The sequence below is a fragment of the Chelon labrosus genome (genome assembly GCF_963514085.1).
Source record: "Chelon labrosus genome assembly, chromosome: 6".
Taxonomy (NCBI): domain Eukaryota; kingdom Metazoa; phylum Chordata; class Actinopteri; order Mugiliformes; family Mugilidae; genus Chelon; species Chelon labrosus.
This window is the reverse complement of record NC_140342.1, coordinates 23,741,991-23,863,886: the sequence shown is the minus strand read 5'-3', so window position 1 is coordinate 23,863,886 and position 121,896 is coordinate 23,741,991. Positions and strand designations below refer to the sequence as shown.

The following is a 121,896-nucleotide window of genomic DNA, read 5'->3' as shown; positions in this document are numbered from 1 at the left end:
GATAGTCCTACAATCAATCAGAGCCATGCTACTGAAAACAGATTTGACTCCACGGCTGGCAAGTTCTAGGGGGATTGTTAAAAGTCATGCTGGGTAAATGTAGGAATTTCCTAACTGATGTTAAACCAAATAATACAAAATGAGGGGTACTAGGTGGACCAAAGCATAAAAAAAACAATGCATCAGGAAATACCTCTAAACCGTGTTAAAAGACGTTGGTATTCTGACATATTTTCACAATGCTGTGGTGTCAAGACGTGCCCTGAACCTTCAGACCGACTCTTTTCTGCGGTCATTAACAACCCGGCTGCAGCTCCGCTCCGCTCCGCTCTGCTCTGCTCTCTGAGCTGCAGGCAAAGTCAGCCAATAAAGAAACAGGACAATTACACACTTAATGAACGCTGCCGAGAGGAGAAATTAAAGTTTAAACTGAGCCAGGTGTACCGCTGAATGAACGAAGAGAGAGAGAGAAAGAAGGAGTATAACCCGCCGCCAGGTTTATGAAATTAGACACAAGGACGAGAGGAAAAGGTGGGGACAGAATAAATAATCAAACTGAAGCCAGGTGAGAATTAGTCTGACGCTTTGAGCTGCCCGAACATTCACACAATTAGCTATGTTTTACAAAGATTGCACACTTTTGCAAATCTGATAGTTTGAGGGTAAAAGTGTTTTTATTCAGAAAGTTGTGTTCAGTGCAGAGAGAGCTGCCTCCTAACTCTCTGCCTCTCTTCTCCGATGACCTTATTTTCTCTAAACTATAATACAGAGGTCTTGTTTTGATCAAAACAGTCTTATCAATCAGGACCAGAAGCAGAGAAACCACTAATGGCCTTTGATAATGAGGGCTGGAATCAACATGCCGCTTCTTCTCTTCTTTCTCAGCCTCATTTCTTTAGCCTTGTTTTCTGTTCTGTTTTTCCATTCTCTCCATTTTCTTTTTCGTACGATGTAAAAATCACGTTTTAAATGTTTCTAGGAGAGATTTTATAAGCAAGCAAATGAACAATGGTTGTTCAGATGCTTTCAGACGAAGAAAAAGAAGACGAAGAAGTAAAATCCTGTAACTATACACGTCTGCTGTGAAGTCTGTCAGACAGAAATTGTAAAATTGTGCGATGTGGATATTTGGTGAGGTCGTAGTAGGAGATCGTCATCCTATACTACAAAAAATGATTCGCAACTAAACTGCATCGAAACGACCGCAAACGCTGAACGCTGCGTTTGAAAGGAGAGAAAAGTTTCCTGGAGACAGCGTCAAGGACAAAGATATTCCAGAGAGGGTTAAGGAGTTTATGCCGTTAGATGACCAGAACATTTCTAGAGTTGAGAAATTTCTGGAACCAAGGTACGAGCTATGGACATGTGACCTAGGAGAATCCAATAAAGTGGAGGAAATAGGCTTTATTTAACAATCAAATACAAAATGCTAACACCAGTGTAGCCAGCTATGGTGTAAATCTGTTGCAGGAGTATAAACCAAGCTTAAACTTAACAGCATAAGTTTAACCGTAACACTGACTACTCAGGGTTAGCTTTAGGAATTTATGTTTAAAATTTGAAATTTGGGAGCTGCAGAACTTGTAGGGATATTTTGGCCCAAAGAAAGACATGACATAAACTAGACGGATTATCTATACTCAAAGTCAAAGCTGACATTTGAGTCGACGCTATCAGCAGCTCCGCCATCCAGATTTCTAATCATGCTAATCCTCCTGCTGGAGACTTTAGTCCTGGATCTCTGTTTACTGTGTGTTTGAAGCTTTATCTGTTTGAGCGAACTTAGTCATTTAGCTCATTGTGAGTCCGACGTTAGTCTCACATCTTCTCTCTCCAAACACAGCTATCAGTAACTCTCCACCAGCAGAACGTTCATCATTAAAACATTGTGCAGAGAGGTGTAAAACAGCCAGGCTCAGCTGGGCCTGTCACAAGTGAACAATTCTGCATAAAAAACTAATGTGCTCCACTTGTACTGTGTATGAGCTAATGTTACTCTTGCCTTCTGTTAATTAACTGTGATTTGGTGCTAACGACATTTGAGACTATTTAAATTCAGCCATCTGTGTTGAGTTTCTACTTTAATTTTCTGAAAATGTGCTCGTAATGATGGGTCCATTTAAGCCCTAAGCAAGGATTCATTTAAATTTATTACTGGAAATTGTATTTGTTTTTGTTGAATTTGTGTGTTTGCCTGCAGACATTTGTATGTCCTGTTGCAGACCTGCTGTTCACTGACTACGAGATCACACCAGCAATTTACCAGATTTAATTAACTGGAACTGAAAACTGCGTTCATTTTCCTCATAATTAGCGCCAACAAATGGAGTCATCCCCACTAAAATCATGATTTTACAGTTAAATATTAAACCATTTCTAGGAAACTAAAGAATAATAAAATATGGTAAACATAAAATTGCCACCACATATTATTAATGTAGGAAGATGAACCTGATTCAGTGTTGCTGTCCTGGTTTTCTAATCAAGTGAAGAGCCAAACTGTGGACTGCTGATTAGTGATGTTGACGTGACAAACATTAAATGTGTGTAAAGCAATGGAAATACAAACTGTGCAGTTAATTGCCTCGTTGTGTTAATTGGCCAATAATCGTGACTGCATACGCAAAACTATCCCAGTTATGAGGCCTTTTCTGGTTTCGATCATGTAAATCCTTGGGTACATGATAAATAGTACTATTTCTGTACTGAAAAGCTAGGGACAAACGAAACAGGCGTCGCAGAAGGACTGGGAACTAAGGTAGACTGTGGCGTTGCCTCATGTTGCCAGTGTCTGGACATAAAAAGTTGCACTCGAATGCAAACACTACAACCAACGGCAAGCTGGCACATATGTTATGCACCTGTGTGAAAGGAAATACAGCTTTTGCACCCGTCAGAATCTTCTACGTTTACAACATCAGCTTTTCACACAAGTCCTTAAAGTAGACAAAGGGAACCCAATCAAACAAACAAAACAGAAATATTTATATATTTAGTCAAGAAAATTAATGTTTGTACATATATGTGAGGTGCAAAAGTAAGTATTTTCAGTATTTGTGCAGCAAAAACAGCAACTGAATATTTCCGTTGACTGCTAATGAGTCGTCCACAGCAGCTTGGAGGGATTTTAGCCCATTCCCCTGTTCAGAGACGCTTCAATTCTGAGATGTTGGTGGGTTTCCTCACATGAACTGCATGAACTAAACTTGGGTTTAGCAACTGGATGTCAGAAATGTTCTTTCTCGTTGCCACTCGTTGCCACTCAGTGCTCTCCTGATGGTAGTTTCATGAACATTAACAAAACTGATGCGAGAGAGGCCTGTAGTTACCCAGAACTCCTTTGTGACCTCTCAGACAATTAACCGTCTTGCTTTCAGAGTGATCGAGCGATTTCCCTTGTGGATGAATAAAGTCTGTCTAAGTCGACCACTCATGTGGAGAGTACCGGTCTTAAATCTCGTTAGAAATGTACTCATGTGTTCTAAATATGCATAAGATGTTAGAGCATACAACTGTACACGTTGCAAAAAAAACTGTAACCAGCCCCTGGCTTCCTTTAGGCAAACAGCAGGTCTGAGATATGTTACCGTCCTCCTTCTGTTCTCCCATCTGCTGCAGCCGAAATGCATTGAATATAGAATGAAGCAAACTGCAACTCAGAATATTTTCCTTTGTATTAAAGCAACACATAAATAATAAGTGTCACTAGAGACTTTAAATCCGTTCAGAGTTTTAACAGCTTTACTTTCATCGGGGCTCAGAAACTGGAGTTTAGCCAAGGACACCTGTCCACCTCCACAAGCCCCAGCCATCAAACAAATCCAAGTCCCACTGGACAGAAACATCTCCTGTTGTTGTGATGAAATGACCTTGGACTTTTTGTTCAAGGATAATTTGTACCCAACGTTATGAGGAGTTTTGTTGTCCTTAGGCATTCAGCTGCAGCAGATATAAAGAGTCTTCAGAGAGACGGACGTCTACGGCCACAGCCAGTTAGTTCTGAGCTTTTCCTGTCACACGAGATGAGGGAGCTGTTGATTGTTTATAGCTTAGCACACAGACAGATGCCTCATTAGTAGTTGATGATTTTCAGGTTAACAAGTAATGAGAAGCACGTGTATCTGCAGCAGCCGTGAGCTGGTCGCTTGACTACATCGTCAGCGGCTCTGTGTCCTTGTAGACTTGTTTCTCTTGTTGTAAACGTATTGACGTAATCATCTAGATCTTTAACCCTAAAATTAAAACACATTTGATATTAATTTGGGTTGCACCGGTGGCACAGAGGCGAGGTGGTTAGCACTGATGCCTCACAGCAAGAAGGTCCCAGGTTCGAATCCATGGGCCGACTGGGTTAGGGTTCTCTCCAGGTACTCCAGCTTCCTCCCACCGTCCAAAGACATACTTGTTAGGTTCATTGGTGATTCTAAATTGGGCGTAGGTGTGAGTGTGAATGGTTGTCTGTCTCTCTGTGTTAGCCCTGCGATAGACTGGCGATCTGTCTGGGGTGTACCCCGCCTCTCGCCCGATGACAGCTGGGATAGGCTCCAGCAGACCCCGCGACCCTTAACAGGTGCAAGCGGTTACAGAAGATGAATGAATGAATGGGGTTGCACCAATGAATCTGAGAGGGGTTGGGGGGTAAACAGTCACACGAGCAGATAATCTGGGCTGGACCAGTTTTCTTCACTGATTGTCAGAGGTGGGGGTGTCCTGATCAAGTTTCCGTTATTTAATATTCAGTATTGGCCGATCCGAGTCCCGATTCCGATCCACAGGAACAATACAGTCTCAACACATGTTTTGATTTTAAAAACATTATTTTACAACTGATCTTTGAGTAAATCAAAGTAACTAAAGCTGTCAAAAACTGTAGAAGAATAAAAGGTATGGTATTAACTCTGACATGCAGTGGAGATCATGACGCCCCCAGGTAAAACTAATCCGGTGCAAATATTGCTTTTGACTCCATAAAGATGCTCGGTATTGAAACTGTACGTGACTGCAAAGCAAACTGTCAGAAAAGTTTTTGACGGGGTCACAGACGGCAGCGCAGTGAGCAGAAAGCTGCTCCACGGTCGGTGGTTTTATTTCCTCTGGGACCATCTAAACTCAGAACCTGCAGCAGATAAGAGCGTCCAGCGAGCCGCGTGCACATATGATGACACTGAGGTGTTGGTATCTGTCTCCGTCTGCTGCCTCTGTCGTCTCCACGCGTCTCTGCGTCATCTTGTTCGGTGCAGAGGACTACCGCTATCAAAATAAAAAAAAAAAAAAAAACATCCTCCTGGCTGCCTGGTGGAGCCAACACTTCCTGTCTGACGGCCTCCTGATAGAATCCAGTGGAGACGGGACTCTTCCAAAGGTTTATCAGCGGCAAACAGCAGCACAATTACACCACAGTCTACAATGGAGACGATTACTGGAAACGGCTCCTGGAAATTTACATACTCAGAGTGAACGCCTGCCTCTCTGTCAGCGTCTCTGTCTTTTATTTTTGCAGCATCCCGGCATTATTCTCAGCTCCACAGTTAAACCTGTTACCTTGAATTAGACGGAGCAAAAGGATTCCCCCCACTTTAAACCCCAGGACTGTTGCTCTCTGCCAGGTTTCGGTTGAACAGCGATTAGTGACGGAAACATGGAGAAAACATCGTCCTTTCCTTCCAAAGCAGCTCAACACAAACATCTCTTGTCTCTGCCAACACACCTCCTACGTCTTCACAGGCAACAGGTTTCACCCTGGATTTCTTCTTGGTTACACAAGATATTTAAAGTCTCAAATGACGAGGTTTGACTGGAGTTTAGAGAAAAAAAGTTTTCTTTAGAAGTTCTTAGTGACAGAGAGGGCAGCGATTATGCAAACGTCTCCAGAAATCAAAGCGTGTGATGTTTTTCCTACTGGAACTTGTCGACACCAAATGACTGGAGAAGTGGAACTTGTTGGAAGTAATCAGGCAAGACAGCGTCGCCTGAAGCCGACACGGTGGACAAACTTAACTGAGCATGTAAAATCACAACGTGGCGTGCCTCCTGCTTTTGTTCCACAGTCTCCCCATGGAGCAGGAAGCTCACTGATCTAACCAAGCATGCTGTGTTAGCAGATGCTGCCACGATGCACGGGATTTATTCAAAGGCTTCAGACGGAGGTTTTATCTGCTCCCAGTGTCTTAAAAAGACGAAACAACCATTCAGCCTTGAAGTCCCAAGTTTAAGGGGACGTGTTCCTTCTTTCTTTCTTCCTTGTGTTATTTTATGCGGTGAATATTTACTGGGAGCGGCGTGCAGGAGAAGTGTGGAGACAAATCCCCGAGATGATTCCTGACACTTTATGCTAATCTGCTCTATTATTTGCCTCCATTTGCCCTTGATGGAGACGACTGCACCCTCAGGCGCGGTGGAGAAACAGTTTTTGGATTAATGCCTGCCACACACACACACACACACACACACACACACTTGGTGTTGATGTGACTCTGTGACTTTCAGCATTGATCTGTGTCACCACACCAGCCAGCAGACATTTATAACATTTGTCATGCAAAACGTTTCTCTGGATAACAGCAGCTGTTGAGATCTATAAATGCTTTTTGTGTGTGTCACCTCTTTGAACTGTGCCACTTTCTAACCAACTTCAGGCTCTCTGTTGTTGTTTTAACGCTGGACTGAATCCACACAACACAGTAAGGACTGTCGCTAAAAGGCAACGTACTACAAAGACAAAGAAAGGAGGAACTCAACATCAAAGATGTAGTTGGAGGTCAACTGTGACGTCTCTTGTGTCCGGGGCCAAAAAGTTGCACTTGAACACACCACAAACACCTGTATATACCTGCCAACGAACAGCAGGTATATACAGTATGTTCTGTACCTGCATGGAAGACAATAAGTCATCATACAAGTAGGTGGCAGCCGTCTGTATTCTTTTAAGACAAGTTATTGTGAGTTGGGAAGATAGGAAGGAAGGAAGTAGGGTATCAGGATTGATCCAGGCATTTTTAAAACGATCGGATCAGTATCAGCCTTCAGCCGAGCCTGAGCTTGTGTAGTTAATTATTTTAGGTCTGCCATAAAACAAAACCACGTCCCTGTGGTGTCAAAACGTCTTGTTCCTCTTCTGGCGGTTGGCTAGAAGATGATGAAGAAGAAGAAGAAGAACCGTGAGGAAACATGTCTGTTTTGTAGAACAGCTTTACTCTGGAAACTGAAGTAAGACAGACAATGTGGATGTTCAGTGAGGTGGTAGTAAGAGATTGTTATTCAGTACTACCAACTTGACTACAGAATAAATCATAAAACTGAATCCATGGAGAACACTCAGGTAAATGCTGCACCCAAATAACTGGAGTAGAGAACACAGGTTTTCTGGAGCAAAGGAACGAGCTACCCTCTCCACACTAAATTAACTTTGACGGAAATATTTATTGGACTTAATACAGTCCAGAAGAGAACAATACAGAAGAAAAACCTTTGTGAATCGGCCATGAATGATCGGGATCGGATCAGGGGCAAAAAAACTACGCTTCTTCTGAGTCTTCTGAATCAGTCGGTCTACAGACTATTGACTCCAGATGATCACGGTGTTGTGAAAATAATTGTGAATGCTCAGCTGTCCAGTGGTTTGCTCAACTGAACAGCCAATCACAATGATTCTTGACCTATTCAGCATGAAGGAATCATCTGAATCATCTCAAAAGCCAAAGTGAGGAGTCGCAACGAGACGCAACAATGCGGGACGCACCCTAAAAGGTAAGGCCACTGTCAGCTAACACTGGCAAACTGCCGACCATCAACCTTGGTGCATCACAACTGTATGACATGGAGACTGTAACAGTAACAAACTGGCACACATGGGAAAAGCACATGTAGGTTATTCCAATACTGAACACTTCACCTTAAACAGCAAGTTTAAAATTGAAAGTTATCAAATTGGCAGGACCACAACAGCAGTCTGATTAATAGACAAACTGTTGCTCACCTTTAGAGCTAGTTGTTAAGATGTTTCCAAGACATGATTTCTTATTGTGTTATGTATTTTCTATTTGAGCGTCTGACAACGTCCTACCCTGATTTGGAAAGATCCCACAAACAACAATGGACCTATGATTCTAACAAATTAAAAATAGAGATTGTTTTGTTTTGTTTTGTTTCGTTCCAGTCAGCAGTTTCATTTAAAGTTAGCTTACTTTGTGTTTTCGTTTTAATGTTTAGCCCGCGGGGAAATGTCCGGCCACTTATCGATCAATCTACAGCGGGAAGAAATGTCACAGTGCCGCCGTGGATCAGCAGATTGGCCTTTCTGGATAAATCTCATTAAACTGGCAACGCTGCAATTCTGCTGTCAAGTCATCAAACCAAAATGTCAAGAGAAAACTGGCACCTTTGCTCCAAGTGGGGAGGGATTTCAGACGAGTCGATCAAACATTTTGGAGGCGGGAACCTCTTGCTCCACGTTCTGGTAAAGCTTTAACCCTCATCAACAGGAGGGCTGCCAGATATACACAACATAAATACCATGCAGAAAGGATAGAACCAACAAGCAAACAAAGGAGAAGGTCTTTTTTTTTTATACTGGGGTCAAAGAAGGATAATTGCTCACTCATCTAGTCAGCAATATTAAAAGTCGCCCACGCTGCTCCACATAACTAAATCTCATCTAAATTGAGGCCCTTCAGGCTATAAATCAACTTGTAGAGTAGGTGTCACCTTAGCACAAACTGTAAATCTTTCATTTTTAACATAATGTCCTCAATTAATGTCCAAAGAATCAGACCATCTGTTCAGCGGTGTGTCGTATTAAAAAAACGTTCTGGTACTGAGAGCTTTCTATTTTCACCATAGACTGTAATTAAAGTGGACGCCAAGACAGCTCCTCAAAAGCTCCCCCTGGTGGCAGGTCACAGTATAGGTCATAAGCTCCGCCCCCTCCATGTTAGTGGGTGGGACTTGGGCCAAAATAAAACACTAAAGTACACGTTAAATAATGTATGTTGTCAACATTTCTGTGAAGTTTGAAAGAATTTGTTAAAGGAACCGTATGTAAGAAATGTATTTCAATTAATCATAAAATGGCCCTGATATGTCACTAGACATGAAGAAATCATGTTCATTTCAAATACTTATATCACTGACAACAGTGGTCCGGCCAGGATATTGTCATTTAAAAGTGAGAGTTGCAGCCCTCAACTGATGTTATTGTTGTCATGTTGTGTTTTGGCCTGAGGCGCCACCCTCAAGCTATCTACTAATCACGAAGTCAGTAGAGTTTCGTCTTCCGGGTTGCCCGCTCTGCTCTAGTTACCGCAGCTGCAGCTACGAACGTGTCGGATAAAACATGTATAACGTTACTAAACCTAAAAGACCTCGTTATGAATCCGAAATACGTCGTGACAAAGTCCGGAATGGCATGGAATTGACCCTCGACTTTTGGATGCTATATTCTACCATGTTTGTTGGTATAGGCTAAAAGCCCCGTGCTTCCGTTCATATAGACAGTGGATTTTCCATGGTCGCCCGTGCTAAATGCGTTCATAAAAAGCTTTATATCGCACCACTAGCAGGGTATGAAAACAATCTATGTTCCGACTGAAATGTGGTATTACAGTACATCTTTACGAAATATTTGGCTAATCGCCATTAGTAAATTTTTGCGATACATAATTACTTCGCAAAACATCTCTCATGAAGCATAAACTTTATTCACAGAAAAAAAAACTTACTGTGTAGGACTCGTCACTTGCCATTGGAAGCTCCTTGTAGCGGCCTACGTTCCTGCTGGATCCTGCAGCTTAGCTGGCAACCTGGAGTCAGGGGGGAGGGGGAGGGGATACACCGTTCTACAGTATTTTGAAAGTGATTGCAGTACCAGTTTTGGCCACAATCCTACACACGGTTCCTTTAATGAGAGACTAAACTTACCCACTTTATTTCTAGCAGGTTGCTAAGGCTCCATATTAGTTGAGCTTTGTTGTGTAGTTTTGACAAAAGGACTTCAGACTTTGCCCAGGATGAATCTCTCCATGGTGTATGGAGTAGAAAATGTATTTAAAGGGACTTTAAAGACCAAAATGTTTAATGAATTTGACATACACCCTTGTCCTGTCTTCTAAAACACATCATATTCATGTATTTAAAAGTTCATCCAGTTCATGGAAATGTTTCGAGGCTCACAGATATTCACAGGCTCTAAAATGTATGCCGTTTTTTAAAAATCTGCACCTTTCTTGGCCCTTGAAAGTGGTTTGCAAAAAAAATAAAAAAATGATTTTTTGCAACAATGCTCCCGTAACTTAAATAACTTGAATGTCATTTCTCAAATGGAGGATACAACCTCATGAGTTTTATTTCAAAGTCGCAACAGATATCTTCTGAGAGCAGACAGAGGAAGAAAAATCTGGCTATATGAAATACATTTTTGACAGGATGAATTTTCAGGCTCGTTCTGACAGATAAGGAGTCTGGGATAAAAAATATATATAGTAGAAATTCAGAGCAGCGTTTCGAGAGGCTGAGCAGCTTCCCAGAAGATTTTTATCTTCCTGCAGGTTAGCTGTTTTTTTTTTTTTTCCCCCTACTGCTGAATGCCATTCACGGCCCGATCACTGCTAACCAGCAGGAGACTGACAGGCTGTTAACTACCTGGAGCTCTTGTCGCTCAGCTCAATCTTAATAGAGATCTCTCTCTTGCACAGCTTGCAGCTACCAATGAAGCTCAAAGCCTGGAGGAGACAAAAGCACACCTAGAGCCTTAATACCAAAATCATTCGTGGCTGTTGTGCTGTTATTAAAGAAAACAAAGTGGTCTCAGAGCCAACGCATCCCGATACCTGATCAGCAAAAGGTTTGTCAGTGTCACTGTGAAATAAATCCTGACAGTGGTAGCAGAAGAGAAGCCCATTGTCCTGTCTCAACACCACCACTACTTTATACACTTAAACATCCACTCTGACAGCAGCAGATCACTCCAGAAAGCAGCACACAAACTTCATTGTCAAGTCCTTATAACATAATTCTGCTGAAGTGACTCTCTGACTGTGAGGGTCATACTGTATAATGACCACTAAAGGCCAGGAGAATATAGAAAATGAATGACGTGACAATCTGAAATTGTGATGGTACTGGCTTCTTGTAGTCCTAAGGGTACTAGATTGTAGATGCTGTCGATACCGGACAATAAGAGGTTGGCTGTGACCCACCTGCAGTCATGTATGGAGTTATTCCATGTTTGAATCGAAAGATCAGAGACAAGCTACAGACAACGAACACATAAAAACGTATCTAAGCAGCTCAAAGGCAAACATTGACAAATTTTGTGATATACAGAATTGAGGAATTTCAGCAGGAATGATATAGTCTTAGCGTAGCCAGACGTTATTTTAGTCCGTTTACACTCTGGTAGACAAATGAACAGATGGACTAAGAGACACAGGACCTGCGCTGTAAAGCATCATTGCCAGTCTGTCCCTGTGGAAAACTGCCAGTGTTTAATGTCTGTAACGTGAACCAGTTCTTATAAAACATCTACTCACCGAACTAGTTGGAATTCCACCAAGGATCATTTTATACAGCAAAGCAGCCCGGTCTGAAGTGGTTCCTCTCTCTCCCTCTATCTCGTTTCCATCCAGTGGAGTCTCTGAGAATAAAGTGAGCGACATGTCAACACACCTGGCTGTCAGCGTACAGTCTCGGCCGGCGCCGACATCGACTGTAGGAAACGTAATCATGATGCAGAGCTGGTGTGCGTTTAAATGACTAAAGAGAAGGTGATTTTCATGCAGAACGAGTAGCTAGACACACTGAGGTGGTCTCGTCTGCATTTACATGAGCGTAGATATGAAGGGATTTCCTCGGGGGGTGGTCACACGCTCACAAACACACACTCAGACGCTCAGTGAGGAGATAAAAGACGTGTGTGTGTGTGTGTTGATCTGCCAGCGTCCATCCATCCATCCGTCCGTCCTTGGATGCGATGTGTCTCCATCCTCTGAGGCCAGCTGTCACTCAACTGTTTAAAGAAACGTAAATTAATGCGAGGCTTGCTGTATTAATTAAAGCACAACCATAAGTCTGATTAAAAAACACACACAGAGCCTTTAAAATAAACTGCAGGTGAGGGAGAGAGTTGTGTCTCAAGGTTGTGTCTATGAGGGAGGGTACAGGTGGACTGAAGCCATCTTTAGGACACTGCACCAGTCTCTCACAGTCTCTCAGTTTAGTAGTCAATCTCTGTTTCTGTCTTTACCGTTATTGACAGAGAAAACAAGGTGAATTATCAGAATGTCCAACAGTGAGGAGACCAGAGGGCCAGAGACAGGGTCCACTGGTGGGAGTATTTACTGGGAACTCATTGGGATCACGCCAGGAAGACGTAGAGGAGGTGTCTCGGGATCAGGACACCTGGGCGACCTTGCTCAGATGCAGTAATGAGATCATGGATAAACGTTTAAAAAGCTGGCAACCATATAACAGAACCACTGATAGAAGAACTGACAGTGTGTAGAGGTGATTCAGACCTATACATATCTGGGTCTACATCTGGATCACAAACTGGACTGGTCAGCTAACACAGACTCAGTATGCGAAGAAGGTCAGAGCCGTCTCCATTTCCTCAGGAGTCTAAGGTCATTTAATATTTGTTTAAGCTGCTGGACATGTTCTATCTATCTATCTGTCTTGTGACAATTCAACTTTTGGACCTGGCATTCATTCATTGGTGTGGATGTTCCTTAGACATGTAGCACCAACCTAGACCAGACCAGGCACCCCCCACCCCATAGCAATGACACTCCTTGATGGCAGCAGTGAAAACGCTTTAGAAACAACTCAAAAAAACATGAAGAACACCACAAGGTGTTGACCTGGCCTCCAGATTCACTAGATCCCAAACTGATCAAGTATCTGTGGGATGATCCACAGAGGCCCCTCCCCTTAAAGCCCCCCCACTAACAACATCCTGTTACCAGACACCACAGGACATCCTCAGAAGTCCCATGTCCATTCTCTGATGAGTCACAACCGTTTTGCAGGCACAAGGGAGACCTACACAGTATTAGGAAGGTGGTCATAATGTTATGCCTGATCGATGTGTGAGTGTAAAAAAAGAAACTAAATGTATGACCCTTTTACAAAGTTGTGGGCAGGTGAACTAGTGGGCCAATATAAATATTTAGTCATTTTTACCAATGAAGCTTTTTTTTGTGAGTGTTTAATATTCATACATTAAATTTCAGACATATATTAACATTTAACATTGACTTTAACGTAAAACAAAAAATGTTTAAGCGCAACGTAAAGATCACAAAACTCAAAAGTGCATTTTAAGAGCCAGCTTCCAGTTCCTATTGTCCCGACGGAGAGGACAGCGGCTCAGTCTGGGTTTATTACTCCCATGCAGCGAGACACTGAGCAGATATTAGCTTGGCCTTATCAGCGGGAGCCACAAAGGGCTGGGGTGGGGGGGGGGGGGGGGGGGGTGAAGTAGAGTGGATGATGGTGGAGCAGGGAACAGCTTCTCGGGGAGGCGGCTAATGATGGTCCCCGTCGATGGAGCCTGACACCGGGCCCGGGGCGCCAGCCTCTGTGGAGGACCAACAGCAAAGATAACACACCGAGGGAACCTCCTCGCTCCGTAAAGGCTAAATTAACAGGGTATTGATATTAGCTTTTCTTATTTCAGCTCAAGCGGACAGACTGCAAGGTCAGTGTTTAAAGGCGGGGGAACTTTGTGCTGGCTTCAAGGCATAACTCCTCCAAACAGCTGGTTTTACTCACTGAAATAATGGGGATTTGCTGCCTTTTTCTATTATAAACGAAATACATCTTTATCAAAAACGAGCAGCGTAATGTTACCTCTGGACATTTTCATTCATAAAAAAAAATACTTGATAATAGTTTTTGAGGGACTTGTAACATTTAATTTTCACTCAAACAAACTTTAAAACCTTTTACGCTCAATTTAAACCATAAATTCAAATTTTAGTCAAGTCAAATTACCGTCTGTGCTCATAAATCATAAATTTGCATTAAAAAGCTTTAAAATAATATAGCCCTGCAGCACATGCCATCGTTAAATTAAGGCGTGGAAAGTGGGCAACACCATTTTGAAAACTTCCTCAATACATTCACTGGATTAAACCTGATGTTTTTAACTGACTTAATTAAGGTGAAAGTCATCAGAAAGTAAAGTTTAACAGGAGGATTTGTATTCAGTCACTACCCTACTACCCTGACCTCATCTCTCAGGCGTAACTCTGTAACTGGAGCAATTTAAAGTAGGACAGTCCTTAAAAACAGAGCGTGCAAACTCAGCAAAACTGTTCCCTGGAAAAAAAAAATGAGGTTGTGACGTCGCGGGACCACGAAGGCCTCTCCAGATACCAGCAGTTTGTGTAACTTCAGTCTAAATACAGCACATGTGATAAGAGTACCCGTTAAACAAGTCCTTCAAAGCTGCATTAACATCTCTGGCCACTTGAGGGCAGCAGACATTTCTGTTTATTTGGTTCTTTTTTAGCTGTTGCTCACAGTTTTAGCTGATATAAAAATGAGATTAAACGACATTTACAACATTAAACCAAAACAAAGAGCGTAAGGCACTAAAAAAGCAGAAACAGTAGATAAATACTAGGTGTGTTTATCACCACAATAAACCCTTTACACATACATTTGATAAGCTTTCAGTGTTTATTGTCGTCGTCGTCTGGGTGGATTCTGTTTTTGTTCTATTTTTGTCGGCGTTGAATCACGTTGGCAGTGTTGAATGACAATTTCCTATTACCACCTCACCAAACATCCACATTGCACAATTTCTGTCTGACTCACTTCATTTTCCAGAGTAAAGTTCTTCCACACGGCGTTTAGCCACATGGTTTGGCGTCTTCTTCTTTGGCAGCGTTGACGTTAGCCAACAGCTATTAAAACAGAAGAAGAAGAAGAAGACTCTACAGTTTATGACAGACCTAAAACAAACAACTATATAAAATACTGGGCTTGGCTGAAGCCTGATACTGATCTGATCATTTTAATAGATAGTGATCGGTGTCCGACACCCCTATATTTGATGCATTCGTTTATATTAAACACTGATTAGCAGCTTATCCATATCCAGTTTATTCTGGCTTTGTTTACTCATGACTTTCCACAGGAGGAGATACGTGAGCAAACGTGTATGTGTATTTCATTATTGTCTCATAAATCATTTCAGCTATTATTTAGTATCTGTATGCGGCGTATGTGTGACTTCTTATTAAAGCTCTTTGGCTGAGGTGAAACTAAAAACCCAGCTCATTTGATTTTCTAATTTGAAACGCCAACAAACACAAGTCTTTCAACATATTTGACAGTTTTCCTCATATTGATGAACAGACACCTTCCAAACCTGCCACTATAAACAAATGAGGGTGACACAACCCCAATAGGATTCTCATTATAATGTTTTAGGCTCACACACCGACTGTAGAGAGGCTGTTTCTGGGACGATTCCTGCCGTCAGCAAAGTAAAAAATCTACTATCAAATGTTCAGAGGTTCTGAACAAGACTTCACATCACGTCATATTTGGGATCACAATCTGGGAGGAACGAGAAAAAGCAGTAATCAGCCAACCAGATCACAATTTGTCCACCAAGTTTTTATTGCTGCCTTCTGTTCGTCGCTGTAACGTGCCCATCAGTAGGACAAATCGTTTAGTAAAGTCTTTCATTAATCTTTAAAAAGCACTGATTTTGTGATTGATTATTATGTTCCCATGCACTTATTGTTTCCTTGGCTTGCTTGTTTGTTTATTGATTGGTTGACTGTGTAGGGAATGAATGTGCAAAAGCTGCAAATGAATTGTTGGAATAAATAAAGTTTTCTGAATCTGAATCTGAATATCAGCAGCATCACAATTTATTTTACAAGCTAAAAAATAAATGTGATTAGTTATGAAATGAAGCTCCACAAACCACAGACTTTACGCGAACAAATAAAACGTTAATTAATTAATAATTGTTGCAGGACTGCTGTTTTAAATTATATCTAGGTGCGCTTAATTAATTACCATTCTTTTTAGCTTAGAATTTAATTTTAAATTTGGAAAAATATGCAATAAAATAAAATTAAAATTAAAATCACAATATTGGTAACAGTTCGAAACCAATTAAATTTCTATTTACATAATATAATTAAAAAACTCACCTTCTGCTCGGTTGACAGGTATCTGGAAGTTTGTAGTTAGCTTCAGGTGAACTTCGCTAGCTTAGCTTTAGCTTAGCTTGGATTCTCTCAACTGTTACAGTTGGTCCACAAGGAGTAAACAGATCGTGTCCTCTTGTAGAACAATCCACTCATCTACTTTATATTTGTATCATCGGTCTGTTAAATCCAAATTATCGTACAAAAAGAAGTGCCAAAATATGTCGTGAGGCTTTGTTGCTGATGTTAGCTGAGTTGCTAACGTAGCTGACCGTTAGCTTTACATAGGCAAACCGTTAACGACGCCATTGACGCACGCAAGCACGGCGTACGCGCGCAGGCAGGGGAGTTACCATGGTTACAAAGAAGCTCTTGTTGAAAGTTTCTCGTTATTGCCTAAAACTAGGATTTTAGGTTTTTAGATTAAATAATAAATAATTAAATAAACAAATGACTCCTCGCATCACTTCATCTGCATAATAATTAAATAAATTCATATATAGGCTATGTAAAAAAAAAAAAAGAAGAATATACATTTATGTATTTATTAAATAAATAATTAACTTAAAACAAAGGTAAATAACTACAAAATTGATAAAAATTGAAGCAAATTATATATATATTCTTAATCCATAGGGTTGAATATGACGTCGGTCCACCCTTTGCAGCTATAACAGCTTCAACTCTTCTCTGAAGGCTTTCCACAAGGTTTATTAGTGTGTTTATGGGAATTATTGACCATTCTTACAGAACTGTATTTGTGAGGTCAGACACTGATGTTGGATGAGAAGGCCTGGCTCACAGTCTTCACTCTTATTCATCCCAAAGGTGTTTTATCAGGTTGAGGTCAGGACTCTGTGCAGGCCAGTCAAGTTCTTCCTTCGTTATGGACCTTGCTTTGTGCACTGATACGCAATCATGTTAGAACAGGAAGAGGTCATCCTCAAACTGTTCCTCCTGAAAAACAACCCCACACCGTAATGCCCCCCTCCACCAAGCTTCACACTTGGCACAAGTACCGTTCTCCTGGCAACCACCAAACCCAGATTGGTCCACCAGATTGTCAGATGGAGAAGCATGATTCATCACTCCAGAGAACGTGTCTCCACTGGTCTAGAGTCCAGTGGCGCCGTGCTTTACACCACTGCATCCGACGCTTTGCATTGCACTTGGTGACGTATGGCTTGGATGCAGCTGCTCACCATGGAAACCCATTCCATGAAGCTCTCTACACTGTTCTTGAGCTAATCTGAAGGTCACATGAAGTTTGGAGGTCTGTAGAGAGCATCCGCATCCTATCCTATCACAGTACCAGCTCCTGAGAGCGACCCATTCTTTCACAAATGTTTGTAGAAGCAGTCTGCATGCCTGGGTGCTTGATTTTATACACCTGTGGACATGGAAGTGATTGGAACGCCTGAATTCAATTATCTGGATGGGTGACTGAATACTTTTGGCAATACAGTGTATGCTCCATTGGGTTCAGATCTGAAGGCCAAGTCAACACCTTGACCTCGTCTTTTTGTTCGTCAAACCATTCCTGAACAGCTTCTGTTTTGTAGTCAGGTGCACACATGTATGAATAGACATAAAAAATAACAACAACAAATAATATCTTTGGAAATTCTCTTATTAGAGGTCTTTATTCCAGTTTTTTAAAGTCAACAGCTTTTACCTGACTCACAGGTAAAACTCCACATCCCCCGTTCATAGCTTCATTCCTCTCGTCCAGTTGGTTACACAACCATCACTTAACAGTGACTTTTCCCCTTGCGTCATATTTCTAACACTCCAGGCATATATATATTTACTATTTGTACAACATCTGTCATATAATCCATCCATTCATAAATCCATCCACCCCCTATTCACATGCACTCACATAAACACTGTACAGAAATATCATTTTAGTCACCAAAGATAACAGCTGAGTACCGTTCTGTTTCTTTGCCTTTTCAAGTGAGATGATTTGTTCTAAACCGAGAAGGTGGCGTGCAGATATAATAATTCAGAGTCATAGTGACCTCACGTGTTCGGAGGACGTCCAGCAAAACGGAGACGAGAAGCAGAAGGAAAACAAGACGTTTAAAAAAATAAAAAGAGCCAAAAATGTTTCCCCTCCCCCGCCCTTGTTCCAGCTTCAATCGTCTAAAGCCGAAGCCGAGTTCAGCGAGAGTTCAGCAGTTTGGTTTCTTGTGTTGGTCAGTGTGGTTCAAACAGGAGTGACTATACAAGTAACGACATTTACAGTACGGTACGTTCAGGCTGCATCCAGCATCATGAAAACCTCCAATACTGACGCCTCATTCTGTTACAGAGGCCGCTGAGGTTCGATCCCCCGCTTCTCCTTTGGTCTCGGTCCATGTGTGCAGTAGCAGAGGCTAGTCTGAGTTATATTACATTAAGAAAATCAGTGTCAGGACTGGAGGACGTCACCTTTGCAGTAAAGTGGCACAAATGTAGCTGCAGGAGAAAAAAAAAAAAAAAACGAGAGAAGTGCAAAGAGTCTAAAACGTTTTGGTCGCTAGTTAGTTAACATGTATGTTTTGGCTTTCGTTGGTCCAGAGGTCGGAGCAGCCAGATTGCGATGACGACGAATGAGAAGAAGGTTGCACCGAGCCGAGCCGAGCCGAGCAGAGCCGAGCCGGGTTAGGAAGAGCTCTGCATTGGGAGAGGATGAGAAACAAAAACAGGAGCGGCTCATCCTCTGGCGTCTACCTGCCGAAAATGTTCTCATACTCCAGCAGTATAAGCTCCACTATCTGGTTCTGGTAGACCATGTGGACCGCCATGTTCCAGGTCTCCGCCTCAGGACGCAGCAGCGTGGGGCCGAACACGATGGCTACGCTCTGGGTGGTCATGCGGTTCTCCTCGCCGTACTCGATCACTCTGGAGAGAACAAAAGAAAAACAAAATGGAGAATTAGACATAAATATTAAAAGTAAGCAAACCTGCTGGACATATTTAAAGACAAACACATCCAATAATCAGAATTAAAACGACATCAACTTAATCAGAACAGACCTCATTAATCACAAGGAGTTTAATCAGATTCAGAGGGGTGGTGTAAACATTTAATAATCTGTTTAGTAGGAAAATATTAGCTCCTAATAACCATCTAAACATTTGAGGTAATTCGAGTTCAGTGCTGTCTGTTAAATTGTTTTAGGACTGTCAATGAAAATAGATTTTTCTTTTGTTTTATTTCCTGGAAATTAAAAGTTGTACAGCAGGGAGAACTACTGATGGATATTTTGGAGCATGTCAACACATACATCTTATCAGATCATTTCATTTCGTCAAGCTTAAGGGTTAAGTTTGAATCTAGATTGTTGCTAGAGATTAAGAGTGATCATTTATAGTCTATGTCTAGCCAGGAAGCCAGATCAACCTTCCCCCGTCTGGAGGAAGTTGGTCTGGAGTTTCTTCGTTCCTCGCAAAGATCCGTTGTTTGTGATCTGTTTGTGCGTGGTTTATGCAGTCATGGGCGCCGTGGAGTTGAATTTGTTTACAACTAATAGGCAGTCTGCGTCGTAGCTGACGTGCACCTCCCCAGAAACGTAACTACACGCCACAGCGACGCAGACCTCAAGAGCTGTGATTGGTCCTCTTGGTAGCAGCATGTTTCTGCTTTAGTATTTCCAGCTGTTTCTCCATCTCCACAAGTTTCAAATTGATTGTTTTGGATCAATAAAGAATCGGTACGGTTAACTGAGGAGGTTTGGAGATACAGACGTTTGTATGACTCGTGTTTCAGTCGCCATTGTTGAAAGTGAAGCAGGAAGTGGAAACAAAAATTAACCCGACTGGCAGAATAAAAGACAGCGCCGACAAGTGTTTGGGTGGCGTTGTTACAGAGCAATCCAGACAGGTTACAGCGTCTATGTCCCTAAAAGAGCCTTAAGTGCCTCTGATTGGTTGGAGGACTGTCCAGTTGCTTGTAGCGGTATTTTCACGCCCGTATCAGTTAAAAAACGTCCCATAATGAAATCCAAATGTCGTGTTACCAGACTCATATTCTGACAAACATCTTTTCAGACGAGCTGCTGATTACAAAAACACATCAATCAATATTTAACTGTCCTTTTTTTCTTTTTTTACATCTTTGTTTTCACAGATTGAAGACACTAGTCAGAAGAGAGAATTGTTCTTCTCTATAAAGGAAGGATCAATATGGAGAAGAAAAAAAAAAACTAAATCAATAAACTCCAGTGTTTTTCTTACTTCCTGAGGTGTTTGAAGAGAGCCTGCATGGTGTCGTGGTTGGGCTTGGGCAGCTGTCTGACCAGCTCTTTGATCGCGTTAACTCGCTGCTTGTGGTCGGATACCTCTGCAAAAAAAAAAAACGATTGATAAGAGTTCAGCCTGCATTCTCACAACGAACTTGAATGAGCAAATACGGACAGCTGCGATTTATCCCGAGGGATAAATACGGCACGTACTGATTGCGCTGATAAAGTTGGGGAAGAGGTCGAAGGTGAAGAGCGGCTCGGGCAGCTCCCTGAAGTACATCTTCAGAGCTCCGGTGGTCACGTGGATGTCCTCCCACTTCCCGTCCGACAGGTTCACCTTCTCATCTGGACACAAACACTCGACTCAGTGGGTGCTGCTCGTTTTGAGTAACATTTATTTTTTTTATTTTACTCGATAAGTGATTTTAAAAGGAGGAGACACGCACCGTGATTGACGGCGAAGCGTAGTTTCTGTATGACGGCCAGGTTCCCGCTAACTCTGTACAGCCCGTCTATACACAACCCTGCAGGGGAACAACAACAACAGTTTCAACATTAGCGAGTTGAAAACAAGACATAGACACAGTATATGTTCATTCTTTATATATATGTGTGTGTTTCTATTTCATTATTGTCCCTTAATGGTTCCAACCCTGTAATAATCCCCACTTTGCATTCAGATTATTGAAAATATTTCAGTTTGTGTGTGTTTTTAAGAAAATTTTGTACAAACGCTGGCATTTAAAGGGTTTAAATTATAAAATTTATCAAACATTTGGTTTTTATGAACAGGACTGAAGGTGATTAAAAGATTTATGTACAAAAAAAACTAACTTATACTATTTTTATGGTGTTTTTGCCTTTTAGAGTCCATGCCTTGACTTTTGTCCCGTAGGTCACTCAGTGTAAAAACAAACCAGTGTGGGATTTGTGTTTGAAAACTCGACATTAACAGAAACCAGAAGCGTTTCCTCTTGAGTCGACCTCGAACCCACCGTTGTTCTCCACGTGGTCGATGCACATCCTGACGAAGTCCGGCACCGTGTCGCCCTCCCTGTGACACAAACTGGACAGGCTGCAGCCGAACACCTGGTCTGAGGACGGGGGAAGACGAGACCGGCGTCACAACACGGTCCAAGTCCTTTTTGTTTGTTTTTTTTACTAGATGTTATTGGAGCTAATAAGAAGGTTTACAACAGCAGTCACGTAATTTTTATGGATGTTTTGTCTCGGCTAGTTCCAGGAACCGGATGTCAAGTTTAGAGCCGACAGATTTATATAAAAAGAAAAAAATATGGTAAATAAATAAGAGTAAAACGTCAAAACATAGTTATAAATAAAAATAGAAGCAACAGTGAAGCTTAAAATCAGAAATATACGCTTTTCTATTCTTGTACTCTAAAGATCCTTGAGCTTTGCAGTTATTTGAGAAAAGAAAAACATGAACGTGTCGTCGTTAATGTTTCCCCTCTTGCACCTTTTATGTATCCCTTGTCTCTGACGGCCTGCAGGGTCGGACGGCGGGTGAGGAACTTCTTCAGCTTGTGCCTGGTCTTCTTGTTGTCGTTGGCTTCCATGCTGGCCGAGGGCTTTATGGCTGCGGAGGAGAAACGAGACAGGACGACGTTATCCACCACTCGCCGCAGAGCGCTGCTCGCCATGGTGGCAACTGCGCTGTGGTCTTGCGAGGAATGAAACTGATAAGAAGTGGCTTTATAGTGGGAGCAGGACGCGTGGGGGGTGGCTTCTGGAGTTGCTTCTGTGCTTTCATTTTAAGCCTCATATATATATATATATATATATATATATTTTTGTCTGTTACTTTTCAGATACCCTAAACGTGTTTAATGTCATGCAGCGCCGCACAGACCTCGGCCTTTCTTGGAGTCTCTGTGTTCTTTCTCCTTGTCGTGTTTCTCCGCTCCAGGAGATTCGGGCATGTCCTCCTCTATGGCCTCATCAGACTCCCAAGCCTAGCACACACAAAACAACACAACAACACAGACGAGGAAGTAAGATACGACCACAGCTGTAAAATACCTCGACCGGTGGCCTTTAGACTCTAGGGGAAAAGGAAACTGCATCAGGTGAGATTCTTTTATTATCTTTAGTTTGCTGTGATAGAATTAGGAAACGATTCTGATTCTTGTGGGCTGCTGCATCCAAATGTAAAGTCATTTAAGTCCTCACGTGGGTGCTGATGGAGTCCTGCAGCGCTCTGAACCACTCGTTGATGAGGCCTTCGTTATCCCACTGGATCAGCAGCTCCGTGCCCTGTCGGGTCTTCAGCTGCGTTCGGGGGAGAGAGAGAGAGAGAGAGAGAGAGAGAGGCAACGTTTTCACGGTTGTCAGCTCGCTCACAGAGTCACGTGAAACATTACACGAGATGGAGAACTTCCTCACCTCTAAGACGTTCTTCTTGCTGGACTTGTCTTTGGAGGCCCACTCCACCGAGCCGCCCCTCAAGTCCACCGTGAACTCTGGTTTGGACTGACCTCCAAACTGGACGGAAACAGAAAAGGCATCAGAGGAAGGCGGGTTAACACACGGAGAGCACGTTCATCCTTGACTTGTTAACCATGCAACAGCCGGTGTGGGAGAATTAACAGGCTAATATGGTAACAGCGCACATGCAGAGCCAAAATTTGAAAGTTTTTCAACAGTTTGACAGCATCGTATCATCCGTTAGTTTTATCAAAGCGGTTTAGTTGTATATTATGTTATTGCAGGGCTGTCGCTAGATTAAAATATGAAGAATGTTCCTCTCTTATCAATATCCCAGCTCCGCTCACATCTACACTCAACACAAATAACTCCAAGAGAACCAAGTAACTCGGCCTTGAAGCTGAACTTGCTGCTCAAACGACTTATTTCTTTATCCACGTCTGCTCGTTTGTTTCTTCTTCTCTTTCTTTTTGAATTTTTCTTGTCAGCTTCGACGCTACATGGCGTATCACTTCCCTCTGCGGCGTTAAATTATCTCCACCTCAGGCCCCGTTCAGACCTTGTATTAACGTCCGTCCTGGGCAATCTGAACGCAAAATCCACGTCTCCACATGCGTCCAAAACCAGAACTTGGGACCTGATCTCAGTTTCACGCTCTGTATGCGAATAAACACTGACACCATTCGGGGCGGAGTAGAATATTATAACAGCTGCTGTCTGTAATGGATCTCTAGTGCTGTTTCAGAACCACGAACAGCTGTTTGTTGGTTATGCGACACGACTTCAGGAGATGATACATATTTAGGAACAAGCTGTAAAGTCGCCCTCTCCCACTGAAAGCTCAAACGCTGACTTTTATTGTAGAGACTTTTTGAGGAAATAGTCTAGAAAAGCACCGCTATTGAGTAGGAGGTTTTTAAAGTGACCCAGGACTCACACCACCAAGGGAATGACCACCCTTTTCTTGTCTTCTGTCCTTAATTATATGCCTGAAAAGACATTTCTGAAAATGTCATCACCGTGTGATAAATTAAAGAATTATCTATCTACCAATCTATCCATCCCTCCATCCATTAATCTCTCAAATGCAACCTCAATGCATCCAAGGTCTGCTCACACATCCCAATTTCCCAGGACAGATGTCAATGTAGGTTTTGAACTCTGATTTTGTTTTCTCTCCTTATCTTCTAAACAACAGTTTGGGCTGAGGCCGTAATAACAGAATGCTTTTCTGCCTTGACAGGAAAATGAACCAAACTATTTTAAAGACAAATATTTGATTCATATTAATGTGCATTTAAAATATATACCACCACCGGGTTCATCTAAACTGAACTGAATAAGCTTCTTGTAAAAGCAACAAGTGCAGCTGAATTTGTTTAAGCTCCGACCTGGATGACTGAGAATCTTTACCGACACCTTATTTAACACATCTCGTTAACGTCTCTGCAGCTTTCACTTCAAAACGTGTAATCCTAAATAAGAAATAAGGGTGTAATAAGAAAATGTAACGCCCCTCTACACACCTTCATTAAATAAACTGAAAGAAAACTGATTAAACTCTAAATATGTGACATATATGTGTGACTGAGAGCAGACAGAGGGGTTTGAGGTCAGAGCCTGACAAAGAGGAGGGAGGTGGCATGCAGAGGAGAAGAGGAGGAGGAGGAGGAGGAGGCACACAAAAGGAAGGAAGGAAGGAAGGAGGCACATACAGAGGAGGCCCGGCTGAGCCCCGAGCAGCCATAAGACACAGCAGGACGTTTCATAGCCGACGGCCTCCAGTTACTCAACAGTGACAGGAGCAGTTCAGGAAAGGAGCCGCTGTGGCAGTATGGCTGCATGGAGGGGTACGAAGGGAGGTGGAGAAAGGGATGATGGGAGGATGAGGTAAAGGGTAAAGAGATAGGAAGTGAAAGAAACATCCAGAAGAGAGAAAAATTCAACCCCAAATCCCCCTCAGTGATCTGACAGCGTTTAAATCTGAGCCTCAAAGGATGAAAAAGGAGGAGGTCTAATGATGAAGAAGAGCAGCAGAGCAACAGTACGTATCTCCGTCCTTTCAGTAGGAAAAGGCTTCCATCACTCACCCAGCTCGTCCCGCCTCCTTGACCTTTGGCAAAGAGAAGCGTTGACCCTTGGAGGACCGTCCAGGAAGACGTCCAGTTCTTCCTGAAAGCAGACACCATGAAGTCTTTAAGTATTTATTCAGCACGAAGACAGAGCATCAAACCTCAAAGACTTTTAGATGATAGACGCTGATACAAACACTCAGAACATCAAGAATCTGACAAATTAAATAAAGAGAACTGGAACTCAGCCACTAGTCTAGTACGGGAGAATATTCATTCATTCATTCATTCATTCATTTTCTGTAACCGCTTGTCCTGTGAAGGGTCGCAGGGGGACTGGAGCCTATCCCAGCTGTCATTGGGCGAGAGTTAGTAGTCCTTAAAGTTGAGATTAGTTCATCTTGGTACTCGCCCACTTCACATTGCAAAGGTTTTATCTCTTTTATCTCTATCATCGCCACAAACTCAATGAACATGTCATCATCGCTGTTATAGGCGGTTTAGACTTCGGCATCAACAGAGCAGACCCTAACGCCGTAACCTGTCGTGCACCTCCTCCCCAGAAATGTGACTACGCACCACAGCGACGCAGACTACAAGAGCTGTGATTGGCCCGCTTGGTTGTAGCGTGTTTCTGCTTTAGTATTTCCAGCTGCTTCTCCATCTCCTCAATTTTTTAATGTATTGTTTTGGATCAATAAAGATGGAACACATGGAGGAAAGTTTAACTGAGGAGGTTCGGAGATAAAAACATTTGTAGGACTTGTCTTTGGAGAACTTTCGGCAAAAGTTACAGTTGAGATTGTTGAACGTGAAGCAGGAAGTAGAAACCAAAATTAACCCGAATGGTAAAAAATACACAGTGCCAACTAGTTGTTACAGTACGTAGGTCACGCCATCTATACCATAGACATATATACATAGACGCCTCATTGAACGCTGGACCGTACGTCAACGTCGCCGCCATATTGGAGGAGGCAGCTCTGTCCCGTGAACCAATACGAGTCAATGGAATGACCTTTATTCAGCATCTTCTACAAAGTACTATAAGCATTTACACATTCACACACGAACGTATATATCCAGGGAACGGATAGGAACCAAAAACATCATCTGATTACATCCTGAGTAGTTAATGTTACAGATGTTGTTTTTGGTTTCCTGAATATATACGTTCGTGTGTGAATGTGTAAATGAGAGGCATTAACTTACAGCACTTTGTAGAAGACGCTTAATAAAGTTCACTCCATTGACTCGTATTGGTTCGCGGGACAGAGCTGCCTCCTCCAATATGGCGGCGGCGACATTGACGTCTATGTATATATGTCTATGGTCTACACCAGCAGTACTTCCTGTTTCCTGTGTGTACGCGCCTCCAGAGTCACGGCTACTCACCGTACTTTCTTTCCATGTTCAGTGATTTTTGTCACATTCAGAACTCCGCACTTTTCCGACGGCTGCGGGGGGAGGAGGAGAAAAACACAAGCATTAGCACACATCACTGACACAGAATAAGCCTGACAACCACAGCTGGATCAGAAAGACGCTGTCAAATCTCGGTAAACAAAAAGCACTCACATTATAGAAAAAAAAAAAAGAAAGAGAACAAAAAGCACCACCACCACCAGAACAATGGCAGCTTTCAGCTTGGAAGGAAAAAAATAAATAAAACCAGACAGCTACTGTACTATTATTCCCACTCAAGAAAGCCCTGTGATTAAACACAAATAAATGAGAGCAAGCTAAAGGTGCTAGATCAGCCACCCAGGAAGAGAAATTATATTTAAAGAAAATAAATGTGTGTGATTTAAACATTCATACTTCTATGCCCCGTGGCACTGATTATTAACAGTGTTCCTACACAGGCTTGTCAGATTTCCTTTAGCTGTGACTGATTTTTATGTGAAATGTCTGAATCAATTATTTCTAGACCGGTGTAGGAACCATGCAGTGAGCTATGAAGGTTGTCTTTGCCTAAAAATCAGTTTCCAAGTAAAAAAAACAATAAAACCAAGACCAAAATCCTGCAGGAGGTGAGGAGAGGTGAGGTTAGTGGTGAGTACTAACAGAGGCGGGGGGCTTGGGAGACGAAGGGCAGGAGTCAGAGTCAGGAGAGGGGGGCTTGGGCCCCAGAGGAGCGTCCTAGTGAGGAGAAAAAAACACTGTCACATGGGCAAAACAAGAGAAGGTTAATGAGACGACGATGCGAGGTTAAGGAGACACAGGCGGCCGCAGGAGTGTGACGGCAATTAGCAGTGAGATTGTGAAAGCCGTGTCGAGTACCTGCGCGTTGTCCAAGTTATAAAACAATCAAGAAGTGGAGGCTCATGCAAACATCTTTCATCAATCAAACCTTTATATGAAGATGATTCTGGAGTCTGTGGAAATGTTTTTTCTTTAATGATTCAAACTAAAGAAGGTTTAATCAACTCTAACGGTGAAGTAGAAGGTTTAATAATAATTCCTCCTGTTGCTGTTTTGATTATCTTCATGCAAGCTGATTGTACGTTCAGATTTGTGGACGGACTTCTGATTGGTGGGTCGTGACAGGCTACTGACTTGAGGTTTGTACGGGTGCGGGCGGGCGGATCCCGAACGGGAACGCCTGGTTTTTAACAGCCGCTGTAAAGCAACGAGTCTACAACTCAAACATCTTACAGAGAGCAACGAGGCGTTAAAGGATTGTTAGATCTACGTCTCAGCTGAAAAATGTTTTTGTTAGCAGTGACAACATCAACACTAAATCTGTAGCAAATCTGTGGTTTGCAGATTAGCGGTGTCGGACCTTGTCGTTGGGGTCCTGGACGTAGGCGCTGTGTCTCCACTTGGTCAGGACGATGGGCTCCACCTGCTTCCTGTCCAGGCTGCGAGTCTTTGGACCGTCTCCGGACGGCTGAGGAGGGGACAAGTTATACTGCAGGGGGAGGGAACAGGAAGTCACGTCAGTAGGCTACTAATGTTCACAAATACTAAATGTTTCAAGTAATCACAAAGAAATTATTCATTTATATCTTCATGCAAAAAGAAACAGATCGGAATACTTCTTTTGCATAACTGTTTGTATAATTTTTTGCATTGTTTGACATTTGGAGTGTGAAAACGTCTTCCAAAGACTCTGCCAGTCCAGTTGATTTTTCTGTCTCTATATAGCGTCTATGGGTTGGCCGTATTTCTTTAACTAATTTATTGATTAGTCAATAAAATAATTAGCTGTGTCATGATACACCAACCAAGGCCCCTCAAAAGAGAATGAATGAATGAATGAATGTCTTTATTTGTCATTGCAAACGAAATTAAAAGTACTGTCTCTTAAAGTCTTAAAGAAGCAAGTAGAGCTCCCCCTGGTGGCTGGCTGCAGTATAGGTCATAAGCTCCGCCCCCTCCATGTTAGTGGGCGGGACTTGGGCCAAACTAAAACACTAAAATACACGTTAAATACATTTTTTTCAAGGATGGTTTCTGTCATTTTAGGTAGTTAATATAATGTTGATGCACGTTCAAGTGTCCATATTTATATACAGTCTATGGCGAGGGCTCACTGATGCAAAAGACATTTTTAATAATAGTGATACTAACAATAGATCTAATTAACTTTAACTTTACGAATTTTTTTTTGTATTTAGACTAAAAATATCAGTAAAATAACTGTAACTCAGAGCAAATGCAAATTAAAAAAAAAACATAAATCACTGCATACCATGAGAGTATCGGTTCAGCCCTAAAATGAATTATTAAATAAACACAGTGTAGAAGTAATTATTACTTGGAGCAGAGGTAGTGTCTAACGTATGTAATATTCACTTTAAAAGTCACAGCTCGACTTCTTATCAGAATATGAGTCTGCTAACTACACTTAGATTTCATCACGTCGTGTGTCAGAGCCTGTTTCTGCTGTAAACAAATTAAACTTCTTTTCTGTTCTCAGATGACGCGTATGACGACATCGTTGCTACTCTTCTTTCCATCACTGCATGAACTACACCCAAACGATTTATGTGGCCAGTCAGATCTAGCAGGAGCATAATTAGGTCCCAAGGGAGAGACTCCAGAACGACTTTCGGACAAGAACTTTGTGTGGTTTCCAGTCAGATTCCTTCTGTGTCTTACCTTCGGCAGCTCCCATTCTGACCTGGAGCCGTCTGCGCTGTAGTAGTACGGTCTTCCCTGATCGTCAACGTGTTTTAACCACTGGTGGCAAAAAACACAAGCAGAAAACCAACCAGTGAGTCCTGATTCCTCTCTTTTATCTGTGCAATACTTTAAAACCTCCTAAGCATAAACTCTAATGTTCTTCACAAATATATTAGTTTACATGTTCCAAATCTTTTATTCAAATACAAACACTGTTCTCTTGTCTCTCGTGCAATGTCGAGTCAGTGTGAAGGAAATAAACCACCACCCAGCTCGCCCCATGCAGACCCAGAAAACCCCCCCAACAGATCAGACACAGCAGACGGAGCGACGAGCGGCCGATACCTTCTCGTTAGTATAGTCGCTGACATACAGCGTGTGGCCGTGCTCGTCCATCTCCTCCGACCAACCACGCGGCGGCGAGCCATACTGACTGTCTGATTGGCTAGAGTAGGTGCTGAAGCAGGTGTCCTCCGACGACAGAGGCTGCAGCCGACCGATGGAGAGCGAGAGGAAGGGGAGGAAAGAGGGCGAGAGCGACAGAGGAGTGGTCTACCGTTCAGTGCGGAAAGAAAGAGGGAGGGAGAGAGAGAGAAAAGAGGATGTAATTTTCACCATGAGAAGTCAAAGAAGAGGAAAGACAAGTCACCCAGAAACAACGAGACATCAGAAACACCAGTTTAATACAGAACAGAGAACCAGAGGAGCCAAAAGGAAGCAGACTTGATTTCAGACAGTGAGGTGTAAAATCTGCAGCACGGAGTAGCTGACGTGACAGCTGTCGGCCTGTAGGTGGCGGTGTGGTGCAGACGTTTAATGAAACGGAGGCTGAATGTGAATCAGAGATGACTCCTGCATGATGCAGACGGATGTGGTCTGACCCTCAGAGTTTAATCATCAGATGAAGTCGTTTACAAACTAAGCAACAAGGACCAGATTCTTTTGGTTTTTAAATCAAGCTGTGTGTCAGAAACGAAACCAGAACTTTAATTTGGACGTATTCCACGTATCTGATGTAATTTAAAACTCAGATTACGGGGCTGAAAGGAGCTGCCTCACTCTGCGCTGCCGTGACGTGTTCGTCTCTGAGTCAGGATGCTTTGACAATGAGTGTTTGTTCTTTTGCAAAATTGACCCAGCCCTGTTTATCTTTGCCTCAGACATTCAGACGAGAAGGGGTGGTCTGTGTCTCCCACCTTAAATGACGGACACACCTGCTTTCTACGGCGACTAACCAGGTGTTCACGTGTTTCTCAGATTCTTCTAGTACACGTCTGCTTACGGTCGTGTAGAGTAGTCACTGAATGGTGAGGAAAACGGGGTTTTGCAGTGGCAGTGTGGAGGGGGGTGACTCCAGGACGCTGGAAGTCACTGTTAAACCTTCTCGAGGTGTCGTGGGCCTAAGTTAACGAAACATCGGTGAAGGGAGGTGCCCACTTGAAAACCCCAATGACATGCTGCATATTGCTGTTGACTAGGCCGGGTATCTGATATTTCTTTGTTTGTTTAGCTGCTGAGCGGGCCATATAAGCCTGCAGCATTTACTTAGTTCATTTAGATTGTAGGTTTAATCGTAATATCTCATAACTGAAGGTTTTGTTAGGGTTTCTCAGTTGGACAAGGTCTCTAAATGTGTTTTGTCTGGGATCTTGGCACAAGGGATTGTAACATCGAATCCTGTGTATTAACGAATGTAGAGAAGGAGGAGGAGGAGTGTCAGAGGACGATATCTCCTCAGCTCTACTCTAACTTAAATGTTTACATGGACGGTAGGTATATAAAATGATCTGAGAGGATATATATATATATATGTGTGTTTACAGGCCTCAAACCATCAATCAGGATAAAACTTTATTCACAAACTGGTTCTACCCTAATTGGAGGATCAAATTTGCAGGAAATGTAACAGAAGACGTTTATTTTTTCCCCTTTGCTTTATTGAATTCACTGCTTTCAGTCAATAGAAGACGATGATCGAGATGTTTTAACCGTAGCTGCACTGATTCTGGCTTCGTTCATCTTTTCAAACACTTCCCTGAACAACTGGTTGTGTTTCTACCTCCACGTTTCTGCCCCTCCTTCTTTCACCGAGATCCAATCAGACTTGATATTCACACAAACGAAACGTCTTAATCTGGAGCTTTTCTTCCAGCGACTACCTAATATTTTACACCTGTGACTCCTGGCCTCTTAAATCTACCTGGACCTACTCTACAGCGCATTGGCTCGTACCTCGGAGCTGTCTCCAGCGCTGTGGCTCTCTCCTCTGGTGTCCCTGGTCCGAGGCGGCTTCCAGGTCCTTTCCTGGGTGGAGCGGTTGTAGTAGTAGTGCCTGCCGTTCTGGTCCCTGTACGACTCCCAGTCGCCGAACCTCTGGATGGGGGAGCCGGAGGGCAGAGGGGGCTGGTTGGTCTGGCTGATCTTCAGCTCCTGTAGGTTGGTGTAGACGGGCGACTCGGAGCGTCCCTGTCCTGACGAAGATACGGTCTGACGGAGGAGAAGAGAGAGAGAGAGTGTGTGTTATATAAAAGCGAAGGGCAGGGTTGTCAAGAAATTCTCAGCTCTCAGGGTGAAGCTGGCGGACGCACTTTCACATCTTAAAACAGAGAGAGTACACGGTCACCTGGCCTGGTCGCCACAGTGTGTGTTCGCGGTTTACAAGAATGACCGGCGGCAACGGAGGAGCAGACCGCCGGATGAACTCAAGAGGAGGAGGAGGAGGAGGAGGAGGAGGAGGAGGAGGAGGAGGACAGAGGGAAGGAAGTGGCTGTTGTTATATAAGAGAGAGTGGCAGCGACTCGTGTCAGGTAGAAATGAGGAAGTAAAAGTGACTCAGCATGCATCGTGAACTTTGGGAAGACAGTCCAAAGAAAAAAAAATAGGCAACTTATGATATTGAGACAGTGAAACCAGCTGACGTCACGAAAGTCTGGCAGCTTCTACCAGAATAGCTGATCATCCTATTTCTGTTTTAACAAGCGCCAAATTAGGTCTCTAATAAATAAATATAAACTGTGACTTAATAAAAAGATTTTGAAGTGTTCAGTCAAACCGGAGCATCACCATCGCCGCTGCAGGACAAGCCCCTTGACGACAGAGCATCCTTCAAACACCCAGATGAACAACTGGCCCAGTCGACGGCGCTGCCTGTCATCATTATTTCGTGCCGGCCCTGAGGCCTCCCGACACCGTCTCCGTGATGTTTTTATTGCGCTGGAGATCAATAGGGATGAAATATACAGGAGCAAGCGAGCAAACAGCTGGAGGTAACCGATGGGGATCGAGGAATGTTGGAGGAAGCCTGAGAAGAGCGCTGTTCAGTAAGAGAGTCTTATCACAAACATTTACAGCAAAGAAAAAGGCTTAAAAGTATTTTTTTTTAGCAAAGGTATAGACTTACAAAATAAAAATCTGCTTTTTTTTAAATTTAATAAACATATATTACCTCAGGTGGAGAGCAACTAGTGAACACGTCATCATCCTTTTCCTGCAGCGAGATGGCTCGTAAAAGGCTCTGCCATCGCCGTGCCATCGCCATCCCCGCTTATTTATTTATTTACTTATTTACTTATTTTTAGTTTGAATCGTCAGGTCTCCTTCGCTGCCAACAAACTGGTGTGACTACACCGTGGTCTTCCTGCACAACAATGCGTGTGTGTAACATGTGATTCAGAGCGTGGATATGTCAAAGGGGAAGTCCTGGTCGACAGTGAGGTGGTAACCCGCTGAAGTGCTGCCCACGAAACAAACCACGTTTTCCGCTCAGGGCCGGTGGAAAACTTTTACATGTGTGTGTGTGGATTTAAACTTTTAAACAGTCCCCTACTAATCCGTGCAGGACTCAGTTAGACAAATGTCTGCTTTCACCTCATAACCCAATTTGAAAAGCGCTTGAATGCGACCGGGATCAGTCTGCAGGTCTCCCAGCAATATGTCCTCAGTCCCCTTTACGTCCTGACTGCTCATTAATTATGCACGGCCACTCTCTTGACTCCGTTACGGCAGCAACGTGCTCCTGAGCAGCTGGTGGCGGACATCTGGTGCAAACAGACGACCACCTAATCAATACGCCCGAGCCACGGCGGGACATTAGGAGGTTGACCTCTCGCTGCGAGGACGCTGCCGTCTTTGACACGACGCTGCTGCTGCTGCTGCTTTAAGTGAAGGTCCCCAGGTGGTCGAGAGGATGTAACTGACTGATCAATCACTTTATAAACCTGGTCGGCAGTAGTTAATAGTTAATGTTGGCCAAGTTATGACAGGACATCACCCAACTAGGGCAGCGACTCGGCTATTTCTATAAAAAATAACCAATAAATCAATTAATTTCCGCCCTACATCCCACAAAAACCACAATGAGGAAGTAAAGACGGTGAGAAGTTGAAGAAGAACTCAAGACCGAAAGCCACAATTAAACCGGAAGCTGCGACCACAACCACAGCAGCTCCCGTACAAGACGGCAGACCTGAAGGTGCATCACACCGCAGCAGCCAATTAACTGCAGCTCAGCTCAGCGCGCAGCTTCGTTTACTATTTCAGGCAGGGAGCAGAGCAGAGCAGGTTAACGGGAAGAGAAAGGGAAGGGTCGGAGAGCGAGGCTGCCACTTCTAAATAGGAGACCGGCGAAGCCTTATCTGCACCGCCTGCAGCTCTGCAGTGGAATAATAATCAAAGCGGCCCATTGTTCTCCAGCCGGAGATAAGACACATCAGAACCAGACGGACGGACGGACAGAGAGAGAGAAACGGTCCGCTGTAGGCTGCAAATGCATCCCAGCTAATATTAGACCGAAACGGCTGCAGATGCTTTGGTGGTTTATATTTAGTCTAGCCTGGTGAGTTATTCAGAACACTGTGTTCATTACAGAGCTGTTGTCCCGATTCTCATAAAGTTAGAAGAGGAGGGGTGGGGGGGGGGTCACTCTGAAACCGCACGGAGACGCGTACGTATTAAAAAGCAAACGCCCGAGTCAGCTGGGTCCTTTCAGGGTTTGTTTCAGTCGCGGTTTTCAGTCGTTTTTTTCGGTTTGATTCATTTTCAGATGGTTTATTTTGTCTGAACAAGAAGTAAAACACAAAACAAAGATGACACACTTTCAAGGATGGGAGACAGAAAAAAAAAAAGAAGCTGCTCATGTCTGAACTTTTGGAGAAGTGTTTAGTTGTATACAGTTGAGTTAGCAAAACATCTTTCTCTGAAAATAGATTAATATGCATCATCAGGATCATATACACAAGTTAATATCTTATAAGAATTAACTTCTTATCAGAATATGAGTCTGGTAACACGCCAAGTGGATTTCATTACGTGTTTCAACCAATAAAGAGATAAATAAACAACTTGTAGATAGTCCTACAACCAATCAGAGACAATTTGTTGTGTGACTGTGTCCCGTCCCAGATGGAGCGTACCAGCTGCTTAAGAGTTAGCAAACCTTGCAAACACAAACTTTATATAAAACATAAAATCAAATGTATTTTTTTTTTTTTTTGTTTTCCTGAGAACGTCATGTGATTTAGATGAAATATGCAGGAGGAGGCGTTTGTCACATGGGACACGTTCACGCTGGGATAAGTGAACTTATCTCTGGTTAGGACGTCCCTGCTAGTTTCTGCTTCCACTCTGCTACATGTCAGGAGTAAATATTGCTCCTTTTACACCAGTAGACACGTATTTCACAGCTTTAGTTAATAAAAAAGACATAATACATATATATTTACAACCTTTCTGGCAGTATTTAAACCAACTCCTGGAGAACAAAAACATGAAGAACAGCACAAGGTGTTGTCCTGGCCTCCAAATTCACTAGATCCCAAACTGATCAAGTATCTGTGGGATGATCCACAGAGGACCCCTCCCCTCAAAGGCCCCCTCCACTAACAACATCCTGTTACCAGACACCACAGGACACCCTCTGCAATTATTACAAATTAATACGTATTAGTCCCACCTTCATAAGGCTTTAATCGTCAGCTACTACAGTTTAATAGTAAATAATAATAATAATAATCAGGTGTTTACTGGCTGCAGGACTTTCTGAGTTTGTTTAATCTCCATCATGATTTAATGACAGGTTAATAACTGGCCTTTAGAGAATTAAAGTTTCCTCTGCAGCTTCTAAATATTTAACTAAAATACTCAGCGGTAAAAATATTACTTTCTGTGTTGAGCATGACTAAGGCTGTACCTTATCTCTGACAGAAAATGACAGGTGAGCCCTTTAGGTGGCAGCCTGGCGACAATGTTTAACTTGCACGGACGGCGATGCAGGAGGAAGAGGAAGAGGAGGTGGCGGTGGAGGAGGTGGAGGTGGGGCTCCACATGCTCACCTCCACTCTCCTCCCCTTTTTTCTGTTTTGACACGGACGAACCTGCTCTGCAGCATACCGCGGGGAGCTGGGCCGTGCAAACACAAACAACACACACACGCATACAATAATATTCACCCACTTTAATACCAAGCTATAAGCTTATGTGCTGCACTAATACGCACACGTGCACATAAGCACATGTAGACAAAAACAAACACTAAACACACAGAGACCAGCTACATCCCTGTCTGTTCGGTTTAGATTCACCGGAACCGTGAGTCACTGAGGAGCTTTACATGTCAACAGTTTGGTCGGTGCCGTGTTACGTAAACATGAAGTAGGAAATGCTTCTGAATATTTCCCACACATGTCGCTGATGCAAGCAGAAATACACAAGTCTTCACACACACACAGGTTTAATGAAGCAGGTTTTCTTTGCTTTAATGTGTGAAATTATAATCTCATAATTGTTGACTTTCCAGTTTAGATTAATCGTCATTTGTACGCTCCGACGTGGATAAATAAAACACCTTTTTTAAAAACACGGGCCATTTCCTGCGCCCTCTCGTTGCAAGACTGGTTTCGGACTTCTAGTCTTGCAACAGGATTAATCGACGTGACAAAGGCTCCTCGGGCCTGTACGCTGATGTGTGAGGCAGCGTTTTGGATTTTAAAAGGTATGACGGAAGAGCCATGTGCAAGATGTGAAACTAGAGGGAAAATATTATTGGAAATAACACAAGACTCTGAAACCAACAACAACATTAGTTCTGAGAAAATCTCTAAGTGAATCAATATTGAATTAAATCAAATTGAATCAGGAAATCAGTAGTGATAGCCCTAGTCATGGTTAACATAAGGAAAACCAACATTTACACCAGTTTACTCACTTTTGGGGTAAAGTTTAAGACTCGTACTGAAAAGAAACAGAAAACTTTTGGTGAATTTAACTTTCAATCTCAGCGAATTTGAGATAAATCCGACTAGATCCTGGTGTAAAAAGTTTGGCCGACGTCACATTAACAGCTGGACAAGCGGCCAGCGAAACCGGCCGAGGAAGCGTGACAGCGCCTGATCGAAACAGGAAGAAAGGAGGCGACATTAGAGGCGACTGTACGCATGGAAAAATGTGCCGGTTGCCTTTTTCCCCGATAAGATTACATCACAGATACTAAAAGCATGACAGGTGAGCGAAACAAAAAGGTTGTTTTGTTTGGCTGGGTCATTTCTTTACAGCCCAGTTGTGTGTGTTTACTCTGTCAGGACATCAATCTCAATACGACTGAAATACTCTGCGGAGGAGGAGGCACGCGAGACAGAGGGATTATAATCTTGCGGAGAATTAACCAGGAACAGAAAGAGACCAAACATTGTGACCCTGAAACACATGTCCATTACTGCCTCTTGCAGTCTGCTCTGAACTAATCTCTGCAAATCTGACTGAAGGGGGAAACAAAATAATGGAAGACAAGCAAACACAGGGAGGCCTTGAAACACCGGCACCACCCAAGGTAGTTACGCAACTCGCAAAGAAAAGAGCAGACAATGCACAACGGGGACAAACTCGGTGAATGGCCCTGAGGTGACTCTGAGCCCTGAGTGATCTGAGGAAGTCCAACCAGCATCAGGACATCAGGTGGCTGCACCCATACTTAAATAAAAGAAAACGGAGGCAGCAACAAGTATGATGCAAAAGCAGCGTTTCCCATACTGTGCTAATACTATGTCGGCCCACGGCACCATAATGAATCGGAGAAAACGGCTCGGACAGCTCACATGGCATGAGAAGATATTTGTGTTGTTCACCAATAAAAACTGACGCCACTTTTTAAAACTTTGATGTTTGTGCTCTTGACTTTTAGACCGTGGAGATTTACAATTATTTATTTTATTGGTGAAAACCTGAAGGAAAAAAACTCCAGACGCAGACGTGAACCACTAGCTAAACTTTATAAGATCTAGCTAGCAAAGTTAGATTGAAAGTCAACTGTTTACTATAAATTGCATTTATTTGCCGATACTTTATTTAATCTTACATATGTCCGTAGAACGTCACGTCTCAAAAGCATTTTGTTTAGTATTCCTGCACATAAGATTACTAAGATCCTGCACATGAGCTGCACAGGCTGCTGCTGCTATGTCGCCATTGACAACGTACAAAGGCTTCTTGGATTTTATATTATCTGGATTCATTTGAGACGAATAATAAACATTTTTTGAACAATGAAAAGAAAAAAAAAATGGGACGTCCCGATCAAGTTTTTCTCCCGTCTTTTTGATCCCCGTTGTTTGATGTCCTCAAATTTGTCCTCTGTGGAAGACATTTGTAAACCTGAGTATCTCCATCAGTCCATCAGTTATATGTGTTCTGATTGGACAATATTTTTTTTCCTGATGGTCAGGCGGATATTCAGTATTCATCGGCTGATCCGAGTCCAGATCCGAATTTCCTGTCCTGCAAATTCATAAAAGCTTTTCTTATCTTCCTTGTATTCTCCCAGATCACGTGTGCATCAAGTGACTAGATTCAGTCCAATAAATATTAAATATTTTTTTCCTTGACGCTGTCTCCAGGAAACTTTTCTTCTTCTTTTAAACATTCAGTGTTTGTTGTCGTCGTTGTTTGGGTGCAGCCTTTTCCCACAAAAACTAAAAAATCTCCTACTGCCACGTCTCCAAACATCCCGTTTGCACAGTTTATAAATTTCTGTCTGACTGACTTCATTTTCCAAAGATAAAAATCATTAAGTTTTGTTTTATTAATTCATTTATTAGTTATTCCAAATTAAAGAAAAATCTGTCTTTGTCTTTGCATATAATAAACCTGAATATTTTAGGGCTAACTTGTGTAACAAATGTTTAAATTCAACAAGTCCAGATGTATTTTCATATATAGTGTCTCATTTCTACTAGCTTCTTGCGTTATGAGACAAAAAATATGTTTAAACATTTTTTTCCTAGTCACAATACACATGCATGAGACAGAATTTCGTCCTCTACGAAGAAGCCGAAGCACAGTAAATCACATTTTCTACTAATTTAATCAGGGCTGCAACTAACTATTTATTCTCATCTCACTCAGACATTTTCTGTTTAGAAAAGAAACACGAGAAAAAAAAAAAAAAGAGAGAATGACTGGATATTTTTTTTTTTATAACAAAAGCTGACTTACATAATTCCTTTTTAGCCCTGTCTGTACACTAATCTAATTCTCTTCTGCAGAGACTGTACGTACTTAATTAGATTGAGTGACTAAATGTGCAGCACAAGGGCAAAGAGGAAAGTGATTTGAGTGGAAATAAACTTCTCCAGATGCGTCTGTGTTCGTAGAAGTCTGGGACAGCAGCTGTTTGGATGCCGCTCTTCCGTCTCCACGGGGCATGACGGATATTCCCTGCAGGCCGGGACACGATGCCATCTCCCCCTTTTTCTTTTTTTTTTGGGAATGTATGAAAGACCAATTTTGCAAACGCTCTCAGTTTCACTGACATTTATAACCCGGGACAGAAGGATGCGGACAGATTTGATTTTGCTCAGGGTCATATTTCCACTTTCCGGTCCTGCAGCTGTGCACACATCCACACATGCATCTTTTTAATAAATTCTAAAAATGGTTGCTTAATATTTTCTCCGTGGTCACTCAACAGTATATATATATCTTAGTATATATTATTACCTCGGCCCAATTATGGAGCGCTCAGTGCAGCTGCAACAGTGTGGAAAGCAAACAGCAGCAGTAGAAGAAGACGAAGAAGAAGAAGACGAAGACGAAGAAGAAAACCAAGATGAAGAAGAAAACAAGGAAAAAGAAGACAACTAAGAAGACAACTAAGAAGAAGAAAACTAAGAAGTAGAAGACAACTAAGCAGAAGAAGACGAAGACAACTAAGCAGAAAAAGAAGACGACAAAGAAGACAACTAAGCAGAAGAAGACGAAGACAACTAAGCAGAAAAAGAAGACAACAAAGAAGACAACTAAGAAGAAGAAGAAGACAACTAAGAAGAAGAAGAAGACAACTAAGAAGAAGAAGACAACTAAGAAGAAGAAGAAGAAGACAACTAAGAAGAAGAAGGCAACTAAGAAGAAGAAGAAGACAACTAAGAAGAAGAAGAAGAAGACAACTAAGAAGAAGAAGGCGGCAACTAAGAAGAAGAAGAAGACAACTAAGAAGAAGAAGAAGACAACTAAGAAGAAGAAGACAACTAAGAAGAAGAAGAAGACAACTAAGCAGAAGAAGAAGACAACTAAGAAGAAGAAGAAGAAGACAACTAAGGAGGAGGAGGCAGGGAATATGTGGAGAGTCGTAATATGTTCTGTAGTTTCAAAACTGGTGAAAATCCATATTATCCATATTATTCTCCAAGAAGAGAGAATAATGCAGAAAATGATAAAGAAACAGGTGCATTTACAGTTGATGTTAACACCAGATCAAGCAGAAAGTTTTCTGAGCCACTGAGATGTTAGTGAGAGTAATAAAATGATGAACATCTCTTCCAGGTCCATTTGAAACAAAAAAAAATAGTGATTCATTTGCTTTAACTAAGGAAATAAATCCTGTGAGTAATTGTGGTTAAATATTGTCTTATATAGCACTGCCAGCCCTAATCTACATATGTATACTGCAGATATAGAGGTGTGCACACGAGCTGGTTATATAAGAGCGTAGCAGGGGGACAGGTGTGGTTACTCTCAGGACACATCGTGCAGTAGGATGTGCCTTATGACGATGCCCCCTCTGTGCAGCTTCCTCCTCCAATCTGGGCTCTGCAGAGGATTTAAAGTTATCTAACACACCGAGAGATAAAACCCCCGTTGCCAGGTAGGAAACGTTACATCTGGAAAACAGCCGGCGAAGATCAGCAGAGCAGCCTGTGACGTGACTATTTTAGCAAAAGTTTCGAAAATGTTGTGTAAATCCTCGGACTCTGAGAATCCAGTTTAAAAAGATAACGTCTTCACTCTCACAACAGGAGAGACCCAGCTGAGATTATCCGTCGCCCTTTCCGCTGCATCACTTATAAGTAAATGGCCGACCACATCCTAGCAGGCTTTAAATCACCGCTGATGTTTGTTTACATCTCAGCGCCGGTTATCTCGGTGCGGCCCGGGATGAGCCGACACGGATGAAGATGTGAAGCAGAGATACAGCAGAGTCCCTCCATATCTGCTGTCCTGCTACTCGCTTTAATGCTGCATCTATTTACCAGCGCTTTATGAACATGAGCAGGTTTGCTGAGTAAGAAGGGAAGGGAACAGTGCCCAAACATATCTGACCTGCTATGAGGGGGCTCTAAAAAAAGTTAAAACCTTTAGTTTTACTCCTAACCACCAGCTCCAGCAGTCAAAGTGAACACACACAGCGTGCCAAACACTTCCTACTGAACTGGAAATGGTAGAACCGTGGGTTAAAAGCCCAAGGAGAGAGCGAGTGATAGGGAACACCTGCAGCTTTATGCACCTGTCCAGTCCTTTCTCACAGCCTTTAACTCTTTTCTATAAGGCTGAAGAAGAGAATGAGAAGTCGACAACTAAGAAGAAGACGACAACTAAGAAGAAGACAACTAAGAAGAAGAAGAAGAGAAGAAGAAGACGACGACTAAGAAGAAGAAGACAAGAAGAAGACGACGACTAAGAAGAAGAAGAAGACAAGAAGAAGACGACGACTAAGAAGAAGACGACAACTAAGAAGAAGACAACTAAGAAGAAGAAGAAGACAAGAAGAAGAAGAAGACGACAACTAAGAAGAAGACAACTAAGAAGAAGAAGAAGAAGAAGAAGACAAGAAGAAGAAGTAGACGACAACTAAGAAGAAGACAACTAAGAAGAAGAAGACAAGAAGAAGAAGAAGACGACAACTAAGAAGAAGACAACTAAGAAGAAGAAGAAGACAAGAAGAAGACGACGACTAAGAAGAAGAAGAGGAGAAGAAGAAGACAAGAAGAAGAAGAAGACGACAACTAAGAAGAAGACAACTAAGAAGAAGAAGAAGACAAGAAGAAGACGACGACTAAGAAGAAGAGAAGAAGACAAGAAGAAGAAGAAGAAGAAGACGACAACTAAGAAGAAGACAACTAAGAAGAAGACAACTAAGAAGAAGATGACGACTAAGAAGACGAACACAACTAAGACGAAGACGACTAAGACGAAGAAGAAGACGATTAACTCTTTTCTATAAAGCTGCGCATCAGCATTAGAGCAATTCATTCAATCTTGGACTGTTATCAAGAATAACTTTGCAGATTCGAGCCTCTCAGATGCAAAGCGTGACTGTTCTTTATGACTTTACAACATTCATAAACTGAATATTCCCAGCTTTGGATTGTTGGTCGATCCAGAATCTGGCTGCAGGCCTGACCGCGATGTAGAATCATCCCACAAGTTGATCTTTGACCCGTGCATCAGACAGAAACGATCACTCTCACCAGGCTGAATTAAACATGCGCGGTACGAAAAAAGTACTTAGCTCACTTGATACACCAAAGCTGCTGATATGCGGGAGTGATGAGGCAGATGGCTGTAAAGAGTAAGTGTGCCGTGATCCCTCTCTGCAGCAGACAGGGCACATTCAGTCCATTTCCCCCTTTCAGCAGCACATTAGAGAACACAACTGGGACACAGTCTGGTTTCCACTCTAGTCTGCTGCTCGGACTCTTTTCCAACCAGAACAATCAAAAATCGCTTCTATCTGCTCCAAAAAGCAACTGCGTATCTACAATATGTATTAACTGGCATCAACGTCTTTGAAAATATTTGGATGTTTGAGGTGTTAGAAATACGAGTGAATCCTCCTGGAGCGTTTATCACGTTCATTTTTTAATGTTTGACTGAGGGTGGAAGATTTGACGCATCTCTAAAAACAAAATGCAAAAGAGAGCGACGGAAAGGAGACGATGGGTTTGAGGTTTGACTGGTGTACTATTATTATTTTATTTTTTTTTAATTACACCATCTGGAAATTTAGTTTAAAATTGCACAAACTTTAAATGGAAACTCCAGTGGGAAAAGAGACAGGCAGTTAGCAGTGAGTAACTAATTTAAAATAAGCCGTCTGCAAACACAGTTAACATTCATCTTTCCATATTAAACACTGCACCGAGGAGCCGGCCGCATTCGTTTCCTTCGCTGCTCGTCTTGTCAGATCACATTGTGACAGGCACAGTTTTCACCGAGCAGCATCCTGACCCAGCTGCACCCACTAAATGAGCTAAGACCGAAAAATCCAGCAGAGAGGAAACGCAACTGAGTATTACATCTTCAGACGCAGACATGGGTCATTCCTAGAGAACAGGGGCACGGCTCAGCCATGATGCACTGAGCTGAGTGACAGGCTCAGAGAACGGACTGCAGTTGGAGAAGTAGACTTAATTGATTCAAATGTTTGTCTAGAGAGTGAGGCTAGAGGCTAAAACATAGTCCGTTCAAGAAACTCTTAAAGCTGTGATATACAAGACGACAACTGGCTGTTGGCGGGCCATTGATGAGCATCTGTGTCCCACACCGTTGGGACTAGTTGGACCTTTGTCAGACCTCTGTCAGACCTCAGTCGGAGGCTTTTCGGACAATTCAGGATCGTGAGTTTGCACCGGAACGAGACCAGCTGATCAGCATGATTCAGGAGAGGCCAGCTCTGTACCACAATCTGTAGATCCACCAAGACCTCCCAGCTAATAGCAGCTCTGTCCACAGACCCTACGCAGATCCAAGCGCAGATCGTAGCTGACGGCGAAATGTAACTACGCACCGTGGCGTCACAGACCGCCAGAGCTGTGATTGGTCCGCGAGGTAGTAGCGAGCTTCCGCTTTAGTATTTCCAGCTGCTTCTCCATCTCCGCAATTTTTGAATTGATTGTTTTGGATCGATAAACATGGAACACACGGAGGAAAGGTTAACTGAGGAGGTTCGAAGGTACAAACATTTGAATGACTCGTCTTTTGCGAAAGTTTCCGAAGTAGAAACAAAAATTAACCCGAGCTAGACTGACGAGTACAAAATGTATAAAAACGGCGTCGGCTACATGCGTACGTAACACCGCCTATGTGCCGCAGTACCCTCAATGAAAAACAGAGCAAGCTGATAGTTGGCCGTTGTTTGTGGTGAGTCATGCACTATTGCCAGGAGTAGGACCCTGCTGGCAACTTTTCAGCTGAGGTTGCATTGACGATGGGCCGACACTGACATGATGATGTAAAATAAGTAAACTGTAGTCCAACCAACCAGCCAACTCTTCCTGGCGTCGTAGCCTCCAAGCTAACAGCAGTTCTTCCTGTTCCTGCCACCTGCCGGTATGAGGAGCTATTTCCTTATTTCGTCAACCTTTGTTGCCTTTAGGAGACTTTTCTTTAACTTAACTCACTAGTTGCTATTTTCTGTGACCTCCTACAGACTGACATAGTGACAGTGCAGTAAAATCAAAGGTATCTTAAGATAAATACAGCACTGTTCATCAAATGCTGCAAGGTTTAAATGCAGGCTGTTTCAAAATTTCTAAAGCTCCTTCCCACAAAACAGTGACGTATGTTCTGTAAAGGGAGAATTTCCAGCACATTACCAACTTCCTCATACCTTCAGCATTTTGTTGAGACTGCAAACAATTAAGTAAGTCCAACCCATTACTAGCTGCTTTATACTGGTTAAAATAACACACTGTCAGTGTCAACTCATGAAAAGAACAAGAGGTTCTTTCTACTTCAGGACGCATGAAAAGCCATTTTTTTGGTGCCTCAATAACTGTCTGTGAGGTCAAAGGCGTGGGTGAGAAGTCAAATACTAGCGGGACTGATAAGACTGCAAATGCATCAAAAGGCTGCTTAAAAACTGAATGATTACACTTAAGTTCCCTAATAAAATAACAAAGACTCACATTAGAGATAGATGAAAGAATAACATCTCTGAATCTTAAGAAAATCTGAGCAATCTGGTGGAAACACAGAACGTCATGCACTGAAGGCAGAGAAGGGAACAGTTGACCTCGTAAACAAGTGGGCAGTGGAAAGAGAGTGAGTCACGAAGGAGGCAATGACACAAATAGACGTTTAAGTGAGAGATAAAATAACGGCAGAAATTAAGGGATTACAGTAAGTGAGGTGAATATACTGCACAAGTGACGGAGGCTCAAGTTACGCCACCAAACGCTGATGGAAATTTCTCTCCTCCTCCTCACAGACTCACAAATTTCAGTCACAATTGAGTCACAAGCTAGCTTACACCTTTATTCTACATTATTACCCCATTCAGAATAAAATGCCTCATGCAACTATCTCAATCAGAGCAGACTGATTTGATCTGAAGGACATGTCAATCAGAGCGGTTAGCAATGATGCCTCACAGCAAGAAGGTTCTGGGTTCTAATCGATCATGGCCGACTGGGGCCTTTCTGGAGTTTGCATGTTCTCCCTGTGTCTGCGTGGGTTCTCTCCAGGTACTCCAGCTTCCTCCCACCGTCCAAAGACATGCTGGTTAGGTTCATTGGTGATTCTAAATTGACCATAGGTGTGAGTGTGAAGGGTTGTCTGTCTCTCTGTGTTAGCCCTGAGATAGACCTTGCATTTCGCACAATGACAGCTGGGATAGGATCCAGCCCCCCCTCGATCTTCCAGAAGACAAGCGATTACAGAAAATGAATGATTGAATGCGAGGGGTGGTGTAAACCTTTGATAATCTGATCAATTGGAAAATATCAGCTCCTAATAACCATGTAAACACTTGATTTGATGGTTTCTCTCTGGTTCTTTCTGATCACGTTTACGCCACGTGAGGAAAAAACAGATGACGAGTTTCAAGGACGGACAGAAACGTGGAGGTAGCAGACAAACCAAAAGATGAACGAAGCTGGACTTAATGTGAACAGCACAGCTGAAACCACTAAGCCAGTGAAGGTCTATGGTGATTGATGATTTGGGTAGATCACGGTAGATTTGTTTGTTTGGCTCGTGGTTCTTAAAAGGACTAGGCTAATGATTGAAATATTAGTTGTTGATAATACACGTTTGCTTACTGTCGTGTAGAGTAGTCATTGAATGGTGAGGAAAACGGGGTTGTGCAGTGGCAGCGTGGAGGGGGGTGACTCCAGGACGCTGGAAGTCACTGTTAAGCCTTCTCGAGGTGTCGTGGGCCTAACTTAACGAAACATCGGTGAAGGGAGGTGCCCACTTGAAAACCCCAATGACATGCCGCATACTGCTGTTGTTTAGGCCAGGTTCCTGATGTCTTCATGTTGCTTGGTAGCTATGGTTAGCTGCTGAGCGGGCCATACAAGCCAGCAGCGTTTGGTTAGCTTATGTTTCACAATGTTTGAATTATCCTCTGCTGCTCTGTGGGCCTACAAGCCAGCAGCATTTACTTAGTTCATGTAGATTGTAGGTTAATCGTCATATCACATGACTGTAGGTTTGTTAGGGTTTCTTAGTTGAACAGGGCCTCTAAATGTGTTTTGCCTGGGATCTTGGCACAAGGGATTGTAACATCTTATCCTGTGTATTACTGAATGTTTGGGGCATGTAAACACAGATGTGTGTCATAAAATTTCATATAATTTTATTCAGCGTCCATGTAAAGTTGGAATTTCTGATCAGAATAATTTCAACAGAGTTAAATAAATATTGTCCAAGTAGACGTGGCCACTGCCAGCTAGAAATAGCTTCAGAACAAGGTCAAACAAACATGAAATTAGCTAAAGTAAGAAAGGTAAAAGTGTGTCCCAGCAGTTATTAAACTGCACGACTGAAACCACATCAGCGTGAAAGTTTAATTTCCATTCCTCTCAAAGTTTCCTCTTCGGACACAAGTGATAACAAACTGGCTGCTCTGAGGAGGTCGATGCAGCGCTGGCCTGATTGGGTTAACTAGGTTATCGGACGCTAATGTAGGACATTCTGACTGATGGACACAGTTCAGCTTAATTTAGAAAGTCAACGCCCACACAGAGATGTCGCTCTCATTACCGTCAGCTGCTTGAGAATATGTTGTTTTAGCCTCTTTGTGAATTAGCTTTGTCTTTGGTGTCAAGGATGTTTTCCATCTTATTTCCCAGTGAAGTGGAAAATGCATCAGCTGTAAATGTGTAAGCATAAATGAGGAGTCTGACGAATAAATAGTTCCACGTTTTCTGAATTGAATGCGTGGTGTGCGGTGAGCCTTGAGATCATCAACAGAAATATGGAAACTTACTTCAAAGTTTATAGTAGTTACACTGATTTCTCAGTTTGATTCAACTGGATATCATTTCATTTAGAGATATTTCAGTTTCAGAAACATTTGAGGTATTAACACAATATTATACCTCTAGTTTCACATCTTGTACATGCCTTCGCTTTTGTTCGCCTCCTCTCTTGTCGTCATACTTTTTAAATCCTGTTCAGCTTCCGTCACGTTTTGGATCTCCCTCGCGCTGTCCCGTGAGGTTTGTCGTTTGAAGCCAGATTTCTAACGAGAGGATGCAGGAAATGGCTTGCACTTAGAAAAATTAAATCTATCCGAGGATTTTACAAATCGATGTTGGATCTTGGATAAAAAGTTCTGCTAATTCATCACCAGAAAGCTGCTTTTAAATGTTTTAATTCACTGATTTCCAGCTTTTGCAATGAGGAGATGACTGTTTCTTCTATAGGGTTGGGTGTTGGGTCATTGGTCCGACAAAACAAAACAACTGAAGGCGTGTACCTTGCATTTTGGTAATTTTTCAGGGATATACTTCACAATTTCCTGATATAAACAATAATAAGTAATAAGTAATGCAAACTGTCGTCAGTTTAGACCCTAACTTGAAGCACACTAGTGTTTTAAAACACCAGGAGAGCCTTTCAGACCAGTAAGCCAGTTAAACACGCTGCAATACGGTAGTGAAGAGGCCAATAATTGCGAGTCAGGAAGCAGCAGCATGCAAACGACAAAATGACAGAGCAATTAGTAAAGCTCAGAGTGTAATTAAGCTCGACAACGTGTCCAAACAGTCCCTCCAAAGTCTTTTCACAAGGTCAACAATGGTGCAGAGTTAACGAGGGAATAACGTACAACTGGAGAGGAGATAAAACATCTCCGCAAAGCTGATGAGGAGACAGAAACGGCCTGACTTCACTGTGGAAACCCCCTCCTTAGTGCTGTTTTCTATTTAGTTTAAACCTTCATCTCTATCAGTCCATGCAGCCTCATTGATCATCGTCACGTATCCCAGTTAAATGATGAGACACAGCAGAGAGCGGCGTCTGGGAAACTAGTGTTATCTAGTGTTTTCCTTGAGTTGTTGTCGGGTACAGGCTGGTGTGAAAATCTCTGACCATCAGCAAAAACAAACTATGTTCTTTCTCGTCATCTATCCCTTCTTTTCCTTTTTTGGTAATTTTTTTATGGTGGATTTCACGAAAGCTCGCGTTCACCGCTGAATCGTGTATCAACCTGTTTCTGCACACCTCAAAAGAATGCAGCGAGGAGGGCGAGAGGAGAATATAAAAAGGACGGCACTCGAATCGTTTTTTTCTCCTGCAGCTACTGAGAAGAGGCCACGTTCTCCCTCGCAGCCGCATGCCTCAACAGCACACCTTTTTCTTTACGGAGGTGGAGGAGGGTAAAAGGGCAGGTATGAGGAAGACAGAGACAGGAAGAGAGAGCCCTCTGGCTAAGGACTGCAGCATGCCAGGACTTTTCTCCTTTAAATAAAACGGCTTTGTGGGCTCAAGCTGAGAGGAACGTGTGCGCTGACAAGGAAAGTGCTGGTGTAAGATAAGAAATTTAGACGCTGTTTGAATAAAACGGTGAATTGCAAAGTGAAAAATACACATAAGTCTGAAAGAAGTGCGAAACGTCAACAGACAAAAGCTGAAGGTCGGCTGAAGGGTTAGATTGAGCAAAGCCTTGAATCCCAGCAGTGGGCAGAGGGGCACCTAACCAGCTAGTAAGTCCACCAGATGGGATTAGTGTCAGTCTAAAAATATACATTTGTATTCATGAGAGCTACAGCTTTAAAAGGAAAGATGCAGGATTTAAAGAGAAGCTGCTAGAAAACGATAAAAATGGAGGGAAAGACTGCATTGCACAGGTGTTGCTGTAGCTTGTCTTCAAAAATGACTGCTGGCGGTTTTCCATCCACTCACTGAAGCAACGCGGAGCAGCCGGAGACAGCGACCGCTGGCTGCGATCACTTCAATGCAAATCCTGCAAGGTCGTTCGAACCGGCGCGCCGTGAGGCAGGGAGGTGAAAAGGGAAAAAGAAGACTGCAAACATCTGACGCTGCCATTTCAAACAAACGGGTTCCAGCTTTAAAAGGAAAGAGGCAAGTGGAGCCGAGTTCGAATGAGTCATCTAGTGAGGAAGAAATGAAAATTAAAACGACCACAGGCTACAAATCTACTCAGAAGAAGATGCAAATCCATTACATATGGTTTTTGTCTCTATGAAAGAAACCAAAGATCTTAAATATGAGGTGACATCTTCTTAGGTGTTAGATTCATCTAAGAAAGGTAAGATTACTTTTGTCCTCAATGAAACTGCAGTGGTAGCATCAGTAAGTTCATTGGTTTGAGGTTGAGGCTTAGCAACATTAAGTAAACCTTCAAAACATTACAAGTCAGTAGGGATGTGCGATATTTCATCGTTTACGATATATCATCAAAAACATTCCCCACAGTAAGAATATGTCATCCCGCGATAAAAACGATAAATTCCCATTGATGACGTATATATGTGCGCGACACACTCGCAGCCCAACACGTATGGAATATTGACAAATTGACGATGGCGGAAGGCGGAGCAGATACGCCGGGCAGTGAGGAGCTCGTTCCTAAACGAGGCTCCACCTCCATTATCTGTTTGGCTTTAACCCCTTAACGCCTGAATTGATTTTTCAATTATATAAAGAAATGAAATATTTGTATTTTTGCTTACCACTCCGGCCGGTCCTACGAGAAACTAGTGCTTGCAAAAGGTTCCTAGGAATTTTTGTAATGCGTTATTTCGGCTGCAGTCTGAACGGAAACAGTGCGTCGCTAATTTGCGACACAAGGCATGAAGGGGTTAAAAAGTTTGACAGTAACACCACTAACTTGTTCCACCACCTCAAACACAAGCACAAACCAGAATATGAAGAAAGACAGAAAATGCGCAAGGATGCAGAAGCAGCGTCGACTTCATCCAAAGGGCCCGGTAAAAAAACAACAACTCATTTTTATCGTTACCGTGATAAATACCAGAAATTATCGGGATAAAATTTTTAGTCCATATCGCCCATCCCTACAAGTCGGTGGTGTAAAGTAATTGCTACGCTCTGGGAATCAGAAACATTACTGCAAAGTCAACGGTTGTGTTTACGTGGTTAGTATTTAATCAATCAAACCGAAACCAACTCATCTGTTTACACGATCTGATAAGAGATGTGTGTCTACAAGCCCTTGAACATCAATGACAATAAAGTTTTATTAAAAAACTGGTTCTGCTGCTGTGGAGCCTTATATCTACTGGAAATATAACTTTATTGACAACACTGAATTCATTCAAGTGAAGAATATGGTTACGATATTTCCACGTTTCCAATGTCGCTGCCCACATTGATTCCGGGTTCATTCACTTTTCAAACACTTATTTGACCAACTGGTTGGTCTGCTACCTCCATGTTTCCGTCCCTCCTGGAAACTCGTCACCTGATGTTTTTACCCCCACGCAGGGCAAACATGCTCCGAAAGAAACGGGATTATTCCAACCAGAGAGAAACCAGACACTCAAGTGTTTACATGATTATTAGCAGCTGATAGTTTCCTACTGAACAGATTATGAGCGGTTCACACCAACCCCATCAACCCAGTCCTTTTGATCAGGTCAATCTGTTCTGATTGAGGTGGAATACTATGGCCTAGAAAACCAGCCCAACTTCCCCCCCAAAGCCCACAAATCAAGGCCAATCAAATCAAGGCCAATCAAACAGTCATTCACATCCTCTGAACGCAGCGGCATTGAATCTGTTTGCAACCAAATGGCTCTGAATGTCTTCTCTGCATTGGTTGAAACACCCCACATAATGAAATCCAAATGTCATATTCTTATAAGAACCGAGTCTGACTACAGCAGGCTAGTGGAATACTTGGGAACAGTTTGGTTCGATCACCAAAACTACTTTATTTGGGCACCTAAAATGTCTATGAAATGTCTACACACAGTTTGGACACCTTTCGTCACATTTCCAGGTGTCAACAAGTCATTCTGATGCACACTTTTTTGGCAATAAAAATAATAGGATTAGGGTTTCTGTCTGTACACATCTTATCTACAACCAAAGCTCTGGAAGTTTGTCAAGTTTTACTCTGATACACTGTGAAGCAGAGCAGCAACCAAGGGAATCAGTTTACATTTTATTAGTCACCAGTATAGAGTGAACAGAGACTCGGCACAAAGAAGGTGCAGTGAGAACTAACAGTTAACAACAAGCATTGTGTGATTTGACTATGTATTCAAACTAAAAATCCAACTGTCCTTGGAAAAATAAAGGCTTTCTTCTTTCCCCCTGTTCAGAATACCAGCCATTCACCGGGCCTGAACCTGTATTTCTGGTCTTGAATGCAAATGAGCAAAAGTGTGCATCGCGCCTCTGGCTTCTCAGACAGAAAACCTGAACAAAGCACAAAAACCTGCTCATGACAAACCAGCTCATCCGGACAAAGAGGACTCAATGGGCTTACTCACATTATGCATATAATGGGTTGATCTGTTTAGCGCTTATTATTGATCGCAGGAGCAAGAGCAAAGGAAGGAGGGAGAGGCAGGCTAGTCTCCGAGAATAATCTATTAATCTAATCTGAAATTGGATTTATCACAGGAGCACGGTCTAAACAGGAAGTTAAGGAGCTTTCATCCTGCAGGAGAGGAGCCGACATTAAACTTAGCAGAGCTGAGAGTGTGCAGCCAATGGCCCAGAATGACTCGGCTCTATTCATACACTAATGTTTGCTCTTTAATGTTTTATCAGGGCAATTCAATCACCGTGACCCAGACACACACGGCGTATTATGAGAGCCGATTTCTACACAAATCACTTTGAAATGTGCAAATTGTGGGCAGGCATTCAGCTGGTGACAGTTTGACAAATAAAGCTGCAGAGCAGGGACTTCACACAAGAGTGACTGAGTCATCCAGATCACAATACTGACTGAGATGAATCGGGAGCTGTTGTTTCTTCTGTGCTGGTTTAAGATTCATCTGAAGCTGCTGTCAGAGTTTACAGACAGTTGATGTTTTAGGTTGAATTTCGTCCATTAAATCATTTTCAGACGCAAAGACTTCCCTTGCTTGGAGGCATGATGGAAGACTGCTGACAACATTGATGTGATGATACAGTTACAGCACAATAAAACATAATCCAGATATTGAAAAAAGACATAAACTAGAATAAAAACAACACAGAAACCAGGCCAAATTCCACACTCACAAATCATATGAGGTGGAAAGTTGGTGTTGTTGGGAACTGATTATGCTCCAGCAAAGATCTGCCGGGTCAGTCAACAGAATGAATGAACAGAAAGGTAACTGTGACATAGTCGTACATGTCATCTGAGCACTGTGGAGATGAATTTGTTTACGATAAAATGGCTCTGATTGGTTGTGGGACTATCCAGTTGTGTGCAGAGATATTATTTTATCTATATTGGATGAAACACGGCACACTGGGCTAAAAACAACAGAAAACTGAATGAGGAAACTTTAGCAAGGCTTGATTTCCATAATGTCTTATGAACAACGGAGTTAAATCTCCTGGGAGTATCTCCTTGCTAACAGGCCCTAGTCATGTGACTTTCAGGTGGGCACCTCCCAAAGATGTTCCAAATAAGAAAAACTCAACTTCCAACAACTCATTTAGAGCTAGGGATGCCGCGATCAGTTCGGGGCCAATCCAGACATTTTAAAATGATGGGATTGGTATTGGGATAGGTCTAGAATAAATCAAAACCACGTCCCTGTAGCGTCAAAAAAGAAAGAACCAAAATAACCAAAATCACGTGAGTAAAGATGTCTGTGATGTGGAAATACTTTACTCTGGAAGATGAACTCAGTCAGACAGAAATTTAGAAGTGAAGAAGCCACTTGGATGAGTGGTGAAACATCTCCAAGGTCTACCCAAAGGTCTCTTACATGTCCACTGAGGCGAATCCCTCCAACCATGCACCATCACAAACCCACATCCAACCTTGCTCCCTGGTACTGTTCAATTTAACAACAACAATGCAAGAGTGGAAACAGAAAAGCGGGGCTTTTGCCCAGGAATGTTCAAACAAATGACACAATTAGCTGGATGAGAATGAACAGGATCATTTTAGCCACGGTAGCCTGGATTAGCTGAGCTGCATCGGAAGAACACGGGTTGGGCTGGGTTTGAATTTGGAAGTTACACAACTAGAGGATGAACCATCAGACGATTACACCACACGGCAAGCTACCATACGCCGGGGAAATTAAACAAATGCCTGCCGAAACAGGTCTTGGGCAATATAGCATTAAACTCCAAATAAAGAGGCCTTGAGCTATGAAGACAAAGCTAGAACTGGTTTTATCTGAACTACATCAAAACCCAGAAACTACTTAGTCTGCTGAAGTGTTCAGACCAATAGAGTGAGGTTACGACGAAAGGATAAACTTTCACCAATCATTTACTTAGATCTCTTTGTGGATACTGTTACTCAAACAGCGCCGACAGCCTGGACTTATGAGCCATAAAGTGCCAAATGCATTTATACTTTATACCTTTTTATCTGGAAAACAGCTTAATGAAGAGTAGGTTATTTATTTAATTAAGATTTCCACATTATTTAAACGGTTATTGTAATCTATACGGGGTGTGTTCACTGGAGCAACCCTGCCTTGCCAAACCCAGCGAGAAGGCCATAATTTAAACATGGGTTTATGTGTAACTAGGTGTTTATTTACTATAAAAATAGAGGCTTGTATCTGCCACATGTCGTGCACAGCATTAGAACAAAGCTTAAAAGCTGGGATCATCCCGTCACAGATCTGAAACCAGCTCACATTACCATTCACACACTGGTTTCAACACCCAGTGACCTTTACCCCGTTGGAACACATTACAGTGCTTTGTGAAAAGGGCTAAGGAGAAAAAAAAACTCATTTGCTGAAAATGCACTGACCCACTGACATAGAAGATACACACAGTGTAAGCTCTGGAGAGAAAGTGGGTCTTTGTAACTGAACACTAAACCAGTCTGACTGCATTGTCCTCATGTAAGCTTTTGCATCATACATACTCAACATACTGTATGTACAACTCTGCCACAGTCCTTGGAAATTGAGATGACAGATGTGCACTGAAGTATTAGTGAAGAATAGCAGCAATTAGTGAACTGTTATTTCTAAAGTTCAGAACCAGAAAAGGGGAAAACTCTCACTTCAAGGCAGTATGGTGAGAAACGTTAGGCCGAAGTCCTGCAGACGTCTAAACTGCTGAATAAATCTGCATTGTCTTCTCATTTACAGCAATTCATATGACTATGGCAAATAAAGAAGAGCTATGTAGATCAAAATTAAGAATATACATGATATTGTTGCTCTGGGCTGATTAATTTGGCTTCTGTAAAATGACTAATAATGGGATGCTGTGAAGGCGTAATGACGCCCAGAAGGCAACCAGGCTAACAGTTTAGCAAGCTAGCAACCGGACGAATATAATGTAGGAAAGGAAAAGACATAATGAAAGGCCATTTTCCTTGTATATATTATATAAAATTGCAAAGAAAACTCACTGCATACTCTTTTTCACCGTGTCCATTTCTGAAAACATCTGCAAACATGTCACAACTCTTAAACTTGGAGCTTTGAGATGATCGTCATTCAACGCAACAGTGAAAACAAGAAGGGGGTGACGTCCCCCTTCATCGCTCCCCTGATCTAATCCGATCTTAAATAAACAAGACTTCCTCCCCTAAAGGCTTTTCTTATCTTACTTGTATTCTTCTAGATCACGTGTGCGGCTGTATAAGTCTAATAAACACGGCTGGAGCCTGATCCGATCATCTCTCGATACCAATCAGGATATCCCCAGTTCATATAGACCTTTCTCATGAACATGATTAACACACAACCTCATTTGAAGGCAACAACAATGTCCGAACAAGTCTGGAAGAATTCATTTTAATTTCATGGACTTATCCTGAACTAATTAGGAAGACAATGAGAGAGGTCCGCGCTTTCTTTTAACGGGGGAATGTCACCACAATCAGATCAAAAACGAGGCTAAAAGACAAAAAGAAAAGTAACGTTCCCACGTTGTCAAGTTAATCATCTCCGACTTTGAACTCCACTTGAGAGCAAAGTGCACACAAAGACGATCCCTTCTACTCGGACGGGAGGAATTGCTGGAACAGTGCAGGCTGCCCGATAAGTATGAGTACACATGGGTAGGGCTAGAAGCAACCCTTTATTTATATTGGACCAGGAGATTACACAGTGCGGCGGTTCACTATCATTTAGTCCTCCTCAGATGTGCACCGTGGTTTGGAGGAGATTGAGCTCGTCAGTTAAGGAGAAGGGATTCTCGTCTTGTGTCTCACGGTCGTATTCAGGATAGCATTAACGAAAGCTGTGCCACTATTTCTAGTTACAAATGAAAAAAGGCCTACTAGCAACTGTGGCAGTGAGTAGATTGAGAAGTTATGATAACATGCAAATGCAGCACATATAACATAATAATAGCGCTTGTAAAAAGGACTAATGTCGGCAGTAAACATTCATATTTGAAGGCACTTCACTACGAGTTAAAGTCACAGCTAGGTCTGATAAAACTGTTAAGTGTATTCTTTACACACACACTTGACAGTTCATTAGGTACACGTGCAAAAAACAAATGCTAATTTAAAAGTCGCTGCGCTAAATCTTAGCCACACTAAGCTAACAGCTAAAACTAGCCAGTTCAGTCCAGTTCAACTGCAGCAGAAGCTTCAATCCTCCAAAAATGATCAGACAGTTTAATTACTAGCTGTGTGAAATTAAATATATTAGATAATGCATCCTGTCTGCCACTCCTCCTCCTCCTCCTCCTCCTCCTCCTCCTCATGCTCTCTCCCATCATCTCTGCTGCCCTGAGCTCGTCTCACCAGCCAGCTGTCCAAACAAATGTTACGTAGCTGGCGCTTATGTAATGAACCGTAGCAAGTGCTTAGCGCATCCTCTTAGCTACCACGCCGCATGCCACCATCAGCTCAAACATCCCGGGATGAAACTGAACCTCTACCGTCTGGTCCTTCTGGCTGGCTCCTTCGTTCCTACAGACTGCAGAAAAAAAAAGTAGCCGGACTCCGAGCGATCGATGTTTATGGATCACGCCGAACGGCTGGATGATGAGCACAGGTCCGCCCCAAGCTGCTTTAGTGACTAATAAAAACAATGGATTTACAGAGCTGAGACAGTATAGCGCGTGGATGATGAGAAGATTTTTGCAGATCAACTTGAGGGATAAACACTTCAAAGACAGCAGCGTGTTGCCAAATGAAGTTTGAAAGAGATGGCACTTGTGCAACAGTGCCATGTGTGCATGTGTGCGCTTCCTGCAACTTAACAGGCTGCAAGCTTCAGGAGCCGCCGTGGGTTTTTTTTTAGATTTGAGTAAGGAATTAGATTTTGCTTTTGAGATTTTTGTTTCAGAGAAGGACTTGTGTTTAGTTTTGATTTAACAACGCTCTCTTGTCCAGCCTTAGCGTCGCCCTTTCAGTTTATTTCACTTGACCACCCAAAACAATAACAGCCTTCACTCAAACCAATAAAATCTGATCTTATGTTACTTCGATCTTCCCCTGACAGAGCTGAGTCCTAACACTCTACAAGGATCAGACGCTGTGCCGTACTTTAACAGAACCGAATATGCAGAAGGTTCTGCTGACATGGCAAATAAATAAATAAATAAATAAATAAATATATGTGCGTGGAGTTATAAAAGAAAAGACATTTGAGTGTCCCTGCAGTCAGTACATGCACAGATAAAGGAGCAGTCTTACCGTTTCATTCTCATCTGGGTACATATTGTCCTGGAGCCGAGTTGCCGCTGCAGAGGAAACAAGTCTCGGCGGTGCTGACGCGGACACTGACGGTGCAGAGGAAACACAGCAGCCTCTGCCTATTCACCAGCTCTCTCTCTCTGACTGACATGTCACTGTGGCGGACCAGACGATAATATCGTTCCGAGACCCTCCCGCGCTAAAACACACACACCCTCATATACACCAGCGCTAATTCAATCACACATTCTTACATAAACAGAGAGAGAGAGAGAGAGAGGGAGAGAGGGAGGGAGGGAGTGCACGGAGCTCAGTGATGCTCACAAACAGTGCTTGACCTCCCCTCCCATAATGCCGCTCTGCACATCGAGGATGCTGCGGCTGACATAATAACACAGACCCACACAGATATCCAACTGAAGCTGCCAAGGGGATTAAGAAAAGCTTCACACAAGTGAGGAGCAGAGTGTCTTCTTTGTCTCTAAATCAAAGGCGCCACATTATTACCCTTCATCAAACGGTATCAAGTAAACTACCGAGTTTTAAAATCCGAGCACACACACAACAGACATTTGTCTATTTTTAGCCGAGAGTCTCTCCCTTTAAAAGTCCCCGGTCGTTTCAGGTCACTGCAAGAGTTACTGTGAATCAATGAGAGGGACGGCTTTATAGGGCGGTACTGGATTTAAGGCATTTATTTTGTCAATGGGACGACGCGAGCACTGTGCATTTTGTTTCGCTGAATCAGCGAAAAACAAGTTTATCTCTAAAGCGTTTGACAGAAATTACGTAAAGTGGGACTGAAGATTTTATTGACAACAAAAAAAAAAAAAAGTTATTTGTTATGTGTCTATATAAAGTTGAGTCAGGTCAATCGGAGCAGGTGACTTTGAAGTGAAGGCAGAAGAATAAGAAAAAAAACAAGGGTGTCAAACCAGGTTCTTGTTACACAAGAGACAAACACAACACAAAGGACTGGGTAGAGCTCTCAGACAGCCGGAAGCCCTGTGTGTGTGTGTGTGTGTGTGTGTGTGTGTGTGTGTGTGTGTGTGTGTGTGTCTCAGGTTGGGAACTGTACTATAAAGCCCCACAGGGCTGCTTCCTAACATTAGTGATGAGGATACAAGCTGACACCACCACTGTCCTGTGATAATCCACTGAGACTTTGTTGCTTTCGCCCCAAATGAGCTGCTGAAGTTTCACGAAAAGAGACACCTGCGACGCTTTCCTGAGGTTTGAATCTCAAAATGTGGCCGCATCCACAACATAGACAGTGACAAGATATTAACTTCAACCAAAAATCACATTAATGTAACCAGCCCGATCAGAACAGACTGAGAAGGGTGCTGTAAAGCTTTAATAATCCATTAAATAGGAAACTATTAGCTCCTAATAACCGTGTAAACACTTGATCTGGTTGTTTCTCTCTGCACGTTTGCATCAATAAACATCAACATCAGGTTGAAGAAGTATTGTCCGTGTAAACATAGCCAACAAGCTGAAATAATGTGTAAATTTTAAAGAAAATAATCAACATTTCTATAATTTGTCAAGCTAAAAAAATGCGAAAAATTTGATTATCTGCTGTAAAATTCACTCATTCATTCATTTCCTGTAACCGCTTGTCCTCTGGAGGATCGTGGGGGAGTTGGAGCCTATCCCAGCTGTCATTGGGCGAGAGGCGGCGTACGCCCTGGACAGGTCGCCAGTCTATCACAGTGACTTTCTTATGATTTTGTAGCTTTCTTTAGCTGAAACAAAACATCTGGGAAATCATTTATTTTTTTCCTACAAGGAATAATGAAAACATCACGGGTGCAGTGCCAACAAACACAATGCGTCCTTGTGCTGGCAGTCATCTGGCGACCCAGATGCAACAGAAGTGGGTTTGTGACAGAGGGTCAGCTGTAATCTGCAGACAATCTGGCAGGAAACATGACAGAGTACGATAAGGTTAAAAAAAAAAAGAAAAAAAAAGAATCATAAAACTGAAAATAACCGAGCTGGAAAGACGATAAGAGCAGAAAGCCTGGGAAAAGGTGTTTTAAAATGCTAAATTAACTTTAATATCAATTAAACTCCCCTTTTTGTCAACATTAAGCATCACAGTGCCTCTGAGCAATGTATGTATTGGCTGTAGTTCATCAGCCAACAGTAGCGGAGAGGAATGCATAAATCCTGTTAATGCAAAAGACTTTTAAACAAGTCATGCTTCATGCTTCATTAAATTATTTTTCCGTTCCGTTTCCATCTGATTAAAACATTTGGGAATTTCCTGAAAGAGTTCAGAACCTCCCGCCAACATGTGATATAACAAACCTCTTTAATAAGGCAGAGAAGGAGAATTAACAGCGGTGCAGATGGTCTGACACCCATTAACATATCCCTCAGACTGTGTGTGTGTGTGTGTGTGTGTGTGAGCGAGCGGATGAACAAATTGGTCTGCTCATACGTGAGTCTTTGCATAACTGAACACAAATGGGTCTCCATGCTAATGAGCAACTTTTCGCGTGTCCCTGCATGTGCGTCAATAAGCTCGGGTGTGCGTTTAGCCGCCGTAATGTACACAAAGTGTGACAGTGTGGAGACGTACGCAGGTGCCAACTCCGCTCACTGCCGCGCTAGGTAATCAGATGAAATGAGGAAGTGCTTCCTCCAATCAATCATCCTGCTGAGAGTCATTAGATGGTTTTAGCTGATTACTGCCGTCATAAAGAGCGATGGATGGGAAGTCTGCAGGGTTGAGTGGGTGTTACTGGCAAATCTGAGGTAGGGGGGGTGGCTGCTGTTTTCAGATTTCACAAAAGCTAAGACACGCCAACAATCGAAAGGTACGGAAAAACAAAATTCAAGGGCAGCACAGTGGTGTGGTGGTGGTTAGCACTGACTCCTCCCTCCGTCCAAAGACATTTAGGTTAATTGGTGGTTTTAATTCTGAGCTTGAACGGTTGTTTGTCTCTGTGGGCGACACGTCCACTTGTCCTCTAGAGCAGGGGTGTGTCAAACATACGGCCCACGGGCCAAAACCGGCCTGCTAGAGGGTCTAGTCTGACTTGGGGATGAATTTGCAAGATGTGAAAATCACATAGGAGACTTTAACTGAGATTTTAACTTAATTTGTTCATTGTTTTAGTTAGAGTAGTGGACAGAGCACAACACCCAGCCGACACCCACAACACCCAGCCGACAACAGACAGCAATGTGTTGAAATTGTCCATCACATCAAAAAGGTTCTGGGTTCTAGTCTATGGGTCAACTGGGCCGTTCTGTGTGGCGTTTGCATGTTCTCCCTGTGTCTGCGTGGGTTCTTTCCGGGTACTTCTCCAGCTTCCTCCCAACGTCCAAAGGAAGACTCGTCATTGGTGATTCTAAATTGGCCGTAGGTGTGAGTGTGAATGGTTGTCTGCCTCTCTGTGTTAGCCCTGAGATAGACTGGAGACCTGTCCAGGGTGTACCCCGCCTCTCGCCCAATGACAGCTGGGACAGGCTCCAGCCCCCCCACCCGTGACCCTTCTCAGGACAAGCGGTTACAGAAGATGGATGAATGAACTTGTTCACACTAAAACAATGGGAAAGAGTCATTTATAGGTTCGACTTGAAACCACTTGAACTAAAATGAGTTTGACCCCTCTGATCTAGAGGATAAGCTGAAACAGGTAAACGACGGATACATCACCTTGCTTGTGTTGCCCTTAAACAAACTGAAAACACCACAGCTAACAGCTAGTAAGCACAAGCAGTCACAGTATGTTCTGTACCTGCACTAAAAGGAAATACCTTTTTATACCAGCATGTTGCACTAGTAAACAAGGAAGAGCTGCAAAGCTGTTTACTTTCATTACTTCAGCTTCTCCTCTCATGCACTGGTTCTCTAAGCTGAACAGCCAGAGACATACCACAGAGACATGATTAAATTCATACAAACCACCTACATTTTGTTTTTAGCAATGGTTCTCCAGTCAGTTTAGTAGTAGTAAATATCTTCTAATTTACCTGTTAAGATAAAAGACCCTCATACAATAAGAAGAAGTCTAGCTAATTATTGTTTAGGTTATCACATCCAGTGCACAGCATATCTCCTCACACAGTGCTGACACATTATTGCTGTGATCCTGGAGGAAGAGGCATCTTGAAAAGCAAAAAGCACGAGGGAAGGCAGCGAAGCAGCAAATTGAAACACACCGAGACCTTGACAGCCATTATTTTCAGTGGCTCGCGGCAAACATCTGCTTCAGTGAATGCGATGTGTAATCCACTGTGGCCAGGAGGTTTAAAGTGAACACTACTGAACGCATCAAACTATTCGGTATCCGATATCTCTGCTGGTACCGTTGCCCAACTAAGGCTCGGTGGCAGATCGGTTTCTAGGAAATCCAGTACTAATGCAGTGACAAGTCTGTGCTGCTTCTTTTCAAACACACCTGCATTGTTAGGGTTTATAACTCTACGGTTGTGTTGCAGCATGTCTCCTCTTAGATATGCGTCTGCTGCTTTTGGTACAAACTAGTGTAAGGGGTGGGGGTAACAGGACGTACAAAATGTCCAAATACAAATGTGGGACAACTTCTAACCTCTTCTAACACCTGAACATAATAGTGGAAAGTCTTGCAGTGACATGGTTGCTGTAGTAGGTTTAGTCCCAGTCACATTTTACTAACAGTCCTTCTGATTTCAACAGAATCCAGTCAGCTATCAGTGTCTGAGATATCACAAAAGTCAGACAAATATGATGATTAAAGATAAAAGTAGTGACAAAGTGGGCCTCAGCGTCAGAAGCAATGTGGCCGATAAGCGTGAGAAACACTCTGCTCACTTGAGTAGCTTACCAGGAGCTGGATGAGTTGGCAGTAAGAACAAGGCCCGGCAGCTGGACACACAAACACAACCCTACTTCCTGCATTCACTCTGCTGCGTTGCTTTTATATTCACCCATGCTCCTCACCCTGCTCCTTTAAGACTGATCATTTCTTAGAGGTTAAGGTAACACATATATAAAATAACAAAATGTGAGAGCAGAGATGTTCTCTGAGGGTAGACTGTGTAGTTTAATAAAGTCCTGACTCACACCTGAGCTGCTGTCACCAGCACCATGCTGCCAGGACGGAGGGAAATAAAAAAAACACAAACAAACAATCGAGCCATTGAAACTGGAGCAGTTTCACATCCGCAGGCATGTGACGGAAACGCCCACCTCCTGGCTCAGAGCGGCTCTTCTGCAGCAGCGCTCTGGGTTCAACTGACCGGACGACAATCAGTCACAGCAGGATTAGTATTCATAAATCTTGTCTTGACGACACCGATACTGCACCGATATGGAGGACACACAAACAACAACAACATCACGGGCGAAGTGAACCCAGATCAAACATTTTTGCCCTGCATTCCTTGGAGGTGAAGCTCGGTGCTCGCCTTTAGAAATGAACGTAACATGAGCTAAAGAGGAAGAAAGTTATGTCCGCAGCAGTTTTACATTAACACGGCAATGGCAGCAAGTGGCGAAAAGCCTTTTTTTCAGTGCTGCAAATACAAGGTGACAAGTAGCTGGTCATGTTTTGTAACATTGCCGCTGGGTTTAAAGAAAGAAATCGATATTTTACAGTTCAAATAATCTTGATCTGATATCGATTAATAAAATCCTTCCATCGTTATTTATTTATTTTTTTAAATACACGCCGTTTTCATACATCTTTCATGCATTAGGAATCTTGCTGAGGTCTCGACAAAGCAAAGCCACATGGAAGATGCTCCAACAACATTAGTCTAAACTGATTAATACTGAATCGAATCGATTCTGACGCACAATAAAAACCGTTCTATTCAAGTGTTGCCATAGCTGATATATTTTAAATCCTCCACAGAGTTAACATTCATGTAATTCAGATCACGGATTTAAATTGAAAAAGGTCAAGTAGCTGCTCACATGTTATGTGTCCGGATTTAAACCAATCAAAACAAGATATCAAACTAATCAGATAGTCACCAAAGGCAGGTACATTATATTTGTCGTGATATTTCCACCGAGAATGAGAAAAAGAAATCACAGAGTGTTTGCTGGCACACAAAGCCAGACTGGTTGTGTACAAAACCAAAACAAGCTTGACAACTTTGACCTTTGTGCTGCCATTTAAACGGCAGAGGAAGGAAGGAGGTCCATTGTGAGCCGGGCCCGCTTTCAGAGAATACGCTTTTGGAAGTGAACATACACAATTTCAGATAACCTTTTAATGCAAAACATACCGAGTCAGCGGTTGCGTCAGTGTTTGATTCATCGCGGCGCAATCCAAACTCAGGAAACGAGAGGTGACAGATTAACTAAGAGGTCCAATAACAGAGGTGTCCTTTAGTAGACGGGAAGGATTGTGAAACCAAACAAACACTCGCAACATGAACTCGCAGTCCTTCACGTGCACAAAATAAAGGTTTACAGCCAGGAGAAGCACCGCTGAGACCGGGTTTCTATTTCCTCACATGCTTTTCAAAAAGAATTTCAGCAACAGAAGCCACTGATCATGAGCAATCAGCTGGCGTTATGTCTGAAGGTGCATTGGCTGCACAGTTAGAGAAAGGTTTTAGATTTGCTCCAACTGTTATTTATTCAAAAAAGACATTTAAAAATGAAAAGGCCTTGGCTTTACCTGGAGATGTTCAGTGGAAGAGCTGCTCAGTTCGTCTCCAGACTCCGAGTCATTCGTGCGCCTCTCCTCACCCGCCGAGTCACAGTGTTGGGTGCGGTCCACGTCCAGCGGGGCCCTCACCATCTCGGGGGATCGGGCTCGAGTGCGGGGCAGAGTGCTGGACCCTCCTTTGTGAGAGGTTTGTGGGCCAAAACCACCACCGCCGCCGCCTTGGACCAGGATGTCGGCGAGAGCTCTGTCGTGCTCGTTGGGAGAGACGGGGGCGTGATGGTGGTTGCTGTCCCTCCGCGGAGTCGGGGGAGTGAAGTGGCCCGATGAGGCGTTTTGTGCCGAAGGAGAGCGCCTGGACTCGTGCCTGCTCTCAAATGACCGATCGGGAGGTCCCAGGTCGAGATTGCTCGGTTTGACCCAGAGTCTAGGCCCACTTTGTGGAGGTGTGTTTCCGGTGGCGGCGGGATGATGTGGCAGGGCTTTGGGAGGTGGCATGAGGGCTTTGCGGACTTCACGAACATACTGAGCAGGTACGTAAAAAGGTTTAGACCCTTCCTCTTTCTTCACCTGCCACCAGTCCTCGTTGGTCTTCTTGACCAGCATGTAGCATTCCCCCTGCCGGATGGTAATGAAGCGGTCCTTGGACTTGTACTCATAGTCGTAGTCCACCTCGATGTAGACCTCGCCCGGGGCAATAGGCAGTTCTGCCATGGTGCCTCTGACTATCCGCCAGGCAGTTCACCGCTAGAGGAAAAGATTTATTACCATGGCGTCATGAGCAGAGCTGTGGAGAAAACAAACAAGAGCTTTGGGTAAATATAAAAGATATCGTCATTTTATATTCCATGTATACACTGTATATCAGCTACTGGTCTAATTATGAACACCATTTAACTATAATGTCAAAAAGGGGACTTATGTTGCATGCAAAGCCTTCTTCTTTTTATTACAACTGTTTTGATCTGCCACTACTCTTATATTCAGGCAAACACACATTTAATTTCACAGTATGACAAAAAAAATTAAATAAAGAAACAACTGGCCTCAGTTAAATGGGATTTGTGAGGCTGTACGTTTAGTTTCACTACAAAATAATCAAGAAAATGTATTTTTATGTGTGAAATAGAAAATAAAAAACAGCTACGTCTCCCCAAAAACTTAATAAAACATTAAATGACATGTGGATAACCAAATCGGGCTTTTGTCAAAATCACTTTTACGAGGCAAAAACTTGTCCACCCCAAAGACAAAACACTCGAGCAGTCCACCTGCACCTTAAGGACAAAGGACACTCCTTTGATGGGAACAACGTACAACATAAAGGAAGCCATTTATGCTAAATTGCAAAATCCTGGACTGAGATATAATCTACCACAGTCTTAACTTCTGTCCCCAAGAAGTTTCGCCCTCTGGACATTAATGGCTCGCTCCTCCAACATTTTCCTCCGATTAGAGGTAAGTATCTGGTCATTACAGACCCACGCCATGCTAGTTTCAGGTGTGCACCCCCCACTAAACTCCTCACCAGTCCTTCAGAGCTGAGTAAGCGGTGCAACGTCTTCAAGGAAACTCAAACTAGTCCATCTGCCTTTGATCCAGATTTGCATAAAACAGCAAAAGAATGTGTTGAGATATTGATAAATCAAAAAAAAAAAAAGGGTCTTCCCACTTTTAAATCCCTTAAGCAACACCAACTAAAACCGATAAACAGCGGTGACTTTCAAAGCTTCATTCTCCGCTAATGCAATCAGAACAAATCAGAAACTGAACACAGCGTCCAGCTCAGAGCTTCAGAGCAGTACATAGGATTAGACGGGAGGAGTAATGTGAGTCACATCGTCTCCTTCCACTCAAACCTCTCTCTCTCTCTTCTGTCTGATAGTGACAGCGAGCCCAGCGGCGTGTTGCCGTTGAGAAATTAGTCGAATCACCCGCATAGTTTCCTGCTGAAGTCACACACTCTCTCTGTTACCACATGACGTGAGGCTGCAGCACACCTTGACCAGCCCGGAGCTTTGAAGCTCTCTCTCTCTCTCTCTCTCTCTCTCTCTCAGAGTGACATTTCAAAAATGCTCGTAACTCAGCTGACGGGCGACAAACAGAAGCACGTCGCCGAGCCAAGCCTTGGCTTAAAAGGCACATCTTATCTCAGATGGGGGAACTGTGAGGGTGAAACGTGAGTGAAACAGTAATAAACCAAGAACTGTTTAATTAATCAAAAGGTTTTATTGAAGGTGAAGTTCATTAGGTACATGAGTGAAAACTAATGGTTGTCATGGTTTTTGGCGTGTGTTTAAAGTAACAGAGAGCTGTTGAGTCAGCTGTGTTTTCATTCTGGAGGCTGTGGTTTGTAATACTATTAAATCGTATTGTGTCGTACCAACACATGTTCCTATTATTACGCCATTTTAGTCAGTGGTCGAGGCTAAATGTGCTTCATGTGCGTTTTCCTACCGTGACGTGACGTTTATGTGGAAACTGGTGAGATTTTTTTTCTGGCATGTAGGAAACTGAAGGAAACTTTGCTGCAGATAATGTGTAAATGTAAAACAAACAATGGACAAAGAACTATAAGATTAACTGTAAAATAATAACAATAATAACAATAATGACTAATGACTAATGCAAATATTGATATTTCAAGACATAAATCCTGAACTAAATCCTCCTTCATGACTGTAGTAACGTTCAGTTTATGTTGAAACAGCTTCATAAAGGTGGTAATTCTACTGTATGATCATTTTGGAGGATGTGATTAAACACTAAAACGGTTTCTTTTTGGTTAGCCTAGCCCACTGACTACAACGGGGTTGTCAAAATAATGGAAACAGTCGGTAGAGTCGGTATAACCCAATGTTATTTAATAGTTCTACAAACCACAGCCTCCAGAATGAAAACACAGTTGAATCAACAGCTCTCTCAGTTATTTTAAACACATGTTAAATACCATAACCTTCATGAAGCTAAGATTTTTTTCACTAGTGCGCCTAATGAAGTGTTTGGTGTCAGATGGTAACAGAAAGAAGTTGACAGGCTTTAACCTGGTCTCACTAAATCATACAAATGTCTGATTATTAATTCTCCTCGTGGTGTGTAAAAGCTGTTTTTGTAAATGTTATAAATAGAGACTTGACACTTCTCTTGCTGCAACGCTGGAGGCACATTACAACAGACTGACATTATGAAACTGTGACTGCAGTTTCCTGGAATGTAGAGAGATCTAGGAAAAACATTTCGCAATAAAATCCCGGTAAAGTGCCTCAAATTGTGCGGTGTGCTGATTCTAAATGTCGTCAAGTTTAGAAACGTTGGTCACACTAAACAAACCATTTCCATTTTGGAAACTCAATTCGCGTAAATGTTATGTCATTTTACGCCAGTAGCCTGGTGTATTTCAACCACCGGAGGAGAAAAAAAAAATACTTCGGCATGCAATGGGACAGACCTACAACCCATCGGAGGCATTTTAGTGCAAACAAATTCAACTCCACATAATCAATTCCCAACGGAGTGACTCGCGACCAACTTTCCGCCACAAAAAATCAGTGGGCGGGGAAGTTGGTCAGGTTTCCAGGAATCTTAAAGGTTCTTTACCAATAATAGGTCCTCAGTCACATTTAGGGGTAAACCATAGCGGCAACCTCGCGGGGGTGAAAAATTAAGCCAACACAGTGAAGAGCCACAAAACTGCAGTTCCTCAAATGACCACTCGAGGCTGGCACCAAAGGTGAGTCAGTCTCTATTGACTTCCATGTTAAAATGTCCATGTTTACAGCCTGTTACGAAAAACAGTCTTGGTGTCTATAGCTAATACCTTCATTCATGCCAACGGAGAGAGTCCAGTTCCTTTTTTGAACCTTTGTTTGGATATACCATGACCTGGATGACTGAGAACCTTCACAGACAACGGAGGGGTGTATTCTGATATAATCACCCACTTAGATTATATCAGGTTTTGCAATTATTGCGGCTAGCGTCTTTGAGGTTGTCTTTCCTGGCGTCAGCTCCACCCCTGTAACCATTTTTTTAACCAACCCGGTGGAGTCAGGTATTACCAAGATGACAACGGTGTTTCCAAAATTGCTCGTCAGGAAAACAACAGCGAACGGCGGGGTGTGTGTCCATCTACAGTTTACACAAGCAGTAGACTAAACTAAAATGTGGCTCCTTGCTGTGTAGCGTAACGGGTAGACTTTGGTCTACTTGAAATTAATTTTAGGTGCCCGCGAGATGCAAAACAAAGTGAGGCTGAGAGAAATCTTAACCCCAACTGAGAAACAAAAAACAGGCAACGACGTCAAAGAAAGTGTTGCAGTCTGAGGTTCATCTGATCCGGAGGAAGTTACAGGATATTACAGAACGAGTAGCAGGATATTACAAAGACGGTCGTAATTACAATCCCACATCTGTGAGTCACGTCCAGTGAAACCTCGGCCTTACAAAACCAACATCATTCCTGGACATACTGGACTACAAGAAAAAAAAAAACGTTCCACTTTTATTTTTTGTGTAGCGGTGCAGCAAACTGGGCAGTAGACCAACCTCATAGCGCATAAGAGCCACTTGTAACCCGTAGTGATTGCGCCGACTCCATTTTCCTTCGTCCCACACAAGCTATGCTGTTTTTTTTACAACCACTTCATTGACCATGAAGCTGTTTTACAGCACCGTCATCGTAAAGCCTACAGCTGAACAGTAAACCTAGGTTCCGTAGGTATTATCTACAGTTACTCCAGCATTTCTGATTACCTTCAGTTGTGCATTAGCTTAATAAAGATCTGTGATTAGGCCACCAGTGCCCGGATTACTCGGCTGATGCCGTGGCCGCACGGATAATATTGCCCCAGATTAACTCGCCGGTTCAGGCTGACAGGCGGTGAGGGAAATCTCGCCCGAATTTATCAGCTGAACGGAAAGTCCATTAGCCAAATGAAATTGGAAGAAAAAAAAAAAACGTCTGGTGCCAACGACACGCAGAATACAGCGGGCATTAGTCTGGGTGACGGGTGTACAATGAGTAGAAGTGGCAGCTTTCCTCGTTAACCTGTGACCTCCTAATTCAGATGACAGGAGGAAGACTAGGTTCTAATCCTCACGCTGCAGACATGTGGACTCTATTAAAAGGTAGCAATGTAAATAATAAGGCAGATTTCTACAGCGTTTTTACAGTCAAGATTGAAGACATTGTGACAATACACAAAATCTCGTCCACATACAAGGCAATTCACGAGTCGCCCATTGTTCTCTGGTAGCCTAAACGGACAAACTTCCCGGCCTACAAATGACTTGTGGTGGGGAAGTTGGAAAATTGGTCTGGATCCCCTCCGTTGTGAACTGATTATGTTCTGACAAAGATCTGCCATGCCAATACAATCATTTGGGTGGGCTTTACGTGGTAACGGACAGAAGAGTGATGGAATTGTAGTCGTACACGTCATCTGAGCGCCGTTGTGTTAAATTTGTTTACAACAAAATGGCTCTGATTGGTTGCAGGAGTACCCAATTGCGCGCAAGGTATTTAATTCTCTGTTTCAGCTGAAACGTGGCCCTTAATGGAATCTAAATGTCGTGTTATCAGACTAATATTCTTATAAGAACTGACTCAGCATTTGTTTCCTGTAGGGATGCCTCAATAAAGTTATTCTGAGTCCAATCCCAGTCCTTGAATACTTTATTTATTTAGTTATTTATTATACAAAAAAATATATATATACGTCAGAGTAACAGCCACGGTTGTTGCTGTGGTCAGCCTGGTGAGTGTGGTGGTAGGAACCTAAGTTTTGGTCAGTGTTTCCTTTTGATAAACATTTGGGGAACTCTGTGCTTGAAACATATGTCAATCAACCACATATTGGTCACGGCTTCAACTTTAAGATGCGTCACCAAAGGTTTTTTGTTCTATAACGACTACAAATTCCACGTTTTTAAGTCAACTAGCTTTTTTCCTGTGTGTGTACCGTTTAACACCGAGCAGAAGTCAAATTAGAAGCATGTTCTCCTGTTGTGGGAATAACAACCGTCGAGCAAACAGCAGGTCTGATTGCGTGTGCATTGTTAAAATACCTTCAAATATTTCTTATCTGGGAAATTTTGGTACTTGAGTCATCAGAGCTGTTGGACAAGAGTTAGTTTCCTGTCACACTTGCTCAACATTTCCCTTTGGGTTTTTTCCTCCACTCTTTCACGTGTCCTGCCAAAGTTTTAATGTAAATCACCAACAAGTCTGACAGCTGTTGATTAAATGTTTAAAGCCAGTACTTCTTTGTATCTTCAAGTTAAAACATCTACTGTAAGCATTGAGGTAAATTTCTGTTTTTAAACTTGTAAAGCCTAACCTGATGTACAAAATCTTAATCACTGAATAATTGCTCGAGTCAAAGCAATCACTTTTTCAGGTTTCAGCACCAAAAATGTGAGAATATTTTGTATTTCTTTGCTTTTTAAGTTTGTAAACTTAATTTTGGGTCGTGGGTTTTGATAGTTGGTGCAACAAAACACAACATTTAATCACATTTTTCTCTCATTTGACCGCCAAATGTTAAATGAATGTTGAGAAAACACCTGATTTCACTTGTCAACTAATTAAACATCTCATATTTTGCACAATCTAGCACTTAAACCGTTTGCTTTAGAAAATAAAGAGGCTATGGCTTTGCTATGAAAATACCTAAAGACTAGAAGACTTTGGAAGGATAAGTACCTGAGTGTGTCTCTGTCTCTTATCCCCGCCTAGATTAAACCTCAGCTTGAGCGCTGCTGTTTAGTAAAGAGCACAAATCTTCTCAGAGTCCAATCAGCAAAATCAGGAGAAGAACCTTAACTTAAAGTGATGGTAATGAGATTTAGAGTGGGATATGGGGTAGACGGGTGGGAGCCACGAGTAAAACCAGGCGGGACGTTAAAGCACGGCCTCGGTTGAAGTGTTTGCGAGGGATGAAAACTAAAAAGAAACGTGCAGTTTGAACCGATACATGTTGGAAAAACTGCTACCGTCAGCGCACGTTAGCAAACACACACACCCTCGCATTTTGTCACCACCTCAGCACAACAAGAAAGCAGCACCTTGGAAAAGAGGTTTCTTGTTGCTGGTGGCGCTGAATGTTTCAGCAGAGACAAACTGAGGCGGCGGCAGCGTCGAGTCTCACATGACTCCTGTTAGCAAACCGTTTCAACCTCGAGCCGGGCTGCTAGTTATTACTTTGAGTGAGCTATTTTCATGGGACAGCAGAGCAAATCTCTGTCCCATTACGGACGGAGGCATTTAAAGAGAAGGGTAAAGCACGTTTATCGGCGTCGCCAAGCTCAGTTCAGTGTTCATATTCTGTAGTGTTGTTGTGGAAGAAGAGGAACTTTTCACAAACAAAGCCATGACTGTTTTCCCACTCACTAAAGCGAATTAATATCACGACCATCTGCCTTTTTTGTTTTTGTATAATAATCCTTTAGAAAACAGCTGATGGCAAGTTTTGACAATAATGTGTTTCTGGAAAAGTATGACGTCTAAAAACAGTCACAAATTATATTTCTCACGATCAACCTAAAGAAACTTTTTCAGTTCTTAAACAAAAAATGCTTTTAGTGACTAAAAACCAAGATAAACAGTTTTAGATAGGCAAACATTTACCCTTAAGGTTCTAACAAACCAAACCAAATTCAACGAACTACCGGCAACGAAGGGAGACGGTTAAGTTGCCTCACGTTGCCTGTGTCTGGGCCAAAAAAGTTGCGCAATTTCGATTCACGAGATCCTGATTCCGGTGAATTTGGTTTAATTTAGAGAGATTTAAAACACATTTTCTAAGTTATGAAAGAGATTTTTTTACAAAACTAATGTTGTCATTGGTTCCGGAGGTTTGTGGTGTATTTCCACGATATCTGACCTCTAGTTTCACATCTTGCATGTGGCTTTGCTTTTGTCCAGCTCTTTGCTGCCGCGCATCAGCTTTCGGGGCCCGGTGGAGCTTTAAGAGTTGTAGGTTCTGTCGTGTTTCGGGTCTTTCTCACACACGTGGACGATTTTCAGTGCGCGACAACGGCAAGATTTCTAACAGGAAGGATGCAGGAAGTGGAATATAATTTAAAAGTCAATCCAAAGATTTTATGAATCAGTATCAGATCTTTCAATTTAAGAATTTCTTTAAACACAGCCTTCTGAAAGTTTCATTCCAATCATTTTAAGTGGTGATTTGTTGCCCTGTCGCAAAAGATGGAATCAATAAATTAATAAGAATAAAGTCAAAATGTAGCCCTGCGATAGACTGGCGACCTGTGTACCCCGCCCCTCGCCCCTCGCCCAAAGACAGCTGGGACAGGCCCCGGCCGCCCCGCGACTCTTCACAGGACAAGCGGTTACAGAAGATGAATGAATGAATGAATGAATGAAATCAAAATGTCAGTGAAGCTCCTGAACTCATCTGGGTCACGGCATAACGGAAACAAAACCAACTTGTTTTGAGTTTTCTTCAAGATGTTTCACCACCCATCCAAGTGGCTTCTTCAGCTCTAAATGACTGGTGGGGAACATCTGTGGGCGGTGTTAACCTAAAAACCTACAACACTGGGGTCTTTTAACGACCCACTTCTCACCAGGGAGAGTGAAACCCGTTGGTACTTTCCACGTCTACTGGCGAAACAGCTATTTTAAACATCGTACTGGAATGAAATTTAACAATCGGAAAATGTTAATATTGCTGTGTAGCTGCTGGTGCTGGCGCTGTGCTTCCAATATTCAGCTCACAACTCAATCTTTCTCCACCCGAGAGACCAAAAAAAATGTTTTTCAATCATTAGAGTAGCGAGAACACTAACTTCTCTGTGAGAACCGGATCAACAATCTACAACATCAGGAATGAGCAGAAACAGCCAAGTGGTGCACTGCGACCTTCACACGCAACCACATCACATATAGGCCCACGCTGCCCAGAACGGCAGCAGCAGCAGCCTGGATTCGGCCCGGGCTGCCCCAGTTAGACACCCCTCTCGCCACAGTTTTCCTCGAAACTCAACTCCCTGAGGTCTCCAGCGACTGTTATAACCGCAATCTGTCACACTTCAGCCCACCACGGCCGGTTGCAGCTCACTTAATGAGGGAAGAGGGAGAAATGAGAGCGCACGGCGTAAAGAAAAGAATGTAAAACAGGCCGCGTTTAGGGGCTCGACGTGAGAGGAGGTCTTGACCTAGTAAAGTTCAAACTAGCTTTACCCATTCCACTTTTAATAATCAAATGTATGGCTGTAACTTAAGTTTTACACATTTTTTTCTAAATCATTTAGTCTATAAAAGATGCCCAAACTTACTTTACAGCCTCTCTTTATATGGAAATATTTGATTTTTCCACTAAAAAATGGTAAAAGATCAAAACTAATGCTGCTCCAGCAACTTTTAACTGACTAACATATGAATTAATCCAAAATCAGTGCATCATTTTAAAAGCTGGACAAGTAGTAGCTTCTGCATTTGCAAAGAAATGTCACTGCTCTCAAGTTTAAACGATTAACACAACTAACTTAAATGTCTTGACAGGAAAGGCGTAGTCATAGTTTTCATTGCAGGCTAAGTGACTGCTTAAATAGTCAATCAAACAGTACATCAACCAGCTCTAATGTGATTAATTCTGCAATTTAAAACCACAAACCCTCAGACATCCACTATATATATATATGCTTAGTCATATGTAAAGGTTGAGAGTTGCAGGTTAATCTCACTGCCTCCCCATTTGATATCAAAAATCTCACAGATTTATAAGGAGCAAGCACACCTTTGCTTCTGTTTTGCTAGTTTATTGAACAGTTCCTGGTGTGTGTACAGCTGTCCTCTGAACTTCATTAACCCTGGGGATATGTTGTACACTTCCAGGATCAGAGTCAACGTCTCGGCTTTGTCTTAAACTCATAATTTTGTAATGTTAACACGTAGTTCCCAGCTCGCACCAGTCCTGTTTTAATCCGCCGCTAACGTTAGCTAGCTCATTAGCTTCCTGGCTACAGCATTCCTCAGTGTCCCAAACACCTTACCTTTTTCTGTTGATCCCCGGGGGAATATAGAAAGCGCACTCCGTTGGTCCCGAGAGAGGTTTTAGTTCCCGTAAAGTTTCCTATCCGACGGCCACCGTGTGAAACTCGTTGCCTACTTGTCAGGTTTGTCAGATATCTCTCGCTCTCGTTCCTCCTGTTTCTTCCCTGGCCGGTGTAATCCACACAGCACAAGCAGCGCTCGCTCCCGTGGACTCCTCGCCTGCCCTGACAACTTCGGCAACTACCTTCGAGCAAAGATCGTCTATTGTGTAGGATGTATCACTCCACTGATTTTTCAGGCGGAGTTTAAAAAAAAAAAAAAAAAAAGTGACCCGATTTCCGGTCCAGTCAGGGCATATTGTACACGCGCACTTTCAAAGTCGATATTACAAACAAAAATACAAACACACTATATGACTATCAATGCAAGTTTGTTGGTGTTAAGCTAATATACATATTGTGTATGCGTTAGCGGTCCCATTAACTCGTGTGAATGTTTTTTGTGGAAATACACTCAGAGTGAGAACTCTTGTCTATTTTGTACTCTAAAGTCCGAGCCCCCTCAGGTGTTCACACTGCAAACGGGGAGTTAGCGCCCCCTGGTGGTACTGATGCGTAACTACAAATACATTGCACGTAACTGAAACGCCGGTTAAATAAATAAATAAATATAAAAATAAATAAATACATATAAGTATAACACTTATGTGATCTATTTCAGCTTAGAGTTAATTTTAAGACTTTTAATGCAGCGGTTTTATGATCACAGCTTTTAATAATTGAGCTCTTCTCAAGACTATTAAAACATAAATCGTACGTCAAAAAATTCATCCTGGCTTTCCATCACTTAAATAGTGCTAATTAAAATTACAAAAACAAAATTTCTTGATCCCATAGATCAAATGCCTGCTATATGGTCCAGTTGGCTAAATTAGCTTAGCACAAATGTCGGGAATGATCCTGGCTCTGCCCTAAATTGTGATTAAATCAACCCTTATAGCACGTCTTAAAGCTCACTTATTAACACACTATAAATATGTTGTTTAATCTGTAAAAAACGAAATGCTAAAAACAACCATTTTTATGCGAATTAGCCTTTTAGCCGGCTGATTTCTTTCTTCCGGCTAAAGGTCCTGTTGCCAGGCAACCAGCAGTCGTTCGGAGTTAGCTGGTTAGGCTTGAACTTAACCGCTTGTTTTGCAATCACGGGAAACATTTTATAATTCTGGCCAAACAACGTATATATGAATGGAATTACGAAGACACGCAAATTCCGCTGATACATACGAGAAAAATATTTCTTCTAACTTTTTAGCTGCAGCCGAATTTAGTGTAAATGGGGCTACTTCCTACTTCCGGCCGGAATAAGATTGATGGTTGCCTGGCAACACTCAAACCTCCAGGACGACCTCCCAATGAAATTAAGTTATTTTAAAAATCAAATAGACTCTAAAATTACACCTCCTGATAATAGCAACTAATATTATTTATTAGTTTTGAAGATTTATTTATTTATTTATTTTTTACCTTATTTATTTATTTACACTACTGGACCAACTGAAGTGGACACCAACACCTTTAATCTCCTGGCGTAGTCATCAAAATGTAATTAGCACAATAACAATACAGTAAATGATAAACGTACAAACTGTTTTAACTACCGAATGTTTAACAGGGATGAAAACAAATTAGCTGGATGAAATTAAACGAGATTATTATGCTCGTGTTTAGACACGTTTGGTCATTCGACTGACGCAAACAGCAAAAGCTACATGATGATGCTGTTAAAACAACAGGGTGAGTGTTCTGCAGTGGCCGAGTCCGAACCACATTCATCTGCATCCAGTCCCTGTGCAGCCTGACAGAGCTTGGGCAGTTTGGCAGCAGAAAAATGGCGTAAAACTGAAGCTACCAGCTGTGTAAACGCAACTGAGACCTGTCCACGCAGACAGTATGAATCATAGAGATACACCGATGTGAGAATATTTACACATTCACTTATTTTACATTATATATTTTTAATTATAACCTTGTAGAAATGTTTTCACAGTAGGGAATAGTTTTTGTAAAGTCTCATTAAAACAAAAAGCCAAATTATATTGATCATGTTTCCATTTAGAATAGTAATAAAAGGAGAAAGCACCCAACTGGCTGAATACTTTTTAAATGAACTGTACTGGCCTTTACTTCTTCTCCTTGCAAAAAGCGGGATTTTACTTTTATTTTTTTGTTTTACTTGAAATCTTCAAAACTACATCCGCTCCTTTATGGCTCAGGGATGTTATGTATTATTTCAAATAATCTACCCCCTGCAACATTAGCATTTTTATTTTGACTACCTCTGTCCGTGTGTTATTTTTGAGTGCTGTTCATCAGACTTGCATTTAAATTAGGCAGTTTTTATTCCATTTTGTACATCGTTTGCACTTTTGAGACCACTTTGTCTGTTCCTAAACAAAACCAAGCAAAAACATCCATCCATACGTCAGCTCAGCATTAAAATAACCAAACACAGGCATGATTTTTCCTCATAATTATTTAATCACACATACATTTACATCATGCAGTCAATCCAAAACTGTGATCTCATTGACTTCCCATCTCCGTCCTTATCAGAGCCCTGCTATTTGTGCCCCAGTTCCCCAGGAATGATCCAGTACCATGTCCACTGATGGATCCCCAAAACTGCCCTTTAAAAATTGACCAACTATTACACAGTAATAAAAAAAAGTGGCTACACTTTTTGTTTTGTTTTTTTAATTTTAGAATCAATGCAAAATTTTACTTTTTAGGTAAACACCACGAGTTGTATTTTCTTTTTTTTTTTCCCCCATTTCATATCCAGTTTTGGTGGAAGGTCAAAGGATAAACATTTTGAGGTCCATGCTGCAGAGTATTAACTAATCTAGAAGGTTACACAGAGAGTATAAACCGTCTCGATAGACACCAAACACAGTCCTGTCACCAACAGGAGGGAGCTACTCCTCCCTGCAGCTTGTAGCGTGTAAATTATTACTAATGTCAACAAACAGTTCCACACACTGGGCTTTGGAAACTTCTTTTTTTTTCCCCTCCAGTCAAAAAAAAAAATAATTAAAATAAAAACCCAGCCACATATGGAGTGTTTTTTTTTTCCTTTTTCTGAGTGCAGACATTGTGAAGAAGTGCTATTTCCTGTTAAAAGATGACAACAAGTATTTAGTATGACACCTTCTAGCTGAAATCTGATCCTCCTTTTTTCGAGGTTAACGTTTGTTCCACTGGTCTCAGTCAAAAAAAAAAGAGCGTCTGTATTCCAACACTCAGAGACCGAGGCGCCAGCACAACAAAAGCTAAACAGAAAAGAGGCAGGACGCCGGCCGACAGCGCACCCTGATCACACCTGCCACACAAGTCGACTGATATACAGTGTATTTTACAGTATATTGCACAAGATGTTAGTGTTCTCATGCCGTACGGGGGAAGAGGGGGGGAGAGGGGGAGGGAGGGGTTACAATCACAACGAGCTCTTTGCCAATGCACTGGGGCTTCACAGGGTTAAAAAAAAAAAAAAAACAACAGAAAACAAATCTGTGGTAGGAATTTAAAGGAAAACACAAAGAAAAAATACAACAAAACACAAAATGAATCCTACACCCCCTGACTAGTTAAATAAACAAACCCTTCCTCCACATGAAGATTATTGTGCAATTTTTGACCCTTGCTCTCCCTGATTGGCTGATCAGCGGCAAAAAGGTCCGACCCATCGGCTTGACAAGCCCCACCCGCTACCCCAAAACCACCCAACCAACCAACCCATACGCCCGCCCGCCCGCCCGCCGTCCCACCTTCAAAACATAAACCTACGCCGACTAAAGAACAATGAAAGAGGTACAGTACATAAAACCCAGCATGACACGTCGCTTTCTGGAAAATTTACAACCGAAAAAAAAGGGGCCAGGACAGTTACAGGTCAACAACAACAAAAAGAAAAGAATGAGAGGAGGGCGGGACGAAGGGAGAAGCGAGGCACGCTTGATAAAGAAGTCGACCAAAAACCCAAGAGAGAGCGAGTGACGGGGACCCAGCTAGGACAGGACAGGACAGGACAAACATCGTGTGCCATCAGTCTATACGCCTGCAGCCTGCGAGCTCACAGAGAAAGAGGTGTATATATAAATAGTGTCCATCATTATCATCGACCGCTGAGAGAAGTAAAAACATTTAGCTACTTAGCACGGGCTAAAAGGTGGAAGTGTGTCGCGTTAATTACCGGATCATTCTCCTTCCGTCTACTTTCCTCACGTTCCTTCTCGTCCGAGTTTAGGTTTAACTTTTAAACTTAATGATAAAAACAAACGGCCTCCACAGGTATTTAGTTAAATACATCTACAGTACACCGTCACACGTCTTGGCCTTCTTGTGTATGTATTATATATATATATATTTTTTTTAAATCCTTCTTTTTTCCAGCCGCTCCTCCTCTCTCTCCCCCTCTCTCTCCTCTCGCCGTTTTCTCACCTCTCTGGGGAAACGTGTGCAGTAGTGCCAATTTTACAATCTGTACAACAAGACCGGACACAACAGTAGTGCTCGACGCCATCTAGTCAAGTCAAAACGCTTTGATTTTTTTATTTTTTTTTTCATTTTTATATTTTTATTATTCCTTAAAGAAGCATGTAAAATCTATCCAGAGAAAAGTGTGGTTAACCGATAATAAGAATAAATTTAATAACGATGAAATGTACAGAGGTTAGCCTATAGGGGTCAAGCTAGTTCCCGTGGTACGATCTTCTTTTTATTTTATTATTATTATTATTATAATAATTGTTTTATTTTTTTGGTCTTTTTGCTTTACGTGTTTATTTTCTCGGATCTTGCTACCGTTACATTCAGCTTGGCACAGTGCAGAACTACTCGCACGACGACGGATGACGACGGACTGCGCGAAGGAAAGAAACAAAAACCCAAACAAAAGAAGAAGAAGAAAAAAAACAACAAACAGAAAGCTACGCGTTCGAGTCGCTCGCGGTTTCGCTCGCCAAGGCTGCACTCAAGACTGCGTTTGGTTTGGTGGATAAGAATATTATCTCGCCTTTTTGTAAGTTAAAATTGTTCTTTTATTTATTTGTTTTTCTTTTTAGAGAAGAGAAAAAGAGATAAGTCATGATGAGGGTGGGTGGAGGTTTGTTTGTGTGTAAGGGGGGGGAGGAGGTGGGTGGTGGGGTTTGGAGCTGTACAGGCCGGGGAATATTTATATATATATATTTATAATTCAAAAACTCCTTCGTGGCTCCAGAGCAGCGACGAGGAGCCTGTTCGCTGTTATGGAATGACAGGTTGTCGGGGCGGGGCGGGAGGGGGGTTGATATTGGCTTCTTCTGTGGTGTCGTCCTTCTGTCCCGCTGCTCTTCAGCTGCAGACAATAAGAAAGGAGGCCGTTAGCGAATACGTCGTACTTAACACATACAGCGCCGCCCGCACCCTGCAGAGTGTTCAACACTTCTGCTATAAAATGACTCAAAACATCAACAGATTCTCTCACGAGTCGTGACATTAGCCAAAGAAGGAAACAAATGGAACTGAAATATTATCATTTTAAGTTTGTTTATTTAAGCGGCACTGTATAAGATGTGCAAAGATTAGGAAATTCTTTCACTGCTTGTCGTCCAGGTCACGGTATATTCCAAAAACAAGCTGAAACAAAGACAACTGGACTTGAAGAGTTTCTTGAAGACACAGTGTTTCCCATAAAGTGTCCATAAAGGTCTAATTTACTACACCATTGTCTTAGAACGAATCGAAAATATATTTGCACGTTTAAAAGAACTTTGCGCTTCTGTTGTTTTTCCTGTTGCTCCCTAAAGCACCTCTCTCTCCCTCCAGACCCTCCACAAACACAGGTCACTCACCTGCTCTGTACTGAATTTAACCTGACAGAGAAAACGGCTCGTAGCACGAGAAGCTATTTAGTTGTTCAGAGTTGAGACTTGGTGAAAACACGAGGAAACGGCCGCAGACGTAACATGAACTAGCTTAACTTTGTAAGAGCTAGCTAGCAAAGTTAGACTGAAAGTCAACTGTTTACTATAAACTGGATTTATTTCCTGATACTTTATTTAATCTTACATACATTTGTCCATAGACTGCCACGTCTCAACAGCAAATATCCCTGTAGATCATCAAACATACGGCCCGGGGGCCAAAACCGGGCCGCCAGAGGCTCTAATCTGGCCCGTGGGATGAATTTGCGAAGTGCAAAAATTACATTGAAGGTATTAACCGCAATTTAATAAAAGCAATTGCTCTTCCAGGGGTTCACACAGATTTACTGAACCCTAGAAGAGAAATTGTTGCACTTATTTTTCTTAAGATGTTTCATAATGTTCTTCTTTGCACTAAAACAAAGGGAAACATTTGGAGTTGTCGTTATTTGCAGGTAAATACGCTATCGTGTTATTGGTCCGGCCCCATCATCATGTGGCCCTTGAACTAAAATGAGTTTGACACCCCTGCTGTACATGAACAGCACAGGCTGCTGCTGTTTGTCGCTAAATCCAATATCCATGTTATTACGGTAATTTAAAGACAGACTGATAAAAACAAAAAAAAACGCATACTCTTATTTTATGAGCCATATACCGTATAAATAGATTTTAACAGTTGGGATAGCATCTGAATTAGTTTATTTTATTAAGACAGAAGAAATGTAGAAATTCACATGACTAGGGTCTGTTAGCGATAAGATAATATGAGTCAATGGATGTTCAATTTTTAGGAAACCTGGACTGAGATTATAATCTGCCAGACTGAGACTGGAGTCTATGGACATTAATAGGTATTAAAGTACAGTTCACTGAGGAAGGAAAACCGGATCAAAACTGTTTCCTCCAACTACAGGTAAATATCTGGTCGTTAACAGACAGTATTCATGTGAGAGGTTCCTGTCTTTGTTTCAGCTTGTTTGTTGTTTGGATATACCCGGACTATAAATGTTCCTTTTATTAAGGACAAACATAAAGACCCTTTCAAGTTCCACGGCTCTCCGTCTCAACTCACATCTTGTCGGGTTTGGTGGTGCCTCCTCCCCTGATGGACACGGTCTGGCTGTTCTGGTAGAAGCCTCCTCCGCTGCGGTTGATGTTGGGATGGGTGGGAGACGCCACCGGCTGCTGCCCGGGCCGGATGGGCTTGGCTGGAGGAACGAGACAGAAGAGGACTATTGAGTATCACTCCTTCACCATGAGGACTAGTGTTTACAACAAAGTGGCTTTGATTGGACGATCTAATCACATGCAGAGGAATTATTTTCTCTGTATCGGCCTGATCTTCGTCTACTAACCGATCTGGGCCGAGTGCCCCCTCCTGGCCATGTTCTTGGCCCTGACGGCCTCCTTGATGCGGTCCACCTCCTGCTGGTAGCGCTTGCGGTCGCGGGCGGCGTTCTCCTTGGCCTCCTTCAAAGCAGACTCCAGGGCCTTGACCCGCTCAGCCGTAGCACGAAGACGCTTTTCCAGTTTAGGAAGCTCACAGCGCAGGTCTGCATTATCACGCACCAGCTGTGGGACAAATAGAAATCAGTTAGCGTTCTGCATCACCCACCAGCTGGGTTTGTATCTTCAGAATCCTCCTGGTGTGCGCGGGTATCTCATACCTGTTTGTGAACCTTGGTGAGTTGCTCAAGATTGTTCTCAAGAAAGGATATTTTCTGTTTCTGTGCTGCGCTGCCACCTGTGTCGTCCGAGTCCATCTCAGCACTCTGCACACAATAAAAAAAAAATGTTTGTCTTCTCCTGATCACAGATATATATATACACAGTTGTTTTAAAACTAATTTCCTATCATCGGCTGATAACTGATAACGTGGTTCACCTTTTTCACTCTGGTGGCCAGGTCCTGGACAAAGAGTTTCCTCAGGTTGTGTAGAGTCTGCAGCTCTTTGGCCTGGAACACGAAAGGACATGAGGATTTTAAATGTGTGTGCAAATGCAGAGTTTAACAATGAATGAATGCATGGATGAATTTAAAGGGAACGTAACCCCCCAGTGTTATAACTAGGGCTGAACGATTAAGTGCATTTGCGATAATATCGCGATATGATAAAATGTGACTTTCTAACCGCAACTTGCGCGATTACAAGGTGGTCACGTGACGCGAGCGACGCGGATGATAAGCTTCTGACCTGGACGATGTCTCTGAGCGGCGCTGACAGTCGGCTTGTTAACCTGCAATTTGCCACTTCTAGTTTTTTTGCAACATGGCTCAATATTTGTCTGATTCTGAGGTTGTGGACGAACCACAGCGGTAGCAAATTACTGGTAAACAAGCCGACCGTAGCGGGTGCGTGTGCCGCTCAGAGACGACATCATCCAGGTCAGAAGACATCATCCAGGGTCTGTAGGTCAATCTACAGACCCCGGATGATGTTAACACGTAACTCTGGACTCAATGAGGAATAGCACTAGTGTATCATAAAGTATTGGCAGAATGAATGAGTTTTGCTGCTGATATTGCGTTATTTAGAGGCTGACCACTCCCGCTATATGGATATACGCTGATCTAATTATCTCCTGAACAAGTGCGAATGAAACAAAAGTGATATTGGTGAGTAAACTATGATATTTTATGCTAGAAATAAGGTCCAGGTTGTAAAAAAAACAGCAGTTTCCCTTTAAATGCACAGGGGCAAAGCCACAGATGTTTCTCTAATGAGCAGTTAAATAAAAATGTCATTTACTTCAAGTCATCTTTTAATTTAATTCTAACAAATAGGCCCAGACTATGGGAAAGAACATTTTACACTGAATGTATCTAATATTGTGTTGTTCATATTTAAATCATTCATAATGTTTTGTTGGGGAAAAAAGAGGATAAAATAAAAAATAAATAGAAAATTGCATATTAAATCGCAATCGCAATATTGGGGGGAAAAAAAATCGCAATTAGATTATTGTCCCAAATCGTTCAGCCCTAGTTATAACACGCCATTAAAACGGAAGAAGTGGTTTTGGTGCGACAGGGACGTGGTTTTAGTTTACAGCAGATCTGAAATAAATAACTACAAAAGAAAAGACAATCATTTTTAAAAAAAAACGCCTGGATCGACCGTGATACCGAGACGTCCCTTCTACCGTTAATAGCTCTGAACTCACCACTGTCTCCTCCAGACCCTTCAGGTCCTGTCTGGCCTGCTCCCTTCTGTCCTGCATCACCCTGAATGACGACAATAAAACATGATTACACAACAAGTCCATTAAATCACATACAATTACCGCTCATGACAATAAATGACAGCACCGGTTGAATCTGGCCGATGAATAAATTGAATTTAAACCGTACGTGAGCTCGTGCAGCTTGCGGCTCTTCTCCTGGTCGGTGGATTTGAGTTTCTCGTGCTCCACTCTGAGCCTCTCCTGCTCCAACATGATCTTCTGGTTCTGACTGGAAGAAACAAAACACAACGAAGGTTAGGATACTGCAGCGTTGTGTCGTGCTAAAGTGTCGTGTTTGTGTTATGTTGTAACTCAATATCCACTTTGCACCGAGCAACCCTCGACGAATATTGTTTCCACTGCGATTTTGCAACTGCTGTAAACATCTGTCATCTCTTTAGTGAAGCAACACATTTTTGAAGCCTTACTCCTGCAGCTCGGTGATTTGTTTCTCCTTGCTGTCCAGCTCGTCTCTCAGGCTGCTGATCTGTTTCTGGTGAGCGTCGCGGTGGGAGTGGATCTGCTTCTCCACCGCTTCCTGAATGCAAACATGAAACGTGACATGATGAAGCGTCACCCAACAATGCTGCTGACATTTAGTTTTTGTGTTCAACTACTCTGCATTGTAGAATCTGTAGAGAATCTGTGTTTGTTGTGGTGTTTCCTGTTTAGTGGGAACGTGGATCGTACCTTGACTTCATTGGCTGTCTGGATTTCATTCTCCTTCTCCATAGCGTGGACTTTCTCTGCAAATCAGAAAAAAAAAAAAGAGTCCCCGTTATTTGACGACAATACACCCAAAGACTGGCTACTGCATGCAAACAACTGATATTTAGGATTTCATAGACTTTCTGTCGCTAGCATTTAACCGCCACACACATAGCAACTCCACACAATACAGGGCTGGCTTTTAAAAAGTTATTTTCCAAATTGAAATCTCCTCGCAGCTGCACAACGTGATTAATCCACGTGTGAGGGAGATCCAAAACATGCCAGAAACCACAAACAAGCACCATCGCGCCTGAACGCTGATGTGTGGCAGCATTTTAGGTTTTTAACTATAACAACACAGAAGATCTGGACAAAAGATCTTGTGCATGATGTCAAACTAAAAGGTAAACTATGGTGGAAATACCCCTAACCTGAAAATCTCTTTCACGCCACATTGTTTAGAAGCTGAAATATCTCAAAACGAACAGCAAGTAGCAATACAGAGCCCTACAGAAGATCCACAGTTAAGTTTCAGAAACCCGCAACTGGATCATGAATCCTTTAAAACTCAAACCAGATCCAGGTCGTCTCATGTCAAAAAATATTCATTCTACGGCTTCTCTTAAACTTTGAGTGCTGCCCTCGTACCCTGAGCACTGAGCTTGACGAGCTCCTCGTTGAGAGAGTCCACGTTCTCCTCCAGCTGCCTCTTCTTCTGCTCCACGTTCTGCAGGTACTCGGTCAGCGACTTGATTTTAGCCTCATGCTAGAGACACAAGAGATAACATGTGATACTGAACATAAAATCTTCATGGGATCAGACAGGAGCTTGATTCAGGTTGTTAAAGAAGTTACCTGAGAGATGCGCAGCTGACAGGCGGCCAGCTCTTTCTCGTTCTCATCCATCTTCTTGTTGCTTTCCGACTGGGTGCCCTCCAGCTGCTTGCAGCGCTTCACCATCGTCTTCACCTCGGACTTCATCTTGCTGATGTACAGACGGGCCACTGTGAACTCCTCGTCTATCAGACCGCTGCCGCCCTCGTGTTGCTGACCAGACAGAAGGAGAGGGTTAAGAGCACGAAGGAAGACGAACAGAGGGAGGGCTGACAAAAGAGAGTAAGTGCAGTACCTTAATGTCATTGCTGCCTACGGCGATGCCGATCTCAGCGAGGTCTTTGAGCAGAGATGACATCATCTCAGTCACCCTCTTCTTCTGGTGGTTGGACATCTCCTTCAGCTTCTGGAGCTCAGAGTCCAGAGACGACAGGATAGACTGCAAGGAGAGAGATGGTATGAATATCAAATGAGCTCATTCATTGATTTATGAACTAGGAGGGCGGCATATAAAACAGTAATCCTCTGACCTCTACAAAACAGCCAAGACTTTTTCATTTGTGAATATAAACAGCGCTGGTCCACAGAGATTGTACATCAGCCTCTTGAAGAGGAGAACTGCTGACTCAGCTACAACGCTGTGACTCTCAAAGGACCTTTGAATGTTCTTTCTAGCGTCTGGTGAAGCTGGACAACTTGTCTTTCCAGCACGGAAAAAGAAACCTCTATCTTAGTCCACGCTATAATTAACAGTTCCCCCATGTCCCTGCATCCTAAACACATCACTCCTCATCTAGTCAAGAGGCCTCGTCTCTTCTCTGTTGAATTCTTGCAGAAAAATTGCAGGATTTCAGGTTTTAGATGAAATAAATAAAGGCTATGCAGCAACATTAAATGTGTGCCTGTTTCACTGGGTGGGCGTGTGTTCTCCTGTGTTTAATTACAGTGTTTCATGTGAACACAACCGAAAACAAAGGACAAAAAACAAAAAACATCAGTGAGTCTTCAGGGATGTTGCGATGTTTTGCCGGCTCACCGATTTCTGGTTGAGCTCGTCGCTGATGGCCTCAAACTCCTTGGTTTTATCCTCCACCTCCTGGCTCTTCTGGTCGTAGTTGACGGCCAGCTCCTCCAGAGCCTGCAGCACCTCCTTCACCTCCTCCTTGGAGGCCTCGTTCTCCGCCTGCAGGCGGTTCAGCTCTGCCTGGAGGTTCTCGTGATCGCGTCTGGAGGAGCTTAGAAGCTGAAGGGCAGGATGGAGACGGGAATAAGTATATTTTTTTTTTTTATATACTTCAACATCTCTGATCATTTCCTAACATCTGTGAAACCACAACAATCATGGAGGAGTTCACTTCACTTAGACCTCCAGTTCTCACCTCCTCCTGGTCCAGCATCTGCTGCTTCAGCTTCTCTGCCAGCTGGCTCTGCTGGTTGATTTCCTCATCCTGTAAAATGCAAAGCCACACAGCAACATTAGCATTTAATTTGTAATGGGTCGTGCTTTTTGGACGGCTATTAAACCAAATGGATTACGTGACTGCAGTGTAAATAAAATCCCTCTTTGGCATTATATAACAGTAGAAGACGTTGCCATCAGGCTCAGATATAATAAAGTATGTGAGAATCTAAGCAAGTGGGAGAAACATGCAAAGATTTGATCGATAAATGAAGAAGAAAGTCAGAGGGACTCATTCTGATCATTCTTTAGCCACCAGAGCACGTCATCCTCGACTAACATTGTTTACGCTGCTCAAGAAATCACGTCGTGAAGCTCTTGAAACACCTTCGTCACCCACTCTTCCTCACCTTATCGTCCAGCTGTTTGTAGAGCTTGGCCAGCTCGGCTTGACACTTGTCCGTCTCCACATCAGTGAGGCGAACCCCCGGCACGTTGGGCGTGGAGGCCGGCTTGTCGTTGAGTATGTTGTCCAGGGCTTGCACCTCGGCGTGGGCCTTCTCTTTGTCAAACTGCTCCTCGACTGGGACGCTCTCGCCTGAGGTGGAACGGGGAGAACACGAATGTTCAGGAGGCGCTGATGGATCCAACTGTGGTCGTTGTAAGGAAGCTGTTACTCTAATACAATGCTTTACCGTTCCTCCAGCGATTGAGCTCGTTCTCCAACCAGGTGATGGTGTTCCTCAGGGTCTTGTTCCTCTCCTTCTCCCTCTCGTACTTCTGCTTCCACTGCTCCGCCGTCAGCTCGATGTTCACCGTCACTGTGTTCTTGATGGTCTTTGCTCTTGATGTCGGAAGAAAAGAGGGAGATTTATCTCACCTAGAAGGACTCATAAAACCAACGTAGCCTGGTGTCCTTCTCCTGGTTTACTAACCTCTGTCCGAACATGAGGGTGGATTTGGTTTCGCACTCGTTGTAGGAGGAAGGCGAGCAGCAGATGACGATGGTGGTTCGACAGTTGCCACCCAGCGAGTCCTGCAGGATACGGGTCATCTTGCTGTCTCGGTAGGGGATGTAGGCCTGGAAACGCACGACACACAAGAAGTTGTAATCGGCCCTGTGAGCTTTCATACAGTACAGATTGTAGCTGTCTCCCTTAGAAAGCAGGTCAAGGTTTCACACAAGGCTTTTGGCTTTTAACCATGTCTGGTAACAGAATTAATGAATTTTGTAGTGAAACAACATTTAACTATTTTTTTTTGTGTGCATATTTGTCCAAACCACAGAATTTGGTATTTTCAAGTTTGCTTTTAAAACCAGAAGAAAAAGAAACCTTTATTTTATTCTGTAGTCTACAACAAAAAAAAGGGGAAAGTTAATATTGGACTTTATTATTAGAGAATTTCTTTTCTACTAACGTGATTTAAAAAAATAGAAGTGGGAATTTGTGGGTCATTACAACAGCAGCCCGGGGCATGTTCAGGGTTCAGCACTAGATTTTTGGATGTTTCTTGCTTAATAAACCCGGTGCTCGTCTAGATTCAGAAGAGAAAATGTTCAAGAGATGAATTCAGATGACAAACCCTGTGTCAGAAAGTCTAAAATTACATCTGAATATTGTTCCAAAGTCATGTCCGTGCTCCGCTTTGACCAACGGAAAAGTTTCTTTTGTAGAGAACAACAAAATCAGTGACAACTTCTTCTTCACCTACAAAAACTTCTGGTTTTAGATGAATCAAATAACGACTGTTTTCTCATTTAGTTCTCTTTCTTGGACAAAAGGTAAATTTACCTGTTTAGCATATCAGGTTTTTGCTTTTGAAACCGAAAAACTAATAAACTCTTATTTATCTTAGAGTCTAAAACCACAAAGACTCTGTTTTCTTAGAAATAATTTAGGATCTCTGAGGTTTTTAATGAATCGATATTGGATCTTTCAAACGAAAGCCAATCTGAACTGGAAAAAGTATTTTTCTTTTAAACTCAGCCCTACTATAAACTGGGATATCACACTGCTGCTGCTGCTGCTACTGCCCTGAAACAGAAGAAGAGCTTTGTGGTTTCTCCAGCACTGAGCCAACAGGATGCAACGTCTTGTATTACAGTTCTCACGAGTTTAGTAAACCTAGAGGGCAGGTAAAACGATAACTTGATATATGATTAGCATCGCCGACAAAGGCTAAGCCGCAGCAGTTATTCTTCAAAATTCTACCATGCGAGTGAGACACCTCCGGACAAAGGCTCGTTTGTTTTAGACCGTCACAAACACATCAGCAGCAGCAGCAGCAGCAGCAGCAGCAGCAGTCGGCCCCAGGTTGTTTACAGAGCGAATTGGCCGGAGAACAAACCGACTGTTGATCAAAGTGAAAGGGGTGAAATCGGCATGAAACAGCTGAAGCACAAACATTGCTTGGAGGAAAGTTTTTTTATCTGCTCGAGTTGATTGTGCAGCACAAAGGAACCGTAGATGGTTGGGAAAACGACACTTTCACGGTGAAGAAAACAGAAAGGGACGCTGATGCACACAAAGCTCCAGGCAGAGCAGCCGGTAAACTGAACTGACTGTACTTCTGTCTGTATTAACGAGGATGTCTGTAGCAAAACATGGGAGAAATCATCACCTGAGGATATGAAAGACTTAACGGCTACTGTGCTGAGTAAGCGAAGTCCAGTAATAAAGACATTTAAGTGTGTCACAGCAACTTCAATTAGGAAACACAATTTATACGAGACCAAAATCCACAAAGATACTCCATAAGTGGGTCTCTGTAAAGCCCTGCAAACATATAAAGTGTTTGTGGTCGCTATGGGACGGTCCAGGCTCTGGATTCTACACCTCCTTCCCTAAATGTTTCTGGAACAAGCAGAACATAAAAACATATCTAGTGTACGGACGGAGCTAGCTCTTCTTGCAGATTTGCTATCAGCACGGAGGATCTGGAGGTAGAAACCAAAATCTTGGACGGCGTTTCCTCGTGACAAACATTTGGGGAACTCTTTATCAGCCACTTTCACCGGTCAAAGCCTCAATTGCGTCGTCTTAAAGTTGAGATTAGTCACTGCTAGCTGCTTCTCTCTTCCTGTGTGTTTAAGAAGCAACCCTAATAGTGTAACCTAACCAGATGTGAAGCAGAGTTACTGACCGTTCCTTCAGCCAAAGCAGAGATGACATTTCCCAGGGATGACAGGGACTTGTTGATGTTCTTAGCTTCGTCCAGCACGGCTCCCTCTGCTCCTGTTTTACTGACCTGGGAATCACAGAAAGCTCGGTGTTGGCAAATAACGTAGCTTACAACAGATTACGATCAAATTACAGCTGGAGCTAACAAACATGTCTAATTCTGCCAGAGATGCTTTTATTTTACCTTTTCGCTACCAGCAAGATCGACCAGGTAGAGCTTTCCGCTGAGCTTCTGCTCAGTCTGAGTGTTCTCCTGTTTGACGTTTATCAGGAAGATGCTGTGACTCCTGGAGCTGTGCTCATTCATGTCTAAAGGGGAGAAGAGACACTTGGGTCAAGAGAAAATCGGGCTCAAAAAAAAAAGAGGAATGTGTGGATTAATGAAGCAGCTTGTTGTCAAACAGTGGGATGGTGTCTTACTTGTAACTGCTACATGTCTGTTAGATTTGCCTTCATCGATCGTGTCCATGACCTCATCTGGGCTGCAAACAAATCTCTCAGTGCAGCCCTGTTTGATAAAAGAAGAAGAAGAAAAAGAAGAATGTGAGGTTGGATTATTGGCCTCGTCTCAAACTGGTTTTACCAGATCTCTGACATGCGACATGGGAGGGTTGGTCTCACCTTGACATAGGGTACTCTGTTTTTGTCTTCGTGCACGGACAAATTGGTCTTGGACACTGGAAATCAGAAAAAAATAAATGCATCAGACAAAGTCACGGTGCAACCTCAAACGTTTGAAACGCAAACATTGAAACAGCTGTACTGTAAACAGAAGTCGTATTGAGTCTACGTCCCTTTGTGTGTTTAAAATGTTTGCTCTTTGCCTCAATTTGAATCTCTTTGTTTTGCAGTCACACCTCAGACTGTCTCCAATAGTGTCCTGTTGGACAGTTTAGAGCATTTGAACCAGGAACTTGCACCGAGTCGGTTTGTATAGATTAAAACAGATGAGCTACATCAGCTGTTATCAGATAACTGCATTTGTTGAGCACAAAGACTTGCTGAGTAAAGAAATATAATTTAATGTAAGAACAGATACAAGAAAAAGATATTTTAAAGTTTCTGCTGCTCATTTCGGCACAAATATATTCACTTTGGAGTAGTTTGTTTAGTAGAGTCAGCTTAAAACTTGAATTATTTTTATGTTTATCCACGCTGACTGGCCCACGAGGCTCATTATATTTAATTTCACAGTCTATTAGCAGCTCGCTCCGACACATCCGCTAACAAAGCTTGAGGAAATTAGCCGTCAGTGTTTGCCACTTACCATCCAAAAGGTCCCGGATCTTGTCTAAGTAGATTTCAAAATACGAAACCTGCGAACGAAGGAATAAACCTCATTACCAGAGGATCTAGCCAAGACAAACTAAGAAATCAATAAATACACTTTTACTCGTAAACAGCGATTAATAAAACTGCAAATGGTTCAAAACAACGAAGCCTTTGACTCCTAATTAAAACGGGAAACGGAAAACTAAGAATGGCCCCAAATGGGAGAAACATTTCAAGACGTGGATCTGTTTCTAAATTCTTTAAAAGATATTTTAAAAGCGCTCAAAATATTTAACGCCGTGAGCTAAAACATGAGAGCAGAGCTCAGAGAAGGTGAGGCGTTGGTGTAAGCTTTCATCACTCAACTGTCTCAAGCAAAAAAAAAATGTCAAGTAATGCAATACAGGAAGTAGCTTGGTTGTATTCACTGACTCATTATTCACATACGCTCAGTTGCCAAAACGTTAGGTGTAGAAGGAAACTTAGTGGTGACAATGAATGCTTTCTAATATAACAGTCCTGCACTAAATCCTCCTTCATGACTGTAATGTTCAATTTATTTTCCAACAGTCAGTGTCAGAAATTAACTGAATGATTCATTTTTAGAGGATGCAGCTGGATCAAATTAAACCCGTTTCAGCCGTTTAGCCGAGCTTCATCCGACTGCTTCTCTGAGAGAGTTCAAGGCGCTTACTTTGATATGAAACTCCAGGTTTTCGTCCATGGAATAGATGTAGTTGAAGATGTCTTGCACTATCCTGGGGATGATGCCCATTGCATCTGTGTCATGGAGGTTCCCCTGCGAAACACGGAGCAAAACGGACGTAAGGGAGTTGATTCGAACACAAACACACAGAGACACTCCAGAGATGAAAACCAACACCATCCGTTCTCAGACATCGTCCTCACCTCCATGGTGTGTGTCTTGCCAGATGATGTCTGCCCGTATGCAAAAATCGTTCCATTGTATCCCTCGAGAACATCTAGAAGACGCCGCACAGAAGTTAATGTTTGTTAATCGTTAAAGTAGAGCACTATTAAAAATACATATATTAAAAGAGAGACCTCACCTTTTACAATCTTTTGGGCACAGGCGTTGTACACTTGTTCTTGTGATGTGCTTGACTGAAACACTCTGTCAAACATGTACGGTTTACCCTGGAATAAGGAGAAGGAGAAGAAGAAGAAGAGTGAGAAACATAAAACCAGTAAGAGCACACCTATAAACAGATTTGAAGCCCATACTCTCATCCAGCAACTGTAACGTAATAGTCATTCGCTGTTCAGTGTGTTTAACACCCAGAATGTGTCGGGTGTTTCCTGTCAGACGGACTGTAAGTTGTGCAGCAGCAACAGTAGCCTGTTGTTTGTTTGTTAAATCACTATACCATGAGCAGGAGCAGCTGACACGGCTTAGAGAGTTTTCTTACTTAAAGAAAACACATACGCATGCAGCCCCTATCAACCCACCACATATTTCCCCCCTAAAAGATTCTCACAATGCGTTTGTCTCTCCTTTAAAAATCATATTTTGTTCGGACATATTTGCCTTTATTTGATAAAGTCTGACAAATTTGATGTTGTTGTCGACTTGGCTGACCCTTTTTTGGCCTTCGGACTGGGCGACTGACCGCCAACAAGAGGGCTACTACTCTTATGACGAGATGTGATTCTTCAAAAATGTGAAAACAGATATAGTTGACGAGTGTGGGTACAGCGGAGGAGATAACGACACATAAAACTGAAAGCTAGAGAAGGGAGTACTCCTTGCTAAAGCCGGCAAGACTCTATTCTGTGTCTGACCTAGAAACGACGGTAAGACAGGAAGTCAGGATTTGACAAAAGGTAGGAGTCGCCTGGTTTGGTGGTCAGCAAACCAATCAGAAGGGTCAGTTCAATCGCTTCCAGCTCTACCTCTGAAGGCAGCTATCCTATCACACAACCTCTGCGCTGCATTTATAAAAGAACTAAACTGTACCCGGAGCTTTCGGTACTAATTTTAGACCCAGCCTGCTTCAAACAGGCCGAGTGCGGCTGACTGTGATATTTCCACAGGCGAGTCAGACCTTCAAAACACAACTCCAGCGAGATAGCAATCAATGGCTGGATTTAAAATGGCAACTAAACTGATGCGACAAGCAATTCTGAAGTTCAGCCGAGATGGCAGGCCGTCTTTTGGGGACATGCAGCTCCGGTTGAGTCATCTCGTCTCCTGCCTCGTGGGTGGTGTTGAGATGTATTAGGAGTTTAAGAGCAAGAAAGCCTCATTAATAATATTCTAGTTTGAAACAACTGGCACAACTTCACGCCAGCTTGCTCTGTACTACTACAATTAGCAGTGTCACCTTGAAGGCCTCAACGTTTAAGTCCAGTAATAACACATTCATAACTCAAGGTCAAACCACCAACGTGTCCCAGTCCGGCATTAAAAGCTACGGCACGTTTACCGGGAAGAGACTTATTGCCGCCACGCCTGTCCTCAGTTTGCACCGCGGCTCATAATCCCTCCCGACAGAAGGTCACATCTAAAGCACGGCCCGCTGCAAATTCAAACCAGCAGCACCTTAAGATGTTTGTAATTCACTCCAGCTACGGCACGTCCCGGCAATTAACCCCGTCCACAGACGAGAGCCCGCTATCGGGACTGCCAGGCGCTGTCGGCAAACAACGGCGCGGCCTGAGTTTAAAGTCCTCATTGTTACTGGCCTTGTTACCTACACTTCTGTCTAATTGGATTACGAGCTGAAATTGTAATTACAGGGAAATGTAGTGAAGTGCTGTGTCATGTTCTCCTCCTCCTCCTCCTCCTCCTCCTCCTCCTCTTGATGGCTTTGTTATGAGACGACCCAAGGGAAGAGTCTAGGCGCTAACACACAGTTCAAGGTTAATCTGCACCATTCACATGACTCTTGTCTTAATAAAGTATTAAAATCTAAGTAGGGGATTTAGTTTTTTAGCAAACTTTGATCCTGGAACAGGTGTCAATAAAGATTCACAGCCCACAATCCCGTTAACGCTGTTTTTTTAAAGTGTGAGTTATGTGATTTTAGCCTCAGCTCAACCCGCAGTTTGAGAAATCACGAAAGTTAAAATAAACGTGTCGTCCGATTGACAACCTCAGCCACGTCAAGACGACGGCTTTCTTAAACAAGGACAAAGACACCTGCGTTTACTGTCAACATGAACCGAGCCGCCGCCAGAGTACGACAAACGCCACCCGCTGGCACACACCCGACGCAGAAACACCGCAAACGAGCACGTAGTTAACTTTGAGGTTATTCTAGACAGTATTTGACTTTGTTTGAGATTGCTGCAATAATAATAACAACATACATTTGCATAAAGCAAGCAAATGTGTCCACTCCCATGTTGATACGAGTACTGAAAGCGTACATACGATCGACATCCCTACTATTAACATGTTTAAATCTGGTAGGAGGCCTTTTAATTATCTCTCCCAATACTTTTCCATCTCTCATCCACTTCCACCATTTCTCTATTTTAACGCAGCTCACTGCTGTTCTCGTAGGCCGTCCCAGGACAGCCGTGTGAAAATAGGAAATGTGACGGCACAACGAGGGAGAGCCACCTGACCTGTGTGCGTACTACTGACGAGGAAGTAACGGCTTCATAAATAATGAATAACCACGCTGGCAACGCTCGGCTGGCAAGCGGAGCTAGTTACACCACCCCATAAGCAACTCTTCTGGAAACTTCATCTGCCTCCCTTTGTGGAAAAAGAGAGGCAGACGAACAAATATATACGTGCGAGAGGGAATCAGCGGTTATTCAGTTTTACTGAGAGCGCTAAAGCGGAGCTGCTAGTCGGTTGTCGTTACTACAGGCAGTGTAGTCAGAGGCTCCATCCCGAGTAAAGCGTCCACGCCCTAGATTGTTTCAAAACGGATAAAAAAAACAAAAAAAACGTGTGCTACATCAGTCAGTCACCCTCGCTAAGGGCATGTACAAAACAAAGCACATCATAATAATTAACCCTCCCCACCCGGAGAGACTGCCCAGTGCCCGGCCAAATGCCCTGCTCTGATTGGTCCAACAGCTGGTAACCAGGAGAGCAAACACAGGAGGGATTACCCAGGAGGCCTGCTGCTGCTGCTGCTGCTGCTGCGTTGCCCTTCTCAAAGCAGATGCACCAAGCAGAGGTTACTAACTTCTGCCTTCTAACGCTTGCTGGTATTTTGCCACCATGACTGGCACTCTGAACTGGGCAGGGCCACATCACGCCTTATGGGCACAGACTGCACGCCACGCCAATTAGTTAAAGGCCTGAAGTCAGCAAAACTATTCAAGAAGTCACCACCACCACCACCACCACCACGGTTGTCTCCGTTCTGCACGATGGACGATGAATAGTCCCGTTGTTTTTTTTAAAATTATCCTCGAAAAATAGAAGCTTAACCCAAAAAAGGGAGGTGATTCATATTTGCTCGGCCAAATGAATGAATAGAAACAATAGAACAAGGGTTTCTACTGACCTGGAGACTGTTTTAAAGGTGTGCTTATAACAAAGAGCATATAACAAAGACACCAAAGTCCAAAAAGAGATAGCTGGGTGTGTTGCTAAGGAAAACTTAATGTTTAACCAGGTTTTTTTTTTTATGTTTTATGACTTTATCACTGTCGGGTTAGCTTCTTAGCTTTTATATTGCAATCACGAGGGAGAAGAGAAGACAGCCAAACTAATTCAGGTCAACCATACGAATGTGACCAAGTTGTGCAAACAGATCCTTTGTAATACCTCGAGTATATACCTGAGATGGCAAAGCATCAAGTGCAAATCATGTCAAAACTGACCTAAAATGGCTTTTTTTGTTGTTGCTGTTGACTTAATAAAGTGGGGATGACTTGGCACCGCATTTGTAAAGTCATTTCCTTCTTTTGTCATAATGGAAACTGTGCCCAAGCCCCCTTTTTTATCCTTATCAAGCGCTGGAAAGGTCTGTATCAGGAGACCGGGCCAATCACACTGGAGACTGCAATCTTTAAGCTGAAAACAAAACAGAGGTGTTTCCTTAAAAAAATACAGATATGTTGTTGAACTTCAAAGTGGCTAGCCACTGGAGGAGGCCAACAAAACTCAAATAGTTTCACACATCCACTCCCTTTTTTTGTTATTATTATTTTGAGGTTGCCTTTTGTTCTTATTCCTTAATAGATGTATATTTGTGTTCCTTATAATATTTAACTTCAACATGGATAACAGGAAGGCTGGTTATATAGCCAGCCGGTCAGTTAGCTAATGTTAGCTTTAATTAAGCTACAGTATTAAAACTAGCCAGCTAGCCAAGGCCGGCTAATCTGTCAACTACCAGCTGGCCTAGCCTCGCTAGCCATCCGCCTGCTAGCTACCACCAAATCAAAGCTGGCTTACGCTTTAAGCTGACGCAAACTGTTCACAATTAATAGCTTTATGGTGACTTAGTAAGTGGCTACTTAATAATTCATGTGGTGATAATTTTTGCAGTGAATAGCGTGGAGGGATGTGGGGAGGCTAACCCCGGGCGGCGACATTTTAACCTGCCGATGTGTCTGTGGCTTTGTTGAATGACAGCTCGCTAGCCATGACAGGGCAACTGCGAATAGTGACTTTAATGCAGCGACAGCGACCTGAGCTGCTTTATTTAGAGGTGTTAAAGTTTAATTCTGCTCCTGACTGAGTCCAAGAACAGAAAAAAACAGAATGAGCACATATTTGATTTGGGTGTTTGAAGTTGGCCGGAGGCGAGGGCCGGCGGGACAACGCAGGTCAGCGCTGCTAACGCTAGCTAAGGTTAGCTAAGGTGCTAACAACCGTAGCTGCGAGACAATCAAAAATGGCGTACGGCCGAGTGAGCCGGGGGGGTGTTAGCTCTGTCAAATAGGTAGCCGACACGAAATAACTCACCGCGATAACGACGGTGTCTTCCCCTTGAAACTTGGGAATGTATTTGTCTCCTCTGGTCACCTCGGAGCTGTTCAGGGGCCTAAAACGGCACATCACTTTGATGGTGCACTCCGCCGGGTCGGCCATCTTCCACGGGTTTACGAATGGAAATTCACCGATAAAAAAATATTAAAGTATATCCTGGATCCCAGGGGGCGGCCGCGGGGGAGGCGAAACGGGAGGCCGAGCCCCTTGTGTCCCACTCTCAGCTGCTGGAAAAGGGCGATAATGGTGTCGGGTTGTTCAGCAAAGATCCTTGTTTTGCTCTCGGTCGCTTCCCCCCCTCCTGTTAGGAAGCCATGATACCGGTGGATCAGCGGCTGGCTGTTGGCTGGCTGGCTGTGCTGGCTGGACACCTCACCCCTCCTGCTGCCGTGGATGTGGAGCACGATGACGTCAACCCGGCGCTCCCCTCATCACCGGCTTCTTGTAATGAAAAAATAAAAGATAAATAATCAAAGAAAAATGTTGCTGTAATGAAAAAAAATACAAATATATATAAAAATAAATGTAAAAAAATTGTTTTATATTGGTGTACAGCTACAGAATAAATAGAAAAAAAATGGAAACAAAAAAAATACAAAATGTAGTTATGCTAATTAAAAAGAGTGCTGTTGTAATGACAAAAAATGTATAATATACAATTGAAAAAACAAATAAAAATACAAATACATTTTTTGTAAAGAAAAACGTGGTGTCGTAACAAAAAAAATAATAAAAACTGGGGGGAAAAAATATATAAAACTGCTAAATATAAAAAATTAAAAAGAACAAACATAGTACAAAAATGTGAAAAGAAAATGTCTTGTAATGGAGAAAACGATAGAAAGAAAATATTCAAAAAATGCTTTTAAAATGAAAAATAATATAAAAATCAACGGGCGGCACAGTGGAGAGGCGGTTAGATAGATCGATAGGTTTTATTTGTCACATGCACAGTTATACATAGTACAATGCACAGTGAAATGTACTCTTGTACCTACAGCCAGTAGTAAAAAAAAATATAAGTACTATAGTAAAACAGTAGTTTACACCGAGAGAAATAGAAATATAGAATAAAATATAGACTGTGAGACTCAAGTGTAAACTTAGAGGGGGGGGTAGTTGTAGTATATGTACATACATTTACAGTATTTAGCAGCTACATGAATAAAGTGCGGTGGTGCAGTGGAATTTAAGTCCGGTTAAGGCTCAGAGTTCAGCAGGCGGATGGCATGTGGGTAGAGACTCTTCTTCAGCCTCTCAGTCTTTGTCCTCAGGCATCGGAAACGCCGACCTGATGGCGGCAGAGAGAAGAGAGAGTGTCCGGGGTGACTGGGCTGTTTCAGGATCTTCTTCGGTTAGCACTGATACCTCACAGCGAGACGAGTTTACTCGATGCTGTCATAAGAATTAGTAGGCTGTCCTAAAAGACACCCAGTGTAAGAATGTAAGGCTCCATCTGAGGTATGAAGTCTAATGTGTCATGGTTGGAAAAGGTGATGAAGCACAAATCGATGTCCCTTCACATTCTTTGTCTTCTGCTGTTACCCTTCTTGACCATAGACATGTATAAACATGGACAATGTGTCCCCACTTCCTTGCTTTAGCCGTCTTGCAAGTTTGGAGCCAGGGCCTGTGCAATACGGTCCGAGAGTGGAGCCGACCACACTTCCGACTCACTTGCGTTTTCGTTTAATTAAAACTATGCTCTGCTCTACCTCCACCAGTTACTGGTGAAATGTTGGATTATACATACTCATTTACAACTCTCACGGTCCGGTTAGCACTGATACCTCACAGCGAGAAGGTTCCGGGTTTGAATCCATGGACCGACTGGGGTCTTTCTGTGTGGAGTTTGCATGTTCTCCCTGTGTGTGCGTGGGTTCTCTCCAGGTACTCCAGCTTCCTCCCACCATCCAAAGACATGCTGGTTAGGTTCATTGGTGATTCTAAATTGGCCGTAGGTGTGAGTGTGAATGGTTGTCTGTCTCTCTGTGTTAGCCCTGAGATAGACTGGAGACCTGTCCAGGGTGTACCCCACCTCTCACCCGATGATTCCTCAACAGGAATAAGCGGTTACAGAAGATGAATGAATGAATGAATGAATAAAAATCAACATAGTACAAAAAAGAAAAAGATCTTCCGGGAATCTATAAATATTTTCCAGCGGAAAGCACTTCAACTTTAAGTTTTATAATGTATCTCTACTTTCTTATTCTACTCTTATTCTAAAATGTAAGAAGGAAAGCTCAGCAGAAGTTACTCGGAGCTGTGCCACTGCGGAAAACTTGCTTCCTTCCACCACTGCGCATAATGTCACCATTATAAATTCATCCTAATCCACCAATTAGTCTGAAATTGATCTGTGCACTTACAGTAAAACATCATCCTGCACAGGAATTAGAATTTTTCCTGGAAACGTTGTGCAGCTGATGAATGAAACATCAGAAAAGTGAAATACACTTCACTACAACAGCAGCACAGAGGCTACAATCATCAATCACTCAACAGTACACTGTGACTTGGGGATATATACTGTTGTATGGTCAATTGTCCAAAAGATGAGTTAATAATGGATGAAGTTTGCAGCTGGGAATAACTGCTATGGGCTAAAAAAGCAAATGAAATATATGAAAAGCTGATGTGCTTCATGCAAAAATGATGCAAAGTCTAACACTGCTATGAAGCTGCCTTTCTAAATCATTTGTAACTCTGGTAAAAATGTACAACTCTGGGTAAAATAAGGGTTTCATTGTGGAAAACGAGTCTTTAATTATGTTATTTGTTTCTAAGCAACACACTTTACATTCATGATGTCATTGCTTGGGCTAGGGTGCTGAAGTACTGGAAGATCTGACTGAAGCTGAGACATATTACCTCTTATGTGTGAACGTTTCTATAAATACAAGGTGATAGAGCCTCAATAAAACTCTGGAATCAGTTTATGGTAGTCGTGTAATCTGTAGGAAGGAAAATATTAGGAACACTGGCGCTATTGTCACACCCGAAAGAGGATCCGACCGCGGCCTGTGACTCAGCTGTCTTTAAGGCTGTACTCTGTGGAAGCTGCAGCTGTGGGAGCTCCTCCTAAATAAAAATGCATCATGTCTCATGACCTCACTCGACAGATGCCACAATGGCGCTGAAGCCAGACCACATTTTCCTGCCACTCCCCGGAACACCGAGGGATATCCTTTTTCATGTTATGGCGCTTAGCTAATACAAATACCAGCTCGCTGAGGGAGCGAAAGGGCGTGGTGCTGCAGGGTAATAGGGTTATCACTGAGCAACAGGTCCCCAAAGACCACATTGTCTACTGTTCCTCAACCTTGGGCCTGCTGCAACAAAACGACTATTCAGAAACATGAGCACTTATTTCAATCGGCAAATACTCAGGTGTTTCTTTTAGAATATAAAATATTCTGGGCTATGTATTTATTTGGAGACCCCAGCGCCAACAACAACACCACCATCACCACACACGCGCACCTCACCCTCCCAACTATGTGTACCAAAGAGCTCAGCATCCGACTAAGCCTATTAGCCGACAGCTGTGTCTTGGTTATTACAGTCTTGCAGCGTGTAGATCTCCTTTCAGTGTTAATGCATTAAGCTGTAGTCATCAATGTGTTCATGAGAGCTTAGATAATGTTATCTCCTCAATGCTGTACGTGTTGTTAGGGGAGGAAAGAATATGTGAGAAATATAAAGTCTATAAAATGTTTTATCAACAAAAGCCCCTCAGTGAGGTTAGAGGTGAAGCCGAGGACCAGACTTTACTTTAACACACATTTACACTGATTAAGCATAACATTATGACCACCTTCCTAATATTGTGTAGGTTTCCCTTGTGCCTCCAAAACAGCCCAATGGACATGGGCCTTTTGAGGGTGTCCTGTGGTGTCTGGCAACACAATGTTGTTAGTGGGGGCCTTTGAGGAGAGGGGCCTCTGTGGATCATCCCACAGATACTTGATCAGTTTGGGATCTAGTGAATTTGGAGGCCAGGTCAACACCTTGTGCTGTTCGTCATGTTTTTTTTGTTTTTTTTAGTTATTCCTAAAGCGTTTTTGTGTGTGTGCCTGATGTCTGCTGCCATCAAGGAGTGTCATTGCTATGGGGTGGGGGTGCCTGGTCTGGTCTAGGTGGGTGCTACATGTCTAAGTAACATCCACACCAATGAATGCCAGGTCCAGAAGTTTCCCAGCAGAACACTGAATTGTCACAAGATGGTCAGTGTTGATTACTTCTCATGTCTCCTGGTCATAATGTTGTGGCTGATCGGTGTATATATTTCTTTTTACATGCTTCAACTACACTGTTCGTACAGCATTTTGGTCAACAGTTGTTGTTGTTCCCATATAAATAAATTGACATTGGCAGTTTCAAAATAATTTCATTATTGGTGCATAATGTACGTATCACTTTATGTTGCAGCTGGGTCTAATTTGGATTAATCGCTAATAAAAACACATCATCATCTGAGGCTGATTATATTTTAAAGCGGTAATCTGACTCTGCACTCTGCAAATGGAAGGAAAGTGCTTTGCAGCCAGAAGTGAAGTCTGCACAGAGGATCAGTGCCTGAAGCTTCCCTGCAGTAAAGAACGTGTTCAACAGCAGAGGCAGGAAAAAAACTCTGCCGGCATCACGGAAGACTCTTCCCAACCCGCTCAGGACGAAGGCTGCGCAGCCCAGAACAAACAGACTCAGAAACTCTCTGTCTTTTTCAAATCCAATATTTGTATATTTATACACATTTACTGTATCTATCCCCACTAATTACACTGCTATTTTATCCTTGCTCGGAGATTGTTTAATTTTATGTAGTTTTTATTGATCTTATTTATTTTTTGTCACAATAAAAACCTTGAAACTGTCTAGCTTAGCTGCACATAAAAAAAAACACACACACAAAAAAATAACTGGCAGAATATATATTATATACATAGGAGTGATAGTATGGTGCAATAGTGTCCATTAACATGAATAACTTGGAGTTATCTGTTACAGAACGGTGAATTGTTGTTCAGCTGGACAGAGTTTGGTATGAATGACGTCCTGTAGCGTTCACTGTGGGAGCAGAGCTGGATCAATCTGTTGCAGAATGAGCTCTGCTGCCCCTATATTGTCTGGTGTAGTAGATGTGATGGATTGTCCATGATGGAGAGCAGTTTGTCCAGTGTCCTCCTGTCCCTCACTGAGACAAATGTCTCCAATTCACTGCCAATAACATTTCCAGCCTTTGGGATCAATTAGTCGATCATACTTATGTCCTTCTTGCTGGTTCTGCTCTCCCAACAAACCACAGTAAAGTACAGGACGCTCACAACAACAGACTGGTAGAAAATCTCCAGCAACTTGCTGCATACCTTGAAAGACATGGGGACTTTTTCTTGCAAAACAGAAAGGTATTTGGATATCGCTCTTCCCACAAGTTTTGTATTTAAAAAAAGAGACAATTTAAGAGACAAATGTAGTCAAATTTGGATGGAAAAACTCTGTGGCATGAAGGGTGGAGCTGAAGATGCTGTTATTCTGTAGTTTAAGTGCAGTGCACAGAAATAATAGTAATGCGTATGATATAAATGCTAAGTTAAACACATTAATGTAATACTTATAGGTAGCCTTTCTGAAAGCTGTTGTGTGCATGATACATTAATTAATTCATTTTCTGTAACTGCTTGTCCTGTGAAGGGTTGCGGGGTCTGCTGGAACCTATCCCAGCTGTCATGGGGCGAGAGGTGGGGTACACCCTGGACAGGTCTCCAGTCTATCTCAGGGCTAACACAGAGAGACAGACAACCATTCACACTCACACCTACGGCCATTTTAGAATCACCAATGAACCTAACCAGCATGTCTATGGACGGTGGGAGGAAGCTGGAGTACCTGGAGAGAACCCACACAGACACAGGGAGAACATTCAAACACCACACTGTATCACACGCCCTAGAGACTTAGTTACTTAGTTTATTAACTGTAGCTGCATTACAAGCACATAAAAAATCAAACTGCTTTCCATGTCTTCAGCCTCCAGGTTGGAGAACTTTATGTTGAAGAGTCTGCAACTCCTGTGTCTTTGCCTGAAACATTTGCATAAAACAAATACAACTCTGAAATTATCATGTATTTGAAACTTGTGCAAATAGCTCATGATCAGAAACACCAAGTATATATCACATCTGCAGCAGAGGGTGGAAAACTCAATCCCGAGATGAACAGAGAGAGAAGACAAGCTGAAACTCAGAGGAGGGTTGGGGACAGGGGGCAGTGGGCCAGTAAAACAGAATATATTCTGGTCGTTGCAGGAAATGTGGTGGGTCTAGGCAACGTGTGGAGGTTTCCCTACCTCTGCTACAAGAACGGTGGAGGTGAGTGAAGGGATCTCTGGCTGAAGTGCTCACCTTCAGATGCACCGGCATTTGAAAAGTGTCAATCTTTTGTTTTAGGTGCCTTTCTGCTGCCGTACGGTCTGCTGGCGGTGGTGTGTGGGATTCCTCTGTTCTTGCTGGAGACTTCCACCGGTCAGTTCACTCAGGAAGGATTCATCACCTGCTGGGGGAAGCTGTGTCCACTCGCCAAAGGTGGGAAGACACTCAACAGAGATGTTTAGCTCCAGATAATGTTTAAAATGTGTGAATATTTTGCTTTTTAGGAATCGGATATGGAAATCTTATCATTAAACTGTACGACTTCAGCTACATCATCATCCAGGTCTGGGCTCTCTTCTACCTGGTGTTCTCGTTCAGATCGCAGCTGCCCTGGGCCAGCTGCGAGAACACCTGGAATACAGGTAATGTTACAATTTCTGCACCAACATAACATATCCACGTTTGTGCAGGAGACTTTGTGTATTAATTATGTGCTGGTTCCTCACCTCAGCTAACTGCATCGGTCTTCAGATTTTGGATTCTCCCTTAACGAATCTGACAAATCAGACCGTGTTGGCGAACACCACCTCCGCTGCTACTGAGTTCTGGGAGTGAGTTTCAGTTCTTTTCATAATACTGACATTTAAGTGACACTTTTAATACATTAAAGATTATTAGATGAGAATAAATCTTTGACTTACAGTGTCATTAATGGGTCGCAACTAGATTCTTTGAAGGACAAGGATATCCTGCGTCTTATTACTATTAAACACCTTTCTCTGTGTTGTATTACAAAATTTGAAGGAGGTTTTCTTTTGGTACTGGAGTGACTCAACCTTGAACCAGAACCAAACAGGCTATTCCAAGAAATGGTGCAGGTACGGTGAAGGGATACGACAACTCAGAAGAGAAACGCCAATCTGAGGAGAGTTTGACGGTCACTTCTTTCGTTGGTTTTAAACTCCATAATTGTGCCGCTCATTATCACGTCAATAAGAGACTCATTTCTCAAGCATAAAACCCACTAACTATCGTTGAATCTCCTTGATTGACCTCGACTATTGAAGAAAAAGTCTGCGCGCCCATTTCTTCTGTGGGGAATTAAGGTTGTAATCTGATCTGATCATCTCTCGTGAATGCGTTGATCGGACAAATTTCACTGAACCAACTTTCTTGAACTCCATGTGAACCAAAATCACCAAGTCCAAGTGTTTGATCAAGACTAAATTTCCTGCAGCAGCTTGAACATGCCCCAGCCTGAAGACCTGATTTCAGCTCAGTCACCAGCTTCTGATTCACGAATAACAGAAGTTGTTCTTAATGACTCTGGCCTTGCGTCTGCACTGAATGCTCAGTATCAGCAGAATGTAGGCTGATCTCTCATCTCCCTAAATTGACTATCCTAAATGTGTGCCGATCAAATTTAAAAATCAGTTTCTTCTCAAGTCGCGCGCAGATGTTAAACGTCCCGTCCAACATCTAGACGCAGGATGCTGGCCATGTCTATGGGGATTGAGGAGCTGGGCAGCGTGAGGTGGGAGCTGGCTTTGTGTCTCCTGGTCTGCTGGGTGTTCTGTTACTTCAGCATCTGGAAAGGTGTCAAATCTTCTGGGAAGGTCAGTGGAAATATCGTATTTATGTTCCATGCATGGTAAAAATAAATGTATTATACTTCCCATTAGATTTAGACTTTATTGTCATTTAGCTATGCAACAGGTGTACACGGAACGAAATTTCATTGCAGATGCTCAGCACGGTACTAAAATATACAGCAGTAGAGCTGCTATGTATAAAAGTAGGTGTGGTGATTACAAATACTTGTTCAGATATTTTAGCAGCGTGCAGAGTACAGTATAACATACAGGGTATTGCATAAAACTAAGTGAACAAACAAATTCAGCAGTGCAAGAGTGATATGCAGTATTATAAGTAATACATTTGTCTTTATTCTTATTTTTAAGATGGTGTATTTCACTGCCACTTTCCCCTACGCGATGCTCCTGATCCTGCTCATCAGGGGACTGACTCTGCCTGGAGCCTGGAAAGGGATCCACTTCTATCTGTACCCGCACCTGGACCGCCTGGCTAATCTGGAGGTATCTGATCTGCTCATGTTTGAATTTCAGTCCTTTCTTCAGATGGCATTAGAGCATTGTTTGGTTTTGAGCCTGGCAGCGATTGTTGCCGGTCTGGATGTTTGCGCAGGGAGAGTCAATCAAATCGTGGGGAAAAGAAAGGAAGCTGTGTGAGGCAGTTCCTCATTGTGTTGTGTATTGGTAGTCTCGTTTAAGCAGCAGGATTACTTCAATCAAAAGAAACCTCTTTCTGAGAGAACAGATTTTATTTTGATCTGAACCGATTGGCCAACCTTGAGGTGACGAGTTTACTCGATGCTGACTTAAGAATTAGTTGGGTGTCCTAAAAGACAAAAGTAGTGAATGTAAGGCTCCATCTGAGGTATGAAGTATAGTTGGAAAAGGTGGAGAAGCACAAATTGATGTCCCTTCACATTCTTTGTCATCTCCTGACCTTTGACTTCAATTCAATTCAATTTCATTTATATAGCGTCAATAACAATACAAATCGTCTCAAGATGCTTTACAAAACCCAGCCTGAAACCCCCAGAACAAGCCTGAAAGCGACGGTGGCGAGAAAAAACTCCCTTTTAACAGGAAGAAACCTTGAGCAGACATGTATAAATATGGACAACGTGTCCCCACTTCCTTGCATTAGACGCTATTTTCCCGAGAACGCAGGCAGTGCCATCTTGCAAGTTTGGAGCCAGAGCCTGTGCAACACAGTCCAAGAGTGGAGCCGACCACACTTTCGCCAGACTCACTTGCGTTTTTGTTTAATTAAAACTATGCTCTGCTCTACAACAAAACTTATCCAAAAAGTTGACACTTGAATATGCATCAACATTATATTAAGTACCTAAAATGAGAGAAACACCATTCTTGAAAAACAATTATTTGACTTGTATTTTAGAGTTTTAGTTTGGCCCAAGTCCCATCCACTAACATGGAGGGGGTGGAGCTTATAACCTATTCTGCAGCCAGCCACCAGGGGGAGCTCTACTTGCTTTGTCTTCACTTTTGAGGAGCAGTTCCCCCGTCCATATTTATATACAGTCTATGCTCTTGACCAATACTCTGACATTAGAATATATGTGCTTTTTACATTTCAGGTGTGGATAGAAGCAGGATCTCAGATATTTTTCTCCTACAGCCTGACCGCCGGGACACTGAATGTCCTGGGCAGCTACAATGAATACAACAACAACTGTTACAAGTAACTGACTTGTGCTAATTTACCTTTTTACTTTTATTTCACTATATATTTATGGTAAGTTTCATGAGTGTATTTTGCCTTTCCTTCACCTCCAGGGACTGCTTCTGGCTCTGCCTGCTGAACAGTGGGACCAGTTTTGTTGCTGGATTTGTCGTCTTCTCTGTGCTTGGGTTCATGGCTCATCAACAGGGTGTTTCTGTCGACACCGTGGCTGAGTCGGGTATGCTTCAGAGATTTGATTTAGCTTCGTGTTCAGTTCAAATGCAGTACAATACTTCCCAGTGTCCTTGTCGTTCACAGGTCCAGGTTTGGCCTTCATTGCCTACCCTCAGGCTACGGCCATGATGCCGTTACCACAGTTCTGGACCGTCTGCTTCTTCCTCATGCTAATCTTCCTCAGCGTTGACACTCATGTAAGATGTTAAGTTGTATTGTCTACTTAAATGCTTCAGAAAGCTGAACTGATTCCTCGTGTCATGTCATTTCACCCCCAGTTTGTTACAGTTGAGTGTTTTATCACCTCGGTTAGCGACTTGTTTCCCGCGCTGCTCTGTAAACCCAGAAGACATGAGATCTTTGTCCTTGCCATCTGCGTCATCTTCTTCCTCGTGCATCTGACCTTGGTTACTGAGGTTGAATGAAATATAATACACTATACACACTGAAGCACATTTATGTTTTTGAATTTGCTTCTAATATTTAAATATCTTTTCATCTCTGGTACAGGGAGGGATTTACATTTTCCAGCTCATTGATTATTATGGCACCACCAGAGCTTGTCACTATTTCATGGCTTTATCCGAGTGTCTGGCTCTGGCCTGGGGCTTTGGTAAGCAAAACAAATGTGAACTCACTTATGATCACCTGCCTAATAACTTGTAGTTCCACCTTTGGCTGCTGAAACAGCCCTGACCCCTCTAAGCTTTGACTCTTCTAGACCTCTGAAGGTGTGCTGAGGTATCTGGCACTAAGACATTTGCAGCTCATCCTTTGTAAATTGAGAGGTGGGGCCTGCATAGATCGGTCTTGTTTGTCCAGAACATCCCACAGATGCTCGATTGGATTGAGATCTGGGGAGTTCGGAGGCCAAGTCAGCCCTTTGAACTCGTTGTTGTGTTCCTCAAATCATTCCTGGACCATTTTTCGCTTTGTGGCAGGGAGCATTATCCTGCTGAAAGAGGCCACGCTGTTTCCATGAAAGGCTGTAAATGGTCTGCAACAATGCTTAGGCAGGTGGTACATGTCAAAGTAGCATCCACATGAATGGTGGGACCCATCAGTGAACCTTGGCTTACAATGACCCTGTTGCCAGTTCACTTTTGTCCTTTCTTAGTCCACTTTTGATAGATACTGACCACTGCAGACTGGGAACACTGCACAAGAGCTGCAGTTTTGGAGATGCTCTGACCCAGTCATTAAGCCATCACAGTTTGTCGCTCAAATCCTTCCACTTGTCCATTTTTTCAGCTTCTAACATTAACTTCGAGGACAAAATGTTCACTTGCAGTCTAATATCTCCCACCAGATAATCAGTGTTATTCACTTCTAATATGGCTGATCGGTGTATATCTCTGTTTATATTTTTCTTTTCACGCAGCTGCAGTTCATATGCACAATGCTTTAAAATGCTGCTTTCTATGATTTACACAAAACTTAAATGCTTTTTCAGCAGTTACAGAAGATGAATCAATGAATGAATAAAATGATTTAAGGGATTAGTTTTATCCTCCTGTGCTGCCCACAGCCTCACTTTTTGAAACCGATCTAATCCAGAGTCTGAATTTGTAACAGGCGCCGACCGTGTTCTTGACGTTATTGAGGACATGACCGGACAGAGGCCATTTATTTTCTTCAAGCTATGCTGGAAATACATCATTCCCGTGCTGTCACTGGTGAGTCAAACAAACAAACAAACAAAACACGTACGTCTAGGGGACATTCAAGAGCTAGCACTCAACAGGATTGACAGCTGAGGACGAAATAGAGGTTGGTCATTGGTTTTATTTGCCTCACCAAACAGAAAGGTAATACGGAAGAAATTAAAAATGGCATAGTTAAGTGGTCCAATACTATATTTCTGGACCAACAAATCAACGGTACCATACCTGAAGCTGTATTTCTAGCTTGGCTAATCTGTGCTGACCTTTGCATTGCTCAAGTACAACTTACAGAAACCCCTTCAACCTTCACAGACTGCCTTCATCCTGTACCTGGTTGATTACCAACATCTCAAGATTAATGACTGGTACGTTTACCCCAGCTGGGCGTACGCACTCGGATGGACCATGACTCTGTCCTCTCTTCTGTTGGTGCCGCTGTGGGCTGCTGGACAGATGTGTTTGACGGCTGGTACCTTCAGACAGGTGAGTGCTTATCTGTGCCAACTTATCTGTGCACTGCATTTGATGTTGAGTTCAGTTTAGGCTAGAATCTCCAACAGGGACGTCTTACTAACTGAGAAATAAATGTTTTTTTTGCTCCAGCGTTTGTCTTTCCTCTGTCGTCCCGCTGAAGCTTCGGTCTGGCGGAGGGGAAAAATAGAAGAGGAAGGAACAACCGTGGAAATGAGGACGTCTGAAGCGACAGCTTAATGTGACCTGCAAAGCCCCATTACTAAGTCAATCAGATGATCAATGCACAGAGCCGGCAGAACCCTTTAAAAGCTTATCTTAAATTCATTCTATGTATAGTTTTGCATTTCCTGGGTTTATATTTCCTATTGCATACCAATGGACACTCTGTATTTCATGTATTTATATGGTTTATTGTATACGTTCAAGTACAATGGCTAACCTAAAGTTAATTGTAAAATTACGTAAAAAGACCAGCACATATTTCAAGTTTGTTCAGTCATTGATCACTCTCTTGCTTTCTCACCATTTGATCTCACTGCTCACACATTTTATTTGAAAATTTATGTATGTACGGTAATCTAGTACTTGGTGATGCATCACTTTCCTATATCTGTCTATTTACATTAGATACTGTATGTGCATAATATAAATAAACTTTCATATGTATGAAATCAGTTGTTCTCTTTCTTTTCTGACCGTAAATATTGTACTATTAAATTAGCTATGCCACTGTAATAATCTTCAAATCCTCACCTAAAACACAGGCATTTACATCTGTAACATAGGGACATAGAGAATTCATGCTAATTCTATGGTTATTCATTGTTAAAAACACAAATCTTATTGGGATTTAAAACGGCATTGACTCAAGTCAGATACAGGCGGTGCCAAGACAAGATACTAATAACTCTCGCTGATATCGTGGAGCAGCAAAACCAGCCATACTGGTTAAAGTAAAGTAAGCTGTGAAGAAGCAGCACACAGAATGAAAGCGTGCAAAGTACGAACAGCTGGTCCAGAATTGACGTGTTAAAGGGTGGACTACTTGGTTATTCCCAGTGGAAGTGGGGTGTCTGGGATTCCTAGCCAAGTCAGTTTCAAATCCGCAGACCAAAGCAGGAGTACGAGGTTAGACATGGAAGACTGAAGCTCGAAAGTTGAGTGAGGCGGCAGAAATAGCCTCCTGTTGGCTCTGGTGTAAGAGGAAGGACATTAGATGGAAGCCTGGAGACATGGTCACCACTGTCAACACACCAGCTGGAGAGTCCTCAAAGCAAGTGGTTTAAGGAACCAGTGTACAAGCAGAGTAAGGAATGATTGATGATGGTGGCCTGGGAGGTAGATGTTGGAAGCGCTGGGTGGGTAAGTGGAGGTGGGGGGTGGGGGTCTGAGTTAGGCCAAAAACAAAACAAAAGCCGACCATCTCTCTTGTCCATTTTTCTCTTCAGACGTTTTTGCATTTGCGGTTACATTCAAGAAAAGTACTCTTTCTAGGCAATGCCACTTGGTACAAAGGTATTACGAGATGAGATGGCTAGCTCTAGCCTGCTAGCATCAGTGTCAGCAAACTGTAAATAGATGTCTCTTTTAAGCTTTTATTTGATTTTAAACAACAGAAAATGCCCCTTTAAATCGGGATTACCTGGTGACTTTTTAACTTATTTTTGCAAAACAGTAACGTATCAAACCCCTCACTGGAACTGGTTTGGCGTTTAAAGGTGGGAGGTGGTTTGAGGGCAGAACGTAGTCAAATGAGGAACGAAACATGTATAAAAGTCGCAAAGATAAGTTTCCAAAATTGTAGAATCACACTGGAAAGACACAATGGATTCATTCTCTGCTGTTCGAATGAAGAAAGTCAGAAGGACAAGCAAAAATCTAAGTAAACCTGGAGACAGAGGACAATGGGTCAGTAAAGCTGAATACATTCTGGTTGTTGCAGGAAGCATTGTCGGTCTGGGCAATGTGTGGAGATTTCCTTACCTCTGCTACAAGAACGGTGGAGGTGAATATTTAAATATTTTTTATATCTAAAAGAAAGTTAATGGTTTAATTTGCTAAGTCTTGGTTATGTGAAATTAAATAGTCATTAAATGAACATGCACATCTCTGTGATCACTATAGGGGCCTTTCTGGTGCCATATGGTCTGTTAGCTGTGGTGTGTGGGATACCTTTGTTTTTACTGGAGACTGCAGTCGGTCAGTGCACCCAGGAAGGGTTCATCACTTCTTGGAGGAAACTGTGTCCATTGGCACAAGGTGAGTTCAACTAAAATGTGGAGAAAAATGAATTAAATCACACGTTGGAGGCTGACTTTTACCAACTTGTGCTATTTTAAAAACAGTGCTTACATTTCTATTGTAGGAATCGGAGTTGGACAACTGACGATTTCGCTCTGTTTCTTCATCTACGTCTTGATCGAAGCTTGGGCCCTATTCTACCTGGTGTATTCGTTCAGTTCCCAGCTCCCCTGGGCCAGCTGTGAAAACACCTGGAACACAGGTAACGGTATTTACTTTTGGGTGATGTTGAAGTTCGGACTAAAGTTGTAGCTGGTGGACTCAAATAAACTTCACACCACCTCTTTCCTGGATTGAATTCACTTAAACCTAATAACACCTTTGTTCCCAAATCCAGATGACTGTCTTGGTCTTCAGGCTTCTTCTAATGTGAGCACAAACAAGACCACCGCCACCTCTGCCGCTATTGAGTTCTGGGAGTAAGTCCTTCTTCTTTTTCTTCTAATGAACCAAACCAACACAATGTGTATTATAACAATTAAATTCAGAGTTTTCATGCTACGTTAGAGGGATTTGTGTTTTTCAGTTGATCTATTTTGACTGTGGAGTTTGATCCATTTGGTAAAGAAATCTATATCACATGTAACAAGAAAAGATGCAAATAATGTTTAAATTACTTGGAAATCTCCCTTAACATTTAACATTTACATAAATGCCGCTGGCTGCTGTGGTTGAATGTCATATCAAGTCATCTAAAGGTAAGCTGAACCTGTTATATCTCTGGTTGTCCTGTAAAGTGCCCCTTGGAGGAATATGTGTCATGTAACACCTTAAATTTGTTCTTAGACGTCGGGTGCTGGCCATGTCTGCAGGCATCGAGGATCTCGGCGGTGTGAGATGGGAGCTGGCCTTGTGTCTTCTGGCCTGCTGGATATTCTGCTTCTTTAGTATCTGGAAAGGTGTCAGATCCTCTGGAAAGGTCCCGTGGAAGCATTTCAAACCTTCATCTGTTTGTGGCGCACACAGTCATCAGTAACTTCTAATTACTTTTTGTTGTAGGTAGCATACTTCACAGCCACCTTCCCTTACGTGATGCTCCTTGTGTTGCTTATCCGGGGCTTGACTCTTCCTGGAGCTTGGCAAGGGATCTACTACTACCTGTATCCAGATCTGAACCGACTGGCCAACCTTGAGGTGACGAGTTTAGTCGATGCTGACTTTAGAATTAGTTGGGTGTCCTAAAAGACGAAAGTAGTGAATGTAAGGCTCCATCTGAGGTATGAAGTCGAATGTGTCATAGTTGGAAAAGGTGGAGAAGCACAAATTGATGTCCCTTCACATTCTTTGTCATCTCCTGACCTTTGACTTCAATTCAATTCAATTTTATTTATATAGCGTCAACAACAATACAAATCGTCTCAAGATGCTTTACAAAACCCAGCCTGAAACCCCCAGAACAAGCCTGAAGGCGACGGTGGCAAGAAAAAACTCCCTTTTAACAGGAAGAAACCTTGAGCAGACATGTATAAATATGGACAACGTGTCCCCAATTCCTTGCATTAGACGCTATTTTCCCGAGAATGCAGGCAGTGCCATCTTGCAAGTTTGGAGCCAGAGCCTGTGCAACACAGTCCAAGAGTGGAGCCGACCACACTTTCGCCAGACTCACTTGCATTTTTGTTTAATTAAAACTATGCTCTGCTCTACAACAAAACTTATCCAAAAAGTTGACACTTGAACATGCATCAACATTATATTAAGTACCTAAAATGACAGAAACCATTCTTGAAAAACAATTATTTGACTTGTATTTTAGAGTTTTAGTTTGGCCCAAGTCCCATCCACTAACATGGAGGGGGTGGAGCTTATAACCTATTCTGCAGCCAGCCACCAGGGGGAGCTCTACTTGCTTTGGCTTCACTTTTGAGGAGCAGTTCCCCCGTCCATATTTATATACAGTCTATGCTCTTGACCAATACTCTGACATTAGAATATATGTGCTTTTTACATTTCAGGTGTGGATAGAAGCAGGATCTCAGATATTTTTCTCCTACAGCCTGACCGCCGGGACGCTGAATGTCCTGGGCAGCTACAATGAATACAACAACAACTGTTACAAGTAAGTCACAGGTGCTCAATTAACTGACTTGCGCCAATTTACCTTTTTACTTTTATTTCTCTTAATATTTATGACAAGTTCCCATCTTTCCTTCACCTCCAGGGACTGCTTCTGGCTCTGCCTGCTGAACAGTGGGACCAGTTTTGTTGCTGGATTTGTCGTCTTCTCCGTGCTCGGGTTCATGGCCGAGAAACAGGGCGTTTCTGTCGACACCGTGGTGGAATCAGGTGTTTTAAAGAAGCAACTACTAAAATTTTAAGAGAATGCAGCACAGACAAATGCGGTGTCTTCTAGTCCAAACATAATGACGTTTATTAACGCTTTCCTTGACTGCACAGGTCCAGGTTTGGCCTTTATCGCCTACCCTCAAGCTACAGCCATGATGCCGTTACCACAGTTCTGGACCGTGTGCTTCTTCCTCATGCTAATTCTGCTAACGATTGACACTCACGTAAGATGTTTTTTTTTTTTGTCTCAGGTACTCATCATAAGTGTGACAAACTTTAATCAGTCATTTTACTTTGCCATCAGTTTGTCATCGTGGAGAGTTTCATCACCACGATGACCGACTTGTTTCCGAATCGGTTCCGTGTGCCGATGAGGCGCGAGATCTTCGTCCTCCTCGTCTGCTTATCCAGCTTCCTCGTCCACCTGACCTTGGTTACTGAGGTGAACAAAAACAAATTCAATGTTTTCCCAAAGTATTTGTTTCATTCTGACGGCTTCTCTTCCTACTTTAGGGAGGAATTTACATTTTCCAACTGGTTGACTTCTACGGTTCTACCAGAGTCTGTCAGAACTTTATGGCCATATCTGAATGTCTGGCTGTGGGCTGGATATTTGGTGAGTAGAAATTGCTTCATTTGAAGGATAAAGATGAGGATGGATAGATGCTGATCAGGTCAGTCTGTTCTGACTGAGACATTTTTATTCCGATTGTCAGTGTCATAATAGTGTCCATGTAAACGCAGCTGCGGTTTGTCAAATCTTCAGCGATATCAATTAATTGTTGGTTTCTTCTCGTAGATTTTTCTAACAATAACAAAATGTAATTTCACTTTCCCATATTGCTACTAAAATATATGACTCTAATAAGATTTACAAAACTAAACGAGACCAAATCAAGATGATTTCCAGGTCTCCCCATATTATAGATTTATTATTATTATTTGAATGTCCTGTAATACCACTTATTGCCACAGGGGCCGCCAAAGCGACAGGACAAATATTCTTAAATGATATGTAACACATTAGGACTAAACAGTCAATCTGGACATCCACCAGGTGCCGACCGCTTCTTTAACATCATCGAGGACATGGCGGGACAGAGACCATCTGTGTTCTTCAAACTGTGCTGGAAATACGTCATTCCTGTGCTGTCTCTGGTGAGTCAGGAAACAGACCGTACCGGTTATCTTCACCATTCACACGCCTTTATTAGCGTTGGCAGTTTGTCCAGAAAGAATCAGAGAGAAACACAGAACATACAACAATTCTGCACGTGCATTTCTATCAGCTGATCTTCATTTGACCCAAGTTTGACCAAAACTATCATTAGCACCAATCTACCCATATTATAGCTGATCTGAAGGGATCATCATACTTTTGATTTGCATGTAGTTAAAGTCATTTCAGTCTTCACCATTATTTCTCTTCCTTGAAGATTTCCTTCATCCTGTACCTGGTTGACTACCAACACCTTAAGATCAACGACTGGTACGTTTACCCCGACTGGGCGTACGCACTCGGCTGGACCATGACCCTGTCCTCTGTTCTCATGGTGCCACTCTGGGCAGCTGGGCAGATGTGTTTGACGGCTGGTACCTTCAGACAGGTGAGTGCTTGATGAAGAGGCCGCTGCAACCTTGCAACACACGAGACAAAAACTGAGCAGGAGGTGGACGCTGGAGATGTGAGATCTTAGTTGGGCAGAACCCTGACTTCTTAGCCATTGGACTTAAGACTTGTCTTTGTCGCTTTGTCTCAGAACAACTATGAAATGTTGCTGCCACACCAGAGACCTTTTCCCTCATGAATTCTGCTTTAATTTAAAATAAACTACATTACCCATAATCTCTTCAGTTCAATCTCTTATAGTTCTATCTGAAATGCAAGCATAAATGGTTTACTAATCATTCTCCCTGATCATGTCCTTTCCCTGCCTTCCAGCGTTTGTACACCCTTTGTCGCCCAGCTGGAGATCCGGCCTGGGGGACAAGAATCGGAAAACTGGGGGAGGAGGAGGAGGTGAATGATGAACTGAGGACCTCTGCAGCAACAGTTTAAAAATAATAATAATAAACGGCCTCCAGAGTCACGTTAGCAAGACATTTCTGAGGCTGAATTAGAGTCTGAAAACACACTTTAACTTAAATGACGACAAATATGTGATGACCTGGACCAATCAGTTCATAGGCTGAGTAAAAGACGTATGTACGACAGTCGGCTCTGATACTTTTAACACCAAAAACAAATGCTGAAACTACTATTAAAGAAGATTCTCAAAAGTATTATGCTCTTAATTTATTATCAGTGGATATTTAGTGCTGATTGATGGGGAAATGAGACTATGTTAAATATTTAAAAATTAAATCTACAGTAAATGGTGCAGAAATATTAACAGTTCTGATACATTCATTAGTGTCTATAAGGACACCATTCTCCTTCTCTTTAGATCTGCTAGGAAATCTGTGTTTCACAGTGAATGACTTGTTTAAGTTTAGGTATTTATTTTAGGCTGAGAAACAATAGTTAAGTAAAACAACAAAGATAAACCCCAGACAGCATGCTACAATTTTAATGCCATTTGGTCGGACGTGTTTGACTTGTTGCAGTAAAGAGGCCAGATTTCTGTTTTGCTTAAAGCATTGTCGTTTTAAACCTTTTTTTTTTTTTTTGTAGCAGACTTAGAATAAAAAGTCAACAATAAAGTTTAGTTTCAGTTTTCAATCTTTATTGAGTGATGTGTTCACAGCTAGGAGTGGTAAAATACAGTAAAATGGGAAAATATTAAGTCTTTTAAAGAAGTGCTTTGATTTCCTTTGAATTGTCCATGTGATGTCTTTCAGCTGAGTCAGTTGAACCAAAAGGAAGTTGACGCCAGTGCCCGCTGGAAGAGTCTTGGACGTTTATTTCTTCTGGAAAAATCCCATAATCGAAGCCTGTTTAGATCCTTTATTAGCGTTGGCCGAAGCTTTCTTCTGACTTTTCTTCTCGTTCTCTTTGCTTCTCGACGCCAGCTTCGCTTTGACGGGAGCTTGTTTAGCAGCTTTAAAGTCGTCCTCTGACTCAGAGTAAGATTCGCTCTCGTAGCCTTTTTCAGTCACTGTGGACGGAAACAAAGAGTCACAGATGAACTAATAGAGTCACAGGGTACGAGAGGATGAGTGAGCTCGGACTGTTTGTCTGGTAAAGGGTTAAATTTGTGCACAAATGGTGTTTGGTGTGTAATAAACATGAAAATACATTAAAGCGCTTTGTCAAAATCTCCTTGTTACACGTTAGTTAAAACATCACAGACAAAAAATTACCACTGGATCAGTGTTGAACTAAATACTGTTCATTTACTGGAATGCCAGCTGGAGTTGGGTTTCTTTATTGGGCGTTTATCAAACAATACAGAGGATAAATACCTCTGCACAAAAATGGATAGTCCTCCAACCAATCAGAGCCATTTCATTGACAACAAATTGATGACGCTCAGATGACTTGTAGAACTACTGTTAAGGCTCATTTAGAGAACTGTGGGACTAGATGACGTAACCTACCTGCGTACGTAGCCGGTGAGAGACATTTACACTTGTGCGCCCACTCTGTAACAACGCCACCCAAACACTAGTAGGCGCTGTGTCTTTTTATACCAGTCGGGTTATTTTTTGTTTCTACTTCCTGCTTCATTTTCAACAATGGCGACTGAAACTTTTGCCGAAATTTCGCTGAAGACGAGTCGTACATACGTTTGTATCTCCGAACCTCCTCCGTTAACCTTTTCTCCATGTGTTCCATCTTTATTGATCCAAAACAATCAATTTGAAAATTGCCGAGATTGAGAAGCAGCTCCTGCGGTCTGCGGCACGTAGTTACATTTCTGTGGAGGTGGACTACAGGCTACAGTGTTAGGGTCTGCGCAGTCGCTATAGCCACAGCTTCAAACTGACGCAGAAGCCTAAACTGCCTACTACTCTTATGTCCATCACTGAATAAAGCCCCGCCCAAACAATCTGATTGGCCCGGCAGATCGGAGAGACTCTAGAACAACTTTCTGCCACAAAAAAAATATATGGACAAGGAATTTGTTCTAGTTTCTAGCTTAAGTTTTACTTCTAAATTGCAGCAATTCTAATTTGGTATTTAAATATTTAATTGATTATTCTCCTGCACCAAAGTGCCATGAGCAGCATGCATAAAGTATTAAACTGATTTAATCGGGTGTTTTTCATACCCATGCATCCTTCTTCATCCAAAAACGTGCGAGACTTCAGGACTCGTCTCCTCTTCCTTATCTTCGTGTCAGAGTTTCCCTGCTGTAGAATAAAAACAACAAGTCTTCACTGTGAAGCGCTTTAAAAACAAAACAATAAAAAGAAATAAAAGGATTTGGTGTTTCAGACACTTACATGTGGACGTGTGACAGACTCAACCTCCTTTTTAGGACTTGGTGATTTCTCTTTTGCTTCCATCGGCTGTGGAGAATCTGGGATGACTGGAGAGGTGAACGAAAATGACTCAAATTACTCCTGAGACATGTTTGAAACTCCTTCTTCTAATCCCACGTCATAACTATTCTACTGTATTGGCTTTACAACAGAGGGATAAACAAATGCTAATCCTTTAAACTGTAATCTGACTGACAAGCTGTGACGCTCATCCGATCAATTACAGAACAGAGCTCAACTACATTCATGTATTTCTTTGACACCATTTAATAGTTTAAAAAGAGAATAAAGTGCTGACCATCTTCATGGTTGTCTTCATCTTCGCTGCTGTCCGGTTCAGGTTTCTTAATCCTTCGTCTCTTTTTCTTCTCCATTTTCTCCTCCTCGCTGTCAGAATCTTTTATTCGCTTCGTTTTGCTATAAAAGATAAATAAATAAAAAAAATATCATTCTCATCTTTTGATTATTTGAAATGGAGGATTTAGGCACATCTTATCACACATCTGAATATAAACCAACCTCCTGGAGTCTCTCCTAGCGTCTTTAGGCGGCTCCACTGCAGCAGCTTCTCGTTTCTCCTCTGCTTGTGAACTCTGGCGTTGCTGCTCAGCTGTGGACGACGACGTCTCGGCTGCTTCCTCCACCTTTGCGCTTTTTTTCTCGGGTTTCTCTGAAGAAGTGAGCGAGAATGCTTAGCTTTGTCTCCACTGTGTTGGTGCAGCTCAGTCATAAACATGTCCCGATCCATGTCCTTTCTATATATATTTTACAACTTTCAACATCTTATGCTTGAACTATTTTCATTTGAATATAACAGGCTTTGTATGATTTGCACCGTATCACTGTATTTGCATTTTATTGTCCCAACTTTTATGGAAACAAGGACGTGTGGTTTTAATTGAAACAAGCCTCTGACATCAGTGGCACAAAAGTATAACACAATAAAAAAAAGACTGTCAACTGTGAATTTAACATAGACATATGTTTTAATCCTTTTTAATCATACTCACTTGCTGTTTGACTCCCAAAGAAGTTCATCATCGGATTAGCTTTTGGAGCTGGTTTGCTTTTGGGGGCATCAGCCTAAAAATGTGAAAAATAATTATTGACATCTGCAGACATTCATCTACAACTCGCGAGCCAATCATTTACACCCAAAAAGACACAAAGCCATACCACGGGTGCGTCTTCTTTCTGTTCAGACTTTATCTCTTTGCCGTTTTCCTGATTCTTAGGCGCAGGCTTATTTGCAAACATTCCCATGATGCCTTTTGGCGGCTTGGCGGGCGGCTTTGACGCCAGGCTGCAGTCTCCGTTCGTGCCGTTCATGGATTTTTTGATTTCAGGCTCCGGCGTAGGAGGCCGTGGCTTTTCCCTCGTCTGCTGCAGCTCCAGAGAAGACATGGGCACCGCGCTGGCACAACGGATGGCACTATATCTACAAACGGAGGAAACAGAACAACAAAGACCTTAATTAAAGGACAGACCACATCCCACTGTACTAAAATACCCTGAGCACATGATGATAATATCCAAGTACCTGTGGCAGTCTTTAAGATTGTCTTTCACAGCATCATAGTCAACGCTGTAGAGGGGGCCACTGTCTTTCAGTAAAGCTTTCTGGACACTGTAGACATGGACGCTCACGATCGGGCTCATTTTGGCTTTGATATCTAAAGAACACAAACAAATATATCCTTAAATGAGCAAACATGTAAACAATACTCAAGGACATAGCGTTCAATAGGGGTAATTGTTAGAATAGTTGTTGTGGAAAATTACATTTACACACCTTCCAACTGGTCTTCTCTGACGACTGACACCTTGTGACTCTGCAAAGCAAACGCAGCGTCAAAGGAAATAAAACTGCAGCAGCAGATCAGTGCATCTCGAATGTCTGGTTACTCACGGTTTGACCATTGTCCACGAACTTCCCCGACACGAGATACGTGGCGTGGAGCTGAGCCGAACTTTCCTTCCTCTTGTGATCGAGGTAATGGAAGAGCATCCTGAGAACAAAACACACCTTAAATGTCATTATACGACACTTAAATTTCAACACTTGAAACAGGAAACGCCAAACACAACAGGGTTTGGTGGTTTTCTTTGTCATTTGGGTTTTGGACGGTTGGTTGCACACCCAAAAATAAAAATAAAAATATATTACAAAGATGCAACCTTAGCCTCTGGAAAACTGTAATGACAGAATTAAATCAAGAAACTAATAGTCAGCTGAATTTTATTTTTACATTATGAATATAATAAATATAACAGACCACTTACTGTTTGGCTGTGTTGACATGAACTCCAAGAGTTAGACTGAGCCATTTATAGGTCACCTGTTATACACAAAACACATGACAAGTTTAAGTTTCGATTAATATTTGACCATGAGAAAGAAAACTTGAGGTATTCTTATTACTGGCTATTCGGATAATGAAAGCAGAGCAGCATAAACGCAATAAATATCTTAACATCCTTTAGTTCTACTTGGCGGTTACTAGCAGCAACTGAAACTACTCAACTGTGACATTATACGATTTTAATTCATTTAAATGCCATTTTCCAATAACAATTCATAAGCCGAATTCAACTAAAGACCCAAATACATCGTGCTAATTGATAACAGCATACACTGTACACGTGAACACTGTCAACAAAGCAAGAGAATATTAAACGGGCACTTTTTTGAACGCAGTTCGACTGCTAATAATACCGCGCACGTTCTAACGTTCCAAACTGACATTGGCTCAACGCTAACGTGCGCGACACGTTAAGATACGTGGAGGATCAAAGACGTGCTCACAATTTTGTCGTGATCGTTGACATATTCGTCAATGTTATCCAAATACAGCTCGTCCATTTTGTGAGATTTTCGTTTAGCGAAGCCGTCTCCTCCTCGGATTGATTTAACTGCGCGGGAAGGGAGTTTATTTACTTCCTGTTTAATGTCACGTGTCTGTGCGTACTTCCGGTGTGCTGAATGCTGCCCTCTACAGGTCAAACGGGGCTACAGCTGTCAGTTAAACTAGTTAAGTTAAAGTGAGACGTTTTTTTCCACAAATATTTAAGAAAATATTATTATTATTATTATTATTACTCAAAAATAACTTTTATGTTGACCTTTTCTGTCTTTTCAGTTGACTTACTGTCGCTAGTTTGCAATTCATTAGAGCTGCTTTTGTCATTATTCACAATATAATAAATTTAAAGTCGGAGCAAGCCACTTATTGAAAGTATTTGGATTCTCCTAGGATAAGCAGCGTAATTTACTGCGAGCAAACTGAGTGAACTGATATGAAACCACAGTCCTGCTAAGGCCACCGTCTCTCTGGTGTGGGTCAAGAGTAAATCCAAACCTTCATGTGGAAGAGATGCTGCTTCACTTTGGAGAGGCTCTGCTCACTGCTGTAGAAACAAAATAATAATACCAGCCTACTGTGATTGGACCGTGATTGTCTGCGTCTGTGTGCATACATAGAGGTTTCGCATAGATTTTATTTTCCACCACCGTTTGAAAACAAACATCCAATATTGGATTTGTCTCCACAGATAAGAATGTCACATTAAAGTTTTGAATTGCAGATGTAATCTCTCCGCGACGGAGTGACCGAGCAGCGTTTAACACCTGGAAGCAAGGAGGTGATAATGAGAGTCAGTGGCAGCTACAGATCTCTCTCTCTATATATATGTATACATTCAGACAGACAGCTACGGTCACATCAGGATCGGATGAAGTTCTCACACCACGGATGTGACAGTTATCATCATCACATGTAAAAATAGCTGTCACCTTAGTCTTTTTATTCGTCGTCTGCCGAGCTCCCAACGAGCCCTCCGATAGCAACATCTAAACATTTGACTGACACCGATCTGTGAGGCGCTGGCGACGCCATCCATCAGCCCAGCACACTCAGACACACAGATGTGTTAAATGTCAACTTGATGAGATCTTTGATGCCTGGTCTGGGTTAAACGGATTGTTTTTCATCAGTGACACTGTGACTTTTCTACTGCTGTTTTTGTGATAACATATTCCAACTGCTCTTCCACAGAACCGATATCAGCTCTCAGAAAAAATGCGTAATGAATGTGTGGGATGTCTCCTTAGCTGCTTGCAGACTCATTTCAGAAGCACTTCCTCTCCAAACAGGCCCCAGGATCCCCTCCACTCAGATTCCTGATTGGTTTTATGATTTAAAAATGGCCAAATGCTCATAGCTCAGACAGGAAGTTATCTGCTTAAATCCATGGCTGCCAACTTTCTCAGTCACACCTCCCATTGCAGCGCTCTGGGAAGCAGAAACGTGTGAAATAACGGAGTAGTGGATCAGACGGAATCCGCGCAGCCAACAACCGCCACGCTGTGCAGCCTCCCACGGGCGTCTGTTTCCCGAGCTCCGACTGTTTTTCATGTCAGGAAACTCGCTTTGATGCGCCCGAGAACACGGGTGAACATCTGACAATATGTTTTCATGCGCAAACATCGACCGAGAAGGGTTGTTGTCATTAGATCAGGCGTCAGATCTGAATTGTAATCGTCTGCTCCGCGGGTGGGGAGGAAGTGTACCTGTAGGCGTGTGGAAATTTATAACATAAAACATGTTTTGTACATCCTCTCAGCGTGCTGCGAGGAGGAAGAAGAATAAAATACGACTGTAGTTTGAGAAGAAACTGTGACAAGGAGGGGTTCATCTTGAACAGGTTTTTAATTATTTTTTTTATTTCACACCATGTAGGCTTGACGAAGGGCCACCTGTCCTGGCCTTAATCTACATTCACACTTCTAAGCTGACATGCACCTTCCCAGAAAAGCATTTTTTAACACAAGTCGTATTATATATCACAAGGTTTCACAACTCAAACTTCATTTGCAGCTCAATCCAGAGTGCTGACAGACGTCTCACAGACGGGTCATCACACTAAAGGCTAATTTAAAGTACTGCGGGACCTAGACGGAGTAACCTACGCACGTAGCCTACGTCAGTACAAGCCATTTATACTTGTGCACTCGTCAGTCTGGCTCGCTCTGTAACAACTCCACCCAAACACTAGTCGGCGCTGTGTCTTTTTTGCCAGTCGGGTTAATTTTTGTTTCTACTTCCTGCTTCACTTTCAACAATGGCGACTGAAACCTTCACCGAAATTTCGCAGAACACGAGTCATACAAATATCTGTATCTCCAAACCTCCTCAGTTAACCTTACAGATTCTTTATTGATCCAAAACAATCTATTTGAAAATTGCGGAGATGGGGAAGCAGCCGGAAATACAAAAGCGGAAACACGCTACTACCAAGCGGACCAATCACAGCTCTTGTGCTCTGCGTCGCTGTGGCGCGTATTTACATTTCTGAAGAGGTGGATGTCAGCT

General features: G+C 42.5%; 4 protein-coding genes across 6 annotated transcripts; 1 reads left to right on the top strand and 3 right to left on the bottom strand.

The window, feature by feature from the left end:
- Positions 1-17,777: 17,777 nt before the first annotated feature.
- Positions 17,778-73,171, bottom strand: LOC311489656 (rho GTPase-activating protein 12-like). Of its 3 annotated transcripts, XM_084546837.1 has the most exons (18): positions 72,979-73,171; positions 62,974-63,748; positions 31,282-31,536; positions 29,395-29,601; positions 29,026-29,106; positions 27,704-27,832; positions 26,986-27,060; positions 26,314-26,375; positions 24,937-25,018; positions 22,805-22,903; positions 22,592-22,690; positions 22,272-22,374; positions 21,879-21,998; positions 21,397-21,495; positions 20,848-20,925; positions 20,612-20,746; positions 20,394-20,499; positions 17,778-19,058 (listed from the first exon to the last, which is right to left on the bottom strand). In XM_084546837.1, the coding sequence occupies exons 2-18, from the start codon at positions 63,673-63,675 to the stop codon at positions 18,884-18,886; spliced, it is 2,607 nt and encodes an 868-aa protein (XP_084402963.1). In that variant the 5' UTR covers positions 63,676-63,748; positions 72,979-73,171; the 3' UTR covers positions 17,778-18,883. The 3 variants fall into 3 exon arrangements, with proteins under 3 accessions (XP_084402963.1, XP_084402964.1, XP_084402965.1); XM_084546838.1 differs by lacking the exon at positions 26,986-27,060; XM_084546839.1 differs by lacking the exon at positions 29,395-29,601.
- Positions 73,172-75,312: 2,141 nt separating this feature from the next.
- Positions 75,313-95,893, bottom strand: LOC311489004 (kinesin-1 heavy chain). The gene is made up of 26 exons (XM_084545897.1): positions 95,470-95,893; positions 90,638-90,725; positions 90,477-90,550; positions 90,262-90,366; positions 89,563-89,611; positions 88,917-88,972; positions 88,716-88,803; positions 88,480-88,604; positions 88,258-88,362; positions 86,049-86,194; positions 85,809-85,957; positions 85,524-85,711; positions 85,094-85,162; positions 84,751-84,957; positions 84,010-84,153; positions 83,736-83,927; positions 83,529-83,646; positions 82,860-82,915; positions 82,598-82,707; positions 82,297-82,398; positions 82,110-82,170; positions 80,830-80,901; positions 80,612-80,716; positions 80,300-80,516; positions 80,017-80,152; positions 75,313-78,373 (listed from the first exon to the last, which is right to left on the bottom strand). The coding sequence occupies exons 1-26, from the start codon at positions 95,593-95,595 to the stop codon at positions 78,370-78,372; spliced, it is 2,892 nt and encodes a 963-aa protein (XP_084402023.1). The 5' UTR covers positions 95,596-95,893; the 3' UTR covers positions 75,313-78,369.
- Positions 95,894-101,707: 5,814 nt separating this feature from the next.
- On the top strand, positions 101,708-114,239 carry LOC311488896 (sodium- and chloride-dependent betaine transporter-like; the record flags this gene model as incomplete). Its single annotated transcript, XM_084545758.1, has 28 exons — positions 101,708-101,864; positions 101,943-102,077; positions 102,149-102,286; positions 102,376-102,475; positions 103,348-103,480; positions 103,826-103,960; positions 105,052-105,155; positions 105,251-105,375; positions 105,456-105,568; positions 105,650-105,787; positions 105,882-105,984; positions 106,947-107,047; positions 107,348-107,518; positions 107,639-107,674; positions 109,364-109,514; positions 109,634-109,768; positions 109,875-110,012; positions 110,148-110,229; positions 110,597-110,729; positions 110,810-110,944; positions 111,766-111,869; positions 111,972-112,096; positions 112,208-112,320; positions 112,401-112,538; positions 112,610-112,712; positions 113,154-113,254; positions 113,533-113,703; positions 114,039-114,239. 28 exons carry the CDS (start codon positions 101,708-101,710, stop codon positions 114,153-114,155), a joined length of 3,435 nt encoding a protein of 1,144 aa, XP_084401884.1. The 3' UTR covers positions 114,156-114,239.
- A 571-nt stretch (positions 114,240-114,810) lies between these two features.
- Positions 114,811-119,459, bottom strand: pold3 (polymerase (DNA-directed), delta 3, accessory subunit). The gene is made up of 12 exons (XM_084546840.1): positions 119,331-119,459; positions 118,808-118,863; positions 118,434-118,533; positions 118,317-118,356; positions 118,065-118,197; positions 117,701-117,962; positions 117,535-117,607; positions 117,044-117,194; positions 116,823-116,941; positions 116,486-116,571; positions 116,311-116,392; positions 114,811-115,194 (listed from the first exon to the last, which is right to left on the bottom strand). Exons 1-12 carry the CDS (start codon positions 119,385-119,387, stop codon positions 114,998-115,000), a joined length of 1,356 nt encoding a protein of 451 aa, XP_084402966.1. The 5' UTR covers positions 119,388-119,459; the 3' UTR covers positions 114,811-114,997.
- Between the last annotated feature and the right edge of the window lie 2,437 nt (positions 119,460-121,896).

Excerpts from the sequence above, each read along its gene's own strand:
- LOC311489004 (XM_084545897.1), bottom strand. The coding sequence starts at position 95,595 with ATGGCCGACCCGGCGGAGTGCACCATCAAAGTGATGTGCCGTTTTAGG. Across the intron at positions 88,363-88,479 it reads ATCTTGCTGGTAGCGAAAAG|GTCAGTAAAACAGGAGCAGA; the intron begins GTAAAATAAAAG and ends TGTGATTCCCAG. Across the intron at positions 83,647-83,735 it reads GTCAGCTGCGCATCTCTCAG|CATGAGGCTAAAATCAAGTC; the intron begins GTAACTTCTTTA and ends TTGTGTCTCTAG.
- LOC311489656 (XM_084546837.1), bottom strand. The coding sequence starts at position 63,675 with ATGGCAGAACTGCCTATTGCCCCGGGCGAGGTCTACATCGAGGTGGAC. Across the intron at positions 31,537-62,973 it reads CTTCCACTGAACATCTCCAG|ACCGTATCTTCGTCAGGACA; the intron begins GTAAAGCCAAGG and ends CTCCTCCGTCAG. Across the intron at positions 19,059-20,393 it reads CTCTTCAAACACCTCAGGAA|AGTGATCGAGTACGGCGAGG; the intron begins GTAAGAAAAACA and ends TGTTCTCTCCAG.
- pold3 (XM_084546840.1), bottom strand. The coding sequence starts at position 119,387 with ATGGACGAGCTGTATTTGGATAACATTGACGAATATGTCAACGATCAC. Across the intron at positions 118,864-119,330 it reads TCAACGATCACGACAAAATT|GTGACCTATAAATGGCTCAG; the intron begins GTGAGCACGTCT and ends TGTGTATAACAG. Across the intron at positions 117,608-117,700 it reads AGAAAGAAGACGCACCCGTG|GCTGATGCCCCCAAAAGCAA; the intron begins GTATGGCTTTGT and ends TCACATTTTTAG.